Source organism: Balaenoptera physalus (genome assembly GCF_965194825.1).
Source record: "Balaenoptera physalus genome assembly, chromosome: 19".
NCBI classification, from domain to species: Eukaryota; Metazoa; Chordata; class Mammalia; order Artiodactyla; family Balaenopteridae; genus Balaenoptera; species Balaenoptera physalus.
In genome coordinates, this window is record NC_138900.1 from 5,393,394 (window position 1) to 5,512,492 (window position 119,099).

A 119,099-nucleotide genomic window follows, 5' to 3' on the forward strand; every position below is an offset into this window, starting at 1 on the left:
TGCCAATAAAATGGAAAACTGAGAAGAAATGGACAAAGTCTTAGAAATGTACAATCTCCCAAGATTGAACCAGGAAGAAATAGAAAATATGAGCAGACCAATTACCAGTAATGAACTTGAATCAGTAATTTAAAAACTCCCAATAAACAAAAGTCCAGGACCAGATGGCTTCATGGTGAATTTTATCAAACATTTAGAGAAGAGTTAACACCTATCCTTCAACTATTCCAAAAAACTGCAAAGAAATGAACACTCCCAAACTCATTCTAAGAGGCCAGCATCACCCTGATACCAAAACCAGACAAAGATATCACACGCAAAAAAAAAACAAACCCAAGAAAATTAGAGGCCAATATCACTGATGAACAAAGATGCAAAAATTCTTAATAAAATATTAGCAAACTGAATCCAACAATACATTAAAAGGACTATACACCTTGATCAAGTGGGATTTATCCCACGGATGCAAGGGTTTTTTAATATCTGCAAACCAATCAATGTGACACACCACATTAACAGACTGAAGAATAAAAATCATATGATCATCTCAATAGATGCAGAAAAAGCTTTTGACAAGATCCAACATCCATTTATGATAAAAACTCTTCAGAAAGTGGGCATAGAGGGAACAAACCTCAACATAATACAGGCCATATATGACAAACCCACAGCTAACATCATACTCAACAGTGAAAAGCTGAAAGCAAATCCTCTAAGATCAGGAACAAGACAAGGATGTCCACTCTCACCATTTTTATTCAACGTAGTTCTGGAAGTCCTAGCCACAGGAATCAGAGAAGGAAAGAAAGAAAAGGAATCTAAATTAGAAAGGAGGAAATAAAACTGCCACTGTTTGCAGATGACATGATACTATACTTAGAAAATCCTAAAGATGCCACCAGAAAACTACTAGAGGTCATCAGCGAATTTGGTAAAGTTGCAGGATACAAAATTAATATACAGAAATCTGTTGCATTTTTTACACTAACAATGAACTATCAGAAATAGAAATTAAGGAAACAATCCCATTTACCATCTCATTAAAAAGAATAAATACTACTATACATATATAAATATATATACATACATATATATATATATATATATATTTTTTTTTTTTTTTTTTTTTTTTTTTTTGGCTGTGCTGCATGGCTTGTGGGATCTTAGTTTCCTGACCAGAGATCGAACCCAGGCCCATGGCAGTGAAAGCGTGGAGTCCTAACCACTGGACTGCCAGGGGATTCCCCAAAATACTACTATATTTAAAATAGATAATGAACAAGGACCTACTGTATAGCACAGGGAACTCTACTCAATATTCTGTAATACCTGAATAGGAAAAGAATTTGAAAAAGGAATAGTTATATGTATATGTATAACTGAATCACTTTGCTGTATATCTGAAACTAACACAACACTGTAAATCAACTATACTCCAATATAAAAAAAATTTTTTTAAACAATAAAATATCTAGGAATAAACCTACCTAAGGAGGTAAAAGACCTGTACTCTTAAAACTATAAGTCACTGGGACTTCCCTGGTGGTCTACTGGGTTAGACTCCGTGCTCCCAATGCAGGGGGCCTGGGTTTGATCCCTGGTTGGGGAACTAGATCCTGCATGCATGCAGCAACTAAGAGCTTGCATGGCACAACTAAGAGTCCGCATGCCGCAACTAAGTGTCCGCATACTGCAACTATGAGCCCACATGCCACAACTAAAAGATCCTGCATGCTGCAACTAAAAGATCCAATGCAGCCAGAATAAATAAATAAATGTTTTTTAAAAGATCTTAAAAAAAAAAACTATAAGTCATTGATGAAAGAACTTGAAGACGACACAAACAGATGGAAAGATATACCACGATTATGGATTGGAAGAATTAATATTGTTAAAATGAACATATTGCTCAAGGCAATCTGCAGATTCAATGCAATCCCCATCAAAATACCAAGGACGTTTTTCAGAGAACTAGAACAAATTTAAAAATTTGTATGGAAACACAAAAGACCCCAAGTAGCCAAGATAATCTTGAGAAAGAAAATAGCACAGGAGGAATCACGCTCCCTTACTTCAGACTATTGTACAAAGCTACAGTAATCAAAACAGTGTGGTACTGGCACAAAAACAGACAAATAGATCAATGTAACAGAATAGAGAGCCCAGGAATAAACCCACACATTTATGGTCAGTTAATCTACAACATAGGAAGTAAGAATATACAATGGAGAAAAGATAGTCTCTTCAATAAATGGTGCTGGGAAATCTGGACAGCTACATGTAAAAGAACAAAAATTAGGACTTCCCTGGTGGTCCAGTGGTTAAGACTCTGTGCTTCCAAAGCAGGTGGTGTGGGTTCAATCCCTGGTTGGGGAACTAAGATCCCACATGCCATGTGGTGCGGCCAAAAACAAAAAACAAAACAAAACAAAAAACAAAAACGAAAATTAGAACATTTTCTAACACGATGTACAAAAATAAACTCAAAATGGATTAAAGACCTTAATGTAAGATCTGAAACCATAAAACTCCTAGAATATAATGTAGGCAGAACACACTTTGACATAAATTGTAGCAATAATTTTTTTTTGGATCTGTCTCCTAAAGCGAAGGAAATAAAAAGAAAAATGAACAGATGAATGAAAACTTAAAATTTTTGCACAGCAAAGGAAACCATCAACAAAATGAAATGACAACCTACTGAATGGGAGAAAACATTTGTAAATGATATGTTCAATAAGGGGTTAATATCCAAAATACATAAACAGCTCATAGAACTCAACATCAAGAAACCAAAAAAAATGGGGAGAACGCCTGCACAGACATTTTTCTAAAGAGGACACACAGATGGCCAAGAGGCAAGTGAAAAGGTGCTTAACATTGTTAATCGTAAGAGAAATGCAAATGAAAACCACAATGAGATATCACCTCATTCTTGTCAGAATGTCTATCTTCAAAAAAAACACAAATAACAACTGTTGGCAAGGATGTAGAAGAAGGAAACCCTCGTACACTGCTGTTGAAATGGAAATTGCTGCAGTCACTTTGGAAGACAGTATGGGGGTTCCTCAAAAAAACTAAAAATAGTACTACAGTATGATTCAGCAATTCCGTCCTGGCTGTATATCTGAGAAAAATGAAAACAATAATTCAAACAGATACGTGCACCCCAATGCTCATCACAGCATTATTTACATTTGCCAAGATATGGAAGCAACCTAACGGTCCATTAACAGATGAATGGATAAAGATGGCATGGTATATGTATATAATGGAATACTACTCAGCCATAAAAAAGAATGTAATTTTGCCATTTGCGACAACATGGATGGACCTGGAGGATATTATGCTATGTGAAATGAGTCAGACAGTGAAAGACAAATACCATATGGTAGCACTTATATGTGGAATGTAAAAAATAAAATAAGCTAGTTAATATAACAAAAATGAAACTGACTCACAGATATAGTAAACAAACTAGTGGTTTCAGTGAGGAGAGGGAAGGGGGAGGGGCAAGATTGGGGTAGGGGATTAAGAGCTTAAAACTACTGTGTATAAAATAAGCTACAAGGACGTATTGTACAATATAGGGAATACAGCTAGTATTTTATAACAACTATAAATGTAGTATAACCTTTAAAAAATGTGAATCACCAGGTTGTATACCTGTAACTTATATAATATTGTACCTCAACTGTACTTCAATAAAAAACTTTAAGAAAAGCTGTCCAGTGCTTGCTTCGGCAGCACATATACTTCCAAGCATAAGGGAAAGCAAATGTTTAAATAAGCAGTTCACCTCCTAGTTATGGAGTGACTTCACTTACATGCAGGAGTTTGCTAAAATCAGGTACCGAGTCACTTACAGAAACAAGTTTATCAACATGTGTGATATTTTCCAAAGTAAGAATATAGGAAAAAATATGTGTGTATGTCCCCTCTGTGTGTGTTTGTAGAGAATAAGAAACACAGGGAACTTATCTTTCATGGGAGGAATAATCTCAGACCTGTTCTTGTCACTGAACTTCCAGTGGTGTACTCCCCAGCTTGGATTCATTCCAGTTTGTAAAGTCAGTAAAAGTCTTGAGTTGAAAGCTTCCATGGAAAGGCATTTATAATTCAAAAGTCCTCATACATTCAAAACCCAGACCTCAATTTTGCTCCTTGGATGGCACTGCCCTGGGGCCTCCTCCCTTTGTTTTGCTCTGCACACAGAGAGAGGAGGCAGAGCCAAGGAAGATGAAAGTTTCTGACACTAATGCCTGGCAGGACAAGTCTGGCAACTTCCAGAACAATGCAAATTAAATGGCCAAATTACTCACTTTTCCCAAACTGAAATGACTTCTTCACCAGAGGTGGTTATACTTGGTGTAAACTTGCCAAACACCACTGTAACCCATTGAGGGGCAGCTGTAGTTGAGCTCTATTAAGTTTCCAGGTGCTGCTGGAACAGTATTAGAATTAGCCCCCCAGGTTCGGTAATGGATGGTGTGAGGTGAGGGATATTCTTGTAGGCTTCCTGCTCAAGGGAAGTTTGAGGTTTATTTTTAAATACTTAGAAAGAAACAACACTTCTTGTTTTTTGTCTTCAGAAATGGACAGATTTTCTTGAGGGTGGTAGGGATCATGGTGGGATAGCTGTCCTTGTTTTGTTTGGATGAATCACCAAGAAACAGAGAATGTCATGGTGGGAAGGCACCCTGAGGACTTAGGCCAACCCCATGTGTTAACAATGAAGGGAGAGAAGCCTTGGTGAGCAGCGGCAGCTCTGGAAGTAACAAGACCTTAGATGGAAGCCATGAGTGAGGCACATGTTAGTATTATGTCTAACATGACTAATTTTTCTGTGTCATATTCTCTTTTATGATAGCCTTTTTTTAAAATAAGCAAAATCTTATATTTAAACAACAGCCAGGAAAAATCAACTTTTCAGTTGACCTCAGTTACTGCTAAAGTTTAGTTTCTGAATTTTAGTCCCACGTATGAACAATTACATGTGATCATCAAATGATGGAAGCATTGTTGAGTTCTAGTTAGTTGAATTTACTTGTCTTCCAGTTGGTCTGAAAATCACTCATTCCTAAGTTGTGACAGCTGTTGCTGTGAGGCAATCATATGTAGATTTTATATTTTTCACTGGTTCTGAGTTTTAATTTATTCTAAATTATTATTTGGAGTCTATAATTGAAATGCTCCCAAATACACTGTATTCTTTAAAATGTAGCTGAAAATATATGACATTTATACAATGATTTATAAACCTTATTTACGTGAATTACAAGGGAATAATGTATGATGCTTACGTACATTTGTGTGTCAGGGAAGGTGAATGTTCATTTTCCTTTAGCCTATATTCAAACTAAGGGTCAAAGCGTTGACTAATTTGTTTAGTGTGTTTTGTTTGTTTGTTTGTTTTTGAAGGAATAAATATTTAAGATACTTTTTATACAAAAACAAATATGATTTTGAAGATGGACTATTTTAAACTGTATCATACATTAAAAACTACCAAACATATTAATAGCAAAAACTTTAAGCACTTTTTAAAAACTACTGCAATTACATGGTTATACACACATATACCTTTTTCTCTATTTACAATAAACAACTGTCTAACAGACAAGTCAGATTCCATCAGATTTTCTTATAAAACCAGTCTTAACAGCAAGAGCAAGTAACTTGTCTGGAGCGTGTGTAGTTTAAGAAGACAGAGTAAGAGGAAGCATGATTATTGCTGAGTTACTCTTCCTTTCACCACAGTCATCAAGTTTGTTTTCTGGATACCAACATTAATTAATTGAAGCAACAATGTTTAGTGTGTTTTGATCAACAGTTTTAAAAAGAGAAACAGAATGGGTTGGAATGGCATGAAACATAATAAAACAGAAAATACCAGAATGCATGTAGTAGAGGTGAATACTGTTACATGTAATTCTAATTTTAGTCTCATGTGTAGATATGAAAGTGTTATTCTGGATCACAATGTAAAATTTATGTGTTTCTGAGGGTCACAATAAAAAAATTTTTAAATTCTCTTTGTCAAAAAAAAAAAAGAAAAAGAAAAGAAAAGCTGTCCATGGTCAAATGTCAAAAACTGGAGTAAGACTCTTATACAGCACATAATATTTACTGTTAAACATCTTGATTCCTTGGTTAGGAAAAACCAGTTTTTCTCACGTTAGTAACTTCTTGCATACACTTTCCTGCTGCACACCTAGGACCCTTTACCCAGTACAACTGTCAAAAGTGCTTCTGGGGCTTCCCTGGTGGCGCAGTGGTTGAGAGTCCACCTGCCGGTGCAGGGGACGCAGGTTTGAGCTCTGGTCTGGGAGGATCCCACATGCTGCGGAGCAACTGGGCCCATGAGCCATAACTACTGAGCCTGCGCGTCTGGAGCCTGTGCTCTGCAACAAGAGAGGCCGCGATAGTGAGAGGCCCGCGCACCGCGGTGAAGAGTGGCCCCCGCTTGACTCAACTAGAGAAGGCCCTCGCACAGAAACGAAGACCCAACACAGCCAAAAATAAAATTAATTAATTAATTAATTTTAAAAAAAAAGTGCTTCTGAAATACTGTTTAGATAAATTGCCTAAGATATTTTTACACTAGTTTCATGACAATGCATCAGGCAATAAATATAATTAAATAATTTTACTAGAAGAGCAGTTTTTCAAAGGCTATAAAAATCTCAGTTTGTGAGTATAGCATTATATGATTCTTTTTAACTCTAGTAAACTTTCTTTTTTTAGAAAATTTTCCTTACCATTATATTTTTCTTCCACATCTTTTAACCCACTTTATAGATTTAATCTACGTTTCCCTGTGTAACTACAGTGAAAAATTTTAAAGATATATGAATTAAAGATTGTTTTTGAGTTTGAAACATCAAAATGTACCCAGGACTATAAGAAGTACAAAGCAAATGCTCTATAGGTAAGAAGAATGAGAGTCCTTTTATATCTTTAGTTCAATGAAAGAAGTGGGACAATACAAAATGGTGAACTGAAATCTATTAAGTTGGAACTAGGAGGCCTTTTGATACCCCACAAATCTAGTACTGGGATTTAGGGAACACAATATTTATTTTACCTTAAAAGCATCTCCAGGGCTTCCCTGGTGGCGCAGTGGTTAAGACTCTGCCTGCCAATGCAGGGCACACAGGTTCGAGCCCTGGTCTGGGAAGATCCCACATGCCGCGGGGCAACTAAGCCCGTGAGCCACAACTACTGAGCCTGCGCGTCTGGAGCCTGTGCTCCGCAACGGAGAGGCGGCGACAGTAAGAGGCCCGCGCACCGCGATGAAGAGTGGCTTCCGCTTGCCGCAACTGGAGAAAGCCCTCGTACAGAAACGTAGACCCGACACAGCCAAAAATAAAAAAAAATAAAAAAAAAGCATCTCCAATTCTTCTGTTTATTATCATTGTCATAATAATCATCTCTGACGTCCATTCTTTTTAATTGAAGTATAGTTGATTTACAGTATTATATTTGTTCCAGGTGTACAGCATAGTGAATAAGTATTTTTGTTGATTATACTCCATTTTAGGTTATTACAAGATAATGGCTATAATTCCCAGTGCTATATAGTATATTCTCATTACTTATCTATTTTATACGTAGTAGTTTGTATCCCTTAATCCCATGCCCCTATTTTGTCCCTCCTCCCTTCCTTCTCCCCTTTGGTAATCACAAGTTTGTTTTCTATACGTGTGAGCCTGTTTCTGTTGTGCATATACAGTCATTTATACTATTTTTTAGATTCCACATATAAGTGATAATGATAATACAGTATTTGTCTTTCTCTGACTTATTTCACTAAGCATAATATTCTCTAGATCCATCCATGTTGCTGCAAATGGCAGAATTTCATTCTTTTTTTATGGCTAATATTCCATTGTTTATATATATTCCACATCTTCTGAGTCCAGTCTTCTGTTGATGGGTACTTGGGTTGTATCCATGTCTTGGCTATTGTAAACAGTGTTGCTATGAACATTGGGGTGCATGTATTTTTTCAAGTAGTGGGGTTTTTTTTTTCTTTTGGATATACACCCAGGAGTGGAATTGCTGGATCACATGATAGTTTTATTTTTAGTTTTTTGAAGAGCCTCCATACTGTTTTCCATATGGCTGCATTATGGTTTTAGGTCTTACATTTAGGTCTTTAATACATTTTGAGTTTATTTTTGTATATGGTGTGAGGGAATGTTCTAATCTCATTGTTTTCCATGTAACTATCCAGTTTTCCCAGCACCACTTGTTGAAGTGACTATCTTTTCTCCATTATGTATTCTTGATTCCTTTGTAATAGATTAAGTGACCATAAGTGCGTGGGTGTATTTCTGGGCTCTCTATTCTGTTCTATCGATCTATGTGTCTGTTTTTGTGCCAGTACCATACTGTTTTGATGACTATAGATTTGTAGTATGGTCTGAAGCCTGGGAGGGTGATACCTCCAGCCTTGTTCTTTTTCCTCAAGATTGTTTTTGCAATTTGGGGTCTTGTGTGACTCCATATGAATTTTAGGATTCTTCATTCTAGTTCTGTGAAAAATATCATAGGTATTTTGATAGGGATTGCATTACATCTGTAGATTGCTTTGGGTAGTATGTGCATTTTAACAATATTAATTTTTTCAATTCAAGAACATGAGATATCTTTCCCTTTCTTCATATCATATTTAATTTCCTTCATAAGCATTTTAGAGTTCTCAGAGTACTGGTCTTTCACCTTCTTAAGTTTTTTCCTAGGTATTTTATTCTTTTTGATTTGATTTTAAACGGGATTTTTTTTTACTTTATATTTGTGATATTTCATTAGGACTGTATAAAAATGCAACAGATTTCTGCATATTAGCCTTGTATCTTGCAACATTTTTGAATTCATTTATCAGTTCTAATAAGTTTTTGGGTGGAGACCTTAGGGTTTTCTATATATAGTATCATGTCATCTGCAAATAGTGCCAGTTTTATCTTTTCCCTTCTAATTTGGATAGTTTTTGTTTTTCTTGTCTGACTGCTATGGCTAGGACTTCCAATACTATGTTAAGTAGAGGTGGCACGAGTGGGCATCTTTGTCTTGTTCCTGAATTTAGTGTGAAGGCTTTCAGCTTTTCATCTTGAGTATGATGTTGGTTGTGTGTTTGTCATAAATGGCCTTTATTATGTTAAGGTATGTTCCCTGTATACCCACTTTGATGAACGTGTTGATCATGAATGTATGTTGAATTTCGTCAAATACTTTTGCTTCATTTATTGAGACTGTCATGTGACTTTTATTATCTTTTTGTTAATGTGGTATATTTCATTGGTTGATTTGTGAATGTTGAACTGTTCTTGTGTCCCTGGAAAAGTCCAGCTTGATCATTGTGTATGATCGTTTGTATATATTGTTGGATTCAGTTTGGTAACATTTTGTTGAGGATTTTTGCAGCTATATTCAGCAAAGATACTGGCCCTTAATTTTCTTTTTTTGTAGTGTCTTTCTTTGGTTTTTGTATCAGACAGGGTAATGGTGACCTTGTGTAATGAATTTGAGGGTGTTCCTTTCTGTTCAAGTTTTGGGAATAGTTTGAGAAAGATAGGCATTTGTTCTTCTTTATATGTTTGCTAGAGTTCCCCTGTGAATCTCTCTGGTCCTGGACTTTTGTTTGCTGGGAAGGAAGATATAGAACTGTCATGGTTCACAGATGACATCTATATAGAAACTTGAAGAGAATCAACAACAACTTATGGAACTAATAAGTGATTATAGCAAGATTGAAGGATACATGGTTAATATTATCCAAAGGACTGAATGTTTGTATCCCCTGCTCCATTCACATGTTAAAATTCTAACCCACAATGTGATGGTATGTGGTGGTGGGCCCTTTGGGAGGTAATTAGGTTGTGAGGGTGGAGCCCTCATGAATGAGATTACTGCCCTTATAAAAGAAACTTCAGAGAGCTCTCTTACTCTTTGCCATAGGAGGATACAAGAAGACAGCCAGCTGCAACCAGGAAGAGGGCTCCCACCAGACACCAAATCAGACAGCACCTTGATCTTGGTCTTCTTAACTTCTAGAACTATGAGAAATGTCTTCTGTTTATAAACAACCCTTTCTGTGGTACTTTGTTATGGCAGCCCAAACTGACTAAGATAGTTAATATACAAAACTCAATCGCTTTCCTATAAGTCAGTAATAAACAGTAATTTGAAATTGAAAGCTCAATAACATTTACACTAGCACCTAAAAAAAAGATATACTTGGGTATAAATCTAACATGATATGTATAAGATCTAGATGAGGAAATCTACATAACTCTGATAAGGGGAATCAAATAACTAAATAAATGGAGAGATATTCCATGTTCATGGAGAGAAAGACTCAGTATTTTCAAGGTGACAGCTTCTCCCAACTTGACTTATAGATTAAATGCATTCCAAATCAAAATGCCAGCAAGTTATTCTGTGGATATCAACAAACTGATTCTAAAGTTTAATTGGAGAGTCGGAAGACCCATAATAGCCAAAAACACATTGAAGGAGATGAACGAAGTCAGAAGACTGACACTACTCAACTTCAAGGCTTACTACAAATATACAGTAATCAAGACATTGTGCTATTGGCAAAAGTATAGACAAATAGATCAGAGGAACATAATGAGAGTCCAGGAATGGACCTACACAAATAGAGTCAACTGATCTTGACAAAGAAGCAAAGGCAATACGATAGAGAAAAGGCAGTCTTTTCAACAAATGGTGCTGTAACAATTGGACATCCACATTAAAAAAAGAAAAGAAAAGAATCTAGATATAGACCTTATTCCTTTCACAAAATTCAACACAGAATGGATTATAGATGTAAATGTAAAGTGCATAACTATAAAATTCCTAGACGATAACATAGGAAAAAATCTAGATGACCTTTGGTTTCACCATGTCTTTTTTTTTTTAATATTTATTTGATGTATTTATTTGGCTGCACCGGTCTTATTTTCGGCATGCAGAATCTTTAGTTGTGGTGTGTGGGATCATGTTCCCTGACCAGGGATCGAACCCAGGCCCCCTGCACTGGGAGCGTGAAGTCTTACCCACTGGACCACCAGGGAAATCCCCACAATGTCTTTTTAGATATAACACCAAAGGCACAATCCATGCAGTTAATAATGAATAATTTAGACTTCACCAAAATTAAAAACTTCTGCTCTCCAAAACACGCCAAGAGAATAAGAAGACAAGCCACAGACCCGTAGAAAATACTTGTAAAACAGAATTCTAATAAGGACTGCTACTCAAAATACACAAAGAACTGTTAAAACTCAACAATAATGAAACAAACAAGCTGATTTGAAAATGCGAAAAAGACAGGAACAAAAACTTCACCAAAAAAGATATACAGATATTTTCATAAGCATATGAAAATAAGATTAACATCATGTATCATGAGAGAGTTGCAAAACAAAACAACAATGAGATGCCACTACACATCCAGTGGAATGACCAAAATCCAGAACAATGACAACACCAAATGCTGGGAAGCATGCTGAGCAACAGATACTCTCATTTACTGCTGTGGGAACACAAAATGGTAGATAGAGCCATTTTGGAAGACAGTTTGGCATTTTCTTATAACATTAAATGTACGCTTATCATATGATCACATTCCTTGGTATTTACACAAATTAGTTGAAAACTTATGTCCATGCAAAAACCTGAACACAAATGTTTATAGCAGCTTTATGTGTAGTTACTGAAACTTGGAAGCATCCAAGATGTGCTTCAGTAAGTGAATGGTTAAAGAAATTGTGGTACATCCAGACAATGGAATATTATTCAGTGCTAAAAAGAAGTGCGCTATCAAGCCAAGAAAACACAGGTAAAAACCTTAGATGTATATTATTAAGTGAAAGAAGCCAATCTATAAGGCTACATACTGTATGATTCCAACTGTATGACGTTCTGGAATAGGCAACACTGTGGAGACAGTAAAAAGATCAGTGGTTGCTAACAGTTAGGGAGAAGGAAGGATGAATAGGTGGATCACAGAGGATTTTTAGGGCAGTGAACCTACTCTGTATTATACTGTAATGATGGGTATATGTCATTACACATCAAAACTGATAGAATATACACTAAGAGTGAACAATAATGTAAACTATGGACTTTGAGTGATAATTTTGTGTCAATGTAGGTTCTGCAGTTTTAATAAATGCACCACTCCGGTGTGGGATTTGGATAGTTGTGGAGGCTGTGTGTATGTGGGGGCAGGAATTACAGGGGAAATCTCAGTACCTTCCACTCAATTTTGCTCTTAACCTAAGTCTGCACTAAAAAACAAAGTCTATTAAAAAACAACAACAACAGAAAAAACCGCAGAGACTTTATTATTAACGGCACAGCAGTCTCAAGAACATCCTGACTTCATCAGTTCCACTCGCCTCCCTAATTCCAATCAGGATGATATGGCGAGGCCCTGGTGGATATAGCACATGTAATGGGATTGAATCGCAGCTGAGGAACTCCGTGTAGAAAAACCCAATCTTTTAAAGGGAACCTGACCTACCATTTGCCCCAAAGGGAAACATCCTTATTTAACTGTACAGCAAACAAACCTATCCACCGTCCCAGAGGGTGACACTGTCTCTTTTTTCCCCAAAGCTCTTTCTTATGCAAACATTCATGAAAACACAGTCCAAAACAAAAACTGTCCATAAGACAGACACATACATGAGAAATCCATAACTAATTGTCTTCCAACAATATCTACCACTCATTTCTTCACCGTATTCACTACTGGCAAATTTTCCCATATGTACACCAGTTGGTCAGCCATGCTTTTTTTTTGACAGGAGGTAGGACCAGATCTATTCATTTGCCTCAAGCAACATTTGATTAAGTTTACTATCTACAGGATCCTGTGTATCAGGTGGAGGCTTAATTCACCTTAATTGCTTAATACTGTAGCAATGTAGGTGCCACATTCAACCCACTGAAAAGCCCAATACCCACTAGCAGGTACTGAAGAAAGACTTTTGATTTCTCCATAAGTTTCTGAATCGACGTTCTCAGGTGATAAGTGAATAGACAACTGATTATTGTGCCAAAACTAACAATGTACATATTTCTGATAAAGAGTAGCAGATTTTGTATTTGTTATCCATACAAAGCAGAGCGTGGGTATAGTGGAGTCACGGGTCATGAGCAGAAAGGGGCTGACAGTTGGAAAACACACAGAAATTAGGGCAGCAGTTTTCATGAACCATCAACTGGAATTATGAAAAAGAACGTAAGAAATGGGAAAGAGGGAGGAAAGGGTGTGAAAAGATACAAAGGTGCTCACAAGAACAAGAATGCTTTGGGTGGCTCTGGACTCAGCAGAGGATCTGGGAGACACATTATTCCTGTGAACGTGTTGGACTCGTTGTTTGTGCCTGTACAGGGTGGCAGTTATGGAGCCACTGGTCCAGATTGTGAGCACAGAAAATAAAACTTCAGGGAACACTATCACCATCACTACTACAGTGATAGTAGTGGTTAGCCAATGGGAAAGCGGGGAGGAGGGATATATAAGGAGGTTGGGATTGATATATACACACGACTATATATAAACTACATAAACAGCAAGGTCCTACTGTATATCACAGGGAACTATACTCGAAATTTTGTAATAACCTATAAGGGAAAAGAATCTGAAAAAGAAGAAAAATATATATGTATAACTGAATCACTTCTCTGTACACCTGCAATTAACACAACATTGTAAATCAACTACACTTCAATTTAAAAAAAATCTTAATTCAAAAAACAAACAAAAACAAAAAACAAACGAAAAATGCCCTCATCTAAACTGGACTTAGAACTTGCTCATGGATTGTTTCTTTTTTTAAATTAATTTTTATTGGAGTAGAGTTGATTTACAATGCTGTGTTAGTTTCTGCTGTACAGCAAAGTGAATCAGTTATACGTATACATATATCCACTCTTTTTTAGATTCTTTTCCCATATAGGCCATTACAGAGTATTGAGTAGAGTTCCCTGTGCTATATAGTAGGTTCTCATGGATTGTTTCTACATTGAGCCCATGATGCAAATATCTTAGTCATACAAAATATGCCCGGAAAACCTTTACACTTTATACACTGTAGGACCACAGATAGAATTTTAGTGAACAGCACTCTACCACTATTTCTCTCTTCTCTTGGAGTTCAGTTCGAAGTAGAAGATGTGCCCACAGGGTCCTGGCATTCAGTGTTGGCAAGAGGCCTGACCCCTACCAACTACTTATGTCTTGAAGAACTTTGATGACCCAACAGTGACGAGAAAGTCCCTTTCTTGCTGTAGTATTCCTAATATATAATCCACACTTTATATAAGAAATAAAACATAACAAAGCAGAACTATCAATTTGCAAGTGCTGGTTTTTTTTCTTTCTATGAAACCATCCCAAGAAGTAATCCTTGGTAATAGTTTCATGACTGTAACAATTTAAAAAATAAATTTTCATTGCAAGAAATCCACTGGTCTCATATTGAGGTAGGCAGATCTCCACTCCCTGGGGTTAACACCTTCGTTATATTACACTACATGGCAAAGAGTCTTTGTTTTTATTTTTTGGCCTTGCCGCATGGCGTGTGGGCTCTTAGCTCCTCAACGAGGGATCGAACCCGCACCCCTTGCAATGGAAGCACAGAGAAAAGAGTCTTTGAAGATGTAAATAAGTTTACTAATCAGTGGGCTATGTTTTAGACTGAATGTTGTTTCCCCCACAAAAATTCATCCCTTGAAATCCCAGCCATGTAAATATACTGCTCGAAGGTGGCTGTCCAAAAACCAGTAAGAGGATGCTCCAGAGACACAGAATCTGTCAGCAACTTGATCTTGGATCACCTAACATCAAGGTTATTCTCCTTTCTAACACAATAAATCTATCACACACAAAAAATTAACACTAGACAGTCCATTTAATAGACGGTCCATTTACAGATTCCCCCCGTCCCCCAGGGATACAATAATGTCTTTTCTGTGTTTATAAATCTAAGATCCAGTCATGGTATAAATATTGCATTTAGTTGTCTTGACTCTTTAGTTTTTAAAAACTAGATTGTTTGCATTCTGGTTTATCACAGGGTATTGACTGTAGTTCCCTGTGCTATACAGTAGGACCTTGTTGTTTATCCATCCTAAATGTAATAGTTTGCATCTACTAACCTCAACCACAATGGAAAAGAATATAAAAAAGAACGCCTATATGTGTATAACTGAGTCATTTTGCTGTACAGCAGAGATTGACACAACATTGTAAATCAACTATACTTCAATTAAAAAAATAACTTCTGTAGATTAAAAAATAAAATAAAGTTAAAAAAATTAAACTAGATGGTTTGCCACTCCTTTGTCTTCAGTGATACTGACAGGTTTTTTTTTTTTATAATTTTTTTTTGGCCGTGCCCCGAGGCATGTAGGATCTTAGTTCCCCAACCAGGGATCGAACCCACGCCCCCTGCAATGGAAGCACAGAGTCTTAACCACTGGACCGCCAGGGAAGTCCCCAATACTGACAGTTTTGCAGAGGGCATACCAATTGTTTTCAGAATGCCCTTTAGCGTAGGCCTCTGTGATTGTGTCCTTAGAGTCAGGTACAACATCTGAGTAAAACTTCTGCATGCAGATGATGATGGGATATTCTTAGTGCACAGCCTCGAAGTTTATGAGCATTTTCTATTATTGGTAGAGGCTAAGAAATGCACCAGGTGAGTGGGATGCTTCGGGGGGCAGGATGGCACTTTCTGACATATGCGCACAGGCTTTGGCCATGACTCCTGTGAGTGGCTGGACCTGAGCCCTGGGGGTTGCTACCTGGAAGTTGAGTCCTAAAAGCCAGGTGCTTTGCTCGTAGCCACATGCCCCTCCCACAGGCACCTGCTCAGGACTGCTGTTGGCATAACCAAACAGTCTGCAGAGGGGGCAATGAGACATTAAAAGCCAAGTTTTCTGTGGCAAGGACACTGTAGTGGCCAACTGTGAAAACTGGGGCTCTACCTCCAGTTTTAGACTCCACTCACCAGTAAGATGGATTTTAAGGAATGACTTCCCTAGTACAATGGCACCGGCCCTTAGTTGACCCTGATCCTCATTTATTTATTTATTTATTTATTTTTATTTTTGTCTGTGTGCGGGCTTTGTCTAGTTGCGGCGAGCAGGGGCTACTCTTCATTGCGGTGCACGGGCTTCTCATTGCTGTGGCTTCTCTTGTTGCAGAGCACAGGCTCTAGGCACGCAGGCTTCAGTAGTTGTGGCTCGTGGGCTCTAGAGCATAGGCTCAGTAGTTGTGGTGCATGGGCTTCGTTGCTCCGCAGCATGTGGGATCTTCCCCGACCAGGGCTCGAACCCATGTCCCCTGCATTGGCAGGCGGATTCTTTTTTTTTTTTTAGCATAGTTTATTAAAATTTATTTTTTGTATTGCTAGCTGGAATACATAAAACAAGCAAAAATATGGAACGCTTCATGAATTTGCGTGTCATCCTCGCGCAGGGGCCATGCTAATCTTCTCTGTATCGTTCCAATTTTAGTATATGTGCTGCTGAAGTGAGCATGGCAGGCGGATTCTTAACCACTGCGCTACCAGGGAAGCCCTAATTTTTCCCATTTTAATTACAGTGTGTCTTGGTGCATTCCTCTTCAGGTTGATCCTGTTTGGGACTCTGTGCTTCCTGGACCAGGATGTCTGTTTACTTTCCCAGGTTAGCATAGTTTTCAGATATTATATCTTCAATATGCTCTCTGCCCCTTTCTCTCTCTTCTCCTTCTGCAACCCCTATAATGGAAATGTTAGTATGATTGATCATGTCCCAAAAGTCTCTTAAACAGTCCTCATTTACTTTTATTCTTTTTCCTGTTCGGTATCAGTGATTTCACTACTCTGACTTCCTGCTCGCAGGTTCATTCCTCTGTATCACTTAATCTACTGTTGATTCCTTCTAGTGTATTTCTCATTTCAGCTATTGTATCCTTCATCTCTGTTTGGTTCTTCTTTATATCTTCTAAATCCTTGTTAAACTTCTCACTGTGGGGCTTTCCTGGTGGTGCAGTGGTTAAGAATCCGGCTGCCAATGCAGGGGACACAGGTTTGAGCCCTGGTCTGGGAAGATCCCACATGCTGCAGAGCAACTAAGCCCATGCACCACAACTACTGAGCCTGCGCTCTAGAGCCTGTGAGCCACAACTACTGAACCCACGTGTCACAACCACTGAAGCCCGCGCACCTAGAGCCTGTGCTCCACAACAAGAGAAGCCACTGCAATGAGAAGCCCACGCACTGCAACAAAGAGTAGCCCCTCTCGCCACAACTAGAGAAAGCCCACATACAGCAACGAAGACCCAATGCAGCCAAAAATGAATAAATAAATTTATTAAAAAAAAAAAAACTTCTCCCTGTGTCCATCCATTCTTCTCCTGAGTTCTTTGATCATTTTTATGATCATTACACTGAACTCTTTCTTCGGTAGATGGCCTATCTCCACTTCATGTAGTTCTTCTGGGTTTTTATCTTGTTCCTTAGATTGGAACATGTTACTCTGTTACCTCATTTTGCCTAATTTGCTGTTTTTATTTGTGTATCTAGTAGGTTGGTGATGTTTCCTGACTTTGGAGACGTGGCCTTTTTTAGACGTCCTATGGGTCCCAGCACCACATTCCCCTCTGGTCATTAGTGCTATACACTCTAGGGTTGCCCCCTATGGGGGATGCCTTTGTCCTTCTATTGTAGCACCCTGACTACTGTGGGTAATCTTGTAGGCGTGGCTAGGCCGCAGTACTGTTGTTGGCAAGTGCTGCCTTGTGGAGAGGCTGACGGCCACTGGTTGGCAGGGCTGGGTTATGAGGCTGTTGCCTGCAGAACCCTGGGGGGTCCCGGGGCTAGTGCAAGCTTACTGCTGGGCAGAGCCAGGTTCTGGGGTGGGTGGTTGTGGGACTGGGGTTCCTGAATTCAGTGTTAACCTGCTGGTGGGTGGACCCAGTTCCTGACATTACTGGCTGTGTGTTCTAGGGTGTGCAAAGCTGATGCTGGCCTGCTGGTGAGTGGGGTTGGATTCCAGTATGGCTGGCTGAGGAGTCCAAGGTATTTCTGAGCAGATGTCTGCCTGCTGGTTGTTGGGGCTGGGGCCTGGTGGGTCCTGGGGCTGGTACCTGCCCACTGGTGGTCTGAGATGGGTCCCAGGGTCTCTGACTTCAGGGTCCTGAAGAGCCTGAGTCTAGTGTCTGCCCACTGGTATGTGAGGCTGGTCCTGGGTCCTCTGGTGGACAAGGCCATGTCTAGGGGCAGCTGTGTGCTCAGGGAGCCTTAAGGAAGCCTGCCTGCTGGTGGATGGGGCTGTGTGCCTGCTCAGCTACTTGCTTGGTCTACAGCATCTCAATACTGGTGCCAACAGGCTGGTTGGTGGGGGTGGGGCTGGGTCCTGAGGCTAATAAGCTAGAGGTAGGATTCCAAATGGTGCAGGCTAGCACCAGTGTCCATGTGGTAGAAATAGCTCACAAAAATGGGTGCTGCCCACGTCTATGTCCCAAGAGTGAGTTCCTTTTGCCTCCTACTTCTCCAGCAGATTCTCCAAAATCAGCAGGTGAGTCTGACTCAGGTTCCTTTCAAATTACTGCTTCTTTCCTGAGTCCCTGAGTGTGTGATATTTTGTGTGTGCCCTTTAAGGGTGGAGTCTTGGGGAGGATTAAGATGGGGCAGTAGGAGGACATAGAACTCACCTCCCTCAACAAACACATCAAAAATACATTTACATGTGGAGCAATTCTCACGGAAAACTAACTTGAGATTGGCAGAAAAAGTCCTACACAAACAAAGCTGCAAGAAAGATCTCCACATAACCTGGTAGGATGGGAAAAAAAGGCATCGAGCTGGGACCTGCACACCGGGGAGGGATCTGTAAGGAGAAGAAAGTCTGCACGAGCAGATCCTTGCCCTGGGGAGTGAGCAGGTCAAACCACCATCTGGGCATCCCAGTCTTGGGGTCCTGTGTAGAGAAGACAGGCCCTCTTGCCCACTGGAAAATCCACTGAGACAGTTAGAAGGGATGGAGAAACCTAGACTCTACTTGCAAGGAGCACACACGTGCTGGCTTGGTGACAGTCAGGGCAGAGAGAGTCTTGCATCAGTGGCTGCTACCTTGCTACACTTCCCAATCTGAAGGAGTGCAATCCCTGGCCCTGCTCACTCCACACCACAGCCTGGCATGAGATCTGGGCAGAGACTCAGTCTAGATGCACAGAGACAGACCAGGATGCCTGGGGTGTGATCTGGGTGGATCCACAGAAGCCATTGTCAGCGTGTGTACGGGTGAAGGGTGTAGCTCTGGGGGACAGTGTGCACATGGGGCTGTGCCACAAGAACAAGTAGTGACTAAGCGCTCAATCTCAGGTGCTCAGGCCCTGGGATAGGACTCAATTAGCTACACAGAGATAGCTGGGAGTGCCCAGGGTGTGGTCTGGGTGGGGCATCAACGGCCACTGTCAACTTACTCAGGAGTATGCAGCAGTTCGTCTCCCAGCAAGAGCGACCCAGCTCTGCCCAATCCACACCACAGCTTAGCACTAGATCAGGGGCAGACAGGTCCTGGGGGAAGTCTGCCACAGAGGCAGCCCAGATCCCAGGCTGCAGCAGAGCTACCTCAATTTTTGCATCCACAATGCCACAACCCCCAGTACCAGCCTACTCCACAGGACAGCCTTGCGCTAGATCTGGGACAACGTTAACAGAGAAAGGGTTGCAAGCTTAGGCTGCTTCAGAGCATAAACAAAGACCCCTATACAGGTAGTCATAGGTCCTCTGTGACCACACAGGCCTCACTTGCTTCATCAATCACCTCCTTTGGGGCAGGGCACCCACTCAAGGGTAATAGAGCCAGAATGAACCTGAGGGCTTCTACTCCAACAACTGGGGAGCAGACCCCACCCCTCACAGCACACTGACAGACACAGAGTAGAGAAGAAGCCCCACCTCACACCCAACACAGGATCTAAATACTACAAAACCAACCACATTCACTATCAAGGGGATAAAGGCCAGCACACCCTGAAGAAAGACATGGCTGGCGTCAATACCAAAACCAGCCCTCACACCAAAAACACTGGACACGCACAGTCTACACAGGGATGCTCCCACATAAAAGCACCCCTTCAAGACCACAGTAGATAACTTTCTCTGTGTATTTAGGAGAAACAGTTAAGTAAAATGAAAAGGCAGAAAAATCACTCCCAATTAAAAAGACCAAGAGAAATCCTCTGAAAGGACAAATAATAAAACAGAGCTCACCAGACTACTAGACACTAAGTTCAAAAAGGAGTTAATAAAAATGCTAAAAAAAATTGAGAAAGATTATTGATAGAAATTCAGATCCATGTAACAAGGAACTAGAAATTATAAAGATGAAACAATCAAAAATAGATAATTCAACTGCTGAGACAAAAAACCCAATCTAGAAGCAATGAATACCAGATTAAATGACACAGAAGAAGGAATAAGTGACCTGGAAGATAGAATAATGGAAATCAACCAACTAGAATAGCAGACAAACATAAGCTAAAAAAAAAAAAAAAAAATGAAAGCAACATATGAGATCTATGGGATAATATAAAACATGTCAAACAACACATAATAGGAGATCGAGAGTGGAATAGAGAAAGAAGGGGATTGAAAACATACTTGAAGAACTTATGACTGAAAACTTCACAAACCTAAAGAAGGAAACAGATATTCAGGTAGAGGAAGCACAGTGGGTCCCCAAAAAGATGAAACCAAACAGCCCCACACCAAGACATATCATCATTAAAATGGTAAAAGTTAAAGATAAAGAGAGGATTTTAAAGGCAGGGAGAGTAAAACAAAGAGTCAGTTACAACAGAATTTACATAGGGCTATCAGCTGATTTCTCTGCAGAAACTCTGCAGGTCAGAAGGGAGTGGTATGATATAATCAAAGTGCTGAAAGGGAAAAATCTGCAACCTAGAATTCTTTACCCAGCAAGATTATCATTAAGAATAGAAGGTGAGTTAAATAATTTTTCAAACAAGCAAAAATTAATAGAATTCAGCAATACTAAGCCAAACCTAAAAAAAATATTGAAGGATCTTCTCTAAAAAAAAAGAAGCAAGAATCCACAGGAAAGGGAAAAATCACAATAGGAAAGGCAAATATATAAAAGGACTGAAGATCACTTACTGAGCCAGTACATAGATTAAAAAACAATCCAAAAATTTTTGTCAAAGTGATCATAACTACGATTAACATTAAAGGATAAGCATGGGGCTTCCCTGGTGGCGCAGTGGTTGGGAGTCTGCCTGCCGGTGCAGGGGACGCGGGTTTGAGCCCTGGTCTGGGAGGATCCCACGTGCCGCGGAGCGGCTGGGCCTGTGAGCCACAATTGCTGAGCCTGCGTGTCTGGAGCCTGTGCTCTGCAACGGGAGAGGTCGCGATGGTGGGAGGCCCACGCACCGCGATGAGGAGTGGCCCCCGCTTGCTGCAGCTGGAGAGGGCCCTCGCACAGAGGTGAAGACCCAGCACAGCCAAAATGAATAAATTAATTAATATTAAAAAAAATTAACTTTACATTCAAACTTTGAAAAAAAAAAAAAAGGATAAGCATGAAGATGTAAAATAGGACATCAAAATCATAGAAAGTGGGGGAGGGGAGTAGAAAAATGTAGATCTTTCAAAATGTGTTTAAACTTGTATGTCTATCAGTTTATAGTAAGTAGATATAGTTATGGGTCAACATACTTAAACTCCATGGTAACCACAAATCAAAAACATACAATAGATTCACAAAAACCAAAAAAGAAAGGAACTCAAGCATACTACAAAAGAAAATCATCCAACCAGACAAGGAAAAACAAAAGAAGAAATGAACAAAGAAGAACTACAAAAACAACTGGAAAACAAGGATTAAAATGGCAATAATTACATACTTATCAATAATTACTTTACGTGTTAGTGGACTAAATGCTCTAATCAAAAGGCATAGAGTGGCAGATTGGATTTTTAAAAAAACCTACAATATCCTGCCTACAAGAGACTCACTTCAGGGCAAAAGACACACACAGACTGAAAGTGAGGGGATGGAAAAATATATTTCATGCAAATGAAAATGACAAGGAAGCAGAGGTATCAATACTCATATCAGACAAAGTAGACTTTAAAGCAAAGTCTATACCAAAAGACAAAGAAGGGCATTATATATTGATAAAGGGATCAACACAAGAAGAGGATATTACACTCATTAACATATATGCACCCAATATATGAGTACCCAATTATATAAAACAAATACTAACAGACATAAAGGGAGACATTGAGAATAATACAATAATAGTAGAAGACTTTAATACCCAACTGTCATTAATGGACAGATCATCCAGACAGAAAATCAACAAGGCAACAGACATCCTAAATGACACAAGAGACCAGTGGATTTGATTGATATCTACAGGACAAAACATAAAAAAAAAGAAAACACATTTTGTTTTCAAGCATGCATGGAACATTCTCTAGGATAAACCACATACAAAGGCACAAAACAGGGCCTCAACAAATTTAAGAGAATAGCAAATATTACAAGCATCTTTTCTGACCACAGTGGTATGAAACTAGATTCAATTGCAGAAAGAAAAATGGGACAAGAATGGATGCATGGAAGCTAAACAACATGTTACTAAAAACCAACAGGTGAACAATTAAATCAAAGATAAAATTAGAAAATACCTCAAGACAAATGAAAATGAAAATATAACCTTTAAAAATTTAAGGAATGCAGCAAGAGGGAAATTCATAGCAATACAGGCCTTCTTCAAGAAACAAGAAGAATCTCAAGTAAACAACCTAACCTAGCACATAAAAGAGTTATAAAAAGAACAAACAAAACCCAAAGTCAGCAGAACAAAGGAAATAATAAAGACCAGAGAGATCAAAAAAAGTATAGAAAATGATCAATAAAACCAAGAGCTGTTTTTTAAAATATAAACAAATTCGATGGACCTCTAGCCAGGCTCACCAAGAAAGAAAGAGAGAAGATGCATAAAAACAAAAGAAGCAATGAAAGAGGAGAAATAACAGCCAATACTGTAGAAATAGAAAAAATCATAAAAGAATATTATGAACATTTTTATGCCAACAAATTGGACAACCTAGAAAAAATAAACAAGTTTCTAGAAACATACAGCCTGTGAAAACTGAGTCAAGAAGAAACAGATAATTTGAACAGATCAATCACTAGAAGTGAAATAGAACTTGCAATTAAAATTAAAAAAAAACCTCTCTGCAAAACAAAAGTCAAGGATCAAATGGCTTCCTTAGGGAATTCCACCAAAGATATAAAGAACAACTTATTATTCTCCAACAATCCAAAAAAATTGAAGATCAGGGAACACTCCCAAATTCATTCTATGAGGCCACCATCACCCTGATACCAAAACCAGACAAAGACAATTAAAAAAAGAAAATTATAAATAGGCCAATATCTTTGATGAATATAGATGCAAAAATCCTCAACAAAATATTAGCAAACTGGGTCTAACAATATGTAAAAAGGATCATACACCGTGATCAAGTTGTATTCATTCCAGTGTTGCAAGGGTGGTTCAACATACGCAAAATCAATCAATGTGATACACCAGATTAACAAAAGAAAGGACAAAAACCACGTGATCATCTCAACAGATGCTGCAAAAGCATCTGACAAAATTCAAGATCCATTCATGATAAAAACTCTCACCAAAGCAGGTATACAGGGAAGATATCTCAACATAATGAAAGCCATTTATGACAAAACCATCACCAACATAATACTCAATGGTGGAAAGCTGAAAGCCTTCCTGCTAAAATCTAGAACAAGACAAGGATGGCCACTCTCACCACTTCTATTCAACATAGTACTGGAAGTCCTAGCCACAGCAATCAGACAGGAAAAGGAAAGCAAATGTATCCAAATTGGAAGGGAAGAGGTAAAATTGTCATTATATCGAGATGACATGATACTCTATATAGAAAACCCTAAAGACTCCCCACAAAAACTATTAGAACCAATAAATGAATTCAGCAAGGTAGAAGATACAAAATTAATATACAGAATTTGTTGCATTTCTTACACTAACAATGAAATATCAGAAAGAGAAAGTTAAAAATTCCATTTAAAATCACATCAAAAAAATACCTAGGAATAAACTTATCAAAGGAGGTGAAAGATGTATATGCTGGAAACTAAAAAATAATGATGAAGAAAATTGAAGATGATTCAAAGAAATGGAATGGTATCCTATGCTCACGGGTTGGAAGAATTACTTTTGTTAAAATGGCCATACTACCCCAAGCAGTCTACAGATTTAATGCAATCCCTATCAAAATACCCATTATATTTTTCACAAAACTAGAACAAATAATTCTTAAATTCATATAGAACCACAAAAGACCCTGAATTGTCAAAGCAATCCTGAGGAAAAAGAACAAAGCTGGAGGCATGAACCTTCCAGACTTCAGACAATACTACAAAGCAAAAGAAATGAAAACAGTGTGGTATTGGCACAAAAAGAGACATATAGATCAGAGGAACAGAATAGAGAGTCCAGAAATAAATCCACACACCTACAATCAATTAATCTAAGACAAAGGAGCAAGAAATTACAATGGAGAAAAGACAGTCTCTTCAATAAGTGGTACTGCGAAAGCTGGACAGCTATGTGAAAAATCAATGAAATTAGAACACTCCCTCACATCATATTAAACAAGTACAGTCAAAATGGTTTAAAGAACTATGTATGTCATGACATGGTCAACTTTTACAAGACAACCCAGGAAAACATTCTCAAACATAAATCACAGCAATGTTTTTTTAGATCAATATCCCAAGGCAAAAGAAATAAAAGGAAAAATAAACAAATGGGACCTAATTAAACTTCAAAGCTTTTGCACAGCAAAGGAAAGCATCAACAAAATGAAAGACAACCTACGGAATGAGAGAAAATATTTGCAAACCCTACAACCAACAAGGGGTTAATATCCAAAATATACAAACAGGTCATAGAACTCTATACAAAAAACAGCAACCCAACCAAAAAATGGGCACAAGACCTAAACAGACATTTCTCCAAAAAAGACATACAGCTGGCCAACAAACATATGAAAAGGTGCTCAACATCACTAAATATAAGAGAAACGCAAGTCAAATCACAATGAGGTATCACCTCAAACTGGTCAGAATGGCTATCATCACAAAGTTCACAAATAACGACTGCTGGAGAGGGTGTGGAGAAAAGGGAACACCTGTATATGGTTGGTGGGAATGGAAATTGGTGCAGCCACTATGGAAAACAGTATGGATGTTCCCTAAAAAACTAAACATTGAGCTACTATATGATCCAGCAATCCGACTCCTGGGTATATAGATCTGGAAAAACAAAAACTCTAATTTGAAAAGATACATGCACTCCAATGTTCATAGCATCACTTTGTACAACAGCCAAGACATGAAAACATGTATGTATATGCAATGGAATAATACTCAGCCATTAAAAAGAATGAAATATTGCCATCTGCAGCAACATGGAGGGACTGAGAGAATATTATACTTAGTGAAGTAAGTCAGAGAAAGACAAATACCAAATGATATCACATGTGGAATCTAAAAATAATACAAATGAATCTAAATACAAAACAGAAAGAGACTCGCAGACATAGAAAACAAACTTATGGTTACCAAAGGGGTGAGGGAGGGACAAATCAGGAGTATGGAATTAACAGATACAAGCTTCTATACATAAAACAGATTAGTAACAAGGATTTGCTTTATAGCACAGGCATATACAGTATCTTGTAATAATCTATAGTGGCATATACTCTGAAAAACAAAAATCTGAGTCACTCTGCTGTATAGTTGAAGCAAACACAATATTGTAGATCAACCATACCTCAAAAACAAAACAAAACAAAACAAGAGTGGAGTCTCTACCTCCCAGTATTTCCCACATCCCTCTGGCTCTCCCGAAAGAAAGCCCTGCTTCCTTTCAAAGCTAAATGTTCTGGGGGCTTATCTTCCTGGTGTGCCAGCCCAATGTAGGGCTCAGAATGCTCACCCCTTGGGGAGAATCTTTGTAACTGTATTATTCTCCTGTTTCTAGGTCACGCACCCAGGGATATGGTTCTTGACTCTACCGAGACTCCAACCCTCCTACCTGTCTCACTGTGGATCCTTTAATTGTAGAAGATCTTTTCTGGTAGCTTCTGGTCTTCCTCATCAATACTTGCTCTGTATACAGTTGTAATATTGGTGTGTCCAGGAGAAGAGGAGAGCTCACGGTTTTCCTACTCCATCACCTTGGAGCATTCCCCTGTGGTATTCTTGGCTACAGCAGCCCTAGCTGACTAAAACAGATTTTCCTGGTTAATGAAGGTGGGTTGAGTATAATCGCCTGAGCTTTAAAGAACAGATGCCAAATAGTTACGACTGAAAGAAGTAAGAGATTGAAAACAGAAGGGGGACTCAATTTGCTAATGCTGGCTTTCTAGATGGAGATACTCAGAAGTGAGTCATTAAAGGAAACGTATTCTGCCAACAACATGAAGCAGCCCGAAAGCAGTTCTTCCACAGGTTCCAGTTCAAAACTTTCCTTTGGACACTGAGGGTGAAGGAAGGAAGGAATGAATTGGCAACTGTGCACTGTGGAAATACACACAATTTACATATTTCTCATAATAGTAAGGGATTTTGTATTCCTCAACCAGGCAAAGTAGAGCCTGTGTACACTGGAGTCACAGCTCATGAGCAGAAAGGGGCTGACACTTGGGAAGCACGCAGCAGTGATTACAGTCATGTCCACAAGGAACCAGCTAGGATGATCAAAAAGAGACAAAAGAAGTTGAAAGATGGAGGAAAGGGTATAAAAGTAGACAACAGTGCTCACCAGGAGAAGAATGGTTTTGGCAGCTCTGGACTCAAGGCGGGGGACCTGGGGGAGGCGTTGGTCCTACAAATGTGTTGGACCTGCTGCTTACACCTGTACAGGATGAAGACCACGGAGCCACTGGCCCAGAGCGTGAGCCCCAAACAGAAACATCAGGGAATAATAGCAATGCTCCATACATTGCCTGTCTGGTTTCGTCATGATGAACAGCAGAACAGTATCCAAAATCCTTTCTGCTTGTGATGTTTTTGTGCTCTATTTGCCAGTTATATCGATAGGAAAAACAACATTTACCAGCATTTGGAGCATCCAACACAGGAAAATAGAGGGAACAATGTACTTGGGAGCTTTTACTTTAAGCTCTGCCCACCTGGAGTTCCTGGGACTGATCGTGATGGCCTGAAAGACACTCAAGGGGCAGATGCTACCAGTGGACACTCCCTCCCCACTCTGTGAAGAAAGAAAAGAAGTTTGCGTCCAAAATCACTGGGGAAATGTTTCCTCCCAAAGACTGCCATTGTCTGGGGGACCCCTTTACAGAGGAGGACCAAGAAGTTGGCTACAATCAGGTGCTTAAGAATCAAATCTGTAGGAGGCTTCCCTGGTGGCGCAGTGGTTGAGATCTGCCTGCCAATGCAGGGGACACGGGTTCGTGCCCTGGTCTGGAAGGATCCCACATGCCGCGGAGCAACTGGGCCCGTGAGCCACAACTACTGAGCCTGCGCGTCTGGAGCTTGTGCTAAACAACAAGAGAGGCCGCGATAGTGAGAGGCCCGCGCACCGCGATGAAGAGTGGACCCCACTTGCCGCAACTAGAGAAAGCCCTCGCACAGAAACGAAGACCCAACACAGCCATAAATAAATAAAAATAAAAAATCCACCTGCCAATGCAGGGACGTGGGTTCAAGCCCTGGTCCGGGAAGATCCCACATGCCGTGGAGCAACTAAGCCCATGCGCCACAACTACTGAGACCGCGTGCCACAAATACTGAGCCTGCTCTCTAGAGCCCATGAGCCACAACTTCTGAAGCCCCACGCCTAGAGCCCCTGCTCTGCAACAAGAGAAGCCACCGCAATGAGAAGCCCGCACACCGCAACGAAGAGTAGCCCCCGCTTGCCGCCACTAGAGAAAGCCCGCGCGCAGCAACAAAGACCCAACGCAGCCAAAAATAAATAAATTAAAAAAAAAAAAAAGAATCAAATCTGTGGACCTTAACCTGTAGCCAGTGAAGGAAAGGATGATATAATGGCAAAGAAGTGAGAAATTCCCCAGGATTCCAACCACAGTCTGTATTAAGAAGATCACGTCCATTGTCAAGTTGCTGCTGGTCATCCTGTTAGTTCACAGTCACTGAAACTTGTCTTGTGAGTTAGAATGTCCTGCATGGGAGTATCAGGCATGGGCTACATGAATCACGTCAGCTGAAATTCAATATTCTCCACTTACCATTTGTTCCCACTTGGAAACATTTACTTCATGTTTTTCTGTTACTAGCAGCTTTTAAAGGGTTGACTGTATGACATTGAAAGAGCACTTATATGTGAAATTAATCACTGAAGGCACTACATGTGATCACTTCTTCATTCTTCACAAATCTATGAGGCAGGCACTTATGGAACTTTAACTATACAGAGGAGGGTAATGTACACATAGAGAGGTTAAGGATTTGTCAAAATCTCCTGTGTAGGGCAGAGTGAGAACTTGAAATCCACTGGACCGGTAAAGACAGTGCATTGAGCCACCAGCTCTGCCAAAAAGCTAATTAGCTGTGTTCATATAATAATCCAGATCTATATTTAGTTTTGTTTCCACAGCTTGTTCTTTGATTTTAGACTGGTACTATTTTATAACTTTCATTATAATAAGATTCCATTTTTGTAAAGTTTTACTCTGTAGGGCACTACGTATTATGAATGAAGCTTTAGATATCTTAATACATGTACATGCCCTGCTGGCAGTAGAATATTGCAGAACCTGCCCCATGACAAGGTCATGTCATGAAGATGAGAATGGCTTAATATTAGGATGGAAAAAGGAAGACTCTTGCTTTTATGTCAGAAAAGCAAGTATAACAGCGTATGTTACAGAAACTGTTTAATCATCACATGTAATTCCATAAACTTTGAGACATAAAACACTCATGCATGATGAAATCGTGTAAAAGGAAAAACTAAATTATTATTATTTTCAGATGATATACTTGTCTATTTGTTAATGCTAGACTTAATTGAAAATTTGCAATGAATAAAGATTTGAGAATGATATTAACATACCAGAGATATATGCAAATTAGCACCCGCAAGGCATGTATTCTTGTGTGTTTTAGAAATTAAAATACTAGATATTTGGATTGATATTAAAATACTTTTTTAATGGGCAGAAACAATATGATATATGACTGACAACTGCTGCCTGAAACTCATGATTATCATGTGAACGTTCCTTAACGGTTCATTCCTAACTTAAAGAGTGAAGACACTTGACCATAATCAATAGACTCTGTATGTTTTCAGTGAAGACACAATTACTGTCTCCATTAACATCCAGAGTTAGAGAAAACCTTTCCATTCAAGCCATTTCCATTTGAATACACTTTCTGCACAGGATTACATGATTTTTTGCACATTCATCATACTCTTTACTGCAAACTTGGAGTTATTATTGGTGCACCTCTAGCCATCCTGAACCTTTAGTCTATGATTCCTATAAGGTAGACTGAAGAGCAAACTGATTTTACATCTACATTTTTAAGCACCTTAAAAAACCAGGTTTTGTTATCACTTGGACTAAGCCACAACAATCACCGCCAGTGAGGATTAAATTACATTGCCCGAGGAGCCAGCAGGGGTTGGTGTATGGTTAGGACCCCATCTCTCTTTACTAGCTCAGCTCATGCCTCAGAATTTTTCCACCTTCCTGCATGGTGTTGGCACTGAATCAGGTTACTGCACGGAAGACTGCCTTTCTGATATGATCACTTACTCAGAATCTTGATCTGCCGTTATCTTACAGGCTCTGCTGCTCAGACTGAAAAAGAACGTCCTTACCTGACTCCTTCCTCCTGCCAGGAGAGTGGGCTCCCTGTGATGGTCTTTATAGCCAGTACCTGTGTGGGAGGGAGACAGCCAGAGCCTGATATATGGGTTTGAGATTCTGTGTCTTCCCCACCCCTCCCATCAGAACTGCAATTATCATTTCACCTGTAGCAGCAATGGGAGTGTAGGTGTGGGATCTGAAAACTTTTCTCTCTGTTGTTAATTACCAAAATCATTTAGAAGTCTCTAGTTAGCCCCCTTAGGAGACAACTGGAGTATTTTTGAGAGGCATTTTCTTTTCCATGATCCCTGAAGGCAGACAGGGTCTCACAAGGAGGAGAGTAGGAAATGCTGAAATCACACACATAAGGGACTGGCATAAGGTATGTGTGTCCCTCTGGATTCTTCACTTCCCCGAGGTGTTTCTCTATCCTAAAACTAGTACTTTCCTAATCTTCAGACCACTGAACTGAACCACCAGTTAAAGTATTGGTAGAGAAATAGAATGAGACAAAATACCTGAGAAGTATATTCAAAGAGACACAAGTAAAAGGAAGAATATGATAAATCACTCATTATAGAACATGTCTGCACAAATCAAAGCCAATAAATTGGACTCATTTGCATAAATCAATGCCAATTAATATGGAGATGTTGTAGGAAAATATACTTTACAATTACTGACCTCCATTAGTGATTAGACTTAGATGCAGAACAATATGCATAGAAAAAAATGAGAAGGTTCAAAAAGAGTGTCTCACAAATTAGCACCTAGTTCTGAAGGCTCAACAGACAGATTTTACTATTCTTGTAAATATCAGATGAACCAATGCTCAATTACTTAATTCAAGGGGATCAAATAGTTACCAGAGTGCTCTACATTAATTAATTAATTAACTGTGCTATTTTTCAGTAATGAGCACTTGATGCTTTGATAACTAAGACATATAAATTAGGAGTTGAAAGTAATCTTTCAGTTTTCCCTACAAATAAATCCACATTTGATACACAGTCATGATGCAATCATTGTCCATTTTCAAGTCAGGAGTTGGAGCCATACTGGTGGTCAACCATGTCTGCACACAAACACGAACTCATTTAAACACTTACAGGCAGAAGCAAACACACATGTGCATTCACACTCACGTACTCATATATACTCACATACATATACATATACATAAGTCACATACTCACACAACCACAGGTGCAAACTCACAAACATTCATGCACATGCTCAGCACATATAAACTCGCATCATATTCATAAACACACGTGATGCATTCATATGAAAGCATTCACTTTCATAAAATTAACTTACACAGTCCCTGTGTATCTGTGGGCGACATGTTTATATACAGAAGAATAGTTGTATCTCCAGACTTCTGGATGCAGGAAAAAGGGGTCCTTTCCATTGTTTGTAATCCTTTCAATGCTGCAACAACCAACAGACAATATTTGCTATATGCAGCCTTAAAATTGCTATGCGTATTACCTCCTTAGGTGGGTCAGAGGGTAAGAAAGGTAGAGTGCTCGGAGGCATGGCAGTGAATGGGTATGTGATAGATCAGTATGAGAGAGAGGGCATAGAAAAGGGGGTACACAAATAAGACCACGGTGAAGAAAGCCTGGAGTGTGGGAGAGAGTACAGGGAAAGAGAAAAGGCAGAAGGATAAAGAAAAAGGAGTATGAAAAATCCCAGGGTGGTTAAAGTGCATTGCCGGTTTTGAGGGTACAATGAGGCAAAGTGTGCAGCAAAGTGAAGGGTATGAGGCACACCGGGTTCTAGGGAAACAGAGGTGCGGGATTCCGTGGGAATGAAGGAAATAAGGGTATGAGGAGTTTGGGGGCAAAAATGTTAAAGGTCAGTGGTTGGTAAAACTCCCAAGAGACTTACTGTCTTTGAGGGATTAAAATGATAGTGAGGGCTTCCCTGGTGGCGCAGTGGTTGAGAGTCCGTCTGCTGATGTAGGGAACGCGGGTTTGATCCCTGGTCCAGGATCCCACATGCCGCAGAGCAGCTGGGCCCGCATGCCACAGCTGCTGGGCCTGTGCTCTGGAGCCCGCGAGCCACAGCTACTGAGCCTGCGTGCCACAACTACTGAACCCCATGCGCCTAGAGCCCGTGCTCCGCAACAAGAGAAGCCACCACAATGAGAAGACCGCACACCACAACGAAGAGCAGCCCCCACTCGCTGCAATTAGAGAAAGCCCAAGCGCAGCAACAAAGACCCAACGCAGCCATAAAAAAAAAAAAAAAAAAAAAAAAAAATGACAGAGGAGGAAGGGGAATACGTGTGGGGTAGGCAGATGCTGGAAATATAGTGTGGCCCAAGGCAGAAATAGAGAATTGAAAGAGGACATGAAGCCTGGTGAAGACAATGACCAAGAGAAGAGAAAAAAAAATGGGCACATGACAATGAGGAAGTTGGGAGAACGTTGGGCATGAGTGAGCCAAGGAGCCCAGGAGAAAGGGTCAGGGATAAGAGGGTTGTGGGTTGTGGATTTGGTTTATGAATTAGTTGAGGATGCCTGAGAGTTGGGGCTGGGGTCCTTGATGGTGTGGGTGTAGAGTACACAGGGAATGGGCTGAGATATTTGGCTTGGAAGTAGAGGCAGGGTAAGAAAATAAAGGCTCAAATGATGTGGTTTGCAGGGGGCATGGAAGGTGAGGAGGGCCAGACTAGAATCACATGGGAATGGATGTCCAAAAAGTGACAGGAGGGAGGTCGAGGATGCAATATAGGAGTCTGAAAAAGTTGAGTGAATGGAGTTTGGTGCATGGCTAAGCTCACAAGGGTGGAGGCACAGAAGATGTATCTGAGAGAGAGGAAATACACGAAAGAAGAGGGGAGGAATGGAACTGGGAATGACGGAAGTGGCAATGGGCAGATTGGAGGCCACTATTTGATTTCCCATACATTAATTCTCCAATTTATGGTCAAATCACAACAGTCATGGATAGTTTCTAATTTCAGCTCGGGGAGCAAAAATCTTGCTTATATAAAATGCCCCCAAAACCACTTAAATAGAACATACAATGTAGGATGGAAGCTAAATTTTGGGGTAAACAACACAATAGCATTTCACTCTTCATTTGGGAAACCACCTAAAGGATGTGACTTCCGTAGGTCATGCAAAAGAGGCTGTTTATTAGCCTCATGTAAATCAACGAAGTTAGAAAACTCCCTCACACCATATACAAAAATAAACTCAAAATGGCTTAAAGACTTAAATATAAGATAGGATACCATAAAACTCCTAGACGAGAACATAGGCAAAACATTCTCTGACGTAAATTGTAGCAATGCTTTCTTTGATCAGTCTCCCAAGGCAAAAGAAATAGAAGCAAAAATAAACAAATGGAACCTAATCAAACTTATAAGCATTTGCACAGCAAAGGAAACCATAAGAAATTGAAAAGACAATCTACGGACTGGGTGAAAATATTTGCAAATGATGCGACTTACAAGGGCTTAATTTCCAAAAGGTATAAACATCTCATACAGCTCAATATATATAAAAAAAAAAAACAATCAAAAAATGGGCAGAAGACCTAAATAGACATTCCTCCAAAGAAGACATACAGATGGGCAACAGGCACATGAAAAGATGCACAAAATCTCTAATTATCAGAGACATGCAAATCCAAACTACAATGAGCTATCACCTGACACTGTATAGAATGGCCATTATTTTAAAATCCACAAAAAATAAATGCTGGAGAGGGTGTGGAGAAAAGGGAACCCTCCTACACTGTTGGTGGGAGTGTAAATTGGTGCAGCCACTGCGGAAGACAGTATGTAGGTTCCTTAAAAAACTAAAAATAGAGTTACCATAGGATCTAGCAATCCCACTCCAGGGCATATATCTGGAGAAAACCCTAATTTGAAAAGATACATGCACCCCAGTGTTTACAGCAGCACTATTTACAACAGCCAAGACATGGAAGCAACCTAAATGTCCATCAGCTGATGAATGGATAAAGAAGATGTGGTATACATACACAATGGAATACTACTCAGCCATAAAAAAGAACAAAATAATGTCATTTGCAGCAACATGGTTGGACCTAGAGGTTATCATACTAAGTGAAGTAAGTCAGAGAGAGAAAGACAAATATCATATGATATCGCTTGTATGTGGAATCTAAAATATGATACAAATGAACTTATTTACAAAATAGAAACAGACTCAGACATAGAAAATAAATTTATGGTTACCAAAGGTGAAGGTGGGGGGAAGAATAAATTAGGAATTTGGGGTTATCAGATACAAACTACTATATATAAAATAGATAAAAAACAAGGTCCTACTATATAGCACAGGAAACTATATTCAATATCTTGTAATAACTTATAATGAAAAAGAATATATATATGTGTATATATATAAAACTAACTCACTTTGCTGTACACCAGAAACTAACACAACATTGTAAATCAACTATATTTCAATAAAAAATAAAATAAATAAGACGCTTAAGTTTTTGGTAAATGTTTGTGGTAATATAAAAGTAAAAAACATAGGAAGAACTTTAATGATAAAATAGTTAAGCAATAAAGTTATTCATGAGTAACATTAGCAATAAACTCTCAAAAAGTAAAATTAAGAAAGTAATACCACCTAAAACTGCACTAAAAACAATAAGATACCTAAGAAATCATCTAACCAAGGAGGTAAAAGACCTGTACTTTAAAAACTATAAGCCTGATGAAACAAATTGAAGACAACACAAATAAATGGAAAGAAATACCATATTCATGGATTGGAGGCATTAGTATTATTAAATGATCATAGTCCCCAAGACAAGGTACAGGTTCAATGCAATCCCTGTCAAAATACCAATGGCATTTTTCACAGACTAGAGCAAATAATTATAAAGTTTGTATGGAAACACAGAAGACCCTGAATAGCCAAAATAATCTTGAGAAGGAAGAACAAAGCTGGAGGTGTCATGCTCCCTGATTTCAAACTATACTACAAAGCTTCAGGCATCAAAACAGTGTGGTACTGGCACAAGATCAATGGACATATAGATCAGTGGAACAGAATAGATAGAACAGAAATAAACCCATGACTACATGGTCAATTAATCTATGACAAAGGAGGCAAGCAGATACAATAGGACAAAGACAGCCTCTTCCATAAATAAATGGTGTTGGGGAACTGGACAGCTACATGCAAATCTATCAAACTGGAATAATTTCTCACACCATATACAAAAATAAACTGGTATATACATACAATGGAATATTATTTATTTATTTAATAATTAATTAATTTTTTAATTATTATATATTTTTTTATTTTTGCCTGCGTTGGGTCTTCGTTGCTGCGTGCAGGCTGTCTCTAGTTGCAGCGAGCAGGGGTCACTCTTTGCTGTGGTGCACGGGCTTCTCATTGCAGTGGCTTCTCTTGTTGCAGAGTACAGGCTCTAGGCGCACGGGCTTCAGTAGTTGTGGCACGTGGGCTCAGTAGTTGTGGCACATGGGCTTAGCTGCTGTGCGGCATCTGGGATCTTCCCAGACCAGGGCTCAAACCCATGTCCCCTGCATTGGCAGGCAGCTTCTCAACCACTGGACCACCAGGGAAGTCCTTATAATGGAATATTACTTAGGCTTAAAGGGGAGGAAATAAAGACATGTGCCACAACATGGATGAACTTTGAGGACATTATGCAAAAAGACAAATACTGTACGATTCCACTTTTATGAGATATTTATAGAAGTAAAAATCACAGCAATTAAAATCACAGCAATAAAAGTAGAAAGGTGGTTGTCAGGGTATTGCAGAAGGACAGATGGGGAATTACTGTTTCAGTTTTGCAAATGAAAAGAGTTCTGGAGATGGATAGTGGTAATTAGGTTGGACAAAAATATGAATATATTTAAACACTAAACTGTACACTTAAAAAGAGTTAAGACTGTAAAATTGTATTTTATATTTTATTTACCATAATAAAAAATTAGAAAAAAAAAAGCCTTTGAGCACTGCCACAAAAGGTGAGGGCGGGGGAGAGTTTGATGAGAAAGTAGGAGTTAGTGGGGTATGACTGAGAATAGGCATGATAAAGTGAGGTGGGAAGGAAGAGGGCACAGGGAAAGGGGGATATAAGAGCAAGATTGTGGTGATTCATGGAGCATGGGGGTTGGGGGATAAAGTGCAGGAAGAGAGAGACTGTAGAGGGTTAAAATGTACACAGGGGTTGAAGAGTGCAGTGTGTTTAAAGTGCACTGTGGGACACAGGTCCTGACCCAGTTGCTTTTCTTCCCTTCCTACCTGATTACACGTGTATCTTTCTTACAGCCTTGGCTGTACAGGAGTCCTTCTCCCAGCTTCCAGTTACTTTCCAGTGAGAATTTACTTTATAGCACAGGCATATAAAATAGTTAAGCAATAAAATTATTCATGAGTTACATTAACAATAAACTATCAAAAAGTAAAATTAAGAAAGTAATACCACCTAAAACTGCACTAAAAACAATAAAAACTAAAAACAATAAGATACCTAAGAAATCATCTAAACAAGGAGGTAAAATCCCCTGTGTGTGGGATCTTTGGTAGATTAGCTCCATGTGGTCTAGAATTGTGGAACAATAGCTGTAGCTAGTGACTAGGTATTACAGACCAGGTGTCCCATTCCATCTCTGTGTGGGGGAGGTGGGGGAGGCCTGGGACGTTCAGGGAAATCTCGGAATGGGACACCTAACAAACAGACCTCTCTCTTTCCAGTGAGAACAAGTAGATGTATTTTTGATGTGTTTGTGGGGGAGGTGAGCTCCACGTCCTCTTACTCCGCCATCTTGATCAAGAGGACTGAGTACTTTTTTCTTGAAGAGTCTGTTGCTTTGCCATTTTTTGTGTGTTTTCTGTCCTTTTCTTACTGAATTTTAAAAAGTTCTCTATATACACTAAATAGGAGGCCTTTCTTGGCTCTGTTTCTCTCTTTATCGCTTTTTCTATCTTGTTGTCTTTTGATGAGTAGAAGCTCTTAACTTCAATACAACATCATTTGTCATGTTCTCCTTTATAGTCAATATTTTTGTTCTGTTTAAGAAGTCTTTTCCTATTATAAGATCTCAAAAATGTTCTTTGTTTTCTTCTAAAAAAATCATTTTATACCTTTAAATTTTACATCAGCAATCTATTCAGAATAATTTGTTATATGTGTTAGTAGTGACTTAAGTCTTTTTATCCATCAAGTTAACACACTCCCATTTATTCTGAAAATGTTGTGTTTGCCTTTCTTTTTATTTGCTGTCATCTATCATTGCCTCATCCAGTTTAACATCACCTCACCCTCGGAGCTGATTTTCTGTCAAGTCTCCTGGTGATTCAGGCTTTTCTTGTCTCTTTCAATCTTTACAACCCCAGTGTGCCACACAATCAAGGTTAGTCTTGGTACCAGAAATCTTCAGTGGAAATTTTTGTTTACAGCATTGATTATTCTCATGTTTTAAAGGGAAAATTGTACCATGTTGAGAGACAATTTTTGGTCTCTTATGTTTTTTCACAGCTTGTATCAGCTTCTGTCCTAAATTATCTTTTCAAGGATTTTTTTGTATAACAATCAGTTTCAGATAATGTCTGCAGTACCTCCTCCAGGGAAAAGGACAGATTAATTACTGGACCAACATAATAAAAATAGTGCCTTCCTCTGAGGCAAAATTTCGGCAGGTTTGTTGAGGACCAACTTTGAAATATTTGGATTTCTTAACCTTGACAACATCCTCACTTGTGATTTATCCACCTGGGCCTCTTTGTATCACCTCTGAGGAACTTGAGGTGGACAAGAACAAAGGCAAACATGAAGCTTCTGCTGTTTACTATGTCATGAATAATAAAATCTTCTTTCTCAGACCCCAGAGTCTCATGCCTTCTGACAGCATCCATGAAGTTGACAGGATAATTTGGTATCTTGCCAGTAGGGTAAAATCTAAGACATTTCTTCACACTCCTTAACAGTCATGATGATGAGGATGTGATGCCAAGAGAGACAAGGTTTTCTCAGAGAGAAAATTAAAGATCCTTCAGAATCCCAGTTAAGGGATAGGAGAATGCTTCCTAGAACAAGTGGAAATTTTCTCACCCAAGTTCTGGGCAACGTGAGAAAAGGAAAGTCCTTTTCAACAAATGATGCTGGGAAAATTGGATATCCACATGCAAAAGAAGGAGGTTGGACCCTTAACACCTCATACAAAAATTAACTCAAAATGGATCAAAGACCTAAATGTAAGACCTAAGACAATAAAACTTTTAGAAGAAAACAAAGGGCAAAAGGTTCGTGACATTAGACTTGGCAATGATTTCTTTGGCTATGACACCAAAGGCACAGGTAACGCAAACTGAACTTCACCGAATTTAAAAAGCTTTTGTGCATCAAAAGACAGAATCATCAGAGTAAAAAGACAATCCACCGAATAGGAGAAAATATTTGCAAGTCATATACCTGATAAGAGATTAATATCCGAAATACAGAGAGAACTCTTAAAACTCAAAAAAAAAAAACAAAAACCCAGAAATAACCCAATTTAAAAATTGGCAAAGGACGTGAATAGACATTTTTCCATAGAAGATATACAAATGAAAAATAAGCAAATGAAAAGATGCTCAACATCACTATTCATTAGGTGAATGCAAATCAAAAAATCAGAACTACAATGAAATACTACCTTATAGCCATTAGGATGGCTACTATCAAAATAATAGAAAACAACACTTGATGGCAAGAATGTGGAGAAACTGGAACCCTGTGCACTGTTGGTAGGAATGTAAGATGGCACAGCCGCTGGAAAACAGGATGGCAGTTCCTCAGAAAATTAAAAATAAAATTACTATATGATGCAGCAATTCCACTTCTGGGTACCTGTACAAAAGAATTGAAAGCAGGGTCTCAAAGAGATATTTGATAGCTAAAACATGGAAGCAACAGAACTGTCCGTCAACAGATGAACAGACAAGTGCGGTATATACATAAAATGCAATATTATTCAGTCTTAAAAGAAAGGAAATTCTGCGATATAATACAACATGAACCTTGAGGATGTGAACATTAATAAAGGGAACCCTCACCAAGACAGTGTCGGGAGACCAGCAGGGGGAGCTCTCACACGCGTACCACTGGATCTCAATACAGATCCCAGCAGGAAGAGATGTTACCTTGCATCTCCAGCAGGAAGTGACGTTACTTTACTACCACCAGCAAGAGGAAGCAAGATTTTCTCATTGCCTAGCAACAGTTCAGCCAATGAGAGACTGTCACAACTCAATGAAAAACCACTGTACTTTGAACTCCCAGTTTCCGCCAATGGATTTTTTGTTTATAACAGCCCCTCCCAACTGCCCTTTCTCCTCTATAAAATTTTCCTCTTCTTTGCTTTACTGGACTCACACACGTGTTTCCTCACAGGTGCATGTCCCAAATTGTAATTCTTTGCAGCTCCTGCATAAACCCATTTTGCTGGTAAAACAACTGGCTGTTTTAGGTTAACAAGGGCATTATGCTAAGTGAAATAAACCAGTCACAAAAGGACAAATACTGTATGATTCCACTATGTGAGATACTTACAGTAGTCAAAATCATAGGAGACAGAAAGTATGAGTGGTGGTTTCCAGGGACCGGGGAAAGGGGGAAATGAGGAGTTATTGTTTAATCGGTATAGAGTTTCAGTTTTACAAGATGAAATGAGTTACAGAGCTGAATGGTGGTGATGGCTACACAACATTATGGATCTATTTCATACCACTGATCTGTACAATTTTTAATGGTTAAGATGGTAAATTTTATGAGTATTTTGCTACAATTTTAAAAATTGGGGAAAAAAATCCAGGGACTTCTTCAAATGAGAAAATCTAATAAAGACCCAACCCCAGGATCTGGCTCAAGCAGCCCTTCTCCCTCAGTGTTTTAAACATCACATACCTGTGGGTGAGTGGGGTTACAGGCCTGGTAGAGCTGGATTTTCCCCACTCAGCCTCCAGGAGGGTAAAAGAAAAGTAGCTCCACATGTCACAAAATCAGAAACTAGAAGTTTGAGTTGGCTAGACTCTGATTTCAGATGGATGGAGAGAAACATGTGACCCTGGTATTCTTCACGGTGAGTAGCTGCCCCCTGCCCCCAAGAGCTCCTTACTTTCCCAATGGAGGCTGAGGAGCTGGAAGCTACTCCCCACCCTGTAGTTTAGCCTTAATCAAAATGAAGAGCAGTTCCCATTCTGCTGTCCCCCTACCCTGTGTGTATATACTCCAGAGTATTAGGAAAAATAGACCTTCCAGCTCCAAGTGTGGGGAAGCAGGGGAGCTATTAGGAACCCTGGTGTGGGCCTTGCTCAGCTCCCTGCCCCAAATGAAGAGTGTTGAGAGGTTACTGCCCTTCCCTTAATATCTCAACCTAGAGTCTGGCCACACAGTTCTGTGAGAAGGGTCATGACATATGAGTATGTCTGTAGCAGCCCCAGCTATTTTACTGTTGAACACTGGCCAGAAGAAGGAGCAGAGGGCAGGCCTTAAAAAACTGGAAGGGAAAGAAGACATGCTATTTGCAGGATTGGGCAAGAAATCTTTTCATATTTTCGAGCAGCACTCAAGTATCTCTCCAGCCACTGGATGGAAATGGCTTCCAAGCTAGGGACACAGAAATTGACCCCTGACTTGGGCAAGTTCTCCCCATTCCCTCCCTTTACAAGGCAGCACCGCTCCAAAGACATTCAGGGACAGGAACATTTTCCTATAATCAGTGGCATTATTGTTGTTGCAGTTTAGAAAATATAATCAGTGTCCAACAGAAGTAATTCTGGAAGGGTACTGAGTGGAGCTATCCATTTGGAGATTTTTTTTTTTTTATATATGGATCCTGGGAAGAGCAGGTAAGGCCTAGAAACATGTCAGGGTCTGTCTTATGATGTTACTCCGTCTGGAAACAAAATGAACTTGACAATGACACCTCGTCCTCAGTGGCACTACGGGAAATAGGAGACCCTCCCTATGGAGATTACATGTCTGTCTTGATGACTTCCTTGCAGTGTAAAGAAATCCTCCGGTAATGGTGGAAGTGTTCATGAGGTAACCACATGCTGCCGTAGCGAAAATGAGGCAGAGAGTAAGAAAGCAGCTGAGATAGAATGAGTAGGAAATGAATGAAGGGGGAGAAGAACAGCCAGCCTGGTGGGAATGAATGAAAACACCCCCATCATCTTCATCTTCACCACCCACCCATACACACAAACAGATCCAGGTCCCATATCCTTGTGGCTCAGGGATGAACTCTAGGCCACATTGATGCATCCCTGCAGAAACGTGCATGGAACTTGTCTTTAAGCACAAAGACGTCTGAGAGATGTTTTCAGGCCTGTCATCACCCATTTGGGAAGATGAACCCGGTGCCTTCCTTCCATCCATACTTGATGACAATATTTAGAATCTTGTCCTTCTTGTGAACAGTTTGCACATCAGGAACAAAGCGCCCCCTTGTGGCCCTTATCTGCTTGGGCAGCCATGGTAATTCTCCTCCGAGGAGACACGTGCATTTCATGCACCACAGGTTGACCTCATGAGAACACAGTAACTCTAGGGCTCTGCTAGGACCTCTACTCAGACTATTGAAGTTAAAGCAGCCAAAGGTACCAAATGGCTCCTCAAACTCATCCACTTCTAGGTCATCTAGGTCGAAGCATTTGAAGGGCTGAATGGAGAAGCTGGTGGTTAAAAGAAAAAAGAAAAAAAAAAAAACTCCAAAGAAGTGGAGTCATCAAAAAGGGAGACAATGTTACTTTGGGGTGGGGGGGTTCTCATGAATGGTGTTGTGGAAGAGGCCACTGGAGACAAGTGATGCACCACTGCTGATTTAAGCCTGCAGGGGACGAGACATCAGGGCCACGTAGCTCATTCCGGCTCCACCCCGGTCTCTTCACTCTGACGGGATCAAGGACTTGGAGCAGCAAACGTCAGCTCTTATAGAAAGGGTCGGCTTACAGAGCAAGCAAAGCCTGTGGCCTGGGAGTGCTGCTCGTAACAATACACCTAATATCACACATTCATCATTTTATTTGATTCTCCCACCTTGAAGTGCATAAAAACCAAGTCACCCTCTAGGTGGAAAAGATAGGACTGGAGAACTCAGAGGATGGGCCCCCAGGGCCAGTGACCTTTTCCATGTACTCCATGGCTGAGGCACTTCTCAACAAATGAGAGTGGGTGGATTAGAAGGGCCGTGTGACTGACCTCAGGTCACACTGAGTGGGAAATTTCTTCAAAAAAAAAAACAAAAAGAAAAAAAGAGCCATAAAGAAATGTTAAGCTATACTCAGTAGACTATTAGTAAATCTGTCAGTCATTTTGGAACTATTACAAATATTTTATGTGCCTTCCTGATATACGGAATATATAATTATATAACATATACTCTATTTATGATACTTATATATTTTATATAATTATATTTAATGTTTCCAAATATCCTAAAATGTAATTATAAGTATTATATAATTATATACATATCCTGCAATGTGAATAAAACAAAAGATTATGTCAATGTCATTAAAAACTAAGATTTTCAGCATAAAAGACAAAAGAAGTACCATAAATATAAAATCAAACAGATCTGGGTTGTGATCAGACACTCTGCATTTCTAACAAGTTCCCAGGGGATGCCAAGGCTGTTGGTCCATTCCGCAGGCTCTGGGCTTCCCTGGTGGCACAGTGGTTAAGAATCCGCCTGCCAATGCAGGGGACACGGGTTTGAGCCCTGGTCCGGGAAGATCCCACATGCCGCAGAGCAACTAAGCCCATGTGCCACAACTACTGAGCCTGCGCTCTAGAGCCTGTGAGCCACAACTACTGAGCCCACGTGCCACAACTACTGAAGCCCACACGCCTAGAGCCCGTGCTCCACAAGAGCAGCCCCCACTTGCCACAACTAGAGAAAGCCCACGTGCAGCAATGAAGACCCAATGCAGCCAAAAATAAAATAAAAATAAATTTATTAAAAAAAAAGATTCTAGGGCTTCCCTGGTGGCGCAGTGGTTGAGAATCTGCCTGCTGATGCAGGGGACACGGGTTCGAGCCCTGGTCTGGGAAGATCCCACATGCCGCGGAGCAACTAGGCCCGTGCACCACAACTGCTGAGCCTGCGCGTCTGGAGCCTGTGCTCCGCAACAAGAGAGGCCGCGATGGTGAGAGGCCCGCGCACCGCGATGAAGAGTGGCCCCCGCTTGCTGCAACTGGAGAAAGCCCTCGCACAGAAACGAAGACCCAACACAGCCAAAAATAAATAAATAAATAAATAAATAATTTTTAAAAAAAACCTAGCTTCAATTTAAAAAAAAAAAAAGATTCTAAGGTTCTTGTATTAACACGAGGAGGATAAAGGTTTTGATTGTTAGACTTTGACATGTTGGTTATGCGTGTGCTAATTTCTAGGGCAGCGGTCTCAGCTGGGAGGGATTTTGCCTCCTAGTGCATATATGCCATGTTGGAGACATTTCTGGCCATGGAGGAGGCGGGAGGTGTTACTGCTAGCTAGTGGAAGCTGGGGATGCCAATAAACTTACTACAGAACAGCCCCTACAAGAAATTATCAGGCTGAAAATATCAACAGTACTCAGGTGGGGGAACACTGTTCTAGGGGAACCACTAAAAGAATAAAAACAGAATCTGTGGATTCCAAACTAGGAAGAGGGGAGAAATGAATTGGTAAAATAAATCCTAAGTCAATCCACAAAGAGGCAATGAGAAAAAGAAAAACAGAAGAGTAGAAGAAATAGAAAGCATAAAGGGAGGTGGCAGATTTAGGCACAAATATATTAGTTAAGTACATTAAATATAATTGGAACTAAATATCAGTTAACAAAGATCGTCAGACTGGATTTTCTAAAAATATGCCATTTACGATCGCTACATATAAAACCTAAGGCTGCAGAAAGTTTGAAAACAAAAGGATGGGAAAAGCATACCGTGCAAATACTAATCAAAAGAAAGCTGAAGGATCTATATTAGTATCAGAGAAATAAAACTTGATATGAAAAGGTCCTGCTCGATGTAAAGAAGTAATCTCATAATGATAAAAGACTGAATTCACCAAAATATAAAGTCTTCATTTTAAAATGCCTCTATAAACATGGCTTCAAAATACATAAAGCAGAAATTTATAAAACTAATAGAAAGAGCAGGCAATTCTACAATTAAAGTGGGAGTTAAGCAATTTTCTTAGTATTAATTTGTTAAAAGCTAAATTTAGAAATGAATAGCAGGTCTGCCTACCACAAACAATAAACTTGGTCTTTTGGACCTTGCAGAATGTTGCTCACATCTGCTGACTCTACTCAATGACACAAAGAGAGTTACAACACTTGACCATATACCGGGCCCCGTAAGTCAGTCTCAGCTGTTATCAAAGGATTTTAAAAATATCAAACATATTCTCTAACTAGAGTGCAAAGAAGATAGAAATCGATAGCAAATATAAGGAAAGTCCTCTTCTAAACAGCACCTGAAAAAAAGTCATCCCTTGGTATATGCAGGTTAACCCCAGAACCCACCATGGATACCAAAATCCACGTATGCTCAAGCCCCTTATATAAAATGCCGTAGTAATTGCACATAACCAACGCACACCCTCTTATATACTTTAAATCATCTCTAGATTACTTATAATACCTAATGCAATGTAAACGCTATGTAAATAGTTGCCAGCATGCAGAGAGTTCAAGTTTTGGTGTTTGAAACTTTCTGGAATTTTTTTTCCCCCCCCCCAAATATTCTCAACCCGAGGGTGCAGAGGGCCAACTGGAGTATAAATAACTTTGTGGAGAGGACAGAAGAAAATTCTGTTTTATTCTTACAAACCGACTTACCTAGACCGGGGTAGCCAGATAGGGCTTAGTGGTGACTGTTCTTCATTGAGATGTAATTCATGTATCACCAAATTTACCCTCTTATAGTGTACAATTACATGGGTTTTAGTACATTTACAAAGTTGTGAAGCCATCTCCACTAGTTCCAGGACATTCCATCACCCCCAAAAGAAGCCTGATACCCATTAAGGAGACACTTTCCATTGCCCACCACCCCCTACCCAGACCCCTCGACCTCAGCCACTTATCTACTTTGTCTCTATAACATCTGCCTATCTGGACATTTCATGTAAATGAAAGCTCACAACATATGGCCGCTTCTGTCTGGCTCCTTTCGCTTAGCATAATGGTTTTTTTTCCAGGTTCACCCACGTTGCAGCACACGTCAGTACTTCGGTCATTTTTATAGCTAAGTAGTATCCATTATATGGATACACCCCATTTTATTTGTCCATTCATCAGCTGATAAGACACTTGAGTGGGCTCCACGTTTTGGCTCTTGTGAACAATGCTGTTAGCATTCGTGTACAAGCTCTTATGTGGCCATGTTTCCAATTCTCTTGGGTATATACCTAGCAGTGGAACTGCTTGGTAATGTTTTCCAAAGTGGGTCCACCATTTTACATTCTCACCAGCAGTGCATGAGGGTTCCAATTCTCTCCACATCCTCACCAAACACTTGTTATTGTCTGCAATAATACAAATGATTTTTGTGATCTTGTATCCTGCCATGTTGCTAAACATGTTTAGTAGCTCATTTTTTTTTTTTAGTGGACTCCTTAGGATTTCCTATATATAAGATCATGTCATCTGCAAAGAGTTTTACTTCTTCCTTTCCAATCTGCAAGCCTTTGCTTTTTCTTGACTAAATATTCTGGCTAGAACTTCCAGTACAATGTTGAGTAGAAGGGACAAGAGTGTCTTGTTCCTGATCTTATGTGGAAAGCACCCAGTCTTTCACCGTTAAGTATTATGTTAGCTGTGGGGTTTTGGAGACGTCTTTTATCATGTTAAGGAGGTTCCCCTCTATTCCTAGTTTGTTGAGTGTTTTTATCGCAAAAAGGTGTTGGATTTTGTCAAATGCTTTTTCTGCATCAAATGAGATGATTATGTGATTTTGTGTTTTATTCTACTAATGGTGTATTATGTTGATTTTTCTGATGTTAAACCTTGAATGCTTGCGATTCCACTTGGTCATGGTGTATAATTTTTTTTAACGTGTTGCTGAATTCAGGTTGTATTTTGGAGCATTTTTGCATCTATGTTCTTAAGAGATAATGGTCTAGTAGATCTCTTTCATTTGGTGTTTTTGTCTGGTTTTAGGTATCAGGGCAATACTGGCCTCAAAATAAGCTGGGAAGTGTTTCCTCCCCTTCTATTTTTTGGAAGAGTTTGTGAAGAACTGGTATTAATTATTTAAATGTTTTGGTAGAATTCAGTAAAGCCATCTGGGTCTGGGCTTCTCTTTGTGGATGGTTTCTTTGATTACTAATTCACTATATTCCATATATTCCAAACACAAGAACATTTCTGCTGGGCTTTATATTCCATAGAAAACGGATAAAACTCTACATAACGGTCTAAGTCAGGTTTTGTCACTAGAGCAGTTCAGGTCAGATCAGGTTTTGCCCCGACTCATTAAAAAGGATTTCCACAACGTGCATCATGGCTAAGAGATCAGGACCCGTATTCCTGTAGTGCTACCAAGCCAGCCATGCTGTGTCCCTCCTCGTCTAGCTTGTCAGACCAGCTTCCTTCTTTGGCTGAGCTGAAGAGGCTCTCAAGCTACAAGAGGAAATCAAGGCATTTCCTTTCTTCTGGGAGATTTGTGGAGTTCTGGTCTGGTCGGTCGGTCAGTAAGGGCCCACATCACACACCCAACACACTCTGGGTCTGTTCCCCCACCTGGGAAACACAGCTGGACAGGGAAGAACTGAAGGGAGTGCCTGGAGCGGGGATTTCCTCCACACGGGAGGGCTGATTACAGGTATGTGCTGAGACTTCAGATATTCTGATGAGAGCCAAGGACAGCAGAGAGACCGGGCCTTCCTTCCGGCTGCTTCCGGCTGCTCCTTGTGTAACTTCTTGTGGGTTTGAAAAGGAGAAGTGGCATCAGGTCCACCTCCTCAATCTCTCTGCCCTCTGTCCTCAACCACCCACAGCCCAGCTGAGGTCCTCAGCCTCCAGGACCACCATCCCAGCCTATTCCCTGGCCTCCTGGCCTTGTCTGACCCCAGAAGTCTCTCCCCAAGTCTTACTGGGCCCCGTCCCTCAGGGCCAAGTTCAAGTCCTGCACCCTGCTATTCAGAGGCTCCTCGGGATCTGGCCCCTACATGCTCCTCCATGCTCCCTGGGTAACTCCGTCTCACTTCCCCACTCTCCATACTGAATTCCTTGTTTCCCTGATGAGGGAGGAGGAGGGAAAGCTTTCCAGGTAGAGGTTCATGTTACAGGCAAAAGGCTGGAGATGCTGAAGCACGTGTGGGTTTGCAGGAGCCAAGAATGTTTGCCAGGGAGTGGTGGGTGGCGAGGCTGGGAAGATCTGAATCCTGGGTGCCAAGGAGACTGCAACCTTCCCTTTACTCCCCTAATGCAGGTGCCACCAAGTCCCAATCTGTCTCCTATGGAATCCTCCTGTTACCCTCATCACCTGCCACCTCCCCAACTCCACCTGCTCCAGCTTAGACCAGAATCCTCCTGGATCTCTTAGCCTCAAGTCTCCCCCACTTCAATTCTGAGGCTGTCACTCCTTTGCCAAAACAAGTCACGTGGCCAAGCCCAGAGCCAGTGTGGGAGGGGACCACTCAAGATGTGAGCCCTGGAGGGTGGTCCACTGGAGGCTGCCCATGTAACAGTCCTACCACGTGTGGTCCAGAGACATCTTAGCTCCGCTGCTGACGTGCGGACGCATCAACAGCATAGAGAGATGAGGCCGACTTCAGGGCATATACAGTATTCTGGAGCAAGCTGAAGACTGGAGCTTTATCCTGGAAGGCAGAAGCAACCACAGGGGTTCTGGCAATGAAGAAGTCATCTTGAACACTGCAGCCCCAGCAGACAGCACACGGGGCAGAAGAACCTCCCAACTGAGCCAAGCCCAGGCCACAGAACTATGAGGAATGACACATTTCATTGCTTTAAGTCACTAAGTTTGGGGGGGTTGGGTGGTCGTGCAGTAAAATGTTAAGTGGGACACCACAGTCATTCATCTGAACGTTCCTCCAACCATTACCGGCAGGTTGATGACTAAGCTTGAACATTCAACATCATGCTGCAAGTGATTATTACACTTCCTGCCTCCCCACCTCGTGAATTCTTCACTTGTTCAGCCCTTCAAGTATTTATACCCCAGGAAAGGCACATTTGGGTTGGGTGGGGTGGGGGGACTGAGTTTAACCACAGACCCTGCCCTTAGGAAATGAAGGTGAGCTAATCACAGGAGGAAGAGTCCCTTTCACCCTCACCTCCCAGGGTTCGATTTGGTCTAACAAACAGTAGGGACTCAGTAACATGAGGACTGAGCTGGTGCAAGCACCCTGCCACCCAACGCCAACTTCCCCTCCACCCTGCGGAGCCAGATTTCACTCAGGTATCACGTCCTCTGTGAAACCTTACACGCACCACCATCCACTATGTCTGCGGCTCCTCTCTCCGGGGCTCTTTGGCCCCTGCACCAGTTAGAACTCGGGTGCCCTGCAAGTGGTGAAACCCCAAACAGTCACTTAAACAGTTTAACTCTCCCAGGCGACTGGTAACTTGTGTGGGTCTCGACAGCATCAGGAACCCAGGCTCCGCCTATCTTGTTCTGCTGCCTTGCTGGGCCCACACGTCTAAGATCACTTCCTGGCCTGGGATGGCTGCTCCCATTCCGGCCATCTGTTCCACATTCCAGAGCACAGGAAGCAGGAAAGGAGCGGGAGTGTATCTCCTCCCCGCTTAGGAACACTTCCTAAGAGCTGCACATACCACTTTGTTCACATATTACTGGCTAGAATTTAGTCACAATGCCACACCAAATTTCAAGAGACCCTGGGAAAATGCCTTGAATCCAGGCAGTCCTGTGCCCAGCTGAAAATCAGGGTGCCCATCTTAGCAAAGAAACAGGCGGACAGATGTTGAGGGATAACTGGCCCTGTGCAGCCACAGCCCCCGGCCCGCTCCCTGTCACAGCCTTGACTATCCTGAGACCTCCCCACCACAGGGGCTTCTCCAGCAAGTTACAGCCCCCCTGACCGACTCCTCTCATGCCCCCCGAGTCAGTATGCACCTTACGTGCATTAACTCATCGAGTCTTCACACCCGGCCCCTCAGTCTGGTTCTGCTGTTACTCCCACTTAGTTCAGAAAGACTGGGCCACCTACTCAAGGCCACAAGGCCATCAAGTGAAGGAACCAGATCTGGAGGCCACACGGCCATCAAGTGAAGGAACCGGATCTGGAGGCCACACGGCCGTCAAGTGGAGGAACCGGATCTGGAGGCCACATGGCCGTCAAGTGGAGGAACCGGATCTGGAGGCCACACGGCCGTCAAGTGGAGGAACCGGATCTGGAAGCCACATGGCCATCAAGTGAAGGAACTGGATCTGGAGGCCACACGGCCATCAAGTGGAGGAACCGGATCTGGAGGCCACACGGCCGTCAAGTGGAGGAACCGGATCTGGAGGCCACACGGCCGTCAAGTGGAGGAACCGGGACTTGGAGGCCACACGGCCATCAAGTGGAGGAACCGGATCTGGAGGCCACACGGCCGTCAAGTGGAGGAACCGGATCTGGAGGCCACACGGCCGTCAAGTGGAGGAACCGGGTCTGGAGGCCACACGGCCGTCAAGTGGAGGAACCGGATCTGGAGGCCACACGGCCGTCAAGTGGAGGAACCGGGTCTGGAGGCCACACGGCCGTCAAGTGGAGGAACCGGGACCTGGAGGCAAGCAGTCTGGCTCCAAGGCACCTGCTGTTAACCACCACATACTCAGCCAACGTCCGTGAAACTGCACTGCACCGCAGCACTGTGCTGGCCAGAGACACCTCGTGGACCCTCTACCCCGTGGGCCAGCTGCACTCCCGTCGGCTTCCCAGAGAATCCTCCTCACTCTCAGGACACAGGGCTGTGCAAGCCCAGTAATCAGGTCCTCCCCAGAGAGAAGGGCAAGACAGTGGCGCTGAGGTGGTGCCCTCTTCTCCATGCTAGTGACTAAGACCAGAGGACCAGCTATTTCTAGACCTTTATTTCTCTGTGAAAAGGGGAAAAAAAGGAATAAAAACGACACAGTTGACACAAAAAAAACCACCAAGGGGAAGGAAGGGAGGTGGAGAAGTAGATGGCGGAGGGGGTCCCCATTACAGCAACAGGAGCCAGCGACCTGGGATGCTCACATCTCTCCCCCAGCGTGGGCGGGAGTGGCCCCTTCCTCCCAAGGTCTCTGCCCTGTCCCACCTTGCGCTCCGCTCAGCCCCTCGGGAGGTGGACGGTGAGAAGTCGGATTCCCAGGCTGGGGAGGGGAGGACCCGTGCTGGGGGAGGGGCCTGGGGTCAGACCATGCACAGGGAGTGACAGCCAAAGGCCCCCCAATGTCTCCCTGAGGGAGGGACTGGGGGGGGGAGGGTGGACACCAGAGGCCGGCGTTGGCTCCTCTTCCAGCATCAGGCGAGAGACAGAACTGGGGGAACAGGAACAGTTGGCAGTCAGAACAGCAGGCAGCCCTCTGCCCACAGCTGCTCCTGCGTCTCCCCGCCTGGAGCGGCTGCCCCCAGGCCTAGCGCCGTCCTTGCAGACCACCCTGCCGCTGGGGTCCCGGAGTTCTCAATGCCTTACCAGTCAGAGCCTCTTGGGCAAAGTACTTGACGTCCACGTCCTGGTCCTGGGTCAGCTTCTCTAGGATGGGCTTGACTTCGCTCTGCAGTGTGCTGGGAGGAGCAGAGGAGGGCACGGGGTCAGCCAGGTGGGGCCGGGGGCACAAGGTGTGCACACAGACACACACACAAGTGAGTTAAGAGTCTCAGGGGCCAGAGAAACAATTACTTCGAAGGTTGGAAGTCTGACAAACCAGGACAGAGGCCTCCGGGGCCCAGAACAGGTACAGGGAGGTCAGACAATGTGGAAAAGTGGAATCCAGAACCCACAAGTCTCTGAGCCTTGGCAATCGGATACCTTCCATTCATTGAACATATTTATTGAGGTCTACTGCATGATAGGTGTGAACACAGTGGAAAATCCAACCCTCTTGATTCTCACCCACGTGGAGCTTGGGCTGGGAGGAAGACACAGACCAAACTGATGATGAGTAACAGGAGAGGCAAGTGCCACAAGGGAGGGACTTGGCCCTACAGGAGCCCAGGGAGGTAAGGGGCCCAGGGAAATGCATCTGCACCGACACTCAGTTGTTTGGGGAAACGAAGGTGGACTTCAGAGAGAAACTAAAGGTACGAAGCTGTGTCGTGGACAGAGACAGAAGTCAGAGGTGCAGGTGTCACATGTCCCCTCCAGTTCACAGAGCTCCCCCTCCCCCCCAATATAACCACTATTCTCATTTCCATCACCTACATGCCCCTTTCTCCATTTTTGAAGTTGATATGAATGGAATCCCAGGATAGGTTTTCTTGGGCCTGGCTTCTCACACTGGTGAGTCTCTGAGAGTCACCTAGGTTGCTGCATACAGCAGGAAAGAGTCTTTTTATTGCTAAATACAGTCTCCTACCATATGAATAAACCACAACTTATCCACTATACTGTCGATGGGCACTTGCGCTGTTTCCACTTCATGGCTAATATGAATAAAGCTACCATGAACATTCTTTTGTTAGAAACAAGCACTCCTTTCTCTTGGATATACACCCGGGAGAGGACACACCCGGGAGAGGACACACCCGGGAGAGGATACACCCGGGAGAGGACACGCCCGGGAGAGGACACGCCAGCTCATGGGGTGTACATCTCATTAGCTTCACTCAGCTCCACCAATTTTCAATGATTAGGCCCATTTATTATTTACAGCCCCACTGGCAGGATGAGAGTTCCAGCCGTCTACCAACACCAGAGAGTTCTTCACCAACACTTGCGCCACTGAGCTTTTTTAGTTTAGCCATTCTGACACAGCGATCCATTTCCCCCACTGAACTGCAGTAGCAGCGGCTGTGGTATACACGAGGGTCTGTTTCTGTGCCCTCAATTCTGTGCCATTGAGCTATTTGAATATTATCGTGCCAACACCTCACTTTTTAATTACTGTGGCATCATAGTTTAAGTCTTGGTGTCTGGTAGGATACGTCTTCCAACTCTGTTATTCTTTAGGATCACCTTGCTTATTCCAGATCTTTGCATTTTCACGTTAATTCCAGAATCTACTTGTCAATTTTTCAACAAAGAACCTGCTGAGATCAACTGAGATGATACTAAACTTACGAGTCTGGGGAACCATCCCATCCACGAATATTATGTACGTCTTCTTTAATTTCTCAAAGCAACATTTCATAGTTTTCACTAGAGGTATTACACATCTTCCATTAAATTTATTACTTGGTACTTGATGGTTTTGGTGCAATTGTAAATTACACACACACACACACATTTGTTAATTTTATTTTCTAATGATTTGTTGCTATTATATAGAACTGCCACCTCCTCACCCCCTCCCACTATGTGAGGCAGGGCATGTGAATTCTCACTCTACATTTGAAGAAACTAAGACCTCGAGGTCACAGAGCAAGCAAACAGCAGTGCTGGGCCTCAAACCCTAAGCTCTACCTTCAGAAGTCAAAGATTAAGGTGCCCCAACCAGCGCTGCTGGTGTGTGAGGGAGGGCCCAGGCCTCACCTGTTGTCCAGGATGGGCCCTATCTTCTGTAGGGACTTGGCCACGTTGAAGCGGACATTGGCGACAGGGTCCCCAGCCATACGCAGCACCGTGGGCAGCATGTGCTTGGTGGTGATGTCCTGCCCACAGACCTCGGACAGCACCTGGAGGCCAGTGGGCAGCAGAGGGTGACCACCCAAAGTTCACGGCTAACTCCCATCTCTCTCCCTTTCTGACCAGGCCACCCTGGTGGGCGTCAGGCCAGAGGGCAAAGCTGAGCAACAGGGGGAGCCCTGAGCCCAGATTCGCCCACGCTGAGGGTAGTTTATGCTCTGGAAGCTCCCATTTCCCCTAACACCCTCCTAACACCACCGTCTCCCTGCCCTGCAAACTCCCAGCCCACACTGTCCCATCCCGTCTCCCCACCCTCAGACTCCCCTTCATCCTCTTGGGATGGGACTTGATTCCTGACCCCTGGGATCCCTTCCTTAGTGCAGTGGTCTCCGAAGTGAGGCATGGGAAGAAATTATCAGAACACTTAGTTATGTTAGTTTTGAAATCCTACCCTTTAATGTCTAGTTATGTGTATGGTTTATTTAAGTGATTAAATATAGCTAATATGTGGCAGAGCTGGAATTAAAAAGCAGAGCTGATTCCATGAACTGCACATTGAACCACTGCACCATAAACAGATACATACACATCTTGTGGGGAGGGAGAGGGTGCTCAGAAAGGTTTGGCAATCACTGTTCCGAGGCCACGTCTCCCTAGTCCTGGGCCTCCCACAACGCAGGTCCCCACCCCCAGAGGCCCTGTGACTCCGACTGGGGAGCCCCAACCTCTGGCCTGCAGTCCCCCAAGGACTCACCCCTGCAACCCCAGATGCCATCACTCCCCACCCCCAAGCCAGGTTTCTCCCCTGAGGACCCGCTGCCACCCCCCCTCCCCTAGGTACTGGCCACCCCTCCGGGACGGGCCGGGGGCAGGCGGGCACGCTCACGTTGACGCAGAAGAGCGTCGTCATGCGGTGCAGGTAGTTGGGGTCCCCAGACATGGCCAAGACCTTGGGGATGATAGTCGCGTGGGCCCACTCCTTCCCAAACTTCTCCACCAGCTTCTTCAGGTTGCTGGTGGCCGCCTCGCGGATGGCATAGACTGCAGAAGGAAGAGGGGCGGGGGGCGGTGATTCAGAGGTGAAGGACTGACTCGGGTGGGGAGTCGCAGTCACACGCACTACCGCCTACCGAGCAGCCCTAGGTACCGGGCCACGTACGAACCAAGAAACTCCAAGAGAAAGAAAGGGCTTGCTGTGTGCTAAATGTAGGGTTTTCTTTCCACGCAGCACCTCCTCAAGAGCTCCGAGATACAGACGGGCAGACTGAGGCTCTGAGAGGTGATTTGCCCAAGCAAATGATCTGGTACTTAGTACACGGAATGGAGCCTGCCTGTTACAGAAAAACGTTAACTTTTATTTCCACTCTTAGTGAAAACAATGAGCAGTTCTCACAACGGCCTTGAAAGACTGGGATGAGAAGTCCCATGTTTCACAGAATGAGCGTGGGCTGAAAGACGGCAAGTGACTTGCTTAAGCTTCGACAGCCAGGAGGTGGGATTCAAACCCAGGCTGTCTGCTTGGTGGCCCTAGGACTCTTGACTATAGCAGGCAGCCCCTGGGTGACCTGTTACGTCCGCCTCCTACCCCTGCACTTCTCTGGGACTCCAAAAAGCAAGGGAGCTGGTCCACGTGAGCATCTGACAGCAAGCGAGTGACTCTAGCCTCCCCCACTCCCCCCACCTGCCCCAGACAATCCACCCCTGCATCCTTCCTGGAGCCCCAATCTCCTCCCAGAGATACCAGAAGTACTCACCATGATCGACAAGCCAGGCCATGCACAAGGAGTTGAGTTTCTCGTCAAAGAACTCCACCCCCTGCAGAAGACAAGGAAGTACAGGATCACGGGAGACTGGGTAGTTTCCAGCAAACCTCAGGGAAACCACAGCCACCCCAAGCAGCCGGGACACTGCTCAGCTTCACCTGAGGGGCTTTTCTCTCTCCTCTCTCTCATTTAATTCTATCCATCTACAAGGCCCTATTTCCCCTGTGTACCTTCCTCCGACTCCCCGGACAGTCCTCACGGCCCCCGGGTCCACCGTCCACCCCTCCCAGGGCAGCGTGCCTGGCACCAGGCCTCCACGCTCACCAGCTGTCCAGCCAGCAGAGGCATGTACTCAATGATGGCCAGCCGCACTCGCCACTTGGCGTCCTCAGCCAGCTCCACAATGGCGGGAAGCAGGGACTGGGACAGCTGCCGGATGCCGATCACCTCGTTCACGCAGTCCAGGTTGGAGATGATGTTCAGCCGCACCTCCGGGCACTGAGGAGAGGAGAGGAGGGTTCTCAGAGAAGGCAGTGCACACAGAGCCCAGGGCAGGGCGAGCAGAGCTCAACCACACCAACCTCGTATAATAAACATCTCTGCAGGGCAGACTACCACTGCCCAAGCCCAGCTCCTGGCCCTGGGGACACATTAAAAGCACACACAAAGCAAGCAACATGAATGGAACAGCTTTTCAAATCTCATCATAGCAGCACAAAAAATGTTTAGTCCTTTTGAAGAATCTGCAGGAACCACAGTGCAAAAACATGGTACCCTGGGAAAAACAGACAAGATAATAATCCCAGCTCTGCCGTTTGCTAGCTAGGAGCCCTTTGGCAAGGGACTTAACGGTTCTGGGTATCAATCTGTGACACGGAAACGGCCATCTAATCCCAAAGGGTGGTTGAGGCTACTGAACGGCCTGATCCACAAAGGGCCTGGCACGTGGGAGTTTAGTACTTTTATCATTTCTGTTACTTTTACTCTTTCTGCTAGTCTTTGCGCTCTGCAAGGAGCACGTCTCATTTATCCTTATGTCTCCAGTACCCAGCAGAGTTTCTGGACCATACTAGGTGCTCAACACATCAGCTGAAAGAAAATAACGAGGGAATAAAGAAATATTTTTGAACCACTAGGTGACTACCAATATTATGAGCTCTGACTTACAACATGTGCACATATGCAGGTATCCCCACTTTTTGAAAGTTCGCTTTACACCACTTTGAGTTTATGAAAGACCTACACTGGTGCCTGCTTTTGCTAACCAAAAGACACCCAAAGAGAATTTTTGCTTTTATGAGAGAAAAAAACTGCTTCTTTGCTCTACACCATTTCGACTTATAAGAGCGACTTCATAAGAACGCTCTACCTTAGGATAGCAAGGAAATCTGTGCCCCCACCTGCTTCTAAAAACCTTTGAAGCAACTTTTAAGAAAAGGCACATAAACACAATTAATTCCTTGTCCAACATCATATATTCCTGGATGGCAGACACCACAGTTAGTTTTTTCTACGTCTCCCTCTGGGAGCTGTGGGGTAAGGAAGCAAGCACTGAAATGAACCAGTGAACCAAATAAGCAAGTGTGCAGTAAAGGCTTAACTGGACAGGTCTAGGCTCTTCAAACTCGGCACATTCCAAAGGACTGGCCCTTGACCAGCCCCTGGGAGACGATCTCTAAGCACCTGGAATATCCAACCTGATAAAGGGTCTGTTTACCTGGGGGCCTTGGGCCATGCCAGAGAGAGTACGCTAATAATGTGATTTATGGTGAGGACCTTGGGCCATGGGGCATCAGCTTGACCTCTACAGGGGCTGGAGACAGAGTAACCTAAGGTCAGCCATGCGAACGGCTCCATTCCATGCCTATGTGACCAACCCCCAACAAAAACCCTGGAAACCACGGCTCGGCGGGCTTCCCTAGTTGGCAGTCTCCTCACGTGCTGTCACATGCTGGGGCTGGGAGAATTAAACGCACTACGCGTAACTCCACTGGGAGAAGATAACTGGAAACTGGCGCCTGGTCTCATGCACCGTCTTCCTTTGCTGATATTAATCTGTACCCTTTCCCTGTAATCAACAGTGACCATGAGCATAACAGCCTTTCTGAGTTCCGAAGGTTGTTCAGGCAAATCCCTGGAGCTAAGGGTGGCCATGGGGACTAAGACCCAGCGAGCAATGAAGAAGAGTAATGGCAACCGCTGAAAAGACAAGACAGCCTCAGCTGCTGGCTCCAAGGTGAGATTTCCCAAAAGGCCTCTCCAACAAATCCTTTGAGAAAAGCACGTAAGTCCCGCTTTTCAAAAATAATAGAGTCTCCTTCAGGAATGAAAGACAGCCAATTTCCTACTACCTAGTCTAAGAGCTGAAGAAGACTCTCAGAGCCAACACAACTTCCCTCCCCTTCACTGGATTAATGTGTTTCTTCCTAAAGCCAAGGATACTCAGGGAGACAGGGAGAGGGAAGGAACTGTCCCAGGGCTCATCAACTTGTTAGTTTCACTCTTTTTCTGTTACATTCGTTTGAATCTTCCACTAGATACAGCTGCTGCAAATGTTCATGAAACACTGTTTACATAAATAACATAAGTGATTTAATTTTAAGCTTACTTATTTTTTCTTAAAAGGACATTATATCCTATGATTATAAAAGCCTCAACTGTCATAACTGGGGGAGGGGTGTGCACAGCAGGGGACTCACATGTGAAGAAATGGAACTGTTACAATGTCCCCTCCAACTTCCTAGTGCACTGTATACGTGTGCCCTGTGTGTGTGTGGTGTGCACACACTCGTGTGCACGTGCATGTACATCAGGGTGAGGCCTCTGCGAACACAGAAGTTACACTAACAGGTCCCACACCAGCCTGTGGTATCACCATCTGCCCGGTCACCACCAAGGCAAACACCGGGGAGCCTGCGAGCCCCCAGGCCCCGGCACGGCCCCTCCTGCCTCTCGAAACCAGCCGCACCCCTGCAGCCGCAGCCCCTTGCCCAGACTCCAGCAGCAGCCTCCAGTCGGGGCTCCTTGCAGCTCTTCGGGCCGCAGCATTTGCATCTGTCCTCGACACTAGTCTCAGGGTTCCTTCCTAACACCCAGATCTGCTCCACCTCCCCCACCTCAGAGCCAAGTCCACACTCCTTCCCCGGCTGTCACCCCACGGCCTCTCCAGCCATCGCCCCGGTGCTCGCTCTCATCTTCTGTGCTCCAAGCCAAATAAACAGCTAGGTGAGGTCGGTCGCGTGACTGGCTCTGGCCAATGGGGTGTGAACAGACAGGACGGGTACCCTCTTTGGGGTCTTACTCCTGAGAGGACTGGGCCTGCTGCTGGTCGGTGCCCTCTCCCTTCAGCCACCTCAGACCCAGAGTGCCCAGGTCAGCAGGGCCAACCCCCCAGTGTAGGTCCACCCCACCTCTGGACTGTTGTGAGAGAGAGAATGCTCTACCTTATTTAAGCCGCTGTATTTTGGCGTCTCTATTACAGCACCTTAGCCTGAACTCTGATCACCAGGAATGTCTCACAGCACCTGTATGATCAGGGAATCACGGGACTGCCCATCTGTCCCTCTCCACTGCCAGTCTCTGAAGGTCCTTGAGGATCAAAAGTGTCTCGTTCTTTTGTTTTTTTTTCTTGGAATCCCTAGTGCCCAGGAAAAAAGGACTAGTACAGAATAAGGGCATGCAAAACAAATGCCTAATAAACAAATAAGCTAACGTGCAGTCCATCATGCCCACAAACATTCAACTTCTTGGCAACCTGGGTGTTTGCGGAAGATCCTGGCGAAGCCGGGAAAGCAGCTGCCCCACCTGTCACAGCCAGAGCACAGAGCCTTCCCGGTGCCCTTACCTCATCCTTCAGCTGAGCCAGGAAGAGGGGCAGGAGGTGCTCGATGGTGTTGTCTTTGCCCAGGATGGGAGAGAGGCCCATGATGACTGAGGCCAGGGCCGACTTGACGTGTTGGTTGGCGTCTGACACCAGCTCCTGGGAGGGAGAAGGAATGGGGGAGCCACAGGGTCAGTGGCCAAGAAGACTCCAACTCCTAAGAAGCCCTGAGACACAGCCTGCTCTCGCCATCTCAATCCAGGGCAGGCTTAGTGTACACGGGGAATTGCAGGTCCGTACATGTCCGGCCTGCCTAGAGTTCAACGACCCCTGTTGCCAGCAGCTTTCACCCCAATCCCAAAGCTCTCTGGATGAGGAGATCCAGTGAGCTTCGAGGGGGACGCACTCCCCACCTCCACGTTCAGCCCCGAGCCTCAGACTTTGCCTGCACTCAGGGCTCCTAATTGCTCCAAACCCAAGACCGCCTGGTCCTGGAAGGCGGGAACTCGGTTTGCACCTGGCTGCCCCTAATGCCCAATCTCCATCCCTTCTTTCCAGAAGGCTCAGATCTGCTCTATTCCTCCCACCAAATTCCCTGTTACCTTGATGCAGGGCAAGATCTGGGTCATGATCACATTCTCCCGACAGTCAGCTGAGAGATTTTCACAGAATTCTGTGGGCAGGGAAAGGGAGGTGGTGGGAGGTAAGACCCGATGTCCTAGCTCTGCCTTCAGCCTCCCAGACACCCACCCGCTTACTGTGTCCTGGTCGCCAGCACCAACCTTTGACCTTGTGGGAGGCTGCGGCCCTCACCTCGGCCTCACAGTCTTTCATCAGGTTCTGGAAGGCAGGGACCAGGTCCGTCTTGGTGATCTCAGGCCCCACTGCTTTCTGGAGCTGCAGAAAGGGAAGGTCAGGGGGGTGAAAGGGCTTGGCAGGTATTCTAAGTGAATGAGAACAAAATCAAAGATAAAGGCACCAGGGATGGGGCAAAAACAGCCCTTGGAATCACTACTGAGATGTAATGCCAGGGCCATGGGGGTGAGCTTGGCCAAGTCTCGGAGCCTCTCTGAGCCTTGGTTTCCTTGTCGTATGGTGCCGAGTTGGGCTGGGTAGTGCAGTGGTCCCGAGCACGGCTCTGGAGTCCAAGTGCCTGGCTCGAATTCTTGCTCTCACTTACCCCCTGTGTGACCCTGGGGGAGTGCCTGTACGTCTCTGAGCCTCTGTCTCCTCAAACCACGAGGGTACCTACTGCACAGCATTGTTGTCTGCATTAGAAATAACCACGGATCTCCTTCCTGTTCAGGCTATTCAGGGTTGGGCTTTCTGTTACGTGATCCAAAAACAGTCTAATGATGTGCGTTGGCTCTCACTTTTTGATTTAAATATTTCTGTGTTCTCTAAGATTGGTTACCAGAGCCCGTGTGACTTTTGTAATTAAGATGAAATACTAAAGGTCAAGAGGGAAGCAGGCATGCTAGGCCCTCCGCATCTCATGACACCAGGCAAGAAGAGGCGCACGGGTCCTGCTGGAGCGCCGCTTCTGGAGGCCTTGGGGGGAGACAGGGCAGTTCCTGACTAAGGGGAGAGGTGAGGACCCCGGGGGCCTGGTGCCCATCTCTCCAGTGTCCCCTCCCCCCAAAGCCAGTCCCAAATGTCCTTGCTCGTACTTGCCCTCACCGCCCAGGGTCCACTGCCCATGCCAGACACTGTCCCTACCCCAGCCCTCACCCACTCATCTTCCAGAACCTGCCTCAGTGCTTCCAGGCCGGGGGACACCTGCCAGCCCGCACCTGTCACACTTTAACATTACATTTCCCCCTGTCTCAGCTGGTCTCCCCCTTCAGGCTGTCTGTTCCCTGAAGGCCAGGGATGTACTGAACTCACCGTACCCCCAATGCCCAGCAAAGAGCTGGTGCTCAATAAACCTGTTTGTGGGATAAGCAAACTGAGACTTCTGTGGAAAGAGCACTGTCCTGGGACACGTGGCATCTTGTCCCTGTTCTGCCCGCCTGATGGTGTCACTCTGACCAGTCTAACCTCTGGGCTGTGTTATGGGGCTGGACTGTATCTCCCCTGAAATTCATACACTGAAGTCCTAACACACCCCACACCTCCCTGGAACCTCAGAATGTGACTGTCCTTGAAGACAGGGTCTTGAAAGAGGTCATAAGGTGAAATAAGGTCATTAGGGTGAGCCCTAATCCAAAATGACTGAAGTCCTTGTAAGAGGAGGAGATGAGAACACACACACACAATTAAAGACACCCATCTACAACCAAGGAACGAAGTCTCAGAAAAACCACCCCTGCTGACACTTTGATTTTGGACTTCTAGCCTCCAGAACCGGTGGGGAAATAAAGTACCACCCAGCCTGTGGTACTCTGCCACAGCAGCCCCAGCAAACAGACTATGTCTTCCCTTTTGTAAAAGGAGATAAAGTTCGATTAGGTCAGGAACACATACATGCTACCCTTTCTCTACTCCTGTGGTTCTCTCCCACAGAACCTTAAGCTGGCCTCAGAACCCTTCAATCAGGGTTGGCAAGTGAAGTGAGATCCAAATGGATGATTACCGAGACCTTACTGCTTAAACACCCGACGATTCCCCTGGGCTTCACTAAACCCCAGCTCCTGTATGTGGGCCCGCCCCTTTGCCTGAGGCCTCAGTGCCTCCATCTGTGAGACGCTGCCAACAGGCCCCTCCCGTACCTCTGTGAACTTGTCGGCCACCATGTACCGGACGCGCCAGGACTTGTCCTCGGCAGCCTGGCGCAGGGTGGGCATCACCAGGGCCTCCAGATCCTCCTGGGGCAGGAGCTGGGCGATGTTCACACACGCCTCCACCGCTAGCAGCCGCACCGAGTCCTGAGGAGAGGACGGGAACAAGGGGAGGGCAGCAGAGGCCCCATCAGCCCTGGGGCTCCCTCTCAGACTCAGGGTCCACGGGAGGGAGACAGAGGAGAGGGCTGCGGCGCAGACCCCACCTGCTCGTCAGAGGCCAGGTTGGAGAACATGGGGATGATCTCGCTCTTGACGTTGTCCAGCTCCAGCACCTTGGCGAACTCCCCCAGCTTGGAGGCTGCGGCCCGCCGCACCATGGGGGTGTCATCTGAGCACAGGTTCCGGAAGTACCTGGGGGTTGGGATGGGGCTCAGGAGGAGGGACCCCTGGGATGCCAAGGCAGCAGGCAACACCACGGAGGGCGAGCACGGACTCTGCAGTCACGCAGTTCCTGGCTGTGCCTGGGTGACCCTGGGCGAGCGACGGCCTCTGAATCTTCCCAGCGCTACACGATGGAGCTGATGACAGTCCCCACCCTACTGGGTCGCTGTGAGGTTTAGAGGAGACAAGGTGCAGGAAACAATCAGCAGACTTTCTGCTCTGCACGTAAGTCTACAGTGAATGGTAGGTGCTGATTATGTTACTATGACCACATAAAATTGCTTGGCTAAGGTGCTGGGCTGAGGCTACTCAAAGATTTTCCCTTCCAGCAGTGACTGCCCCAGTTAGAGATGCACGGGGGCACATGCAGCCCTCTAAGTGCCTGCAGGCAGCTGTAAACCAGTATTCTGGCAGGAGTGATGGTTCAGGGCCTGGGCTTGCTGCTCAATGGTTCATGAAGATGGTGGATGGACAAAAGTCCAGAGGGAGGGGAAACACACGTTAATGGAAAATTTTAATCCAATTAAAAATATTTTCACTGATTCTTCTGGAAGCCAAGTCTTACATGCAAGCAATTCCCTGGGGTATCAAGCCAAAGGGGAGAAGGGTAGTGGAGGAGGAGGCCTTCTATCTGCCAACCGGAAACAGGCCTAAGATAGCATCACACATCACTGTTGAGTGCTTCTGTGTATCAGACTCTGTTCCAAGCATTTTATATGTAGCAATTCTTTTAAATCCTCACAATAACCAGTGGGAGGAAGAACCATCATTATCTCCACTTCCTCAATGACCAAGAGGCAGCGCCTGGGGTCACACCCGGCTGTGTCCAGACACCACGTCTCTGAGGGGTGGGCAGAGGGGAGTGGCGGCTGGAAGAGCTCAGGGGCCTCTGGGCCCTGGATGGGCCTAGAGGGGGCCGAGGCTCGAGAGGAGGGGACCAAGCAGAGGAGGCTGGGTCTTGCCAGGGAACTCACTGTCGAAGCTCTGCCTTGACGGCACTGGACACGCGGGGGTAGCAGACGGAGAAGAGGCCGCAGGCCGACGTGCGGGAGGTGAACCAGTCGCCGCCCGCCAGCCGCTTCACGAGCGGCACGAAGTGGGCCTCCAGGTCGGAGGGCGAGTGCTCGTGCGAGATGGCCCGCAGGGACTCCACCGCCTTGTCCCGCACCACCGTCTCCTCCACCGTGGCCAGCGACTCCAGGGGTGGCTGGGGGGCAGAGCACGAGGTCACCGGCCAGCGCCCTCCCCCCGCCCCACCCACGCTGCTCAGCGCCTCCAACAGGCCTTCCCTGACCCCCAAGCCAGCCTGCGCCCAGCCTGCCTTCCCTGGAGAACCTCATGCACAGGTCCCTGAAGGCGCTTCGGTGGGGTCCACACACCTCAACGCTATACACGTCCCTCTCTAAGGAGAGGGCCACAACTGTCACCAGCTTCTCAGAGTGCAGGAATCGTCACTGACGTTGACTGGAACATCTATTTACTACGTGTTCTGAGCAGGGCCACGACTCTAGGGGGGGCACTGGTTCTCACTCACTGAATCCTAGGAAGCAGGTCCTATGAAGAGGAAACTGAGGCACAGACAGGCTACGAAACTTGCCCGAGCACAACAGCCACAGGCCAGGATCTAAACCGGGCCGGCTGGCTCCAGAACCTCCAAAGGGCTGAGAAGCAAAGGTGTGGTTTCTGACACGGGGAACTCTGAGGCTCGTGACTCTCGCGGGTCTGTTCTGTGAGGCCTGGAGGGATCCCGTTCCTTCACGGACATCTGACTGGCTCACCACCGCGTCCCCCGACCCCAGCAAACCTCTCGGCACAGGGCAGCAACTCGGGAATTACTGACCTAATGAAGGGAGACTCAATTTACCCTAATCTGTTCAAACAAAGATGTGGAGGTCTGCGGTCTGAAGTCCAACCCGCTCTGACAGGTAAAGAAAGTAGAAAGAAATGATAAATGGAAACGCTTCTAGGGCCCATGCAGGGAACAGAATTGAAGCAATGGGCAAAGGTGACAGGTGGGGACAACCGAGGCACAGACTGGGGCAAACTGGAGAGCATACAGTCTAGGGAGTACAGCTGCTTTCCAGCTCTGTCAGCTGTCACCACGGGGAAACATGGCTGGTAAAAACAAATCTGGTTTCCCAAAAGCAGCCAAAAGGGGCAGGTTCTTATCTGTGAAAAAAACCTCATTTAACACATGCTCCAACATGGATGAACCTTGAAGACATTATGCTAAATGAAATTAGCCAGTCGCAAAAGACTCCATACTGAACGATTCCTTTATGTGAGGTGTCCAGAGCACAGGCACACCTCGTTTTATTGCGCTTCACTTTACTGCACTTTGCAGATGCTGCACTGTTTTACAAACTGAAGGTCTGTGGCGTCTACCAAGTCTATCAACGTCATTTTTCCAACAGCATTTGCTCACTTCAAGTCTGTGTCACATTCTGGTAATTCTCGCAATATTTCAAACTTTTTCATTATTAATGTACTTGTTATGGTGACCTGCGGTCAGTGACCTTCCACGTTACTATTGCAAAAAGACTACGACTCGCTGCAGGCTCAGATGACGGTTAGTATTCTTTAGCGAGAAAGTATTAACTAAGGTCTATGTACCTTTTTTGGACAGAACGCTATTACACATTTAATAGACTAAAGTGTAACCATAACTTTTATATGTACTAGGAAACAAAACAATTCGTGTGACTCATTTTATTGCAGCATTCACTTTACTATGGTAGTCTGGGACCAAACCCACAATATCTCTGAGGTATGTCTGTAGTCAGATCCACAGAGACAGAAAGTGGAATGGTGGTTGCTGGGGGCTGGGGTAAGGGGCTTGGGGGTCACTGGTTAATGAGTACAGAGTTTCTTTGGGGAAGATGAGAAAGTTCTGGAGATGAACGGTAGTGATGGCTGCACCACAATGTGAATGTACTTAACACCACGGAAGAGTACTTAAAACTGGTTAAAATGGTAAATATTATTTATAATTTACCATGATAAAAAAAATCAAAAACAGAATTTTTAAGAATTCATTTTAAAAAGGTGGCAATGGGGGCTTCCCTGGTGGCGCAGTGGTTGAGAATCCGCCTGCCAATGCAGGGGACACGGGTCTGAGCCCTGGTCCGGGAAGATCCCACATGCCGCGGAGCAACTAAGCCTGTGTGCCACAACTACTGAGCCGGCGCTCTAGAGCCCACGAACCATAACTACTGAGCCCGCGTGCTACAACTGTTGAAGCCCGCGCGCCTAGAGCCTGTGCTCCGCAACAGGAGAGGCCACTGCAATGAGAGGCCCGCGCTCCACGGTGCAGAGTGGCTCGCGCTCTCCGCAGCTGGAGAGGGCCTGCGTGCAGTGGCGGGGACCCAACACAGCCATGAGAGGGAGGGAGGGAGGGAGGGGGCAATGATTCAAAAGGAAGCCGTAATGCCATGCCTGCCTGGGGACCCTCAGTGTGCGGCCTGTGTCACAGGGACACGCTGTCGTAGGGTTCCGGGTGCACGACTGGCTCACAGAAGTGTGGCTGCAGACGTGGTGTCACGGGTCCTGCAGGGTCCGGTTTCCTCTTATTTCCTTGTTTTCCCACTACCCAGGCTGGCACACAGGAGGCACTCAATCTTCCACTTAGAGTCACTCAGTAAATATTGATTAATAATTGATTAATACTTAGCAAGTGACTGTAAGTGGAACTTATGGTAACCTGTCACGATCACAGAGGCCTGGGGTGGGGACCAAGGCTAAGCAGGAGTTACATCACCCAAGGGCCTCTGCCCCAGTGGGTTACTGCAGGGAGAGGTTCTCACAGTGTGGTTCCCAGACCACCCACGGCAGGATCACCCAGGAGGCCTCTCCCAGCACAGACCTAAAGAATCAGCTGTGGGGGCAGGGCCCAGGAAGGTGCACATTGAAGAAACCCCAAATGAGGCTTCTGCATAACGAAGACCCATTGCCATGAGGCCTCTGTGCGACGGAGGGTGGGGCTCTCAAACCCGGGGAGGGGGAAAGGCGTGAACCTCCTAAAATCATCTATACTCATTTGAGGAGCGGGCCTGGGGTTTTCATCTAAGGGACCCATGATTCCAAAAGGGTTAAGAGCTGCTGATACAGAAATAATCCTCACACTATAGCTACACGGATCTCTGTGAAATTCCATCTCACTCACACTGCAGAGAACGAGGGCCGGGATCGGGTCTGACACACCTCTGGGTTCCCGGAGCCCACAGGCCTTGCTCATGTTCATGGAATGAACAGGTTGCAAAAGAGCCATTTCCCATAACTTGTCAAACTCCACCTCCTCCAGGAGCTCCTCCTCGACAGCTCCCCCATCCCATGTAACCCAGATTAGCCGCCTCTTCTGGGTTCTAAGGGCCCCTGGTTTCCCTTTTTTCCAGCTTGGATCAGCCTGCGGGGCAACCAGGAGCCCTCTGAAAATAGTACAGAAGAGTGGTAGTGGCGACGAGTTGGGGGCCTGGGTTCAAACCCTGGCTCTGCCTCTGCCCAGCTTGTGCCTCGGTTTCCTCATCTGTGAAGGGACACCAGCACGAGTCTCACAGGGTCGCTGCAGGACATGATGCGTTACTGTACACGAGGCACTGAGAACACATGCTGCAGGTGCTGAGTGAGCTGAAGCTATCCTGACCTGACTTGCCTGCGGGTTCCCGGTGTTGCCTGGCCCCGAGGATCCTCACGGACGCCAGTCCCAGAGGTCACACGGGACTGCTCCCCAAACAGAAGCATGGGTGACGGGGGCGTCCCTCATTGGGAATGATCAGCGCAAGACCCTGACTCGGCAGGGGAAGGACCCCGGGTTCCAGCCGTTTGACTGCAGGCCTGTGGCTCTGGTTGAAGCTGTGGGGTACTCAACAGTGTTCTCTGCTCCTGAGTCCTCTGAGAAGCTGCTGAACGCTATTAATTCTCTCCTCCGAAAGACTGATAAACACCACGGGCTGCAAACAGTTCCATGGAGTTCAAGGGACCCCTTTCAGGTAGGTCCAGGGACCTCATCACGTTCCTGGTGTTAAGCAGTCCTGTTCTGTATGAAATGTATGAAATGACCTCATTCACATACAATTTTCTGTGTGTACATATACAAATTATACATGTGCACTCAGATGAGAGACAGGATACCAGACTCTAATGATAATTATCACAGTTTCTTAGAGTTAATGCTTAATGCGTGTTTGGAAGAAAACAAATGACCATATTTGCTCAAATCCAAGACCCCAATAAGAAGCACATTATTTCACATACCACTAAAAGGAACAAAGCCTGCTGACAGCAACTGTAAAACACCATCAAGTGCAGATGCCAGAGTATGATAACATGCCTTCAGGAACCATGAAAGAATTATTGGGAGGAAAAAAAAGGAGGCAGAGCTGTTCCACGGCTCTGAAGAACAGTGAAAACTGAGCAACCGCCAAGGTTCTTTCAACCCAGCTCACAGGACTGGAGCACTTCCTCCCTTCTCTTCTCCCCAACAGCAGCTGCTATCAGTATCTGACCATCTCTGTCCCCAGCCATCACCCAGCACAGGGTCACACAGGCAGGAAGTGGGTGGGGCCTGGGGGACAGTCAACCGGACACACCTGGAACCCCAGCTCTGCCACTCGCTAGCCGTGCGACCTTCGACGCAGAACCTCTCGTTGCTCCAGGCGGCCGTCTCTACCCCAAAGGGTGGACACGACCTCACAACATATGGCATTCATGACAACGGAGCTAAGATCTGCGAGCACTCACTACATGCCAAGTGCTGTGCTAAGGGCTTCCTGGGTCGATTCTCTAGGTAAGTTTTAATGACTCTCCCTCTACAGATAAGGAAGGTACAGCACAGAGAGGTTAAGTAACTTACAAGTCACACAGCAATCAGTGGAAGAACCCAGCCTAACTCCAAACTGAAAGTCTCATGCGTGGAGTGCCAGGGGGGGCCTGGCGCTGGTCAGGCACGCCCAGTCAACGGTAAGGAAGACACCCGCGTTTTCGTACTGATGTATTAAATGTCACTGCTGACTTGCCGGATTAAAGTGACTGTCCAAGGCCCAGCTGTTCCGAGAAGATGACCCCAGCCTCTCCTGCACTCTCCCCTCCCCGCCCTGGCTGCCAGGACCATGGGTCTGACCCCGCCAGGGGCAGGCAGGGGCCTTCCCCACCTTCCAGACTCACCAGCAGGCAGTGCACGTACTCGGGGCCTCCGACCAGAGTGGTGAAGGTGCCCAGCTGCTCCGCCAGGGCCAGGAGGACCTCATCCTCATCGTAGATGGTGTCTGCGGGACGAGACAGACCGGGTGACGGTTCCACCCCACGTATGACCCCAGCCTTCAGTAACCCAAGCTGGGAACAAGCAGGCTCCACTCTGCTCCCTCAAACTGGCAGCCACCCTCCACCTGGGTGGGCAGAGATGAAGGCAGAGGCTGGGGGCAGGTGACAGCGCCCGTGACTAGGTGTGGGACGCTGGGGGAGTGAGACCACCTCCCTGCATCCCAGTTTCCACACCTGTAAAATGGTGCCAGTCACCTCCACCCGCGGTGACGGTCAGAGTGAGGAGCAAATAAGACCATGTGTACGAGCGCAGAGCCTGGTAAACGGGAGCTCTTTTTGCTTCTACCCTCAGCACTGTTCTCACTGCCAGGAACTTCGCTCTCTTCAGCCTGAGAAAGTCTTCCCTGTCCTTCGACACTTGGCTTAGCTACCGCTTCCTGGAAGATTTCCAGGATGCCACCCAGACAGGTCAGGTCCCTTCTCTAGGCTCACTGCCCAACCAGGCCACCCTTATCAGAGACCTCACCACGGGCTATGACCACCCGAGTCCAGGACTGGCTCCTCTCTGTGCCCCAGCTTCTGCCAGAGATGAGCACAGTGGGCACTCAATCCGCTCAACTTTGCTGGAAGAAGAGACGATCGTGCGCGGAGAGAACTGCTCCGTCCTAACACCTAAATCCAAAGGCCCTTCTCGAGCTCCACCCTCCCTTCGCTGAGGCGATGGCAACGACTATGGCAGAAGACGCTAGCATCCCTCGCGTCTAGGCTGGCATCTCAGCTCCCTGAGTTTACGTGAGGCATATGCCCATCCTGTGGTAAGTTCAAATCCTGCTCTACCGTTGGCTGGGTGTGTGGCAATTCACCCGGCCTGAGACTCTTTTCTCATCCCCCAAATCCAACAACAATGTTGTTCTGAGACTGAGGGGAAATAACTGCTTTCTGTGAAAAGCTCAGCGTGGGGCCCAGCACGAGAGTTAGTGCTTTCGTAAACTCCGGCCGGCGTGGCTCTGGCGTGTCCTGCTCTCAGGCTCCCTCCCAGCCTCGGTTTCGCCGGCTCCCCCTGTGGACGGCTCAGATCACCTCCCTGCTCTGTTCCTTTCCTGGAGACCTTAGGACATCCTCAACTCCTACTCAACTCAACCCCCAGTCCAGACCCCTTGGCCAAGCTGCATCCCTGAAAGCCAAATATACGGGACCTGCCAGCACCTCAGATCTCCACCCTTCCCACCTCTACACAACTGCCCTCCCGGCCTCTCTGGCCCAGACCTGCCAACCTCCACCCTAATGTTGCCCCTGCGTCTCTCCCTGTGGCCCTCATCAGGCAAAGCGCCACGTTCAATCCTGGCTCTGTTCTCCGCTCACTCCTGCCGGCTTCCCCCCCAGGCGGCCTCCCCGCCACCTCCACCGAAGAGCTACCAGCAGCACATGCTGCGTGGACCACCGGACCCTCCAGCCCCCCTGTGAGTTAGGGCCTGCTTTATCCCGCTCTGCGGAGAAGGAGCCGGGGCTGGGAGAGGTGGGATGGCTTAGCCACATGTGCCCAGCAGGGTTTCAAACCCAGGTCCTTCCAACTCTTTTCTCTGCAACTTTTCAGCCACCGGTTTACACTGCTGTACCACACTCCCTGTACCCCTTGCCCCCGAGGCCGTCCGGGTCTCAGCGTTCTAAAGCCTTCAAATGTCTCCAACAGTTCACCAGTGGAAGCCACTGGTTTGAGGTCATCTGCTCAATGTCACGTGTGCAGATGCCTCCTCCCCACGTGGTGTCCAGAGGCAGACACCCCTGAGCTCCTCAGTCATCAGCTGCGACTGTGGGCAAGTCCCCGCACATCCCCTCAAGCCTCAACTCCCCCAGTGTGAAATGATGAGGGGGTGAGACTCCCTGCCTCCCTCCCCCCGCCCCAGCACCATCACTAGGCCCAAGTGAGAGGATCAGAGATGAGAGTTTCACTAGGGACAAAGCACAGCTAACTCTGAGCCTTTACTGGCGATTTTAATTAGTATGAAGTACGAAGTCATAATAAGAGTGATGGGAACAGAGGATCTACCATTCACCGGTGATCCAGTCTGTATCAGATACTGTGTCAAGTGCTTTAAGTACATCTTCACAGACAGGACAGCGCAGGAACAGCCTAATCGCTAACACCTGAGCAGCGCTTACCACATGCTGAGCACTTCACGGGGGGTCTTATTTCATCTTCATACTAGGTGGTACTGTTAATGCCCTTCTCACACGTGAAGAATCGGAGGCGGGCAGATGTGAAATATCTCGCCCAAGGTCACACAGCTAGAAAGTGGTGGAGCTAGGATTTGAGCCCAGGTAGTTGGGGCCCAAGTCTGTGCTATGAGTCATTACCCAGCACTGTCGAGTTTGGAGCCAGCGTGCCTTGATAAATATCCCCTCTGGGGCACCTCCTAACTGTAGGACCAAATAAGTTACCTCACCTCTCCACGCCTCGGTTTCCTCATCTATAAGATGGGGGCAGCAGTCTTACCTACCTTAAGGAGTTACTGTGAGATTAACTTGGACAACGATGGTGGTGTACATTTACTGAGCACAGCGCTATGTGAACGAACTCAATCCTCACAAGAAAGGGTTTAGAACACCACCGGGCACATGGTATATATACAATAAGCGTTAGCTGTTATTGTTATTATTGAATGTTCACATCAATGCTACATCGCATGTTGACTATGCCCATTTTACACATAAGAACTCTACGGAACAGTGAGGTAACTCGCCTAAAGTCACCAGCTTCTAACTACTGGAGCTTCGATTCAAAGCTAGCTCTATCTGCCTCCAGAGCGCTTTTCACCAGTCCCTGCCCCAGGCCCAGCACCCAGCACCCAGCACACGGCACTTAAAAACAGCTTGTTAAATCCAGAGGGGCTTCTCTTACCTGGCAGGAACCACCCCCGGGAGCCCCCACTCGACCTGGGCCCCAGGAGTCCCCCGTACCTGTAAGGAAGGGCAGAAGCTCACTGCGGGTCCTTTCGACCCCGAGGGCCAAGGCGATGGTGGACAGCTTCTTGATGCTGTTGAGGCGAAGCTAATGAGAGAACAAAGAAAGGAAGGGAGAATGTTAGCAAGCCCAGACTTAAGGGAGTCTGACACCTCGGGACCCAGTCAGGCCCTGGAAGCCTCGCTAAGCACATGTGGGGTGCTGAGTGATAGCTTGGAAAGTCTACCAAGTCACTCTGTGACCTTGAGTCATTTAAATTACAATGGCAGTGGCAGCCTCAGCAAAAGCATCCGTCGGGTCTCACTGAGCCAACACCCCTCGTGGCACTTTGGAGGACCACTGCGCCCGCCTCCCCACTGTCCCCACCCTCCCCCAGCTTTTGCCCCCTCCTGCGCTCAGCAAGGCTAACACACTGCGCCTTGGACGCTAACAGCGGCAGCCACGTCCCCAGCTTACTCTGGGCCCAGTCCCAGCCCAAGCGCTCACTTGCACTGTCTCATTTAACGCTCACGACCAGCAGAGGGTTACAAGCCCTGCCACAGAGAAGAGGAAATGGGCTCAGGGAACGAAAAGTCCCTTCCAAGGGTCACACAGCTCAGACGCTGTAGAGCGGGGCCGTAACCAGGACTGCTGGCTAACAGTGATAACAGAACAAACAAGGCTACAATGGCGGCAGCCAGAAGCTCGGGGAGAGGCTCAGACAGCTCTTCTCACAGCCTCTCGAAGGATCCAACACTACTGACACCCTGATCTCAGACTTCTGGCCTCCGGAACTGAGAGAGAACACTCTGGCTGTTTTAAGCCACCAAAGATGTGATGCTTTGCTGTGGTGACCCTCGGAACCTCACACACCCCGCTGACACACAGCGGGTCTCAGGCTCAGCCTGTTGCGTTAGGACCTCGTTTGACCCTCTCGGCCCCGGGAGCGTGAGTAGCGCCACCTCTCCCCCACCACGGAGGCACAGAAACCTGCCTGAGCGAGCACTGAGCGCGCTGAGACCCAAGCCCAGCTGCGGCCGTGCGACTGGGAAACCCCTCTTCCTGTGTCTCCATCCTGACCACAGGGCCGCTCCTGCCAAGCCCCCAGGGCTGCGGCCGGAACGCAGTGAGCTCCGTGTGTGAGTGGAAGGCGACGCCCTCAAGGGTGAGTAAGCCGCGCCAGGCCAAGCGGGAATCCTCCTCCCACTCCAGGAATGAAGGAAAGAATAAGGAGGGACCAGGTCAAGGAGAGCAGCAAGGGCTCCCTCAGCCTATTCTTTCCCAGGCCCCACGCGGCTGCGAAGAGGTCTGCAAGTGACTGGCGTCCTGCATCCCCTCTGGTTTAAGGGGTTAAGACTCTCTTTGGGAATCACAATGATGAGAACCTCAAGAAATGCTACGGTGGCCTCACCTCAGAAAAACACACACACCGCACTTTTCATACCCCGTCACTCGGTTTTTGGACCACCTGGGCTTGAGGCAGTCCGAGCACTCACCATCCTGGTAGTAAAAGGATCTTCAGATCAAGGACTACAGGCCTAGCATCTTATTTTTAGCCCCAAATTAAATGTATATAAAGACAGACCTATAGAAACAGATGAACGACTAAACATGGTGAACACAAACCCTCAGTGAGTCTGAGCGAGAAGCACACAGCTGCCCACTGTACCAGTCTAGAGGTGGGCAGACTTCCTGTAAATTGCCAGGAAGTAAGTATTTTCAGCTTTGCAGGCCACTCGGTCTCTATCTCAACTAACTGTGTCTCTGTAGCACAAAAACAGCCAAAGACCCAGACCATATGTAAGCAAGTGGGCATGACTGCATTCCAATAAAACTACACCTGCAAGGCTGCGGGGCAGAATCTGGCCCACAGGCTGTCGTTTTCTGGCCCTTGTACTAGTCCTTTGATGTTCTGTATGTCTGAAATTTTCCTCAAGAATATATCGGAGTAAGTATTGACTTAGTTGCCTGTTTCTCTGTCCCCTCCAAGTTGAATCTCTGTGTTCTTCTCTCAGCTGGGCTACAGGGAAAAGTACACGTGGGCCAGGGCACAGGATGCTGGCAGGGGATAATCATAACGGCAGTAGCAACAGCCGCTAGCATTTACTGATTGCTTACTATGTGCTTGGCAGCATTCAAGTGCTTGACATGGACAATTAATACATTCACTACTTAGAACCGTGCTCTGAGGCTGGCAGTGTTACTAGAACCCTCCCTTTTAAAGGCGAGCACGCTGATATGCAGAGAAGCTGTCACTTGGTGGAAGGTGCAGAGCCGTGTCCAGAAGCCAGATGCCCTGACTCTTATTAATCTCAGCATCACACTGTCATTTAGGAACGAGGCCCAGGGAACCGGCCCTGGAGAATCAGGCCAACTCTGCCATGGTGGAGAGCCCCCTTCCTTCCACTGCTGTCTTTGGAGATTCTGGTTTTGGTTTTAAGAATAGCTGCTGGTTTCTTCAGCATAAATGGCACCGTGAACACTTAAGAAAGGCAGCAACAGGGCGGGCTTTAGATACACTACCTGGGTTCAAGGCGAAGCTGCTTTTCACATTAGCTGTGGGATCTTGGGCCACCCCTTGTACCTTTTTGAGTCTCAATTTTCTCATCTGTGAAATGGGGGACTGTAATAATACCTATCCTTTGCACTTTGTGAGTACAAAGTGACACGATACTGGGAACAGCCTGGCACCAAAGGAAGGAGAGTAATGGCAGCCATGGCAACCTCGCTCGGTTGACAGCACGCCGATGTTCGTTCAGGTTTCAAGGACACGGGCAGCAGCTGGCTAGCTGTCCACCCACGTCTCTCTTCCCTTCTCTCACGGTGACAGAGTAATAATTGCAAACATTTCCTTGGTACTCACTAGGTGCCAACGTTTTCACTCATTTGATCCTCAGAACATCTGTGAGGTAACCACAGATCACCCATTTTGTGGCAGAGAAAACAAAACCTCACACAGCTCTCCGGTGGCAAGATTGGAACCCCAGCCACTTGGCTCTGAGCCAACACTATCAATTCGTATTTCTGTTTTCTGGCGTCTTTCAGCTGGGGGGTGCACTATGAATCCCTCAGCAGGTTTTTAAATGACCACAACTTTGAAACAGAGGTGAGCAGAAACAGCACTAGAAGCATTTGCAACAGCTGAAATGAGCTCTGAGGAGTCATCGTTACCACCGGGGACGGAGTCATAGGTTTTGCTGACACTACTTACAATACGCTATAATGTGCTATTATGTATAAATGTAATTCATAATAGAAGTTAAATTTGAGTTAGGGATTGGTGAAAATAAAGATGTTATTTTTCTCATCCAAATTCATGGACCTGCCCTGAATGCCAGATGGGCCCCAGGTTAAGAGCTCCTGCACTGGGCTATACTCCCGCTCATAACCTCTGGTTTTCATCTGTGCACATGAACCCCTGGTAAAAGTATTTCTGAATCACCTGTGCATTTGGATATGACCATGAGACTAATGTCTGGCCAGTGAAATCCAAGTGGGAGTGGTGTGTGTGATTTCTAGAACTGTCCTTATGGGAAGATGGGGTCACATCCTTCATCCTTCCTTCCTGTTTAGAATGGGGCTATGATGGCTGGGGCTTCAGCAGCCATCTTGGGGCCTTGAGGTAACCTGAGAATGGGGAGGGCAGGATGGAGGCCAAACAGAGAACAATGTGTAAGAGCCTGGGACCCTAACACCTAGAATGTCACACCAGCTTGGACTGCCACCAGACTTTTTGATTGTGAGTCAGAAATAAACTTCAAGCTCATTTAAGTCTCATATATTTATAGAATTTTCCTATTATTTACAGCCAACCTTAATCCCAACTAACCCAGTCAATGACCTAGTTCTGGACACAGAGACATAAGGACAAACTGGCCAAGGAGCTTCCAGGAAAGATTTTCCTCTTTGACCAAAGGGAGGAGTACAAGAACTACCTCCTTGTCGTGGCCGGCCCCCTGCTTTCAGGGTGCTTCCGCGAGGACGTAAAGACAGCAGATGATGCAGCAATCTCGTGACCACACGAAGCAGGTCAAAAGAACTGCACACTCTGACCCAATTCTGTGATATCCTTGAGCTGCTGAACTTGTTATATGAGGACAAAGTGAACCCTTATTTAAATGACTGTTGGTTGAGTTCTCTGGAACGTTCTTGAGAGAGCAGCTATTAAAATCAATAAGAAACCTTTACTGTCCTTTCATCACGTTGTAGCCATAAGAATGCACTGTGCACTGTCCCCAAGCGTGTCCCCACCAAGACCTACCACAATGCTCATCTATGGTTCCATAGCCACGCTTATCACCATGGGCTGGGGCTGCCTGCGTCCCCAGCAGCCCTCAGGCTAGTACACGAGACATAATAAATAATAAATAAAATCTCCCTTCCCACCACTACATCCACACAGAAAAACTACTCACTTTTTAAAACCCACGTCACGTTCAATCCATGAAGCTTCCCTGACATGACCACGTACAGTACGAGCCCACAGGTAGTACATCTTCCCTCCACAAGCTGAGTAAAACCCTAAGGCCCTCCTATGGACTACAAGACCCAACATGACGGGGTCCCTGTGCGCGGATCCACTCTCACTCCCCACCCCCTCCTCTTGCTCCCTGGGTTCCTGTCACAGTGGTTCCCTTGACAGTAACTAAAATGCAAACGTACTGTCAGCCCAGGTCTTCACACTTGCTGAATTGCTGCTTCCTCAGCCTGAGACACCCTTCCCCCCAGACAGCCCAGGGCCCCTCTCACTGCATTCAGGCCCCCGCTTAATCCTCACCAATGACTACCCTGGGTAAACCAGCACGCCCCCGTCACTCTCTATACATCTTAACTCATCACTTCTGACATATGCAGCTGATCCTTGGACAACATGGGGGTGAGGGGTGCAGCTGAAAACCTCCCAGCAGTTGAAAACCTGAGTATAACTTATAGTGGTCCCTCCGTATCTGAAGTTTCACATCTGTGGATTCAACCAACTGCAGATCATGTAGCACTGTAGTATTTACTACTGAAAACAATCCTCATAAGTGGACCTGCACAGTTCAAATCCGTGTTGTTCAAGGGTCAACTGTTCTCCTTCCCCACTAGAAAGTGGGCTTCACAAGGGCAGGGACTCTGTCTTCTGCACTCTGTGCCCCAAAATCCCAGGACAGTGCCTGGCAAAGAGTAAGAGTCCAAAAGAATCTGGAGGAATATGCTCCAAACTGTTACTGTTTGGTAGAGCTGGTGGCTGATAATGAGCAGTGTGGAGGGGTCTGCAACGTGGGTGCTTTAACAGTGAGCCTCAGCCCGGGGAAATGCTCAGTGAGCGACACAAGTGCCTCTTCACCTTCTATCAAGTCCTAAACATCCGGGACTTCCCTGGTGGCACTGTGGTTAAGAATCTGCCTGCCAATGCAGAGGACACGGGTTCGATCCCTGGTCCGGGAAGATGCCACATGCCACGGAGCAACTAAGCCCGTGCGCCACAACTACTGAGCCTGCGCTCTAGAGCCCACGCGCCTAGAGCCCATGCTCCGCAACGAGAAGCCACCGCAATGAGAAGCCCACGCACCGCAACAAAGAGTAGCCCCCGCTGGCCGCAACTAGAGAAAGCCTGCATGCAGCAATGAAGACCCAACAGAGCCAAAACAAAAAAAATGTCCTAAACATCCTTCCACCTCATTCCATGAAGAATCATGTTTTTAAATGAACATAATGGTGTGTGGGTATGTGTGGGTAGATGGGTGTGAAAAGTTCTGCATCACCCAAGAGTGAAATGGGCACCATAATCTCTATTTCTGGAGGTTTTTTTTTTTTTTTTTTTTTTTTTTAAAGTAACGAATGAGCAGGTACTCTGCCTTCACCAATCAGCTAAAGGTCTCCAGATAAATCCCAGGCCCCTCAAAGCTTGAGTTTCCTCACTGTAAGATGGTTATTACAACAATGCCTGCCTCACAGGATTGCTGGGATAATCAAATAAGGAAGACACAGAGACAGAGCCTGGCACGTAGCAAGCACCCAAGTGTTAACCGTTATTCTCATCGTTATTTCTCACGTATTTGTACTTCTTGAGCAGGGGAAAGAAAAAGGTAAATTGAAACAGAAAAAGTAATCTCACCACCTCCCTGGAAACTGCGGCCCAAACAAATACTTCCCTAGCAGTTTGCCTGGCGTTATAATGATTTATGGGTGTGCCTGTGCCCCCATTTGGAAGGTGACTTGTCTCTGGGATGAGGAAGGGACACGACTATGAGCAACTGGTGACTCCTGAACCTAGTACTGGGCTGGGCACACCAAAAAGCAAGAATAGGGCTTCCCTGGTGGCGCAGTGGTTGAGAGTCTGCCTGCCGATGCGGGGGACACGGGTTCGAGCCCTGGTCTGGGAAGATCCCACATGCCGCGGAGCGACTGGGCCCGTGAGCCACAATTACTGAGCCTGCGCGTCTGGAGCCTGTGCTCCGCAACGAGAGAGGCCGCGATAGTGAGAGGCCCGCGCACCGCGATGAAGAGTGGTCCCCACTTGCCGCAGCTGGAGAAAGCCCTCGCACAGAAACGAAGACTCAACAGTCATAAATAAATAAATAAATAAATAAAAGAACGTGAATTTCTTTAAAAAAAAAAATAGAAAATATGAGCTAATGATGATAATATAGACTTAATGGTAGATTTAAAAAAAAAAAAAAGCAAAAATATAAATATTTTTCAAGTTTTTAAAAATGCAGGTCCCCCAGTGAAGGCATGGCAGAGCCTGGAACTTGAACCCATGTTCTTCACCATCACCCTACACCAACTTCTCTTTTTTAAACTCTCAGAGGGCAGCCTTATTCCTAAGTTCTGCCTCAAATCCCCATGTACTCCCTGAAAAGAAGTCGGAGGCCGTGCTGTCACGTTTCTAAGATGAGGACGCAGGGGCATATGCTGCCGTGATGTCTTTGACCGTGGTGAGTACCTGCTGTCTTTACAGTTAATCTCATTTAATCCTCACAACAGCCCTGCCAGGTGGGTCTTCCACCGTTTTCCTCATTTAACAAGAAAATCAAGGCCCAGAAGAGTTGAGTAACTCGTAAAGTGGCCAGTCCAGGATCTGAAATCCTGGACTGTGTCCACCCAAGGCACTGTCTCCTCTGTGTCTCCTCTGGGCCTACACGCTGTCCCCACAGGGCCCCAGCTCGGTGGTGAAGAGTGCTGCCCTGAAACCCAGTGCCCTTGGCTAAGTCCTAGTTTCAGTATTTACTGGGTGGTGTGACAATGATTGAGTAGCCTTACGTAAAAAAAATGGGAAGAATTTCAGACTGAAGATTCATAGTCACATTCAGAATCTGATTTAAACAAGCTAACTGTAAAAGAACACTTCTGGAACAATCAGAGAAATCTGATTATGAACCGACTACTAGATGATACCAAAGAATCACTGTAAAAACTTTGTTAGCTATGATAAAAAAACAAAACAAAAACTTTGTTAGCTATGATAACGGCATTGTGGTTATTAAATGTCTGTTGTTTTATAGGTACATAACGAAATATGTAGGAGAAAATATCTGGGGCCTGGGATTTATTTTTAGAATAGTCAAAAAAAAAAAAAACGGGGGGGGGGGCGGTGAGAAGGATGAGGAACCGGTGAAAAAATGTGTAAAACTTTTAAAAAACTGCTGAATCTGGATTTGGTACTATTTTCTCTGTTGTTTGAAATTTGACAATCAAAACACATTTACTGGAAAGAAACGTAGCACCTATCTCAGATGTCTTTTAGCAGGCTGGCATACAGCAGGGTTTCTCAGCCCTGGCACCACTGCCCTCTGGGGCGGGGTCGTCCTCTGCGGCGGGGAGGGGCCCGGGCAGCGCAGGATGTCGGGCACCATCGCTGGTCTCTCCCCCGCTAGCTGCCTGCAGCACTGCCCCCGCCAGTCGTGACAACCAAAAACATCCCCGGACATCTGTCCCCTGGTAAGAACCGCTGCTCTAGAGTAACCATTAGAAGAATAGTTTTTAAAATGCTGCACCTCACCTCGGACAATTGAGGCCCTCGTTATTTCACCACCACCACCGGCAGACATTTAATGAAAACTTAAAATACATCCAGCACTGTTCTAAGCGTTTTCTATGTACTAAACTATTTAATCCTCCCAACACTCCTCTTAACTGCTAAATTAAAAATTATTCCCATTTTTTTCTTTTTCTTTTTTTTTTTTTTTTTGCCAAGCCGCGCAGCTTGAGGGATCCTGGTTCCCCAAGTACGGACAGAACCCCGGGCCCACGGCAGTGAAAGTGCCGAGTCCCAACCACTGGACCACCAGGGAATTCCCTATTCCCTTTTACAGGTGAGAAAACTGAGGCAGAGGGCTTCCCTGGTGGCGCAGTGGTTGAGAGTCTGCCTGCCAATGCAGGGGACACGGGTTCGAGCCCTGGTCTGGGAGGATCCCACATGCCGCGGAGCAACTAGGCCCGTGAGCCACAATTACTGAGCCTGCGCGTCTGGAGCCTGTGCTCCGCAACAAGAGAGGCCACGAGAGTGAGAGGCCCGCGCACCGCGATGAAGAGTGGCCCCCACTTGCCACAACTAGAGAAAGCCCTCGCACAGAAACGAAGACCCAACACAGCCATAAATAAATAAATTAATTAATAAAATAAAATAAAATAAAATAAATTTAAAAAAAAAAGAAACGTTTCACATATAAAAAAAAAAAAAAGAAAACTGAGGCAGAGACAGTATTAGTAACACAGAAACCTGGCCTCTCAACCAGTGGACCACATTTTAAGAAACATGGTGCCCCAAACACCCTTGAGATAATGCAATCCAGCCACGGCCTCTTACTGGCTGGGGAGGCGATCTCTTTGCAGCTCACTTTCCCAAGTATAAAACCACAAGCTACCATGACAACCGAACAAGGTCATCACTTACTGAACGCCTTCTCTGAGGCAGCCACTTAACATGCCAATTCCGCTGCAACTTCCCAACCAGGTAGATGCTGCTTCCTCATCATTATTCCTTACAGATGAGGAATCTGGACCCAAAAAAGGGGAAGGCACTGGTGCAGGGCACAAAGGGAGCAAACTGGTAGAGATGGGATTCAAACCTCCGTCATCCCTGACTCCTCCTCCTTCCACATCACTCACCACAGCGCATCCAATCCATCAGCAAATCTCAACAACCCTCCTTTTCAGGATACCCCCAATCCCACCACTTCCCCCTACCTGCCTGCCAGCGCTGGTCCTGGCTGCTCTGCAACGGCATCCTGGTAAGTCTGTCTGCTCCTGCCCGGCCCCTACTCGGCGGCCAGAAGTCAGAGCGTGTCATTTCTCTACGCGAAGCCTTGAACTGGCTCCCCCGCCTCAGCAGAGTCTCTGCCCTGCCGGTCCACGGGCCTCACCTGACCTAGCCCTGGATTAGTCCTCACCTGCCACCGCTCTGCCAGTCACTGAGCTGCAACCACCACGCCGCCTTGTTGTTCTCGAACGCACTGAGCATGCTCCCATCTCAGGGAGCCAACACGCGCCTGGCACTCCTTACGCATTTCCTGAATAAATAATTCCCCTTCAGACTTCAATGCAATAAAAGTAACAAATAAACAAAAAGAAAAATTAAATTACTTGAAAATGTTAAAAAAAAAAAAAAGCACTTCACCACCATCCTCTAACTCCTACCACTTTCCCTCTCAATCTCGACCTTCCAACCCAGCGACTATGGTATGCAGAATAATGGCCTCCCAAAGATGTCCATATCCTGAGCCCTAGAAGCTGTATGTCACTTTACATGGCAACAGGGACTTGGCAGGTGTGATCAAGGTTAAGGACCTTGAGATGGGGAGAGTATCCTGGATTACCCAGGTGGGCCCAATCTCATCACGTGGATCCTTAAAATCAGAGACCCTCTGCCGGTTGGTCAGAAGGAGATGTGACTACAGTAGAACGGTCACAGAGACACAACGCTGCTGGCTTTAGAGATGGACAAAGGGGCCACAAGCCAAGAAATGCGGGCAGCCTCCAGAACCTGGAAAATGGTAAAGACACGGATTCTCCTCTAGAGCCTCCAGAAAGGACTATATAATCCTGCCAACACTGTGATTTTAGCCCAGTGAGACCCGTGTTAAGACTACTGACCTCCAGAAGTGTGAGATAATAAATCTGTGTTCTTTTAAACCACTACGTTTACCTCAGGACTTTCCCATAGAGGGCTTCTCGCAGTCTCATCACGAGGGACATTTTGGCTGGATGATCCTTTGCTGGGGAGGCGGTCCTATGCATTGTACGTTTGGCAGATCCCTGACCTCTATCCACTAGACGCCAGGAGCACTTCCCCAGTTGTGACAAGCAAAAATGTCTCCAGACGTTGCCAATGTCCCCTCGTGGGCAAAAATCACCCTGGGTTGAGAGCCAGTGGCATTATTAGTCTCCTCTGTCTTCCGGGAAGGCTCTTCCCCATCTTCTTTTGGGAGCTGACTCCTTCTTCTGGTCTGGTCTTAAACGCTGCGTCCTCACAGGGTTTTCCTGACTGACCTTCTTAAGATGAATCCTCCCCACCCCACTCTGTGCTTGCTGGGTACTCTGCCCAGAGAGCCTCAAGGCCCCTTCCCCTGCCCCCTTCGCATCTTTGCTCAGACACCACCTTCTCAGCAAGGCCTTCCATGACCCCTCTGAAGCCGCATTCTCCACCTGCTTTCTTTATTTTTTCCATAGTATGTATCCCCCTCTAGCATAATGTGTATTTTCCATATTGTCTTGTTTATTGCCTTTTTTTAAATTAATAGCTACTTTATTTATTTATGGCAGTGTTGGGTCTTCGTTTCTGTGCGAGGGCTTTCTCTAGTTGCGGCGAGCGGGGGCCACTCTTCATCGCGGTGCGCGGGCCTCTCACTATCGCGGCCTCTCTCGCTGCGGAGCACAGGCTCCAGACGCGCAGGCTCAGTAGTTGTGGCTCACGGGCCTAGTCGCTCCATGGCATGTGGGATCCTCCCAGACCAGGGCTCGAACCCGTGTCCCCTGCATTGGCAGGCAGATTCCTAACCACTGCGCCACCAGGGAAGCCCTTGTTTATTGTCTTTTTCCCCTCTCTACAAGGTAAGCTCCACAAGGCCAGATTTTGTCTGACTTTTCCCCTGTTGTACACCTGTGCCTAGAACAGTGCCCAACACTGAGCAGAGGCCCAATAATTTTTACTGACTCATTATCACAACATTCTGCTGTTTCCTGCCCACCACGTCTCATACGTGTGAATAATGTATTCGGTTCCGTTTCACATCTGTCTCTTGTATAACAACTGGCATCACCATCAATCACATCCTCAGCACCACAGCTGATATGTGGCAGGTGTCTATTGAACAAACGAATTCCTACAACAGCCCTATGAGTCAGACAATCACCTGTATCTGAGAGAAAAAACCGAGGCTTGGAGAGATTAACTTGCCCATGTCAATCAGCAAGAAGTGCAAGAGCCAAGAGCACAACCTCTGCCTGTCTGACTACTGAACAAGAGTCACAGAGCCGGAACCTCGGAGGCTGGGCCAGTGCAACCCGCTCAACTTCATAAACGGGGAAATTGAGGCCCACATGCGAACTCTTCAGTCACCACTCCCCATAATTACAGCTCGCACTTATTGGACCTTTACAACAGACCAGGCGCCATTCTACGTGACTCATATTATTAACTCGTTCAGTCCCTCAGAACCACCCAATGAGGCCGGGACTATTATTAGACCACAGTCTACGCAAATCAGAGGCCCAGATCCGTGAGGTAATCGGCACAAGGTCACTCGGCGGGTGAGAGGCGGGGCTGGGATGGGCAAACCCTAGAACCCTAGCTCTTCTCAATCCCTCGCCGGCTGGCCTCAGGGCCCTGAGCCCCCCTCTCCCCCTCACCAGAAATGTTAGCCCGTTTAGTACACTGCCCACCCCCCAGATAATGGGAGGCTCCCCGAAGGGGGGCGACTTTCCACCTCGTAATTTGCTGCTGAATTTAGCTAGTTGCCCCCCTTGGGAATGGGCTTTTCGCCTCCCTCTTCCCTTCGGGGATCTACAGCACAAGTGGAGGCGGGTGGGAGGGCAGGAATTAGAAAGTCAGCTTTCACATCTCAGTCCCCATTTGGAGGGCTTACCCCACAGCGCTGAGCCCCAGCAGGGAGAAAACCTACCCGGGTCCCCATCAACCAGGCGGCCCCTCCCCAACTCGGAGCAAGTCACGCGCCCACCCCATCCCCAAGGGGCCATTCAAGGGCCGCCGCCAATCACCGAGCCCTCCCCTCGCCTCTCCCCGACCCAGTCGTCCGAGCCCCTCCTGGGCCGCGGCCCCCAAGGCCCGGGGCCGCCGCGCGCACCTGGCAGGCCCGGGACCCTCCAAGCTCGCCCTCGCTCCCGCCCGCCGCTGGGCCGACACCCAATCCTGGGCGCCGTCTCATTGAGTCCAGGGACCGAAAAAGATGAGAGCGGAACGCTGATTGGCCGCCGCCCCCTTCCGCCACTCTCAGAGAACACTGAACCCTCTCCCCGAGGGACGCCCGTGCTCCCAGGTCCCCCTTCCCGTCTTCCCCAAGTCCCCCGTTGCCTCCGGACCTGAACATCCTCGTTGCGGAGCTCGTCTATGAGCACCGCGATGGGGTAGAGCGAATCGTCGCCGTCGGCCGCCGCCATCTTGGCTCCGTCCTGTTCCTGTCAGACTGCGGCCAGCGCCTTACTAAAACGGCAGTAGGCAGAGGCTGGGCTGGGAGGAGGAAAAGAGGGCGTGGGGACGCCCGAGCCACTTTACAGGGGCTGCCCCACAGTCATTGCCCAATGACCGGGCCTTGCCTGCGTTTCTTTGGTCCGAACAAATGAAGTCCCGCCTACCACCTATTTGCCATTGGCCGAAGAGACGACCTTAAGTTTCCCAGAGCCTAGAAGAGGGAGAAGAGGAAACGGAAGTACGCAGTATCTTAGCGACAAAGATTGTGCCCGCCTACGTCGCCACTAACAACGGCCTAGACGAGCAGTTGTTTCTAGCCAATGAGGGGCAGGATTGGGAGGTGGCGAAGCCCGTTTTCCGAGTCCCGGAGAAAGCTTCTGCGAGTGCGTTGCTAGGAGTGCGTGACGTCATGGGGGGGGGGTGGGGAAACCAGAACAGTCTGCAGGTTTCGGCTTGGGAGGCAATGGCCCCTCCGGCTGGCGGGCGGACTCCCAGAGCCTTTGTGCGGGAGGAGGAGAGAGTGAGTCTTTCATTTCTGCCTTATTATGCCGAGGCCCAGAGAAGGGTGGCGACTTGCCTTACTCTCTGGATAAAACTCACGCCCCTCAGGCTGGTATGTGGATCTGCTTACCGAACGCACGTCTCCCACCTCCCCTTTTTACTCTTCAGCGGTTCTGGAAAATTAGCTACCTGAGCACATCATGCTTTTTCATGCCAACAAGTCTTTGCCCAAACCGTACGTTCTATTTGGAGAGCAGTTCCTATTAAATTGTCCGATCTCTACGTAAATATCTCCCCTTCCCTTCTTCTCTTTAGGCTTGGTCCTCAAGCCCCAGAGCCACATAATCAGTTCTCTCAGAATTCCTATCCCTTGGCTGGGGCTGTGACCGTCCACAGCGTGAGAGCAGGGTTGGGGCTGACGAATCTCTGTTCCTTGCCTCAACACAGCCCCTCACCCGCAATTTTAGAACCACGCTAACAGAGTTGGGGGATGGGGAGGCCTGGGATGCACCTTCCCCCTTATCGTGTCACTTCAAGGTAACAGCTGAGCTAGGACTCCAGGACAGGTCCAGGCATCTTTTCCAAAGACCCCTTACCCACTCCAGTTAGGAAACTGCTCCCTATAAAAGGGGGCGGGAGGGTGGGGGGGGAGACGTTGCCTATTTCAATCCTTGCCCTCCTTATTCCCAGGATCTTTCCCCCAACCCAACCCTGCCAGCCCACTGAGACTACAGGTTCCTTAGCTAAAGATGCACTTTAAATACCTTAGAATTTTATTTGTCAGTTATACCTCAGTAAAGCACCCCCCCCCCCACCAAAAAAAAAAAGTCCCAAGTGTGCCTTGCAGAGATAGTCTCTGCATTGGACAGATGCAGTCAGCAGCTTGATTCTGGTCAGACTCTTCAAAGAACAGGCCCTGACCATGAGCATGTAAATGAGTGACCCAGACAATTCTCTCAGCACTGCAATTTGTTTGTTTCCACAGTTCACATCCTAAAAGAGGGATGTCCAAGTGGCACACTAAACACCTGTGTGCCCCTTGGACACAGTGGCAGCAGTCCAGGTCTCTGGCCAGTGATGAGAACAATCACATCTGCTTTCTATTCTTGCAGAGCTGGCACTAAGACTAACCAGCCACAGTGGCCCAGGGGACACCTTTAGGTTTCAACTTACTTAAACCATCCGTATAGTCAGACCACGCATTTAGGGAAGTCTCAGAGGACTGAGGGTTGGTAGTGCCAGTGGCTTTGGGTACAGTGTAGAGCTTAAAATTTCCCCCAAAGGGAGAGGTACCACTTATTCCTGTAAAGCCAAGATGTTGCTGGAGCCAGTCTGGGTTCATTCTTGAATAAGTGCTTTGCATGAGATGCAGGACTTTGGGGGCCCTTCCTACCTTGCTGGTAGTGGAGTCCAAGTTGATTCATCCCCAGATTTGGAATATCAAGCCAGAGAGTCACAAGGCTTCTACATATCAGGCTTCAGTTTTGAGGCGCATTTACTAGCAAGCTAATTACTGCTTTTTAAAAGCAGTGCACCTGTTAGTATTGTCAGAGTGGCCCTGAGTTCATAAAGCAATGGGGACTTTTAGGTGGAGGCTGCATCCCTTTGCCAGAGGCTCTAACTGACAAAATCATCAGGACACTGTCTCCCATGTCCCAGGAGTCTAGCAAGGGCCGAGCCTCCTTTGGATAATGGGGAGTCAAAGACAACAGTTTTTCCTTCACTGCTGGAAGGATTGAGTATTGTAATGAGTCCCACTGAGTCCCATTAAACTTTCGCTGGAAAACAGGACTTGAATTTGGTCAGGTTATATCAGCTGCCCCAACTGGCAGAGATGTGATGACAAGTTAGACACGGCTGTGGAGACTGGGGCCTCTCACTTGCCAACAAAGAGAATATCATTTATATAATGAAAACTTTGTACATCAGAGGTTAGTGGCACTTGATTGAAATCCTTACCCACCCTCTGTTACCTCTGGTGACAAGTAAAAAGGTAGTTTGTCTCACTAACACTTGTCTACCAGCATCTCACCCTTACTGGAATACTCACCTCTGGCCCCTGTGGGATAGGGAAACACAAGCATGTAACACAACAATTCCTGATATATTCTGATGTAGAATGTTGAATTTTTCCAAAGGATCCTGCTGTGGTCTGTTTGTGTGCACTCAAAATTCAAATATTGAAACCTAACCCCCAAGGTGACGGTATTAGGAGGTGAAGCCTTTGCCAGGTGATTAGGTCATTGAGGGCAGAGCCCTCATGAATGGGATTATAATGACCTTTCAAAAGAGGCCTGAGAGAGCCTTGCCCCCTTCTGCCTTGTGAAGATACAACAAGAAGTCTGCAACCCAGAAGAGGGCCCTCACCTGACCATGCTGGCACCTTCATCTCAGACTTCCAGCCTCTAGGAGATATAAATTGATGTTTATGAGCCACCCAGTCTGTGGACTTTTTTTTTATAGCAGCCCAAACAGACTGAGATAGACCCCCAGCCACCTCATCGATTTAGCTTCCGTCTGCAATTGTGATAATGCACTAAGGCTGTTCGTTGTATGGCTCAGTCACTACCCCATCCTCATTGCCAAGACTTTCAAGACATGTAAAGGGTGTAAGATTTTACCCCATTTGCAAACCAAGTTACTTGCCAGTTTCACAGATGCCGGCACAAGACGTGAGACGCCTGGGACTGAGACAGAGTATTATTATTTGTGGCACAACAGGCAGCAAGAGCTTCAAGGTCACACCTGTCCCCACTGCTCCCACAAGCCCCATGGGGGCCATGCAAAGAGGTCCCAGTGGACGCCGCACACAAAGTGGGGTTTCGTGTCACAGATGGAGAACATTATGCTTAAGAAATCCTCATCTTTTAATGTGGATTATAAGTACACCAGCCAACCTTTGCCTGTGAGGAAGGCATTCTCTTTATTATATTAGTTAGGTAACGAATCTGCCCTTGCCCCCAAGACAGACACTACTGCTGTCTTCCAAGGCTGTTATACAAAAACCCTTTCAAAATAGTCCAGAACAGAAGCTGATATAAGACATGAAAAAAAAAAAAAAATCGAGAGGCTCATGGAGAACTGTCTCCCGATAAGGTGCACCTTCCCCTTCAACTTTTGGGAAAAAGTGAGTAAAAAGATTCATTGAAGATTTCTGATACCAAGACTGACCTTGGTTGTGTGGTGCTGTGCGATTGTTAAAAGACTGGACAAGTAAGAAAGAGACAGATTTATCAGGAGACTTTGTGGGTGAGGTGACATTAACCTGGGTGAGCAGTGAGAGGTGAGAGCAAATGAAAGAATAATGTCACATATTCTGAATGAACTGAAATTTGCTGGCTTATCAGAAGAATGTATGATTCCCTGTCCACACATACAACAATTCTGGACGGATTGCTGATCTAAATTTTAAAGCCAAATAAAAATTTTAAAACAAAGGCAAACATCTCTGTAGTCTTGGAATGGGGAAATATATTTTTTTTAATTTTATTTATTTATTTATTTATTTTTGGCTGTGTTGGGTCTTCGTTTCTGTGCAAGGGCTTTCTCTAGTTGCGGCAAGCGGGGGCCACTCCTCATCGCGGTGCGCGGGCCTCTCACCATCGCGGCCTCTCTTGTTGCGGAGCACAGGCTCCAGACGCGCAGGCTCAGCAGTTGTGGCTCACGGGCCCAGTTACTCTGCGGCATGTGGGATCTTCCCAGACCAGGGCTCGAACCCGTGTCCCCTGCACTGGCAGGCAGATTCTCAACCACTGCGCCACCAGGGAAGCCCCCGGGAAATATTTCTTAAACAGAATAATAAACATTATAAAGGAGCAAATATTAAGTTACATTAAAATTAAGGCTTTCTCCTCATTGGCACACACACTCACACATGCACACAGGAAGACAGAGAGAACATGAGATAAAGGAAATCAAGAACGGCATCATGGGGCTTCCCTGGTGGCGCAGTGGGTGAGAGTCTGCCTGCCAATGCAGGGGACACGGGTTCGAGCCCTGGTCTGGGAAGATCCCACATGCCGCGGAGCAACTGGGCCCGTGAGCCACAACTGCTGAGCCTGCGCGTCTGGAGCCTGTGCTCCGCAACAAGAGAGGCCGCGATAGTGAGAGGCCCGCGCACCGCGATGAAGAGTGGCCCCTGCTTGCCACAACTAGAGAAAGCCCTCGCACAGAAACGAAGACCCAACACAGCCATAAATAAATAAATAAATAAATTAAAAAAAAAAAAAAAAAAAAAAAAAGATATACGCACCTCAAAGTTCATAGCAGCATTATTTAAATAGCCAAGGTATGGAAGCAAATTGAATTACCAACAGATGAATGGATAAAGAATATTGTGATATATATATAGATATATATGTACACATACACAATAGAATACTACTCAGCAGTAAAAAATAATGAAAATTTGCAATTTGCAACAACATGGATGGACTTGGAGGGCATTATGCTTAGTAAATATGTCAGACAGAGAAAGACAAATACTACATGATATAACTTGTATGTGGAATCTAAAAAATAGAACAAACTAGTGAATATAACAAAAAAGAAACAGGGACTTCCCTGGTGGTGCAGTGGTTAAGAATCCGCCTGTCAATGCAGGGGACACGGGTTCAAGCCCTGGTCCGGGAAGATCCCACATGCCATGGAGCAACTAAGCCCGTGCACCACAACTACTGAGCCTGCGCTCTAGAGCCTGCAAGCCACAACTACTGAGCCCAAGTGCCACAACTACTGAAGCCCACGTGCCTAGAGCCTGTGCTCCGCAACAAGAGAAGCCACCGCAAGGAGAAGCCCGCGCACCATAACAAAGAGTAGCCCCCGCTCACCACCACTAGAGAAAGCCCATGAGCAGTAACAAAGACCCAACGCAGCCAAAAATAAAATAAATAAACAGATTAAAAAAAAAAAAAAAAGAAACAGACTCAAAGATACAGAAAACACACTAGAGGTTACCAGTGGGGAGAGGTAAAGGGGCAGAGGGTAGGGGATTAAGAGCTGCAAACCACTATGTATAAAATAAATAAGGTACAGGGATATATTGTACAGCACAGGAAATACAGCCAATATTTTATACTAACAATAACAGGAGTATAAATTTTAAATACAGTGAATCACTATGTTGTAGACCTGAAACTTATATAATATTGTAAATATTACAGAATATACCTCAATTTTTAAAAAACTAAACTAAATTTAAAAAGTGGAAACAAATGTTAATAAGTAAATAAACAAATAAATAAGTAAATAAATAAATCTCTTTGGAGCCTTCTGGAAAAAAAAAGATAGGATACAGAAAATAGATTATTGTTGCAACATTCTCATATTGTAAAAATGGCACTGTTATTAGCTTCTAAATATATGCTGTAATTTCTGGGTAAAAGCTAACAAATAATGAGTATACAACTTTTCAAAGAAAAGATATGAATTATAATGTAGAATTATATTTAAAAATTAATAGAAAAGAAGTTAGCATAGATAAACTAAGAAAATACCCTAGGGGGGACTTCCCTAGTGGTCCAGTGGTAGAGAATCTGCCTTCCAATGCAGGAGACGCAGGTTCGATCCCTGGTCAGGGAACTAAGATCCCACATGCTGCAGGGCAACTAAGCCCGCGCGCCACAACTACTGAACTCGCGAGCCTCAACTAGAGCCCGCGTGCCGCAAACTACAGAGCCCACATGCCCTGGAACCTGCGCGCCACAACTAGAGAAGAGAAAACCCGCAGGCCACAACTAGAGAAGCCCGTGCACGGCAACAAAGATCCCACGTGCAGCAACTGAGACCCGACACAGCCAAAAATAAATAAGATAAATTAATTTAAAAGAATACTCTATTATTATACTATCAATTATTGCATTAAATTTACATAAACTAATTTTTTAATCAAAAATTTTTATTATATTCTTGAATGTTTTTTTGAGATATGGCCAAATAATAGAATTAAACTAGGAAAATGAAAAAACATTTCCTGGAGTGTTAAGAAGCAACTAGCATGGCAATATACTCCTCAGATAACATACACTTTGAGATTTGCCATTGTAATTAATACTATTTTAAATTTTTCTTAATGTACAACTTTCCAATATACTGACTGATGGATAACAAACATGACTGACTTTATATGTGTATATATATGTGTGTGTATATATATATACACACACAAACATACATATATATATATGGATCACAGACACATATACACATTTGTAGGTATGTGTCTGTCTATATTTTTTTCTTCTTCCTTTGTGATCTAGTCTCTGGTAAATATTTAAGTGTCTCATGTGAAATAAAAATATTGATTTCTCTTTGTGATACAAGGTTCAATCTATATATCAATTTGGTCAAAATAACTCTTTTGCTTTTCAAACTGTTGAATTCTCAATACTGTCATTGGCTTCAGAATATCAATACAGAGAAAACCATACAAAAAATCTCTCCTAATTTTGAGGCAATATCCACATTGCTCATTGAAAATCAAGGAGCCCCAGGGAATTCCGTGGCAGTCCCATGGTTAGGACTCTGCGTGTCCGCTGCAGGGAACCCGGGTTTGATCGCTGGTCCGGAAACTAAGATCCCACAAACTGAGCGGCAGGGCAAGAAGAAAATAATCAAGGAGCCCCAAACTACAAACTCCACATACACAAAATGGATCCATGTCTTTCCCTTTCAAATGGCTCTTCCTGCAATGCTCTGAATTTAATGGAAGTCTCCAGCAGAAACTAATTTCATCGCTTTAGGGACATGAGCAATACCTACCTACAAACCTCTTTCCTGACAACTTGCCCAAGTCATCTTCAAAAAAGAGAAAAATGTGGGCTTCCCTGGTGGCGCAGTGGTTGAGAATCTGCCTACCAATGCAGGGGACACGGGTTCGAGCCCTGGTCTGGGAGGATCCCACATGCCGCGGAGCAACTAGGCCCGTGAGCCACAATTACTGAGCCTGCGCGTCTGGAGCCTGTGCTCCGCAACAAGAGAGGCTGCGATAGTGAGAGGCCCGCGCACCGCGATGAAGAGTGGCCCCTGCTTGCCGCAACTAGAGAAAGCCCTCGCACAGAAACGAAGACCCAACACAGCCAAAAAAAAATAATAATAATAATTAATTAATTAATTAATTAAAAAAAAAGAAGCCCTTTGTGTGACATTGAAGCTTTAAAAAAAAAGAGAGAGAAAAATGTGCCTTCTACAGATCCCAATTCCATGCTATTCACATCTTTTTTAATTGTCACAACCACCTGATATTGCTTCAAAATACGGTAAAATGCAATTTTATGCTCTCCTTTGCTGACTCCAGTTCAATCTGGCCATTTCTACCTGAGAATGTTTAAACATGCTCACCTCCCTGTATAACATATCATTTCAAATACACAACTGCCGTCTCTCTAAGGACATAATGGACAAAACTCATGACTGGCTCCCAAAAGCTTTAGTCAAGGACTGAATTTCCCCTCCAGCACTACTGTCTTCAGTTTCAGTAATGATCTGCCACATGCTCTTCCATTTTCACAGACGTTTTCTTAATATTCCATGTCTACTACATTTTTCAGAAATATACTATGATACATTTAAGTTATACACTCCTACACTTCTCCAAAATATCCAGATTATTTCAGGACCTGATGTTTATTATTGCATAAATTCTGAACTCCTCCAATAAAAGTACTAGTAAAACTTCCATTACATAAGTATTTACATGATAATTATATATTTAATTACAATTACTATTATAACATTGTTTACTTTGAAGAAGATGTTCACCATGTCCTGTTTACCATCCTCTGGTAAGCCACTCACAATTTCACTAAGGACTCTGAGGGAAGCGAGTGAATTACCAAATGAATACGGTCCAACTACATACATTTTACATTTTTCTCATAGGATTAGGAGAATTTTTATTCCTTACCCCAGCAAAGCAGAGCCTGGACATTCTGGAGTCACAGCTCATGAGCTGAAAGGGGCTGACAGTTGGGAAACATGAACTATTTATTGCAGAGGTTTTCAAAAAGAAAAACCCAATACTGTTAAAAGAAAAGACAAAATAATATTATTGATGAAGGAAAGGGTGTTGAAATAGATAAGGTGCTCACCAGGAGAAGGACAGTTTTGGTGGCTTTGGACTAAGGGGAGGATACAGAGCATTGACCCTATGAATGTTTTGGACCCATAGTGAAAATACATACTATTTACATCTTTCTCATAAGGGCAGGGGAATTTGTATCCTTTTCCCAGCAAAGCAGAGCCTGGATATTCTGGAGTCACAACTCATGAGCAGAAAGGGGCTGACAGGTGGGAAACATGAAGGGATTATTACAGAGATGTTGGAAATGAACAAGTTAGCATTGTTCAAAAGACCCAAAGTAATGTAACAGATGGAGGAAAGGGTGTTAAAATAGACAAAGGTGCTCGCTACGAGAAGGACAGTTTTGGTGGCTCTGGACTCAAGGGAGGATACGGAGGAGACACTGATCCTATGAATGTTTTGGACCCTCTGCTTATGCCTGTACAGGATGAAAACCGTGGAGCCACTGGCCCAGATCATGAGCACAAAACATAAGACCTCAGGGAAGGACAGCAATGCCGCATTTAACGCGTCTCTGGTTTGGTCGTGACAAACAGCCGAACAGTGTCTGAAACTTTTTCTGTTTGTGATGCTCTCGTTTCTCGATATTCTACAATATTCTCAGTATTCTATGTAGGATAAATGACATTTACCAACATGTTCAGGATCCAGCACAGGATAACTGGAGGAACAAAGCACTTGAGAGCATTCACTTTAAGCTTTGCCCACCTGGAGGTCCGGGGACTGATCTGATGGCCTGGAAGACACTCAAGAGGCAGGTGGTGCCAATGGACACTCCCCTGCCCACCGCACAAACATACGGGAAAAATCTGCACGTAAAACCACTGTCCGTGTGGTGCCACCCCAAATTTCTCACTGTGGAATCCAGTAGAAAACAGAACCAAGATGTTGGCTGTTATCAGATTCCTGACAATAAAATCTATGGTCCTCAGCCTATACCCAGCGCAATAAAGCAAGAAACAATGGTAAAGAATACAGAAATTCCCCAGGATTCCAAATATAGTCTGTAATAAAAAGGTCGTTCCTACTGCCAAATCCCTCGCAGCCATGCTGTCAGGTCTCAGTGACTGATGGTTGTCTTCTGAGCTAGAGGATCCTGAATGAAAATATGAGGCGTGGGCCACAGGTACCAGCACAACTGAAATCCAACGTTCTCCACTTACCAATAGTTCTTACTTTGAAGTAATTACTTAAAGTTTTCCTGTCATGTAAATGCTTCCAAGGGTTGAACGTATATCCAGTAAAGAACACTTGCAACGTACAAATCACTAGGATGAAACCACACATGCGTTAACTTCTTTATTCCTCACAAATTCTTGAGTCAGACGCTATTATATTCCTTATACAGATGAGGCAGACTTCGGCACTGAGAGGTGAAGTGTTTCCTCTAAATGCACTCACTGGTTAGGGGCAGATGGTCAGTGGGGATTTGACCCTGGCTGGGGTGCATTTAATCCAGAATACACTCAAATACTGGTCACCTGTGTTCTTCCAATAAGCCAGATCTAAATTTAGTTTTGCTTTTGCACCTTGTCATTGCAATTTATGTTAGTGGTATTTTATTTTAAAATTTTGGTAGTGACATGTTTCCATGTATTGAAAAAGACTTATTCTATATGCAAATACAAACTCTGAATAAAGCTTTAGAGATTTAATTAAATGTAAATGTACTGACTGCAGTATAAAACTGCAGGTACCTGCCCCCATGACAAGGTGGATTTAATGAATACAAGAATGGCTCAATATTAGGATGGAAACTGAAAGACTCATTTACTTTCGTTCCTGGACAGAAGTACAATGGCACAAGTCACAGGAACTATGGGAAAGGAAACACTGATACCTGATTAATAGTGCATGGTAGAAACAAAATTATTATTAATTTCAGATCATATGTGTATATATTTATTAATACCTAAGTCAAATAAAAATATTAGCAGTACGGCAAGATCTGTGAAAGATATGAAACTACAAGACACATGCAAAATTGAATGTTACGGTGAGCCACTTGTGTACTGTATAAATGACATACATTTTTTTGATCTGTATTATAATATTTAAAAGCAGCATAAATATCACAAGATATTGCAGAGCCTAAAAATGGTACCTGAAACATATAAAGTTCTACTTCTCTTCAATTCTGCTTCCCTAACTTTACGTAGGAAGAGCCTCTCCATAATTAATAGAGACACAATTATTAAATCTACTCAGCACTTCATACAGCAGGAGTTAGAGAAAACGTTTATAATATATTCCAGCAACGGCTGCTAAACACATTGTTTTTGCACAGGATCAGATGATTCCTACAGATTCATCCTACTCTTTGTTACAAGTCTGGAGTACTATGTCCGTACTTCTCAACCTAAAAACTATGTCTATGATTCCTGAAAAGTAGACTGAACAGCAGATGGACTGGGGAAATACAGTCCTTAAGCACATGAAAAATCAGATGTCATTATCACTTGCATTAAACCACAAAAATCAGTTAGCGAGGATTGCATACATTACATTAGGAGCCATCGGATTGGTGAAGGTCTAGGACCCCGTCTCCCTTTACTATCTCAGTTCACACCTCAGGATTTAGCCCACCTTCCTGCACGGCTTTGGTGCTGGACCAGGTTCATACACGGGACCTTCCCTTTGTCCAATATGTTCACTTACCAGATTCCTGATACAAATCCTTCCTTTATAGATGCTACTTCTCATACGAATACAGAGAAAACCATCAACTTCTTCCTGCTGCCTGGATGGTGGGCTCAAGGCGAAGGTCAAAGCAATCGGTACACGTGCGAGAGGGGTAGCTCCACCCTGAGATATGAGTTTGTGATCCTGTGGCCTCACCTCCCCTCAGAACTGCAATTATCACTTCACCTGGAACAGCACTGGTAGGAACAGGCTTGGGAGCTGCGATTGTTTTTGAAAACAGTTTCCCAGTTGTTAATTACCAAGGACAATTATAAGTTTCTAGCCAATGTGTCTGAAGAGGCTATTGGAGGGTTTGTGACAGCCACTTACTTTTCCATGATCTCTGGAGGCAGACAGGGCTCACATGTAGGGAGCAGGAAGTACTTAGGATTGACAGGTAAGAGACTGGCTGCAAGTATGTGTCTCAGTGGAGGTTCTGCTTCACTGAGAAATTCTACCCAAGAGAGTTCTTTCCTAATTTCATACAACTGAGCTAGCTGCACCATCAATTAACGTATCAGCAAAGAAATGGAATTTGTCCAAATATCTGAGAAGGTTTTCAAAACAGATACAAGTAACAAGAAGCACATGATGCCAACACTCTACATTAGATATCACTGCACTTATTTGCACAACTCAATATCAGTGAATATGTAAATTGTCAGGAAAATAAACTTCACTGATATTGGCCTACAGTAGTTTTAGAAAAAGTAGATAATATCCATAGAAGAAAGAGAGAAGGTTCCAGAAGAGACCCTTGCAAATAAAAGCACCAGCATCAGACGGTTTACCAGGGAGATTCTACTATTCCCATAACTGTCAGATAAGCCAATGCTACTCACTTAATTCAAGACCATCAAGAGGTCAATACAGTCCTCTACACTTACTGTTGTGCAAAATTTTCATTAGGGAATTGTGATTACTTTTTTAATTAAGAAATATATTCCCAGACTTCCCTGGTGGCGCAGTGGTTAAGAATCCGCCTGCCAATGCAGGGGACACGGGTTCAATCCCTGGTCCAGGAAGATACCACATGCTGCGGAGCAACTAAGCCCGTGCGTCACAACTACTGAGCCTGCACACCTAGAGCCTGTGAGCCACAACTACTGAAGACGGTGCACCTAGAGCCTGTGCTCAGCAACAAAAGAAGCCACCTCAATGAGAAGCCCTCACACCTCAACGAAGAGTAGCCCCCGCTCACCGCAAGTAGAGAAAGCCTGCATGCAGCAACGAAGACCCAACGCAGCCATAAATAAATAAATAAATAAATGTATTTTTTTTTAAAGTTAAAAAAAAAAGAAATACATTCTGGAAGGGTCAAGGAAAAAATATTTATATGAGTTGAATTTAATTCTTTAGGTTTTACCTACACACAAGTCAACTCTTTGATCCAGGGTCACTATACATTCACTCCCAATTGTTAAGTCAGTTGTTAGAGCCATAATGGTGGACAACCCATCCTCCATGCACACACACACACATTCATTTACACACACACGCAGGGTCATTCACACACTCAAACATATAGTCACACACATTCACATACTTATGCACATACACAATCACTCACGTCCTCATACAATTTCAGCTGCACATTCACAAGCATTAATGCACACACTGAACACATGAAAATTCCCTCTCACGTGTACAAATACTCATAAATATAAACACATACACAGAAACTCAGAATTACACTCTTTCATAAAAGCACAGTCAACATGCACATGTGTGTGTGAATGACATGATCTTACATAGAAAAATAGTTGTATCTCCAAACTTCTGGATGCCTGAAAGGGGGAGCCTTCCTACAATTTACATTTCTTCCAACCCTGCAACAATCACAAGGACAATATTTACTATAATGCACAGCACCTAAAGTGTGCAGTGAACACTGCCACCTAATGTCAAGACACACTCTGGGAAACACAGAGTCTTTGGGGGAGTGACTGTGTGAGGGTATGTGATAGTGGAGTACGAACAGGCCACAGGAAAAAGGAGCCGTAAGGATAAGGGGGGGTGAAGGGAGCCTGCGGGCAGGGGGTATAGAGAGTGCAGGGGAAGAGAGAAAGCAGAGAGAAAGAAGGCAGAGAGTTTTTAATGTTGGTTAAGTATTAAAGTGCAAGGCCAGGGATGAAAATATAAGTGGGCAAAGTGGGCAAGGAAGTTGAGGTATGGGGAATATGGGGACCTGAGGGATAAGGGGTGCAGAGTCATGGGAACAAAAGTTCCAATGGTGATGAGAAGTTAATGGGCAAAAGTGAGCAAAGGTCAGTTGTGGGATGGGTTTCAAAAACACGGTGTGGGGAGAAGGTGACTTCAGGTGGGGTAGGCAGGTCCTGATAGAAGGTAACAGTCCCAGTGAGATAGAGTGTGGGAAAGGGGATGGAGCCCAGGGGAAATAAGGGGCACAGGACATGAGAGACCTGGATACGACAGTGGGCACTGAGTGAACCGAGGAGTCCAGGACAAAGGGTCAGGGATTACAGGGCTGAGGACCAAGGATGCAGCATGTGGACTGGGTCCATGGGGGTGCTGATGAGAGGTGAGGGCCAAGGCAAATGAGAGCGCAGGGGCACAGAAGGCACAGGGCATGGGATGAGATCTCTGAACTGGGCACAGATGAACAGCAAGAGGAAGGAGGGCATGGACGATGGACTTTGCTGGGGTGATGCAGCTGCCGAGGGTTAGACTGAGGTCCCTAGAATAATGGTCATGGAGGGGTGGACATCAAAAAGGTCCCAGAATGGAGGTAGAGAGGGCAATACGGAAACCGAAAGGAGGTGGATGGAGGTCAGAGAGCAGGAGGAAGTTGAGTGGAGGCCTAAACATCGCAGGGTGCAGATGAAGGATGTAGCAGGGGGAAGATAGGTAGCAGGTAGGGTGAGAGCATGGATGAGTCAGGAGCGATGTAGGTGGCAGAGGGAGACTGCAGGCCTCTAACTGATTATGCCTTCCATCTAGTCCCTCATTTATGATCAAATCACAGCAGTCATCTATGGTTCCTTTTTTTCTTTTTTAATTTATTTTTGGCTGTGTTGGGTCTTCATTGCTGCGCGCAGGCTTTCTCTAGTTGCGGTGAGCGGGGGCTAGTCTTCGTTGCGTTGCACAGGCTTCTCACTGCGGTGGCTTCTCTTGCTGTGGAGCATGGGTTCTAAGCACACGGGCTTCAGTAGTTGTGGCTCACGGGCTCCGTAGTTGTGGCTCGCGGGCTCTAGGGCACAGGCTCTGTAGTTGTGGTGCATGGGCTTAGTTGCTCAGCGGCATGTGGGATCTTCCCGGACCAGGGCTCGAACCCATGTCCCCTGCATTGGCAGGCGGATTCTTAACCACTGCACCACTAGAGAAGTCCTGGTTCCTTTTCTTAGTGACCTATATTTGACATATAACATTGTGTAGAGTTAAGGTGTACAATGTGTTGATTTCATGTCTTTATAAAATTGTAACCTAATCACCATTGAGTGATAGCAGCTGTATCACATCACATAATGATCACTTCCTTTAGGTCGTTAGAATGATTACACTGGATGAGTAAAACACAATATTGTGGACTATTCTCACTATACTGTGTGTTGGATCTCCAGGCCCTAGTTGCCTACTAGTTTCAACTTTGTACCCTTAGACAACAACTCTCCTATTCTCCCACCCCCCCCCCCCCCGGTAACCACCATTTTACTCTGTTTTTATGAGCTTAGCTTCTTTAGAGTCCACATATAAATGATATCACACAGTGTTTGTCTTTCTCTGTCTGAATAATCTCACTTAGCATGTCCTCAAGATCCGTCCTTGTTGTCTCAAATGGCAGGATTTCCTTCTTTGTCATGCCTGAATAATATTCCATTCTGTGTATATATTATACAAATATATATTCAGTCATTCATTGCCAGACATTTAGGTTGTTTCCACATCTTGGAGGCTGTAAAAATGATGTAATAGGGACTTCCCTGGTGGCGCAGTGGTTGAGAATCCGCCTGCCAATGCAGGGGACACGGGTTCGAGCCCTGGGCCAGGAGGATCCCACATGCCGCGGAGCAACGGGGCCCGTGCGCCACAACTACTGAGCCTGCGCTCTAGAGCCCACGAGCCACAACTACTGAGCCTGTGTGCCACAACTGCTGAAGCCCGCGAGCCTAGAGCCCGTGCTCCGCAACGAGAGAAGCCACGACGGTGAGGGGTCCGCGCACCGCAACGAAGAGTGGCCCTGTTCACTGCAACTAGAGAAAGCCTGCGTGTAGCAGTGAAGACCGAACACAGCCAAAAATAAATAAATAAAAATAAATAAATTAAAATGATGTAATAAACAAGGGATTGCAGATACCTCTTCAATAAGCTGCTTTGGTTTCTTATGTTTTTTAATTTCAGCTCATGGGCAAAAATCTTGCTCAGATAAAACGCCCCTCCGTACCCTTCAATGGCATCTACAAGAGAGGACAGCATCTAAAATTTTGGGTGAACGACAATCAACAGTATTTTCTCTTTTCTTTCAGGGTACCGTGTATCAGATCAAACACGGTGGGTCTGGCAGGACAGGCAGGGTGACGGAGGAAACGGGGGAGTGCATGGCTCAAGGGAACTAGATATCCTTTTGAGGTTATGACACCGTTCTGGAACAAGACAGTGGTGATGGTTGCACAATATTGTGAATGTACTCTAGGTCACTGAACTGTACCCCTGAGAATGCTGAACTGCACGCTATGTGTATTTTAGCTCAATAATAATTTTTACAAAAAAATCCTGACAAGATACAGCCAGGCTGAAGAATCTCCCAGTGGAAAAACTTGGGAAAAATTAGAGCACGAAAAAGGAAAATTACAGTAATATTATATCACTTCAAATGAAAAGGAATCCTTGAATCCACTATCAAAAGATAAAAGAAAAACCTCTTCATTACCGAGCAATGGCAATTAATACACATATGAGATAGGAGAATGTTAAAAAATGATTTGCAATCATCATCTGATGATTGATTCAGATGAAATATCTACAGTGGATGCTAGAATAATTTGGTCAAAGTATTTAAGCTGTTCAGGCAACTTCAAGGTATCACTCCAGGGATTATTATCACTTACACAGGGAAAAGTCACCTCTAAAAAAAGTAAACCTAGTATGCAGTCATAACCAAATAATCGAACCCATCACAAATAACAGAAAATATCCCTAATCTGTGCCTCCAAGGTGATGCAACAAGAAGGTTCCACCGTCATCTGGGTGTAGAAGTTCTACTCAAATGTTAAACCTGAGTCTCAAGATGAGGCACACGATCAGAGAAATCTACACTGAAGGATGTTCTGCAAAACAGTGAGCGTGTATTCTTCAAAAGTGTATCACTGAAGAAAAAAAGAACTGCAAGTATTCTAGATTAAAGAAACTAAAGAATCAAGACAATGGAATGCAATCTTCGTACCATGACTGGATCCTAGATTTATGAAAGCAGATAGAAAACACATCATTGTCTCACTGGGGGAAATCTGTTTATGGACTAGCTATTCAATGATGGTGTCACAATAGCGTTGATTTGTTAAGTACGATGGTTCTATTGTGCTAGATAAGAGAATGACCTCAAAATAAGGAGGTAAATATTCAGATACCAAGAGGCAAATTGTCAAAATGTCTACAAATTATTCTCACATGAAACAGCAAAAACAAACAGGTGAAAAGAACTTGTGCTAACAGTAATGTTTGCAAAAAATAGTAATGTTTGGTGAATCTAGATGAAGAGTATGCTGTAGGTTCAAGGTTCTGTAGGTCTGTATTTCCTGCTGTATTTTTAAATTTCCGTATGTTTAAATTTTTCAAAATGAAAAGTGATAATTAAAAGAAAGGTGGGAGTATGTGGGTACACAGATGGTAGGGTATTACATTTTACAGCCAGTTGCAAGAGCAATTTAGCAATTATGCACCCACAGTGAGACCGTGAATCACGGTGGTGAAGCAGTCCCATCCCTCAGAACCACTGAGATAATCCATGTGTATACAAGGCAACATGGCCAACTAGCCACATCCCATGATGCGACAGCTGACATTCGACTCTTTAAGTGTATAAACAGGGAGTGTTCTGACAAAGATGTCTCATTAATAATCTCCACTGAGAAAAGAGGAATCTCCAGCACTGTTGGTGGGAATGTAAACTGGTGCAGCCACTATGGAAGACAGTATGGCTGAGCCTTAAAAAATGAAAAATAGAGCTACCATATGATCCAGCAATCCCACTCATAAGCATAAGCATATACCCAGAAAAAAAGAAAACTCTAATTAGAAAGGATACATGCACCCCAATGTACACAGCAGCACTATTTGCAACAGCCAAGACATGGAAGCAACCCAAGTTTCCATCAACAGACGACCAGCTTAAGAAGATGTGGTGGGCTTCCTTGGTGGCACAGTGGTTAAGAATCCGCCTGCCAACGCAGGGGACACGGGTTCGAGCCCTGGTCCAGGAAGATCCCACATGCCGTGGATCAACTAAGCCCGTGCGCCACAACTACTGAGCCTGCGAGCCACAACTACTGAAGTCCGTACGCCTAGAGCCCGTGCTCTGCCAACAAGAAGCCTGCGCACTGCAACAAAGAGTAGCCCCCGCTTATCGCAGCTAGAGAAAGCCCATGTGCAGCAATGAAGACCCAACACAGCCAAAAATAAATTTAAAAAAAAATTAAAAAAAAAAAGATGTGGCATATATACAATGGAACATTACTCAGGCATAAAAAAGAGTGAATTATTGCCATTTGCAGCAACATGGATGGACTCACAGAATATCATACTACGTGAAGTAAGTCAGAAAGAGAAAGACAAATATATGATATCACTTATATGTGGAATCTAAAAATAATACAAATGAATCTATATATAAAACAAAAAGACTCACAGACATAGAAAACAGATTTATGATTACCAAAGGGGAAAGTGGGGAGATGAATAAATTAGGAGTATGGGATTAACAGACAAACTATTATACATAAAATAGATAAGCAACAACAATTTACTGTATGGCACAGGGAACTAAATTCAATATCTTGTAATAACTGACAATGAAAAATAATCTGACAAAATATACCTATATACATAACTGAATCACTTTGCTGTATACCTGAAACACATTTTAAATCAACCATACCTCAGTTAAAAAATAAAAATTAAATTGAAAAATAATCTCCATTGAGTAAATCGTGATGTTTCAGACAATATTGTAGATCTACTTATATTGGACTAAAAATATCTTCATCATAGATCAGTGATTGAGGAGAGCAATTTAATTGGAAAATAAGTCCAGTGTGACAATATATGTGTAAACACTGACCAAAACAGAATACTTTAAAAAATTCATTTTTATGCCATTTCAGATATAATATTAAGTATACTCTAAAACTACATTTTAAAAAAAAGTAAACATAAAACTGAAGAAAACTGTTACACGTGAAGATCAAAATGGCATCAGTTGTGGGAGAATAAATGGGAATTTTACTTAACTTTATTGTTTATTTTATTATTGTGTTGCTATGCAGACTGGATTTCTATTGTTGCTGAAACAAATTCCCATGATATTAATTAGCAGCCCAAAACAACACTCATTCATTTTCTCACAGGTCAGTAAGACAGAAGGCCAAAATCAAGTTGTCCGCTCTCCTGGGCTCTTAACGGGAGCCTCTGGGGGAGAATTCCTTCCAGGCTGATTCACAACTTTGGCAGAATTCTTCACAATCTCTATGCGGCTCCCTCTATCTTGAAAGCCAGAGTCAGCACACTGACTCCCCCTCCTGTTTTCAATCTGTTCCTCTTCAGTTGCATCTAACGGGCCTTTCTCTTCTTTAGGGTCATGTGACTACACACGGCCTACCCAGATAATGCGTATAAGCTCCCTATTTTATTAAAGTCAGTTGACTAGTAACCTTAGGTGCATCTGCAAAGTTCCCTTTGCCTGTAATGTAATATAAACCACTAAGGGGTAACACCAGGGGATGCAGATCTGCCTACATCACTAGGAGTTTTTTCAATGAAAAGCATTTTTAATTGTGATCATATCCATACAACTATTGCCATTGGTTACTTCTCAGGACAGTTTCATACAAGAAATAAACATTACCTACACATTTTTCTATTGTTTGTTATGTTTTATTTCTTATATAAAGTATGTATTACATTTTAGAAATACTACAATAAATAAGGGGCATTTCATCAAATCAGTTTGGGGCATGAAAGTTGTTGAAGATACAGACAGTTCTGGGTGTACTCTGATGCTTTTGCAAATATGTTCCTATAAAAGGGTTTCATCTTCAAGGAATTCATGGAAAAGACTCTGACAAGTACAGGTTTCTGGTAACTGACTGTACTGCTGAACTGAATGAATAAGCATTTTCAGAACTCTAATGGAAAACTGATGAACTCATAAAAGTGCTAACAAAAGATCAAGATGAAAAAAGAAAATTAATTACACGGGACTGAGTGAACTGATGAGGATGATTATAATTTTTGTGACTTTCTGTTTGAATTAAAAAAAAAAAAAAGTTGTTGAAGACACAGTACTGGGAAGGGGTCAGGTTTCCCGCTGCCAACGCTGAGGGCCCAGGACCAGTGTCAGACCCACCCCAGTCACTCCCCACGCCCGAGATTCCGCTGGAAGGGTGAAAGAGAGATGCATGGTGTCACTCAATGCTCTACCTGTGCTCCTACTGTATGTTAAAAATTTTGTAGGAATATTTTGTATGAGCAAGATTCTCGCCTCATAAGCTGAATGTAAAAAACGATCCATGAGGGATTTGTGACTCCACTGTAACCGAGGGTATTAATAATGGGGGACGAATTAGTGACCTCCAATCTGCCCCTGATACTCCATAGCCTTTATCTCCATCATGAATCCCTCTCCAGCACTATGGCCCAGAGACCTTTACTCCATGACTCCTTAGGTCTTTATCCATCTCTTAGCACCTGCCCCATCACACTCAAACCCTGGGATCTACATTTTCACCTACCCACCGTCACCTGACCCTTCTACTTCCATACCCCACCTCCATTCTACACCTAATTTGAATTTAGTTCCCTCTGTCAACTCTATACCTGCACCATTCCCTGCACCTCAGCCTTGTCTTCCACTGCCTCCCCCTTCCCCTTTGATCTATATTTTCCCCTGTTCTACTCACCTTGGCCCAATTCCCATTCCCTCTGTACCCCTCCCTCAAGAAACATCCCTTGTGAGTCAAATTTCTGGCACCTTTCTCTTAAAGAATCAAGCTTTATGTTTAGACAATATATGTCTCCCAAATCATCATATTCATGGCAGCTTTCCATACTGCTCAGGTTATCTTGCTTATCTTGGTGTCACTTCACCTTATCAGCAAATTCCCAATCTTCATTTAGAAAAAGACCAACAAAACCATCCACTATTGCCATGCAGGAAAGTGTTAACTCAACAAACCTGGGTTGCGCAAAACCTGCAAATTTTAAACAAAGGGCTGTCTTCAGGATTGGCTCACTCCTGGAAGATAACCTCTGAGCCCTGGGAATATTCTCCTGGATAAGAGTGTTTCCTTATGCTTGAGCCATTGGGCCCTACTGGACCAGTGAGATCAAGTAAGTTTACCCTAACAATGGTGAAGGCCCATTTTTGCTCTGGAGGGCTGGGGTCTGAGTGAGACAGGCTGGGATCTGAAACCTGGGACCTGGGACCCTTTGCTGCAGTACTTGCACCCGGACAAACATCTTCTCCAGCAACAAAATACAAAGAAGCTTTAAAGGACTAAAAATAACTGCGTACATGGGCAGTTGGGTAAATTATGAACAAGATACAAGAAGAGCAAAAGCCAACTGCCACTTCTGAGGAGTTGGGAGCAAAAGCAGGGTCCTGCCTGTGTGCCCTGCACAATGTACCACCAAGGCAGTGGCAGGCCACCCAAGCCACCCTCGAGCCCAAGCACTGGACCCATCCCTACCTTCATCCCATATAGGGAACCAGCTCGCCCCCCTCAGGGAGCAAGCAAGGGAACCTATTACTTGTTTTGGCCCCCTCAAGCTGCAGCACAAGTCCAAATAAAACCTTGCCAAAATAGTAAAAATAAATACAAATATAAATAAATAAATAAAACCTTGCCAGAATTTCTTGTCTGGCCTCTATTTCTATTCAGGAGTCCAAGAACCCTGGTCGGTAACATGAGTAGCTGACGTCAGCCACAGGAGTGCTGCGTGGCTACGTGAACGACCCCCCAGTACAACCCGGCACCAAAGGCTCAGATGAGCTTCCTTGGTTGGCAACACTTCCCATGTATTGGCACGTATTTTTCAGGCAGAATTAAGCACACCTTATTGTGACTCCACTGGGAGGGGACATGTGGAAACTTACACCTGATTTCTTGTGGACTTCACCCCGTGCACCTTTTCCCTTTGTTGATTCTAGCCTGTATCCTTTCACTGTAATAAAGTGTATTGGGAGTCCTCTATGCATCATCAAGCTTGAGGAGGGCCTTGGAGACCTCTGACCCAAACATGTTAAATAATAAAATATCTTCAGCAATGTCATCCTGTGGTAACAAGCTCTGTTACCAAGTCTAGGATCCCAGGCTAAAAAAATCCAACAGCGAATGTATTCTACATCTTAGGGGGTTAAAAAATACACACACACACACACACACACACACACACACTTAGGATATACAGAGATGTTTTCTTTGTGGGGCTCCTGTCAATATAAACAATGTAAGACATTCAAAATCAGTGTGTCAGTACCATTCTGCATGTGAAATTAGTCAGTATCAGTTTCATGTGACTCTGGGAAATAAGTACTGTACCTATAAGAAAACCACCTAGAAGAGAACATAGGAAGAATGTTCTGTGACATAAATTGCAGCACTATGTTTTTTAAACTTTACTGAAATCTAGTTGATTTCAGCAATATTTTTTTGAATCTGTCTTCTAAGGCAAATGAAATAAAGGCAAATATAAACAAATAGGACACCCAATTAAACCTAAAAGCTATTGCACAGGAAAGGAAACAACTGACAAAATGAAAAGAAAACCTACAGAATGGGAGAAAATATTTGCAAATGATATGATTGACAAGGGTTTAATATCCAAATGATATGAACTCAATATCAAAAAACAAATAACCCAAACAAAAAATGAGAAGAAGACCAGAATAGACATTTTTCCAAAGGAGACATACAAATGGATAACAGGCACGTGAAAAGATATTCAACATCGTTAGTCATTAAAAATGCAAATGAAAACAACGAGATATCACCTCATACCTGTCAGAATAGCTATCACTAAAAAGTTTACAAACAGTGACTTCCCTGGTGGTACAGTGGATAAGACTCCGTGCTCCCAAATGTAGGGGACCCGGGTTCAATCCCAGGTGAGGGAACTAGATCTCACATGCATGCCCCAACTAAGGAGCCCGCGTGCTGCAACTAAGACCCAGTGCAACCAAATAAATAAATATCAAAAAAAAAAGTTTACAAACAGAAATGTTGGCCAGTTTATACAGAAAAGGGAACCCTTGTACACTGTTGGTTGCAATGTAAATTGGTGCAGCCACTATGGAAAACACTATGGAAGATCTTCAAAAACACTCAAAATAGCACTACCATATGATCCAGCAATGACACACCTGAGTATATATCTAAAACAAAACAAAAACACTAATTCAAAAAGTAATATGCCCCCCAACATTCATAGCAGCATTTTTTACAATAGCCAAGGTATGGATCCAAACTGAGTTACCAACAGATGAATCGATAAAGAAGAGGTGGTATATATATTGAATACAATGGAATACTGCTCAGCCATTAAAGAGAATAAAATTTTGCCACTGCAACAACATGGATGGACATGGAGGTTATTATGCTTAGGGAAATAAGTCAAACACAAAAAAACAAATACTATACGATATCACTTCTCTGTGGAATCTAAAAACTAGAACAAACTAGTGAATATAACAAAGAAGAAACAGATTCGCAGATACAAAAAACAAACTAGTGGTTACCAGTGGGGAGAGGGAAGGGAGCAGGGACTATACAGGAATAGGGGATTGAGAGATGCAAACCACTATGTGTAAATAAATAAGATACAAGGATATATTGTACAACACAGGAAATATAGCCAATCTGTTATAATAAGTGGAATATAACCTTTAAAAATTATGAATCACTATGTTGTACTCAAACATACTATAAATCAAATATACTTCATTTTTAAAAATTAAATTAAATTAAAAATTTAGAAGTTGAAACAAAAGTAAATTAAAAATTAAACAAGTAAATAAATAAATTCCTCTTTGGAGCCTTCTGGAAAAAAAGAAGAGATACAGTGAATAGATTACTGTCTCAATGTCCTTATATTGTAAAGGTGGGATAACAATATTACATAAAATGACACTGTGATTAGCTTTTAAATGTATGCTAAATTTCTAGGTAAAAGCTAACACATACTAAGTACACAGCTCTCAAAGAAAAGATCAATTATAAGGTAGAATTATATTTTAAAATTAATGGAAAAGAAGTTACAGATAAAAAAGAAAATAAACTCTACTGATACATTTAATATAATAATTGATATGTTTGTGTAAGTAGACTAACTTCTTAATCAAACTTTTGTAACTATAGTCATTAGATGTTTTTTCAAAAAATATGGCCAAATAATAGAATTAAAGTAGGAAAATGAAAAGTATATTTTATGGAATTGTAACAAAAAACTAGCATGGCAATATACTCTTCAGATAACGCATACTTTAAGATTTTTCACTATTGTAGTTAGTGCTATCTTAAATTTTTCTCAAAGTACAACTTCCCAATGTTATTGATAAATAACAAACATGATTGACTTTATATGTCTGTATGTATACACACAGGTCAAAAGCAGACATATATACACATTAGTAGGTATGTGTGTGCCTGCATTTTCTTCTTGCTTCATGATCTACTTTGTGGTAAATATTGAAGTGTTTCATGTGAGCTAAAAATATTGGTTGCTCATTGGGGTACAAGGTTCAATCTGTATATCCATTGGGTCAGAATAATTACTTTCTTTTTCAAACTGCTGAATTCTCAATACTTTCATTGGCTTCAGAATGTCAATACAGAGAAAACCATGTAAAAATCTCTCCTAAAACTGAGGCAATACCCCACTTTACTCCTTGAAAATCGAGTAGCCACAAACTCCACATACACAGAATGTCTTTCCCTTTCAAATGGCTCTTCCTGCGGTGCTCTGAATTTAATGGAAGTCTCCACTGTAAACTAATTTCATGTCTTTGGAGACATGAGCAGGTACCTGTCAACCTCTTTCTTACCAATATGTCCAAGTCATCTTCACAAAAGAGAGAAAATTCTGCTTTCTACAGATCCCAGTTAGGTACAATTCACATCTTTTTCAATTGTCACAATCACCTGATGTTGTTTAAAAACAAAGTAAAGGGCTTCCTTAGTGGCGCAGTGGTTGAGAATCTGCCTGCCAATGCAGGGGACACGGGTTCGAGCCCTGGTCTGGGAAGATACCACGTGCCGCGGAGCAACTGGGCCCGTGAGCCACAACTACTGAGCCTGCGCGTCTGGAGCCTGTGCTCCGCAACAAGAGAGGCCGCGATGGTGAGAGGGCCGCGCACCGCGATGAAGAGTGGCCCCCGCTTGCCACAACTAGAGAAAGCCCTCGCACAGAAACTAAGACCCAACACAGCCATAAAATAAATTAATTTAAAAAATAATTTAAAAAAAAACACAAAAAAAATACGGATTCTTTAAAAAAAAAAAAAAGTAAAATGTAATTTTATGCTCTACTTTGCCCTACTTTAGTTCAATCTGGCCATTTCTACGTGAAAATATTTAAACATGTTCGTCTCCCCACAAAACATCATATTTCAAATCAATGACTGTCTTCATTCTAAGGATATAATGGACAAAACTCATGACCAGCTTCCAAAAGCATTACTCAAGGACTGAGTTTCCCCTCCAGCACTATTATCTTCAGTTTCAGTAATGACCTGCCACATGCTGTTCCATTTTCACGAACCTTTTCTTAATATTTCATGTCTACTTCATTTCTGGGAAATTTATGGTGATAGTTTTAAGTCACACACTAATATACTTCTCCATAACATCCAGATTGCTTGAGGACCTGGTGTTTATCACTGCATAAATTCTGAATTCCTCCACTGCAACACTAGTAAAACATCCATTACAGAAGTATTTACATGATAATTACATAACACTTCATTACAATTACTATTAGAACATTGTTTACTTTGAAGAAGATGTTCACCATGTCCTGTTTACCATCTTCTGGTAAGCCACTGACAATTTTACTTAAGACTCTGAGAAAAGAGAGTGAATTATCAAATGAATATAGTGCAAATACATACAATTTACATCTTTCTCATAAAGGTAGGGGATTTTGTATTCCTTTTCCCAGCAAAACAGAGCCTGGATATTCTGGAGTCACGACTCATGAGGAGAAAGGGGCTGATAGCTGGGAAACAAAGCGATTATTGCAGACATGTTCAAAATGAACAAACTAGGATTGTTCAAAAGACCCAAAATCATATAACAGATGGAGGAAAGAGTGTTAAAATTAACAAAGGTGATCACCAAGAGAAGGATGGTTTTAGTGGCTCTGGACAAAGGGGAGGATGTGGAGGAGACGTTGATCCTATGAATGTTTTGGACCCTCTGCTTATGTCTGTACAGGATGAAAACCGTGGAGCCACTGGCTCAGATCATGATTACAAAACGTAAGACATCAGGGAAGGACAGCAGTGCTGCGTATAATAAGTCTCCAGTTTGGTCACGGCGAACGACAAGACAATGAAACCTTTTCTGTTTGTGGTGCTTTTGTTGCTCAATATTCCAGTCGTATAGAGGGGATAAATGATATCTACCAGCACGTGCATGATCCAGCACAGGATAACTGAAGCGATAACACACTTGAGGGCTTTCACTTTAAGCTCTGCCCACCTAGAAGTCCTGGGGCTGATGGTGATGGCCTGGAAGATACTCAAGAAGCAGGTGGTGGCAATGGACACACGCCTGCCCACTCCGCGAACATAGGGGAAAATTTTGCAGGCAAAAATCACTGCCCATGTGGTGCCACCCATAATTTCTCACTGTACTGTGAAATCCATCAGAGAACAGAACCAAGATTCTGGCTACAATCAGGTTCTTGACAATCAAACCTATGGTCCTCAGCCTATACCCAGTGCAATAAAGGAAGAGATAATGGTAAAAAAAAAAGAGAGAAATTCTCTCCAAAGAAGATATACAGATTGCCAACAAACACATGAAAGGATGCTCAACATCACTAATCATTAGAGAAATGCAAATCAAAACTACAATGAGATATCATCTCACACCGGTCAGAATGGCCATCATCAAAAAAATCTACAAACAATAAATGCTGGAGAGGGTGTGGAGACAAGGGAACCCTCTCGCACTGTTGGTGGGAATGTAAATTGATACAGCCACTATGGAGAACAGTATGGAGGTTCCTTAAAAAACTAAAAATAGAACTACCATATGACCCAGCAATCCCACTACTGGGCATATACCCTGAGAAAACCATAATTCAAAAAGAGTCATGTAGGGCTTCCCTGGTGGCGCAGTGGTTGAGAATCTGCCTGCCAATGCAGGGCACATGGGTTCGAGCCCTGGTCTGGGAAGATCCCACATGCCACGGAGCAACTGGGCCCGTGAGCCACAATTACTGAGCCTGCGCGTCTGGAGCCTGTGCTCCGCAACAAGAGGCCGCGATGGTGAGAGGCCCGCGCACCGCGATGAAGAGTGGTCCCCACTTGCCGCAACTAGAGAAAGCCCTCGCACAGAAACGAAGACTCAACACAGTCATAAATAAATAAATAAAAGAACGTGAATTTCTTTCAAAAAAAGAAAAAAAGCAAAACTGGGCTATTCATTTAAAAAAAAAAAAAAAAAGAGTCATGTACCACAATTTTCATTGCAGCACTATTTACAATAGCCAGGACATGGAAGCGACCTAAGTGTCCACTGACAGACAAATGGATAAAGAAGATGTGGCACATATATACAATGGAATATTACTCAGCCATAAAAAGAAACGAAATTGAGTTATTTGTATAGTGAGGTGGACAGACCTAGAGTCTGTCATACAGAGTGAAGTAAGTCAGAAAGAGAAAAACAAATACCATATGCTAACACATATATATGGAATCTAAAAAAAAAAAAAGGTTCTGAAGAACCTAGGGGCAGGACAGGAATAAAGACATAGATGTAGAGAATAGACTTGAGGACACAGGGAGGGGGAAGGGTAAGCTGGGACGAAGTGAGAGAGTGGCATTGACATATATACACTACCAAATGTAAAACAGATAGCTAGTGGGAAGCAGCCGTGTTTTATGACCACCTAGAGGGGTGAGATAGGGAGGGTGGGAGGCAGACACAAGAGGGAAGAGATATGGGGATATATGTATACGTATAGCTGATTCACTTTGTTATACAGCAGAAACTAACACAACAATGTAAAGCAATTATACTCCAATAAAGATGTTTAAAAAAAGAGAGAGAGAGAGGGAAATTCCCCAGCATTCCAAATACTGTCGGTAATAATAAGATCGATCCTGCTGCCAAATCCCTGGCAGCCACGTTGTCAGGTCTCACTGACTGATGCTTGTCTTCTGAGCTAGAAGATCCTGAATGCGAATATGAGGCATGGACCACATGTACCAGGACAACTGAAATCCAACATTCGGCACTTAACAATGGCCTTACTTTGAAATATAGTCTTCCTGTCAGGTCAAGGCATCCAAGGGTTGAACATATAACCATTAAAGAACACTTACAAGGTATGAATCACTGCTATGAAAGCCACACGTGAGGTAACATCTTTATTCCTCACAAATTCCTGAAGCAGAAACTTATCTTCCTTATAAAGATGAGGCAAACACTGACACACAGAGGTTAAGTGTTGGGTCTAAATTGACTCACTGGTTGGGAGCAGGTGGATAGTGGGATTTGACCCTCACTGGGCTGGTGACAATGACAGTGCATTTAATCCAGAATATACTCAAATACTAGTCACCTGCGTTCTTCAAATAAACCAGATCTAAATTTAGTTTTGCTTTTACACCTTGTCATTTCAATTTAGGTTGCTGATATTTTATTTAAAAATGTAGTTAATAAATAAGTGGAAACTTGTCATTAAGACTTATTCTATTGCCAAATACAAACTTTGAATAAAGCTGTAGAAATCTTACTTAAATGTAAATGCACCGGGGGCTTCCCTGGTGGCGCGGTGGTTAAGAATCCGCCTGCCAATGCAGGGGACACGGGTTCAAGCCCTGGTCCGGGAAGACCCCACATGCCACGGAGCAACTAAGCCTGTGCGCCACAACTACTGAGCCTGCGCTCTAGAGCCCGCAAGCCACAACTACCAAGCCCGCGTGCCACATCTACTGAAGCCCACGCACCTAGAGTCCATGCTCCGCAACAAGAGAAGCCACTGCAATGAGAAGCCCGTGCACCGCAGCGAAGAGTAGCCCCCGCTCACCACAACTAGAGAAGGCCCGCGCATAGCAACAAAGACCCAACGGAGCCAAAAAATAGATACATAAAATAAAAATCTTTTAAAAAAAATGTAAATGCACTGACTGCAGTATAAAACTGCAGGTACCCACCCATGACAATTTGGATTTAATAAATGCAAGAATGGCTCAATATTAGGATGGAAACAAAAAGACTCATTTACTTCCATTCCAGGACAGAAGTACAATGTCATAAGTCACTGGAACTATGGGACAGGAAACACTGATGCCTGATTAATAGTGCACAGTAGAAACAAATTATTACTGATTTCAGATCTTATGCATAACTATTTATTAATACCCAAGTCAAATAAAAGTATTAGCAGTAAGGCAAGATTTGTGAAAGATATGAAAATACAAGACACATGCAAAATCGAATGCTAAGGCGAGAAACTTGTGTACTGTATAAATGCCATACGTTCTTTGGAGCAGTATCATAATATTTAAAAGCAGCAGAAATATCACAGGATACATCTGAGCCTAAAAATGGTATCTGAAACTTACAAAGTTCTATTTTTCTTAAATGCTACTTCCTTAACTTTTAGTGAGAAGACTCTCTCCATAATCAATAAAGACACAATTATTAAATCCTCTGGGAGGGAGGGGATATGGGGACATATGTATGCATATAGCTGATTCACTTTGGTGTACAACAGAAACTAACACAGTACTGTGAAGCAATTATACTCCAATAAAGATTTTTTAAAATAAATAAATAAATAAATCTGCTAAGCAATTCATACAGCCAGCGTTAGAGAAAGCATTTACATTCCAACAATGGCTGCTAGACACACTGTTTCTGCACAGGATCAGCTGAGTCCTGTAGATTCATCCCAGTGTCTGTTACAAGTATGGAGGTATTACGGGCTCACCTCTGAAACCTGAAATTTATGTCTGCAATTTTCGTAAAGTAGACTGAACAGCAGACTGAATTGGGAAGTACAGTCCTTAAGCACATGGAAAATCAGATTTCATTATCACTTGCGTTAAACCACAACAATCACTGTCAGTGAGAAATACATACATTACATTAGGAGCCATCGGGGATTGAAGGTCTAGGACCCCATCTCTCTTGACTATCTCAGTTCATGCCTTAGTATTTATCCCTCCGTCCTGTACGGTTTTGGTGCTGGACCAGGTTCATACACAGGAGATTCCCTTTATCCAGTATGTTCACTTTCCAATTTCCTGCACAAATCCTTCCTTTATAGATTCCACCTCCCTGATGAATATAGAGAAAACCTACCGCCTTTTTCCTGCTGCCTGGATGGTGGGCTCAAGGCGAAGGTCAAAGAAATCAGTACACGTGTGAGAAGGGTAGCTCCACCCTGAGATATGAGTTTGTGATCCTGTGACCTCACCTGCCCTCAGAACTGCAATTATCACTTCACCTGTAGCAGCACCGGCAGGAATAGGCTTGGGAGCTGTGATTATTTTTTAAAACATTTTCTTAGTTGCTAATTACCAAGACCAATTATCACTTTCTAGCTAATATATCTTAAGAGACTATTGGCGTGTTTGTGACAGATGCTTACTTTTCCATGATCCCTGGAGGCAGACAGGGCTCATGTGTAGGGAGCAGGAAGTACTTAGGTTTGACACTTAAGGGACTGGCTTCAAGTACATGTCTCCATGCAGGTTCTGCTTCACTGAGAAATTCTTTCTACCTAGGACAATTCTTTCCTAACTTCATACACTGAGCTGGACCATCAATTAACGTATGAGCAATGAAATGGAATTTGTCCAAGTATCTGAGAAGGATCCAAAAAGAGATACAAATAACAAGAAGAACATGATGCCAATGTCTTTATTAGATATCACTGCACTCATTTGTACAACTCAATATCAATGAATCTGTAAATTGTTAGGAAAATAAATTTTACTGACATTGACCCTCACTAATGATAGGAAGCAGAAGCAGACTAATATCCATAGAAGAAAGAGAGAAGGTTCTAAAAGAGACCCTTGTGGGGTGGGGTAGGGTGGGGAAAAATAATAATAATAATAATAAAAGAGACCCTTGCAAATAACAGCACCAGGGTCAGATGGTTTAAGAGGGAGATTCTACTATTCCTGTTACTGCCAGATAAGTCAATGCTACTCACTTAATTCAAGACCATCAAATGGTCAACAAAGTCCTCCACACTTGCTTTTGTGCAAAACTTTGAGTAAGGAATTATGATTACCCCTTAAATTAAGAAATATATATCTGATGAGTCAAGAAGGGAAAAAATATATATATATTATGGTTGAAATTAATTCTTCAGGTTTTCCTACAGACAAATCAACTCTTTGATTGAAGTTCACTATGCAGTGATTCCCCAATGTCAAGTCAGTTGCTAGAGCCATAACAGTGGTCAACCCATCCCCCCCCCACAAACTCATTTACACAGATGCAAACACACATGCATGCATACTCACACTCTAACATACAGTCACACACATTCGCACACATATGCACACACACAATACACAATCACCCACGCGCTCATGTAATTTCAGCTGCACACTCACAGGCATTAATGCACACACTGAACACATAAAAATTCCCACTCACATATAAAGCACCCTCCCAGAACCATAATAGGGAAGGTCAAATTTGACTCCATATTAGATCTGTTCTTTTTTCACTTTAACCTTTGTGCTTTGTTGCCTGTCCTTAGTCATGCTGGCTCTGCACTTTTTGTAAAAGAGTGTTACATATAGCCTGAAATATACAAGATAGCCTATTCTCAAGACTCTGACCTTCAAGAGTTCATTCATATAGAGGTAAAAAGCTGTCTTGCTGGAGGTTTCAGAAACATCTTGAGCTGACCTACGCAGATAGAGGACGGCTACAAGAACCTACGTGGATTCCGACACCAAGACGTTTGCAACAACTAACCATGCCCCTCCCTCACCTTGCCTTTAAAAGGGCTTTGCTGAAACTCTGAGGAGTTGGGGGTTTTGGGGGCATGAGTCACACATCTTGCACGGCCCTGCAATAAACCTTTCTCTGCTCTGAACTCCGACGTTTCAGTTTGTTTGGCCTCGCTGTGTGTTGGGCACATGAACTTGCGTTCAACAACAGAACCAGACCTTGCTATGGGCCCTGATGGAACTCCCTTGAACCATGGGGTTGAGCCCATGCATGAAGAAGGATGGGCAAGTAAAGAGTTATCAAATGCCCCAAAGGGGAGAAACAGGGTCTTGGACGTTATTACCTAGACACAATTGCTGGCCCTGCCTGTTTCAACCCCCAGAAAGGGACATTTAAATAATTCAAAGTTGGTGTTTCCAATGACCAAGACCTATGCAGAACCTGGCCTGCATTCAAAGCAGCCTCTCCCCACAGCATTGCTGATTTCAAGGAAGCTTCTCCAAGATACAGGAGAGGGTAGCAGGAGTGAAAAGTTTGAGGTCCAGGGAAAGTCAGCTTGCTGAAGTGTAAGGCTGGTACTGTACATACACAAAACGTACAACACACAACATAAAAGAACAAATTTCTGTCATGGAAGCTGTGATACATTTGGTCCTTGCCCCTGGTTTCTGACACAGAGCTGCTAAAACCCTTGTTATGTTTTGAGTGATAAGAGATGAAAGGAGTCTCTTTTGTTATTTATAACAAACCCCTTTCAACCACCTCTGAGGTTCTGTTAATGAGGTGACTCTTGGTGGGCCCCTAGAGAGCTTCAGGGTGGGAGCTGGTTGCCAGGGGAACCGACCAGGAGACTAGAGGGTTGCAACTTTCAGGCTTAGCCCTGTGCTCCAGAGAGGGAAGAGGGGCTGGAGATTGAGCTCATTCACCAACTGCCAATGATTTCGTCAATGATGCCCACAGGATGAAGCCTCCATAAAAACCTCTGAACAATGGGGCACAGAGAGCTTCAGAGTTGGGCAACACATCCACCTGCAGGGAGGGTGGTGTTACCCAACTCCATGGGGACACAAGCTCCTGTGCTTGGGCTCCTTCCAGAATGCACCCAATGTACTCCTTCATCTGGCCATTCCTTTGTATCCTTTATAATAAACTGGTGGTTTAAGGAAAATGTTTTCGGGAGTTTGTGAGCATTCTAGCAAATTATTGAACTTGAAGTGTGTGGGGGGAGGGGGGAGTGGAGGAACCCCTGTTGTAACAGCAAAGTCAGACAGAAGAGCTGTTAGCCCGGGCACCCAATGCTTGAGACTCACATTTGAACTGAGGACAGTCTTGTGGAGTCTGCACTTGACAAAACGAAAGACAACCTACAGAATGGGAGAAAATATTTGCAAATGATATCACTGACAAGGGGTTAATATCCAAAATATATAAACAGCTCATATAAATCAATATCAAAAAACAATCTAATCAAAACGTGGGCAGAGGACCTGAAGAGACATTTTTCCAAAGAAGACAAACAAATGGCTAACCGGCACATGAAAAGATGCTCAACATCACTAATTATTAAAGAAATGCAAATCAAAACAACGAGATATCACCTCACAGCTGTTAGAATGGCCATCATCAAAAAACCTACAAACAACAAATGTTGGCGAGGGTGTAGAAAAAAAGTGAACACTTGTACACTGTTGGTGGGAATGTAAATTGGTGCAGCCACTATGGAAAACAGGATGAAGTTTCTCAAAGAACTAAAAATAGAACTACCATACAATCCGGCAATTCCACTCCTGGGTATATATCCGGAAAAAAATGAAAACACTAATTCAGAAAGACACATGGACCCCAATGTTCACAGCAGCACTATTTACAATAGCCAAGATATGGAAGCAACCCAAGTGTCTGTCAACAGACATATTACATATATATATATTATATACATAATGTAATATTAGTCAGCCATAAAAGAAGAATGAAATTCTGCCATTTGCAGCAACGTGGATGGACCTAGAGAATACTATGCTTAGTGAAATAAGTCAGAGAAAGACAAATACTGTATGATATCACTTATATGTGAATCTAAAAAATAATACAAACAAACAAATGTATAATAACAAAACAGAAACAGACTCACAGATATAGAAAACAAACTAGTGGTTACCAGTGGGGAGTGGGGAGGGGCACATTAGGGAGACGGGATTAAGAGATACAAACTGTTATGTATAAAATAAATAAGCAACAAGGATATATTGTAGAGCATACGGTATTAAAGCCATTATCTTGTAATAACTTTCAATGGAGTATAACCTGTAAAAATACTGAATCACAATGTTGTACACCTGAAACAAAAATAATATTGTTAATCAACTATACTTCAATGTTTTACACTTTAAAATATTTTTTAAATAAATTGTCCAGAAAAAGAAAACCACCAAGGTGATGATGAATGCTATGGAAGAAACAAGGAGATGGAATTGAGAGAAGCTGAGGGAAGTCAACTTTAGATAAACTGATCACCTCTGAAAGTGAAACATTTGAGCTAAGACCCATAAAAAGGTGGAGGGTGGGGCAGCAGTGTAAAAACTTGGGGAAAGGAAACTCCAGGCATAGGGAACAGCAGATGCAAAGGCCCTGAGTCAGGAATGGATTTGGCATGTGGAGAAATGGAAAAAATACTTGTAAGAATGGAGGGGAAGACAAGTGATTGGGGTTTGGCTTAAGCACCCAGGCAGACTGCAGTGCTGTTTCAAACCTGGGGGATACTCAGAGAGGAACAGGTCTAGGGGAAGACGAGTGGAATCAAGAGCTTAACTTCGTACCTATCAAGATTGAGATGTCTGTAGACATTCAAGTGAAGATGTAAAGAGACCAGTCTTTCAAATAAGACTAGAGATGAGCACAAAGTTCTAGGTCGGAAATGAACATTTGGGAGTCATTAGTCTACAATATTACTTCAAGCCTAGAACAGAAAAAGGACGTTAGGTAAGAACAACAGTATGGCCTTTAGTTAAACATAATGTATCAATACTGGTTCATTCATGGTAAGAAATGTACTGCACTAATGTCAGATGTCAGTAATAGGGGAACTGGCTGTGGGATATATGTGGGATTCTTTGTACCAACTCTGCAATTTTTCTGTAAGTCTAAAACTCTTCTGAAAAATAAAGTTTAGGGAGGAAAAATAACCATAGCCAGGCTACAGGATAAATTGTACAGGAGCAGCTAGTATAAAAGAGGAAGAAAAAAAGGAGCTATTTGGGAGAGAAGATAATTTCCATTTCCATTTCTGACATTTATACTGAAAGAAGAACATCACAGAGGAGGTATTCTGGAGGCAAGCAAATGCAGGGCTAGAGGTCAAATGTGAGAATACTTCCCAAATTGGGAAACACCAGCATAGAACCCATAGCTTAAGCTTTCAAATTACTGAAGGAGTTACAATCAAAGTCAAGAACAGAAAGTGGAGAACAGAAACGCTGGAAGATTCTTGGAGCATGGAGATCCAGAAACCGGGCAAGTAAAAAGTGAATCAGCGCAGAAGGATGTAGGTTAGTTAGGGTGGTGTTACCTGGACCCAGACAGGATTGGTTGTCAGGAAAGAAAAGGGACACTGTTAACAGGTAGGAAGGTGCTCTAGTCCATACAGAGAATGAAGTTACCAGCCTGGGCAGAGGCATGGAAGGAATGGAATTTTATACCAAGCAGGACCTCAGCTGTGGAGAGGAAAAGGAGAAAGAGGTAGGCCTGCTGCCTGTTTTCGTAAATAAAGCTTTATTGGAACACACACACACACAAAAGAAATAATTTCTAGTAATAGGCTAATGATGTATAAGTTAATAAGCTAAACAAACAATATACATTATTTCATCCTCCTCAATTATTCCTATTTTAAAACTGAGGTAGCTAGAATAGAAAGAAAGATCACATGTAAAACAATAGACCTATTATCTTTGTTAGCCACTTTGCTAATTAGGATAACATAAATTCAACAATATTTCTGGAAAACTTAAAGGGAACTTCCAGTAGATAAATATAAACAAGGTGTGCCTTCTAAACCACGGCATAAAAGCTAAAAAATACATAATCTATGTAAGAGGAACTATAAAACAAATTAAACTACAAGGAAACAAAGAGAATTTTAAAAGAGTAAAATAG

General features: G+C 44.2%; 1 protein-coding gene and 3 pseudogenes across 4 annotated transcripts; all 4 read right to left on the bottom strand.

The window, feature by feature from the left end:
- Positions 1 to 7,098: 7,098 nt before the first annotated feature.
- On the bottom strand, positions 7,099 to 110,454 carry LOC309648279 (vomeronasal type-1 receptor 4-like; annotated as a pseudogene). The gene is made up of 2 exons (XR_014268678.1): positions 105,811 to 110,454; positions 7,099 to 7,393 (listed from the first exon to the last, which is right to left on the bottom strand). The product of XR_014268678.1 is annotated as a vomeronasal type-1 receptor 4-like (transcript).
- Positions 21,273 to 27,530, bottom strand: LOC309648270 (vomeronasal type-1 receptor 4-like; annotated as a pseudogene). Its single transcript has one exon. The product of its transcript is annotated as a vomeronasal type-1 receptor 4-like (transcript).
- On the bottom strand, positions 50,028 to 83,401 carry PPP2R1A (protein phosphatase 2 scaffold subunit Aalpha). Its single transcript, XM_082436506.1, has 15 exons — positions 83,189 to 83,401; positions 70,681 to 70,771; positions 67,627 to 67,727; positions 62,442 to 62,674; positions 61,290 to 61,437; positions 61,015 to 61,170; positions 59,086 to 59,200; positions 58,906 to 58,976; positions 58,328 to 58,462; positions 54,808 to 54,981; positions 54,475 to 54,535; positions 53,607 to 53,761; positions 52,628 to 52,770; positions 50,630 to 50,721; positions 50,028 to 50,474 (listed from the first exon to the last, which is right to left on the bottom strand). The coding sequence occupies exons 1-15, from the start codon at positions 83,264 to 83,266 to the stop codon at positions 50,458 to 50,460; spliced, it is 1,770 nt and encodes a 589-aa protein (XP_082292632.1). The 5' UTR covers positions 83,267 to 83,401; the 3' UTR covers positions 50,028 to 50,457.
- Positions 89,085 to 92,927, bottom strand: LOC309649627 (vomeronasal type-1 receptor 4-like; annotated as a pseudogene). Its single transcript has 2 exons — positions 92,907 to 92,927; positions 89,085 to 92,770 (listed from the first exon to the last, which is right to left on the bottom strand). The product of its transcript is annotated as a vomeronasal type-1 receptor 4-like (transcript).
- Positions 110,455 to 119,099: the final 8,645 nt, after the last annotated feature.

What these genes read in the sequence shown, in the direction of transcription:
- PPP2R1A (XM_082436506.1), bottom strand. Translation starts at nt 83,266, where the DNA reads ATGGCGGCGGCCGACGGCGACGATTCGCTCTACCCCATCGCGGTGCTC. An exon ending in TCCGCAACGAGGATGTTCAG is followed by an intron (nt 70,772 to 83,188) that starts GTCCGGAGGCAA and finishes TTCTCTCATTAG; the next exon opens with CTTCGCCTCAACAGCATCAA. An exon ending in CGACGCTCTTCTGCGTCAAC is followed by an intron (nt 52,771 to 53,606) that starts GTGAGCGTGCCC and finishes ACTGGCCTCCAG; the next exon opens with GTGCTGTCCGAGGTCTGTGG.